We start from the raw sequence: 124465 nt of genomic DNA, 5'->3' as shown, positions 1-124465 counted from the left end.
TCTCTGCAGTGCTCTGCTCTTACTCACGCAGCCATCCCAAGGCTGAGATCACCGGGAGAAGAAGGGACCCACAGTCCACCTCAGGCAGACACGACCGCCGTCACTCACTTCGCGGATGTCCCACTGCAGTTTCGTGTTCCTGTCCTTAGACTTGAGGAGGTCCTTCCTGGCCGTGTCCAGGTCTTCCTCCAGATCTGTAACGTGGAAAGAGAGGGCTGCCAGGCGCTCCTTCAACTGGCTCTCCTCCTGTGACTGCTTTTCTATGACTTCCTGAGTGCAATCACCTTAGTCAGGTCTTCCTCATGGCTTAGAGAGCCGTAGGAGAGTCCCTAAGGGGGAAAGGAAGCCTTAGCCCTGTTTTGAGAGGGAAGGAACACAGCACTTCCAGGCACTCGGTGAGGTCAAAACAAGGCACTAAGTGTACAAATCCAGGATGGATGGGTGGCTGGTACCTTCTCGTCCAGGGCCTTGTGGTGCTCAAACAGCAGTTTCAGTGCCCTGAGCACCTCCACCTCGCTGGTCACGTTAGCTGGGGACTGTGCCTGCCGCTTGCCCACTGTAATCCGGAAGGATGGAATGTACCGGGCAACCAGTAACCCCAGGTGCTCCAACAGCAGCTGCAGGGCAGGGCCAAAGGGGCACTTTCAACCTCATGCTTGACTTCAGGCCCGACAGCTCCTTTCAGCCTCACGCTACAGCTGGAAACATGCTAAGGCACGTTGGAATCCTGCCAGTTCAGTCTAAAGTTAAGAGTGGACTTCCCCAGGGGCCCAGTAGTTACGACTCCACCCTTCTGCAGGGGTCATGGGTTTTAATCCCTGATTGGGGAACTAAGATCCCACACAAAGTGTAGCATGGACAAAAATGTAAGCTGAGAACTCCCCTCTCAAAGGCACTAAAATTACATTAGCTCTCATCATAAATGTGAAGTAAGGTATGAGAACCACAAACTGATCCACCCTGGTCTTCTCAGTGGGAAGATGTGAAAAATGACTTGAAAATCAGACAAGAGTTTAAAGACAGCAACACGGAGGCTAGCGGTGACCCACGTGGGGCAAATGTCAACACGTGAGAATCCCCCTGCTGACCCTGGTGTTGCTTCTTTCTGCTTTCAGTTCAGCAATTTCTCCTTCTCTTTTAAGAAGCTGCTCCCTGCATGTTTTGAGTTCTACACTAGGAGTTGGAAACTCCTAGAAAACACTTAAATGAGAAACTAAATGCAAACATAAATTAAAAAGAGAGCAAGACTGTGAAGACTGACCCTGTCAAGTCTCTCCAGGCTTCACACAGAGGATCTCCTTGCCCCTCCAGAGAAGAGGGGGTCCACTGACCCCAAGACCACACAGACCACCACAACTCAGACTGGCCTTTGGCCTCCACCTCGACCTGGCAGGCACGCAGCAGGGGAGAACCCGGAATCCAAGCCTGCCTTCTCAAGACCCAGGGACGCCTGAGAAGCTTTCCAAAACATAAACCTAGCAACAAAGTGGATAAAGAGATTCTTAAATGACACACAGACCAATGACCTAGAGCCACTGGGGAGAGTGAAGAATAAAGGGAAGGTCTACAAGGCCACCAAGCTTTGGAGTGTTCCTCTGGGACAAAGGCAGATGGCACCCCAAGGCCATCTGTTAGCCTGACTCCACTGAAGCCACCCAGTCATTCAGTCAACTGGGTAAAATGTAAAATTTATGTTATATGTATTTTACCACAATTTACATGCTGTTAGTGACCCTGCTCTGGGAGGGTTTGCGAGCGCGCCTGACACCGCAGGCCGCCCACCAACGGACGGCCCCACAGCTGCTCACGGGGCTCCGGGCAACGCTCCCAACAGCCGCGCCAGCACAACCCCGCCTGACTCTCCATCCCCAGCCACTGCCCCCTGGCAGCGCGGGGCAACACTTCCCCACCAGAAGGACAGGGTGGCTGGCTGGCTGGCTGGCTGGCAGTGGGGACGATTCCCCCAGCAGCGCCACATCCCCGGGATGTTTCTCATAAATCATGACCCCCGCAGACACGACCGCCAGAAACATTATGATTCCACACGGTCACACAGCTCGGGCCTGAGGATCCCAGGGTGAGCAGACGCCACGACTTGTCTGACCGCCGGTATCACTGGCACACATCCCTTCAAGGAGCGGAACCTCAGAAAACTAGAGAAGATGGCCAGGCAAGCTGCCTCAGCAGAGCCCACACAGCATGCTCCCATCTCTCTGAGAGAACGGGCTCCACAGATGTCACCAGACTCGTCTGAGGGAATCAGAAGGAAATTTCAGCATTCAACAGGCAGGTGGAGGCGGGGATGAACTGGGAGACTGGGGTTGACATATATACAGTACTGATACTACACATAAAGCCCATGAGTAAGGACCTAGTGTACAGCACAGGGAAGTCTACTCAGTGCTCTGTGGTGAAGTAAATGGGCAGGAAATCTAAAAGAGAGGCAGATAGATAGATAGATAGATCGATGATTGATTCACTTTGCTGTACAGCAGAAATTGGCATAGCAGTGTAAAGCCACTATACGCCAAGAAATGAATGAATGGATGAATGACTTTTTACAAAAGGAGCACACTGGGCCCCCTAGAACTTGTGGAAAGGAGGAGTCCACACCCAGGGTGCAGCACAGTGCCAGGGCTGCCCTCGTGTTGGTCCACTGCCAACGGACTGCCTGGACCAGGCCTCTTCTACCCCAGAGAGCTCGACGCAGAGGTGGGGAGGCAGCCAGTTGTGGTCTCTGCAGTGCTCTGCTCTTACTCACGCAGCCATCCCAAGGCTGAGATCACCGGGAGAAGAAGGGACCCACAGTCCACCTCAGGCAGACACGACCGCCGTCACTCACTTCGCGGATGTCCCACTGCAGTTTCGTGTTCCTGTCCTTAGACTTGAGGAGGTCCTTCCTGGCCGTGTCCAGGTCTTCCTCCAGATCTGTAACGTGGAAAGAGAGGGCTGCCAGGCGCTCCTTCAACTGGCTCTCCTCCTGTGACTGCTTTTCTATGACTTCCTGAGTGCAATCACCTTAGTCAGGTCTTCCTCATGGCTTAGAGAGCCGTAGGAGAGTCCCTAAGGGGGAAAGGAAGCCTTAGCCCTGTTTTGAGAGGGAAGGAACACAGCACTTCCAGGCACTCGGTGAGGTCAAAACAAGGCACTAAGTGTACAAATCCAGGATGGATGGGTGGCTGGTACCTTCTCGTCCAGGGCCTTGTGGTGCTCAATCAGCAGTTTCAGTGCCCTGAGCACCTCCACCTCGCTGGTCACGTTAGCTGGGGACTGTGCCTGCCGCTTGCCCACTGTAATCCGGAAGGATGGAATGTACCGGGCAACCAGTAACCCCAGGTGCTCCAACAGCAGCTGCAGGGCAGGGCCAAAGGGGCACTTTCAACCTCATGCTTGACTTCAGGCCCGACAGCTCCTTTCAGCCTCACGCTACAGCTGGAAACATGCTAAGGCACGTTGGAATCCTGCCAGTTCAGTCTAAAGTTAAGAGTGGACTTCCCCAGGGGCCCAGTAGTTACGACTCCACCCTTCTGCAGGGGTCATGGGTTTTAATCCCTGATTGGGGAACTAAGATCCCACACAAAGTGTAGCATGGACAAAAATGTAAGCTGAGAACTCCCCTCTCAAAGGCACTAAAATTACATTAGCTCTCATCATAAATGTGAAGTAAGGTATGAGAACCACAAACTGATCCACCCTGGTCTTCTCAGTGGGAAGATGTGAAAAATGACTTGAAAATCAGACAAGAGTTTAAAGACAGCAACACGGAGGCTAGCGGTGACCCACGTGGGGCAAATGTCAACACGTGAGAATCCCCCTGCTGACCCTGGTGTTGCTTCTTTCTGCTTTCAGTTCAGCAATTTCTCCTTCTCTTTTAAGAAGCTGCTCCCTGCATGTTTTGAGTTCTACACTAGGAGTTGGAAACTCCTAGAAAACACTTAAATGAGAAACTAAATGCAAACATAAATTAAAAAGAGAGCAAGACTGTGAAGACTGACCCTGTCAAGTCTCTCCAGGCTTCACACAGAGGATCTCCTTGCCCCTCCAGAGAAGAGGGGGTCCACTGACCCCAAGACCACACAGACCACCACAACTCAGACTGGCCTTTGGCCTCCACCTCGACCTGGCAGGCACGCAGCAGGGGAGAACCCGGAATCCAAGCCTGCCTTCTCAAGACCCAGGGACGCCTGAGAAGCTTTCCAAAACATAAACCTAGCAACAAAGTGGATAAAGAGATTCTTAAATGACACACAGACCAATGACCTAGAGCCACTGGGGAGAGTGAAGAATAAAGGGAAGGTCTACAAGGCCACCAAGCTTTGGAGTGTTCCTCTGGGACAAAGGCAGATGGCACCCCAAGGCCATCTGTTAGCCTGACTCCACTGAAGCCACCCAGTCATTCAGTCAACTGGGTAAAATGTAAAATTTATGTTATATGTATTTTACCACAATTTACATGCTGTTAGTGACCCTGCTCTGGGAGGGTTTGCGAGCGCGCCTGACACCGCAGGCCGCCCACCAACGGACGGCCCCACAGCTGCTCACGGGGCTCCGGGCAACGCTCCCAACAGCCGCGCCAGCACAACCCCGCCTGACTCTCCATCCCCAGCCACTGCCCCCTGGCAGCGCGGGGCAACACTTCCCCACCAGAAGGACAGGGTGGCTGGCTGGCTGGCTGGCTGGCAGTGGGGACGATTCCCCCAGCAGCGCCACATCCCCGGGATGTTTCTCATAAATCATGACCCCCGCAGACACGACCGCCAGAAACATTATGATTCCACACGGTCACACAGCTCGGGCCTGAGGATCCCAGGGTGAGCAGACGCCACGACTTGTCTGACCGCCGGTATCACTGGCACACATCCCTTCAAGGAGCGGAACCTCAGAAAACTAGAGAAGATGGCCAGGCAAGCTGCCTCAGCAGAGCCCACACAGCATGCTCCCATCTCTCTGAGAGAACGGGCTCCACAGATGTCACCAGACTCGTCTGAGGGAATCAGAAGGAAATTTCAGCATTCAACAGGCAGGTGGAGGCGGGGATGAACTGGGAGACTGGGGTTGACATATATACAGTACTGATACTACACATAAAGTCCATGAGTAAGGACCTAGTGTACAGCACAGGGAAGTCTACTCAGTGCTCTGTGGTGAAGTAAATGGGCAGGAAATCTAAAAGAGAGGCAGATAGATAGATAGATAGATCGATGATTGATTCACTTTGCTGTACAGCAGAAATTGGCATAGCAGTGTAAAGCCACTATACGCCAAGAAATGAATGAATGGATGAATGACTTTTTACAAAAGGAGCACACTGGGCCCCCTAGAACTTGTGGAAAGGAGGAGTCCACACCCAGGGTGCAGCACAGTGCCAGGGCTGCCCTCGTGTTGGTCCACTGCCAACGGACTGCCTGGACCAGGCCTCTTCTACCCCAGAGAGCTCGACGCAGAGGTGGGGAGGCAGCCAGTTGTGGTCTCTGCAGTGCTCTGCTCTTACTCACGCAGCCATCCCAAGGCTGAGATCACCGGGAGAAGAAGGGACCCACAGTCCACCTCAGGCAGACACGACCGCCGTCACTCACTTCGCGGATGTCCCACTGCAGTTTCGTGTTCCTGTCCTTAGACTTGAGGAGGTCCTTCCTGGCCGTGTCCAGGTCTTCCTCCAGATCTGTAACGTGGAAAGAGAGGGCTGCCAGGCGCTCCTTCAACTGGCTCTCCTCCTGTGACTGCTTTTCTATGACTTCCTGAGTGCAATCACCTTAGTCAGGTCTTCCTCATGGCTTAGAGAGCCGTAGGAGAGTCCCTAAGGGGGAAAGGAAGCCTTAGCCCTGTTTTGAGAGGGAAGGAACACAGCACTTCCAGGCACTCGGTGAGGTCAAAACAAGGCACTAAGTGTACAAATCCAGGATGGATGGGTGGCTGGTACCTTCTCGTCCAGGGCCTTGTGGTGCTCAAACAGCAGTTTCAGTGCCCTGAGCACCTCCACCTCGCTGGTCACGTTAGCTGGGGACTGTGCCTGCCGCTTGCCCACTGTAATCCGGAAGGATGGAATGTACCGGGCAACCAGTAACCCCAGGTGCTCCAACAGCAGCTGCAGGGCAGGGCCAAAGGGGCACTTTCAACCTCATGCTTGACTTCAGGCCCGACAGCTCCTTTCAGCCTCACGCTACAGCTGGAAACATGCTAAGGCACGTTGGAATCCTGCCAGTTCAGTCTAAAGTTAAGAGTGGACTTCCCCAGGGGCCCAGTAGTTACGACTCCACCCTTCTGCAGGGGTCATGGGTTTTAATCCCTGATTGGGGAACTAAGATCCCACACAAAGTGTAGCATGGACAAAAATGTAAGCTGAGAACTCCCCTCTCAAAGGCACTAAAATTACATTAGCTCTCATCATAAATGTGAAGTAAGGTATGAGAACCACAAACTGATCCACCCTGGTCTTCTCAGTGGGAAGATGTGAAAAATGACTTGAAAATCAGACAAGAGTTTAAAGACAGCAACACGGAGGCTAGCGGTGACCCACGTGGGGCAAATGTCAACACGTGAGAATCCCCCTGCTGACCCTGGTGTTGCTTCTTTCTGCTTTCAGTTCAGCAATTTCTCCTTCTCTTTTAAGAAGCTGCTCCCTGCATGTTTTGAGTTCTACACTAGGAGTTGGAAACTCCTAGAAAACACTTAAATGAGAAACTAAATGCAAACATAAATTAAAAAGAGAGCAAGACTGTGAAGACTGACCCTGTCAAGTCTCTCCAGGCTTCACACAGAGGATCTCCTTGCCCCTCCAGAGAAGAGGGGGTCCACTGACCCCAAGACCACACAGACCACCACAACTCAGACTGGCCTTTGGCCTCCACCTCGACCTGGCAGGCACGCAGCAGGGGAGAACCCGGAATCCAAGCCTGCCTTCTCAAGACCCAGGGACGCCTGAGAAGCTTTCCAAAACATAAACCTAGCAACAAAGTGGATAAAGAGATTCTTAAATGACACACAGACCAATGACCTAGAGCCACTGGGGAGAGTGAAGAATAAAGGGAAGGTCTACAAGGCCACCAAGCTTTGGAGTGTTCCTCTGGGACAAAGGCAGATGGCACCCCAAGGCCATCTGTTAGCCTGACTCCACTGAAGCCACCCAGTCATTCAGTCAACTGGGTAAAATGTAAAATTTATGTTATATGTATTTTACCACAATTTACATGCTGTTAGTGACCCTGCTCTGGGAGGGTTTGCGAGCGCGCCTGACACCGCAGGCCGCCCACCAACGGACGGCCCCACAGCTGCTCACGGGGCTCCGGGCAACGCTCCCAACAGCCGCGCCAGCACAACCCCGCCTGACTCTCCATCCCCAGCCACTGCCCCCTGGCAGCGCGGGGCAACACTTCCCCACCAGAAGGACAGGGTGGCTGGCTGGCTGGCTGGCTGGCAGTGGGGACGATTCCCCCAGCAGCGCCACATCCCCGGGACGTTTCTCATAAATCATGACCCCCGCAGACACGACCGCCAGAAACATTATGATTCCACACGGTCACACAGCTCGGGCCTGAGGATCCCAGGGTGAGCAGACGCCACGACTTGTCTGACCGCCGGTATCACTGGCACACATCCCTTCAAGGAGCGGAACCTCAGAAAACTAGAGAAGATGGCCAGGCAAGCTGCCTCAGCAGAGCCCACACAGCATGCTCCCATCTCTCTGAGAGAACGGGCTCCACAGATGTCACCAGACTCGTCTGAGGGAATCAGAAGGAAATTTCAGCATTCAACAGGCAGGTGGAGGCGGGGATGAACTGGGAGACTGGGGTTGACATATATACAGTACTGATACTACACATAAAGCCCATGAGTAAGGACCTAGTGTACAGCACAGGGAAGTCTACTCAGTGCTCTGTGGTGAAGTAAATGGGCAGGAAATCTAAAAGAGAGGCAGATAGATAGATAGATAGATAGATGATTGATTCACTTTGCTGTACAGCAGAAATTGGCATAGCAGTGTAAAGCCACTATACGCCAAGAAATGAATGAATGGATGAATGACTTTTTACAAAAGGAGCACACTGGGCCCCCTAGAACTTGTGGAAAGGAGGAGTCCACACCCAGGGTGCAGCACAGTGCCAGGGCTGCCCTCGTGTTGGTCCACTGCCAACGGACTGCCTGGACCAGGCCTCTTCTACCCCAGAGAGCTCGACGCAGAGGTGGGGAGGCAGCCAGTTGTGGTCTCTGCAGTGCTCTGCTCTTACTCACGCAGCCATCCCAAGGCTGAGATCACCGGGAGAAGAAGGGACCCACAGTCCACCTCAGGCAGACACGACCGCCGTCACTCACTTCGCGGATGTCCCACTGCAGTTTCGTGTTCCTGTCCTTAGACTTGAGGAGGTCCTTCCTGGCCGTGTCCAGGTCTTCCTCCAGATCTGTAACGTGGAAAGAGAGGGCTGCCAGGCGCTCCTTCAACTGGCTCTCCTCCTGTGACTGCTTTTCTATGACTTCCTGAGTGCAATCACCTTAGTCAGGTCTTCCTCATGGCTTAGAGAGCCGTAGGAGAGTCCCTAAGGGGGAAAGGAAGCCTTAGCCCTGTTTTGAGAGGGAAGGAACACAGCACTTCCAGGCACTCGGTGAGGTCAAAACAAGGCACTAAGTGTACAAATCCAGGATGGATGGGTGGCTGGTACCTTCTCGTCCAGGGCCTTGTGGTGCTCAAACAGCAGTTTCAGTGCCCTGAGCACCTCCACCTCGCTGGTCACGTTAGCTGGGGACTGTGCCTGCCGCTTGCCCACTGTAATCCGGAAGGATGGAATGTACCGGGCAACCAGTAACCCCAGGTGCTCCAACAGCAGCTGCAGGGCAGGGCCAAAGGGGCACTTTCAACCTCATGCTTGACTTCAGGCCCGATAGCTCCTTTCAGCCTCACGCTACAGCTGGAAACATGCTAAGGCACGTTGGAATCCTGCCAGTTCAGTCTAAAGTTAAGAGTGGACTTCCCCAGGGGCCCAGTAGTTACGACTCCACCCTTCTGCAGGGGTCATGGGTTTTAATCCCTGATTGGGGAACTAAGATCCCACACAAAGTGTAGCATGGACAAAAATGTAAGCTGAGAACTCCCCTCTCAAAGGCACTAAAATTACATTAGCTCTCATCATAAATGTGAAGTAAGGTATGAGAACCACAAACTGATCCACCCTGGTCTTCTCAGTGGGAAGATGTGAAAAATGACTTGAAAATCAGACAAGAGTTTAAAGACAGCAACACGGAGGCTAGCGGTGACCCACGTGGGGCAAATGTCAACACGTGAGAATCCCCCTGCTGACCCTGGTGTTGCTTCTTTCTGCTTTCAGTTCAGCAATTTCTCCTTCTCTTTTAAGAAGCTGCTCCCTGCATGTTTTGAGTTCTACACTAGGAGTTGGAAACTCCTAGAAAACACTTAAATGAGAAACTAAATGCAAACATAAATTAAAAAGAGAGCAAGACTGTGAAGACTGACCCTGTCAAGTCTCTCCAGGCTTCACACAGAGGATCTCCTTGCCCCTCCAGAGAAGAGGGGGTCCACTGACCCCAAGACCACACAGACCACCACAACTCAGACTGGCCTTTGGCCTCCACCTCGACCTGGCAGGCACGCAGCAGGGGAGAACCCGGAATCCAAGCCTGCCTTCTCAAGACCCAGGGACGCCTGAGAAGCTTTCCAAAACATAAACCTAGCAACAAAGTGGATAAAGAGATTCTTAAATGACACACAGACCAATGACCTAGAGCCACTGGGGAGAGTGAAGAATAAAGGGAAGGTCTACAAGGCCACCAAGCTTTGGAGTGTTCCTCTGGGACAAAGGCAGATGGCACCCCAAGGCCATCTGTTAGCCTGACTCCACTGAAGCCACCCAGTCATTCAGTCAACTGGGTAAAATGTAAAATTTATGTTATATGTATTTTACCACAATTTACATGCTGTTAGTGACCCTGCTCTGGGAGGGTTTGCGAGCGCGCCTGACACCGCAGGCCGCCCACCAACGGACGGCCCCACAGCTGCTCACGGGGCTCCGGGCAACGCTCCCAACAGCCGCGCCAGCACAACCCCGCCTGACTCTCCATCCCCAGCCACTGCCCCCTGGCAGCGCGGGGCAACACTTCCCCACCAGAAGGACAGGGTGGCTGGCTGGCTGGCTGGCTGGCAGTGGGGACGATTCCCCCAGCAGCGCCACATCCCCGGGATGTTTCTCATAAATCATGACCCCCGCAGACACGACCGCCAGAAACATTATGATTCCACACGGTCACACAGCTCGGGCCTGAGGATCCCAGGGTGAGCAGACGCCACGACTTGTCTGACCGCCGGTATCACTGGCACACATCCCTTCAAGGAGCGGAACCTCAGAAAACTAGAGAAGATGGCCAGGCAAGCTGCCTCAGCAGAGCCCACACAGCATGCTCCCATCTCTCTGAGAGAACGGGCTCCACAGATGTCACCAGACTCGTCTGAGGGAATCAGAAGGAAATTTCAGCATTCAACAGGCAGGTGGAGGCGGGGATGAACTGGGAGACTGGGGTTGACATATATACAGTACTGATACTACACATAAAGTCCATGAGTAAGGACCTAGTGTACAGCACAGGGAAGTCTACTCAGTGCTCTGTGGTGAAGTAAATGGGCAGGAAATCTAAAAGAGAGGCAGATAGATAGATAGATAGATAGATGATTGATTCACTTTGCTGTACAGCAGAAATTGGCATAGCAGTGTAAAGCCACTATACGCCAAGAAATGAATGAATGGATGAATGACTTTTTACAAAAGGAGCACACTGGGCCCCCTAGAACTTGTGGAAAGGAGGAGTCCACACCCAGGGTGCAGCACAGTGCCAGGGCTGCCCTCGTGTTGGTCCACTGCCAACGGACTGCCTGGACCAGGCCTCTTCTACCCCAGAGAGCTCGACGCAGAGGTGGGGAGGCAGCCAGTTGTGGTCTCTGCAGTGCTCTGCTCTTACTCACGCAGCCATCCCAAGGCTGAGATCACCGGGAGAAGAAGGGACCCACAGTCCACCTCAGGCAGACACGACCGCCGTCACTCACTTCGCGGATGTCCCACTGCAGTTTCGTGTTCCTGTCCTTAGACTTGAGGAGGTCCTTCCTGGCCGTGTCCAGGTCTTCCTCCAGATCTGTAACGTGGAAAGAGAGGGCTGCCAGGCGCTCCTTCAACTGGCTCTCCTCCTGTGACTGCTTTTCTATGACTTCCTGAGTGCAATCACCTTAGTCAGGTCTTCCTCATGGCTTAGAGAGCCGTAGGAGAGTCCCTAAGGGGGAAAGGAAGCCTTAGCCCTGTTTTGAGAGGGAAGGAACACAGCACTTCCAGGCACTCGGTGAGGTCAAAACAAGGCACTAAGTGTACAAATCCAGGATGGATGGGTGGCTGGTACCTTCTCGTCCAGGGCCTTGTGGTGCTCAAACAGCAGTTTCAGTGCCCTGAGCACCTCCACCTCGCTGGTCACGTTAGCTGGGGACTGTGCCTGCCGCTTGCCCACTGTAATCCGGAAGGATGGAATGTACCGGGCAACCAGTAACCCCAGGTGCTCCAACAGCAGCTGCAGGGCAGGGCCAAAGGGGCACTTTCAACCTCATGCTTGACTTCAGGCCCGACAGCTCCTTTCAGCCTCACGCTACAGCTGGAAACATGCTAAGGCACGTTGGAATCCTGCCAGTTCAGTCTAAAGTTAAGAGTGGACTTCCCCAGGGGCCCAGTAGTTACGACTCCACCCTTCTGCAGGGGTCATGGGTTTTAATCCCTGATTGGGGAACTAAGATCCCACACAAAGTGTAGCATGGACAAAAATGTAAGCTGAGAACTCCCCTCTCAAAGGCACTAAAATTACATTAGCTCTCATCATAAATGTGAAGTAAGGTATGAGAACCACAAACTGATCCACCCTGGTCTTCTCAGTGGGAAGATGTGAAAAATGACTTGAAAATCAGACAAGAGTTTAAAGACAGCAACACGGAGGCTAGCGGTGACCCACGTGGGGCAAATGTCAACACGTGAGAATCCCCCTGCTGACCCTGGTGTTGCTTCTTTCTGCTTTCAGTTCAGCAATTTCTCCTTCTCTTTTAAGAAGCTGCTCCCTGCATGTTTTGAGTTCTACACTAGGAGTTGGAAACTCCTAGAAAACACTTAAATGAGAAACTAAATGCAAACATAAATTAAAAAGAGAGCAAGACTGTGAAGACTGACCCTGTCAAGTCTCTCCAGGCTTCACACAGAGGATCTCCTTGCCCCTCCAGAGAAGAGGGGGTCCACTGACCCCAAGACCACACAGACCACCACAACTCAGACTGGCCTTTGGCCTCCACCTCGACCTGGCAGGCACGCAGCAGGGGAGAACCCGGAATCCAAGCCTGCCTTCTCAAGACCCAGGGACGCCTGAGAAGCTTTCCAAAACATAAACCTAGCAACAAAGTGGATAAAGAGATTCTTAAATGACACACAGACCAATGACCTAGAGCCACTGGGGAGAGTGAAGAATAAAGGGAAGGTCTACAAGGCCACCAAGCTTTGGAGTGTTCCTCTGGGACAAAGGCAGATGGCACCCCAAGGCCATCTGTTAGCCTGACTCCACTGAAGCCACCCAGTCATTCAGTCAACTGGGTAAAATGTAAAATTTATGTTATATGTATTTTACCACAATTTACATGCTGTTAGTGACCCTGCTCTGGGAGGGTTTGCGAGCGCGCCTGACACCGCAGGCCGCCCACCAACGGACGGCCCCACAGCTGCTCACGGGGCTCCGGGCAACGCTCCCAACAGCCGCGCCAGCACAACCCCGCCTGACTCTCCATCCCCAGCCACTGCCCACTGGCAGCGCGGGGCAACACTTCCCCACCAGAAGGACAGGGTGGCTGGCTGGCTGGCTGGCTGGCAGTGGGGACGATTCCCCCAGCAGCGCCACATCCCCGGGACGTTTCTCATAAATCATGACCCCCGCAGACACGACCGCCAGAAACATTATGATTCCACACGGTCACACAGCTCGGGCCTGAGGATCCCAGGGTGAGCAGACGCCACGACTTGTCTGACCGCCGGTATCACTGGCACACATCCCTTCAAGGAGCGGAACCTCAGAAAACTAGAGAAGATGGCCAGGCAAGCTGCCTCAGCAGAGCCCACACAGCATGCTCCCATCTCTCTGAGAGAACGGGCTCCACAGATGTCACCAGACTCGTCTGAGGGAATCAGAAGGAAATTTCAGCATTCAACAGGCAGGTGGAGGCGGGGATGAACTGGGAGACTGGGGTTGACATATATACAGTACTGATACTACACATAAAGTCCATGAGTAAGGACCTAGTGTACAGCACAGGGAAGTCTACTCAGTGCTCTGTGGTGAAGTAAATGGGCAGGAAATCTAAAAGAGAGGCAGATAGATAGATAGATAGATAGATGATTGATTCACTTTGCTGTACAGCAGAAATTGGCATAGCAGTGTAAAGCCACTATACGCCAAGAAATGAATGAATGGATGAATGACTTTTTACAAAAGGAGCACACTGGGCCCCCTAGAACTTGTGGAAAGGAGGAGTCCACACCCAGGGTGCAGCACAGTGCCAGGGCTGCCCTCGTGTTGGTCCACTGCCAACGGACTGCCTGGACCAGGCCTCTTCTACCCCAGAGAGCTCGACGCAGAGGTGGGGAGGCAGCCAGTTGTGGTCTCTGCAGTGCTCTGCTCTTACTCACGCAGCCATCCCAAGGCTGAGATCACCGGGAGAAGAAGGGACCCACAGTCCACCTCAGGCAGACACGACCGCCGTCACTCACTTCGCGGATGTCCCACTGCAGTTTCGTGTTCCTGTCCTTAGACTTGAGGAGGTCCTTCCTGGCCGTGTCCAGGTCTTCCTCCAGATCTGTAACGTGGAAAGAGAGGGCTGCCAGGCGCTCCTTCAACTGGCTCTCCTCCTGTGACTGCTTTTCTATGACTTCCTGAGTGCAATCACCTTAGTCAGGTCTTCCTCATGGCTTAGAGAGCCGTAGGAGAGTCCCTAAGGGGGAAAGGAAGCCTTAGCCCTGTTTTGAGAGGGAAGGAACACAGCACTTCCAGGCACTCGGTGAGGTCAAAACAAGGCACTAAGTGTACAAATCCAGGATGGATGGGTGGCTGGTACCTTCTCGTCCAGGGCCTTGTGGTGCTCAAACAGCAGTTTCAGTGCCCTGAGCACCTCCACCTCGCTGGTCACGTTAGCTGGGGACTGTGCCTGCCGCTTGCCCACTGTAATCCGGAAGGATGGAATGTACCGGGCAACCAGTAACCCCAGGTGCTCCAACAGCAGCTGCAGGGCAGGGCCAAAGGGGCACTTTCAACCTCATGCTTGACTTCAGGCCCGACAGCTCCTTTCAGCCTCACGCTACAGCTGGAAACATGCTAAGGCACGTTGGAATCCTGCCAGTTCAGTCTAAAGTTAAGAGTGGACTTCCCCAGGGGCCCAGTAGTTACGACTCCACCCTTCTGCAGGGGTCATGGGTTTTAATCCCTGATTGGGGAACTAAGATCCCACACAAAGTGTAGCATGGACAAAAATGTAAGCTGAGAACTCCCCTCTCAAAGGCACTAAAATTACATTAGCTCTCATCATAAATTTGAAGTAAGGTATGAGAACCACAAACTGATCCACCCTGGTCTTCTCAGTGGGAAGATGTGAAAAATGACTTGAAAATCAGACAAGAGTTTAAAGACAGCAACACGGAGGCTAGCGGTGACCCACGTGGGGCAAATGTCAACACGTGAGAATCCCCCTGCTGACCCTGGTGTTGCTTCTTTCTGCTTTCAGTTCAGCAATTTCTCCTTCTCTTTTAAGAAGCTGCTCCCTGCATGTTTTGAGTTCTACACTAGGAGTTGGAAACTCCTAGAAAACACTTAAATGAGAAACTAAATGCAAACATAAATTAAAAAGAGAGCAAGACTGTGAAGACTGACCCTGTCAAGTCTCTCCAGGCTTCACACAGAGGATCTCCTTGCCCCTCCAGAGAAGAGGGGGTCCACTGACCCCAAGACCACACAGACCACCACAACTCAGACTGGCCTTTGGCCTCCACCTCGACCTGGCAGGCACGCAGCAGGGGAGAACCCGGAATCCAAGCCTGCCTTCTCAAGACCCAGGGACGCCTGAGAAGCTTTCCAAAACATAAACCTAGCAACAAAGTGGATAAAGAGATTCTTAAATGACACACAGACCAATGACCTAGAGCCACTGGGGAGAGTGAAGAATAAAGGGAAGGTCTACAAGGCCACCAAGCTTTGGAGTGTTCCTCTGGGACAAAGGCAGATGGCACCCCAAGGCCATCTGTTAGCCTGACTCCACTGAAGCCACCCAGTCATTCAGTCAACTGGGTAAAATGTAAAATTTATGTTATATGTATTTTACCACAATTTACATGCTGTTAGTGACCCTGCTCTGGGAGGGTTTGCGAGCGCGCCTGACACCGCAGGCCGCCCACCAACGGACGGCCCCACAGCTGCTCACGGGGCTCCGGGCAACGCTCCCAACAGCCGCGCCAGCACAACCCCGCCTGACTCTCCATCCCCAGCCACTGCCCACTGGCAGCGCGGGGCAACACTTCCCCACCAGAAGGACAGGGTGGCTGGCTGGCTGGCTGGCTGGCAGTGGGGACGATTCCCCCAGCAGCGCCACATCCCCGGGACGTTTCTCATAAATCATGACCCCCGCAGACACGACCGCCAGAAACATTATGATTCCACACGGTCACACAGCTCGGGCCTGAGGATCCCAGGGTGAGCAGACGCCACGACTTGTCTGACCGCCGGTATCACTGGCACACATCCCTTCAAGGAGCGGAACCTCAGAAAACTAGAGAAGATGGCCAGGCAAGCTGCCTCAGCAGAGCCCACACAGCATGCTCCCATCTCTCTGAGAGAACGGGCTCCACAGATGTCACCAGACTCGTCTGAGGGAATCAGAAGGAAATTTCAGCATTCAACAGGCAGGTGGAGGCGGGGATGAACTGGGAGACTGGGGTTGACATATATACAGTACTGATACTACACATAAAGTCCATGAGTAAGGACCTAGTGTACAGCACAGGGAAGTCTACTCAGTGCTCTGTGGTGAAGTAAATGGGCAGGAAATCTAAAAGAGAGGCAGATAGATAGATAGATAGATAGATGATTGATTCACTTTGCTGTACAGCAGAAATTGGCATAGCAGTGTAAAGCCACTATACGCCAAGAAATGAATGAATGGATGAATGACTTTTTACAAAAGGAGCACACTGGGCCCCCTAGAACTTGTGGAAAGGAGGAGTCCACACCCAGGGTGCAGCACAGTGCCAGGGCTGCCCTCGTGTTGGTCCACTGCCAACGGACTGCCTGGACCAGGCCTCTTCTACCCCAGAGAGCTCGACGCAGAGGTGGGGAGGCAGCCAGTTGTGGTCTCTGCAGTGCTCTGCTCTTACTCACGCAGCCATCCCAAGGCTGAGATCACCGGGAGAAGAAGGGACCCACAGTCCACCTCAGGCAGACACGACCGCCGTCACTCACTTCGCGGATGTCCCACTGCAGTTTCGTGTTCCTGTCCTTAGACTTGAGGAGGTCCTTCCTGGCCGTGTCCAGGTCTTCCTCCAGATCTGTAACGTGGAAAGAGAGGGCTGCCAGGCGCTCCTTCAACTGGCTCTCCTCCTGTGACTGCTTTTCTATGACTTCCTGAGTGCAATCACCTTAGTCAGGTCTTCCTCATGGCTTAGAGAGCCGTAGGAGAGTCCCTAAGGGGGAAAGGAAGCCTTAGCCCTGTTTTGAGAGGGAAGGAACACAGCACTTCCAGGCACTCGGTGAGGTCAAAACAAGGCACTAAGTGTACAAATCCAGGATGGATGGGTGGCTGGTACCTTCTCGTCCAGGGCCTTGTGGTGCTCAAACAGCAGTTTCAGTGCCCTGAGCACCTCCACCTCGCTGGTCACGTTAGCTGGGGACTGTGCCTGCCGCTTGCCCACTGTAATCCGGAAGGATGGAATGTACCGGGCAACCAGTAACCCCAGGTGCTCCAACAGCAGCTGCAGGGCAGGGCCAAAGGGGCACTTTCAACCTCATGCTTGACTTCAGGCCCGATAGCTCCTTTCAGCCTCACGCTACAGCTGGAAACATGCTAAGGCACGTTGGAATCCTGCCAGTTCAGTCTAAAGTTAAGAGTGGACTTCCCCAGGGGCCCAGTAGTTACGACTCCACCCTTCTGCAGGGGTCATGGGTTTTAATCCCTGATTGGGGAACTAAGATCCCACACAAAGTGTAGCATGGACAAAAATGTAAGCTGAGAACTCCCCTCTCAAAGGCACTAAAATTACATTAGCTCTCATCATAAATTTGAAGTAAGGTATGAGAACCACAAACTGATCCACCCTGGTCTTCTCAGTGGGAAGATGTGAAAAATGACTTGAAAATCAGACAAGAGTTTAAAGACAGCAACACGGAGGCTAGCGGTGACCCACGTGGGGCAAATGTCAACACGTGAGAATCCCCCTGCTGACCCTGGTGTTGCTTCTTTCTGCTTTCAGTTCAGCAATTTCTCCTTCTCTTTTAAGAAGCTGCTCCCTGCATGTTTTGAGTTCTACACTAGGAGTTGGAAACTCCTAGAAAACACTTAAATGAGAAACTAAATGCAAACATAAATTAAAAAGAGAGCAAGACTGTGAAGACTGACCCTGTCAAGTCTCTCCAGGCTTCACACAGAGGATCTCCTTGCCCCTCCAGAGAAGAGGGGGTCCACTGACCCCAAGACCACACAGACCACCACAACTCAGACTGGCCTTTGGCCTCCACCTCGACCTGGCAGGCACGCAGCAGGGGAGAACCCGGAATCCAAGCCTGCCTTCTCAAGACCCAGGGACGCCTGAGAAGCTTTCCAAAACATAAACCTAGCAACAAAGTGGATAAAGAGATTCTTAAATGACACACAGACCAATGACCTAGAGCCACTGGGGAGAGTGAAGAATAAAGGGAAGGTCTACAAGGCCACCAAGCTTTGGAGTGTTCCTCTGGGACAAAGGCAGATGGCACCCCAAGGCCATCTGTTAGCCTGACTCCACTGAAGCCACCCAGTCATTCAGTCAACTGGGTAAAATGTAAAATTTATGTTATATGTATTTTACCACAATTTACATGCTGTTAGTGACCCTGCTCTGGGAGGGTTTGCGAGCGCGCCTGACACCGCAGGCCGCCCACCAACGGACGGCCCCACAGCTGCTCACGGGGCTCCGGGCAACGCTCCCAACAGCCGCGCCAGCACAACCCCGCCTGACTCTCCATCCCCAGCCACTGCCCACTGGCAGCGCGGGGCAACACTTCCCCACCAGAAGGACAGGGTGGCTGGCTGGCTGGCTGGCTGGCAGTGGGGACGATTCCCCCAGCAGCGCCACATCCCCGGGACGTTTCTCATAAATCATGACCCCCGCAGACACGACCGCCAGAAACATTATGATTCCACACGGTCACACAGCTCGGGCCTGAGGATCCCAGGGTGAGCAGACGCCACGACTTGTCTGACCGCCGGTATCACTGGCACACATCCCTTCAAGGAGCGGAACCTCAGAAAACTAGAGAAGATGGCCAGGCAAGCTGCCTCAGCAGAGCCCACACAGCATGCTCCCATCTCTCTGAGAGAACGGGCTCCACAGATGTCACCAGACTCGTCTGAGGGAATCAGAAGGAAATTTCAGCATTCAACAGGCAGGTGGAGGCGGGGATGAACTGGGAGACTGGGGTTGACATATATACAGTACTGATACTACACATAAAGTCCATGAGTAAGGACCTAGTGTACAGCACAGGGAAGTCTACTCAGTGCTCTGTGGTGAAGTAAATGGGCAGGAAATCTAAAAGAGAGGCAGATAGATAGATAGATAGATAGATGATTGATTCACTTTGCTGTACAGCAGAAATTGGCATAGCAGTGTAAAGCCACTATACGCCAAGAAATGAATGAATGGATGAATGACTTTTTACAAAAGGAGCACACTGGGCCCCCTAGAACTTGTGGAAAGGAGGAGTCCACACCCAGGGTGCAGCACAGTGCCAGGGCTGCCCTCGTGTTGGTCCACTGCCAACGGACTGCCTGGACCAGGCCTCTTCTACCCCAGAGAGCTCGACGCAGAGGTGGGGAGGCAGCCAGTTGTGGTCTCTGCAGTGCTCTGCTCTTACTCACGCAGCCATCCCAAGGCTGAGATCACCGGGAGAAGAAGGGACCCACAGTCCACCTCAGGCAGACACGACCGCCGTCACTCACTTCGCGGATGTCCCACTGCAGTTTCGTGTTCCTGTCCTTAGACTTGAGGAGGTCCTTCCTGGCCGTGTCCAGGTCTTCCTCCAGATCTGTAACGTGGAAAGAGAGGGCTGCCAGGCGCTCCTTCAACTGGCTCTCCTCCTGTGACTGCTTTTCTATGACTTCCTGAGTGCAATCACCTTAGTCAGGTCTTCCTCATGGCTTAGAGAGCCGTAGGAGAGTCCCTAAGGGGGAAAGGAAGCCTTAGCCCTGTTTTGAGAGGGAAGGAACACAGCACTTCCAGGCACTCGGTGAGGTCAAAACAAGGCACTAAGTGTACAAATCCAGGATGGATGGGTGGCTGGTACCTTCTCGTCCAGGGCCTTGTGGTGCTCAAACAGCAGTTTCAGTGCCCTGAGCACCTCCACCTCGCTGGTCACGTTAGCTGGGGACTGTGCCTGCCGCTTGCCCACTGTAATCCGGAAGGATGGAATGTACCGGGCAACCAGTAACCCCAGGTGCTCCAACAGCAGCTGCAGGGCAGGGCCAAAGGGGCACTTTCAACCTCATGCTTGACTTCAGGCCCGACAGCTCCTTTCAGCCTCACGCTACAGCTGGAAACATGCTAAGGCACGTTGGAATCCTGCCAGTTCAGTCTAAAGTTAAGAGTGGACTTCCCCAGGGGCCCAGTAGTTACGACTCCACCCTTCTGCAGGGGTCATGGGTTTTAATCCCTGATTGGGGAACTAAGATCCCACACAAAGTGTAGCATGGACAAAAATGTAAGCTGAGAACTCCCCTCTCAAAGGCACTAAAATTACATTAGCTCTCATCATAAATTTGAAGTAAGGTATGAGAACCACAAACTGATCCACCCTGGTCTTCTCAGTGGGAAGATGTGAAAAATGACTTGAAAATCAGACAAGAGTTTAAAGACAGCAACACGGAGGCTAGCGGTGACCCACGTGGGGCAAATGTCAACACGTGAGAATCCCCCTGCTGACCCTGGTGTTGCTTCTTTCTGCTTTCAGTTCAGCAATTTCTCCTTCTCTTTTAAGAAGCTGCTCCCTGCATGTTTTGAGTTCTACACTAGGAGTTGGAAACTCCTAGAAAACACTTAAATGAGAAACTAAATGCAAACATAAATTAAAAAGAGAGCAAGACTGTGAAGACTGACCCTGTCAAGTCTCTCCAGGCTTCACACAGAGGATCTCCTTGCCCCTCCAGAGAAGAGGGGGTCCACTGACCCCAAGACCACACAGACCACCACAACTCAGACTGGCCTTTGGCCTCCACCTCGACCTGGCAGGCACGCAGCAGGGGAGAACCCGGAATCCAAGCCTGCCTTCTCAAGACCCAGGGACGCCTGAGAAGCTTTCCAAAACATAAACCTAGCAACAAAGTGGATAAAGAGATTCTTAAATGACACACAGACCAATGACCTAGAGCCACTGGGGAGAGTGAAGAATAAAGGGAAGGTCTACAAGGCCACCAAGCTTTGGAGTGTTCCTCTGGGACAAAGGCAGATGGCACCCCAAGGCCATCTGTTAGCCTGACTCCACTGAAGCCACCCAGTCATTCAGTCAACTGGGTAAAATGTAAAATTTATGTTATATGTATTTTACCACAATTTACATGCTGTTAGTGACCCTGCTCTGGGAGGGTTTGCGAGCGCGCCTGACACCGCAGGCCGCCCACCAACGGACGGCCCCACAGCTGCTCACGGGGCTCCGGGCAACGCTCCCAACAGCCGCGCCAGCACAACCCCGCCTGACTCTCCATCCCCAGCCACTGCCCACTGGCAGCGCGGGGCAACACTTCCCCACCAGAAGGACAGGGTGGCTGGCTGGCTGGCTGGCTGGCAGTGGGGACGATTCCCCCAGCAGCGCCACATCCCCGGGACGTTTCTCATAAATCATGACCCCCGCAGACACGACCGCCAGAAACATTATGATTCCACACGGTCACACAGCTCGGGCCTGAGGATCCCAGGGTGAGCAGACGCCACGACTTGTCTGACCGCCGGTATCACTGGCACACATCCCTTCAAGGAGCGGAACCTCAGAAAACTAGAGAAGATGGCCAGGCAAGCTGCCTCAGCAGAGCCCACACAGCATGCTCCCATCTCTCTGAGAGAACGGGCTCCACAGATGTCACCAGACTCGTCTGAGGGAATCAGAAGGAAATTTCAGCATTCAACAGGCAGGTGGAGGCGGGGATGAACTGGGAGACTGGGGTTGACATATATACAGTACTGATACTACACATAAAGTCCATGAGTAAGGACCTAGTGTACAGCACAGGGAAGTCTACTCAGTGCTCTGTGGTGAAGTAAATGGGCAGGAAATCTAAAAGAGAGGCAGATAGATAGATAGATAGATCGATGATTGATTCACTTTGCTGTACAGCAGAAATTGGCATAGCAGTGTAAAGCCACTATACGCCAAGAAATGAATGAATGGATGAATGACTTTTTACAAAAGGAGCACACTGGGCCCCCTAGAACTTGTGGAAAGGAGGAGTCCACACCCAGGGTGCAGCACAGTGCCAGGGCTGCCCTCGTGTTGGTCCACTGCCAACGGACTGCCTGGACCAGGCCTCTTCTACCCCAGAGAGCTCGACGCAGAGGTGGGGAGGCAGCCAGTTGTGGTCTCTGCAGTGCTCTGCTCTTACTCACGCAGCCATCCCAAGGCTGAGATCACCGGGAGAAGAAGGGACCCACAGTCCACCTCAGGCAGACACGACCGCCGTCACTCACTTCGCGGATGTCCCACTGCAGTTTCGTGTTCCTGTCCTTAGACTTGAGGAGGTCCTTCCTGGCCGTGTCCAGGTCTTCCTCCAGATCTGTAACGTGGAAAGAGAGGGCTGCCAGGCGCTCCTTCAACTGGCTCTCCTCCTGTGACTGCTTTTCTATGACTTCCTGAGTGCAATCACCTTAGTCAGGTCTTCCTCATGGCTTAGAGAGCCGTAGGAGAGTCCCTAAGGGGGAAAGGAAGCCTTAGCCCTGTTTTGAGAGGGAAGGAACACAGCACTTCCAGGCACTCGGTGAGGTCAAAACAAGGCACTAAGTGTACAAATCCAGGATGGATGGGTGGCTGGTACCTTCTCGTCCAGGGCCTTGTGGTGCTCAAACAGCAGTTTCAGTGCCCTGAGCACCTCCACCTCGCTGGTCACGTTAGCTGGGGACTGTGCCTGCCGCTTGCCCACTGTAATCCGGAAGGATGGAATGTACCGGGCAACCAGTAACCCCAGGTGCTCCAACAGCAGCTGCAGGGCAGGGCCAAAGGGGCACTTTCAACCTCATGCTTGACTTCAGGCCCGACAGCTCCTTTCAGCCTCACGCTACAGCTGGAAACATGCTAAGGCACGTTGGAATCCTGCCAGTTCAGTCTAAAGTTAAGAGTGGACTTCCCCAGGGGCCCAGTAGTTACGACTCCACCCTTCTGCAGGGGTCATGGGTTTTAATCCCTGATTGGGGAACTAAGATCCCACACAAAGTGTAGCATGGACAAAAATGTAAGCTGAGAACTCCCCTCTCAAAGGCACTAAAATTACATTAGCTCTCATCATAAATTTGAAGTAAGGTATGAGAACCACAAACTGATCCACCCTGGTCTTCTCAGTGGGAAGATGTGAAAAATGACTTGAAAATCAGACAAGAGTTTAAAGACAGCAACACGGAGGCTAGCGGTGACCCACGTGGGGCAAATGTCAACACGTGAGAATCCCCCTGCTGACCCTGGTGTTGCTTCTTTCTGCTTTCAGTTCAGCAATTTCTCCTTCTCTTTTAAGAAGCTGCTCCCTGCATGTTTTGAGTTCTACACTAGGAGTTGGAAACTCCTAGAAAACACTTAAATGAGAAACTAAATGCAAACATAAATTAAAAAGAGAGCAAGACTGTGAAGACTGACCCTGTCAAGTCTCTCCAGGCTTCACACAGAGGATCTCCTTGCCCCTCCAGAGAAGAGGGGGTCCACTGACCCCAAGACCACACAGACCACCACAACTCAGACTGGCCTTTGGCCTCCACCTCGACCTGGCAGGCACGCAGCAGGGGAGAACCCGGAATCCAAGCCTGCCTTCTCAAGACCCAGGGACGCCTGAGAAGCTTTCCAAAACATAAACCTAGCAACAAAGTGGATAAAGAGATTCTTAAATGACACACAGACCAATGACCTAGAGCCACTGGGGAGAGTGAAGAATAAAGGGAAGGTCTACAAGGCCACCAAGCTTTGGAGTGTTCCTCTGGGACAAAGGCAGATGGCACCCCAAGGCCATCTGTTAGCCTGACTCCACTGAAGCCACCCAGTCATTCAGTCAACTGGGTAAAATGTAAAATTTATGTTATATGTATTTTACCACAATTTACATGCACGCAGGGCCCTCCACGTGGTGAACTTGCTCAAGCTGAACCACAAGGAGTCTTTCGTTCTTCTGTTTTTCTTTGCAGAAACAGAAAGATCCTGGGCTACGTATCCCCTACTACATACTGGGTGTCCAGCACCCAGAACAGTGCCCAGCACTTGTAAGAGGCATGTAGTAGACATGTGAAGCTATGAGGGTGTATGTCATACACGTAAGCAGTAGGTACCCGTCATTAAAACACTGGACACATTGCTCTGTGGTTTGTAAGATGGGAGACATTAACGGGCTTAGCCTTTCTGCTTCAAGGACTGACTCTCTAGCTCGATCCTCATGCCCCAGAGACTCCTCCAGCCAGTGTATTCTTTCCTTGGAAGAAGGGAGACGTTAAGGGGCTTAGCCTTTCTGCTTCAAGGACTGACTTGATAGCTCAGTCCACATGCCCCCGTGACTCCTCCAGCCAGTGTTTCCCTTCTTGTGGGGCCCCCGCCCATCCTCTACGTGGCACCTGCACAACCTCTTACAAGGTAAACTGCTGGGGTCGATCCTGCCCACTAAGGCCAAAATGCCCTGGCCAGCAGGGCCCACAACTATGCTAACAAAATGAAACTCAACCCCAATGCTTCACTGGGTGAGGGCCAATCCGATGGGCGTAGTCCCTGGCTGCTCTCACCTTGTTGAAGTCCTTTAATGGACTGGAACCTGGTGGTCTAGAGTCGACGATAAGAAGGTAAAGGAGAGAAAAAGGCTGATATTCCTTGATTTATGCAGAAAGCCAATAAAGCCCCTGAGACGGGACTTGCTCTGTTCACGGAGGCCTCAGGTGCCCTCTCGATGGAGTGAAGATGGAGAGCGCCTTCTCGAGAGGGTCTTAGAAGCCCGGGTAGGAAAGTGAACTAAGAGAGCCTCTGCTCTCCAAGGGATCAGCCTGAAAAAGAGAGAGAGAGAGAGAGAGAGAGAGAAATACACGGGGACCAGAGCTCTGATGGAGCAAAGGTGTTTTAATCAAACATGGTGTGGGCATATAGACTGTCTTACAAGGTAGTTGTTCTCAGCAAAGATAAAGATTAAAATTCCAGACTTACAAAACATAGGTGATCCATATTAAAGGGAGAGAGAGTTGTATACAATCACTTTTACCATATGGTTCACAGGAAGGAAGAGGGTACTTATCACTGTATAGAAAAACTAATGAAGGAAATGCCTGGATTCTTCAGCCCGCGGGAGAGGCTTGCCTCTCCTCTTCAGGAATTAATAAGGAGCAGAGAATTCCTGACAGATCCAAAACAGCACACAGGAAGCCTCTTGTTAAATGCTTCCTGACAATTCCCTCTATTTTATTAAATTTGTAAAAAAAAGGTCTTGACCAAATGAGTTTGGTTAGTATTAACCAACCTTATAGAAAGGCGATGGTAAACAACAAATATAATTATCAAGACAATCACCAAAGCTACAGTTCCAGACCCGATACTGTGGGTAATACTTTGAAACCATCCTCGTGGGTCTAGCCCAGGTAATTTGTTCAGCTAAGGTTTCCAAATTAGGGGAAGAGGGCAGATTTTTAGAAAAGGTTTTAAAGATTTTCTTTTATAGTAATTGTACATTCAGAGAGGCATTATCACGTATATTTTGTAAATGAAATTTGATTTGTTCCCAGTTGTAGGCACTATGATTGACGTGAACAGGAATAACACAAAAAGCTTAAAGAAATAGAGGAGTTAATACAAGTATATAGTTTGCAATTAATACAAGTTACAGAACGTAAAAGTCTTATTAAATTGTAAATTTTCTATGGCTATAACAAAAGGAAGTGGGACACAGGCCTGTATAAAATATGACTGACTGTAGCAAAAGAAATAGTTACTATGACGACTGGTCCCTATGAAATGTCCGGTCCAAGTTCCAAGTTCTTCGGTGCTCTGATGCTCGCAGCAAGTTTCCAAATGGCCCATTGTTCAGACCCACTCTGTTTATCGAGGATGATCTTAGGAGGAGGTGGGGCTAATCCACGGTCAAGCCACTCAAGAAGTCGTTTGTCATAGTAATGTTCCATCATAGTGTCAGTGACCTTCCATATCACACACAGTGTTGTTAATATCATCTGAGCAGTCAGATAACCACATACCATGGGGCCCCCAATCAACAATTGTATGATTAGCCACAAACATTGATTTTCTTGATTTGGTTTGACATTTGTCCCAAGGAATGGGAGTATAAGTAAAGTTTTTATACGTAAACCCTTTGCATAAAGTTCTTTGTTCTTTCCCTAACTCTTTCCCTAAAGTTTCAGTAGTATAAACATGGTTTACAGATGAAGAAAGGGCAGTAAATAATCCAAGCAGTGTCTGAAAGTCTTCTTTTGGAGGCAGGACGAAAGCCCAAGTTTGTCAGCCCAAATTTGTCGGCTGACGTTTATGCACAATTTTGCTGGGCCCATGCACAAGGGAAGGACTTCATAGCCTAAAGAAATATTAATTAGTTTTCTTTCCTGCCCAGGGTGTGAAGGCCCTTTCATGTACTAGGGGAGAAAGCATATGTATAGAGTCATTAGTTGAAATGATTGGTCCTCTCTCTGTCCATTCGACCACCTGTAATAGAGGGGGGTTGGGTGTTAGTCTGAGCTTGAGCAGGGGGAGGCACAGGCCAAAAGACTGAGCATTGCCAGGAGAATGTATTCAGGACTCGGAGGCAACCCTTGTTGAGAGACCAAATTTTCAGCTTGATTAGTAGGGCTTTTATTTGTCTCCAAGTGAGGAGATCATCGGGGTGATGCCGCCGAGGGTGGTGCTTTCTGGAGATTTTTGGAGCAGACATGGCCCGTATTGGAATTTCTTCTTCCTGGGGTTCTTATTTCATCTCCATTTTGAATGCTGGGGCCCCCCTTGGGTCGAATCTTAAGAAGAGGTTAAAAAATTTAAAACAAATAAAGCTGTAGTAACAATAGTTATAGGTTTAGAAAATGTTAGAACCTAGTAAAGTCTGCTTTAGATAAGGAAGACAGTAGTGTACCTGTGTATTCCCCTTTTAAAATTTTTTTATTTGTAACTTTAGTGTGTGATGTATTTGTTTTGACTATGTCTTGTGTCTGTGGATTATAAGGAATACCTGTAATATGTATTTATTGATAGGTATTACAATTTTATGAGGATCGGAGCCAATTAGAGTTTTAGTCCTAATTCTTCCACTGATAACGATTAGAGCAATTAAATCAAGGTCGGGTGTAAGTGACTTTATTTCCATAAAACGGGTATAGATCCATTTTACTGGGTGTTCTTGTTGGGCAATAAGTCCTGTGGGAGAATTAGAGGGGAGTATAAACAATTCTAGAGGTAAATCTATTTTGATGCGAGTAAGAAATTGTTTTTGTAATTTATTTTGCACCAAACAGAGTTCTTCTCGTGCCTCTTGAGAAAGTGAATGAGGGCTATTTAAATCAGGATCTCCTTTTAAAGTACTAAATAGACTATTCAGTTGATAATTAGCAATGCCTAAAGAAGGTCTAATCCAATTAATATCACCTAAGAGCTTTTGAAAATCATTTAAGGTTGATAATTTATCAGCACGGATCTGAGTTAGTTCGGGAGTAATGTGTTGCCTATTAACAACGAACCCCAAGTAATAGTGAGGTGTAGAGGTTTGAATTTTTTCAGGGGCAATGATTAATCTAGAGTTTTTAAAGCATAGTTGAGCTACATCAAACATGTGTTCAGTGTTTAAGATAGATGGAGCCGAAAACAATATATCATCCATATAGTGAATAACAAGAAAGTTAGGAAATTGCTTTCTCACAGGCTCAAGGGTTTTGGCTACATAGTACTGACACATGGTGGGAGAATTCATCATCTCTTGTGGCAGTACAGTCTATTGGTACCGTTTATGAGGTCTAATATGATTAGGAGAAGAGAGAGAGAAAGCGAATCTCTATTGGTCTAAAGGGTGTAAAGGTATATTAAAAAAGCAATCTTGTCCTGGTTGCAATGCACCCATAGGTTTCACAGATGCACTAACTTTTCTAAGGTCTGTTAGGAGACGCCATTTGTTAGATTTTTTTTTTTTTTTATGACAAAAATAGGAGAGTTCCAAGGAGAACAAGATTCTTCAATATGTTTTAATTCTAGTTGTGCATCTATAAGTTCCTTAGCCGCCTGTAATTTCTCTTTCGTGAGGGGCCACTGCTCTGTCCAAATAGGCTCGTCATTCTTCCAAGTTATTTTAATAATTGTATTGTTTGTTAAATGAGCAGTGGCCCCCAGGGAAAATGTGGGATGTATATCTCAGTATGTCATATCTTATATCTTTTTATTAAAAGCATATATCTCACTTTTCCTTAGCAACTATGAAGTGTCTTGTATATTAGCATTTTATAGATTGGTGAATATATTTATATTTATATATATCAATATATTATACATTATAAAATATATTTATTAATAGTTTAAAATCTCTTTAGTTTTTCTGTAAGAAAAACTTTTTGTAAGAGGAATTTAATGTTTAGTAATTAATGTTTTAAAATCTTATTTTATTTGGAAATGACCTAGCTGTTTAATAAACTTTTATTATTTAGTTTAGTACAACTCTAGAAATTTAAGTTATTCTAATCCTAAGAGACTATTTTAGATTATAATAACAGATTATAATAATAGATTATTCTATTAAAACTATAATTACTTTTAACAGTTTATCCAAAAGTTTTTATCTCATACATATATATATATATATATATATATATATATATATATATAAAGAGTTACCTTTTTGTTGACAAATTTAGTTTACCTTAAACCTAGGCATAAGAAAAGTATTATATAATGTTGATGACTTAAGACATGTCTTAATTAGATTAGCAAACAATTATATTTAAATTATATTCATATTTAAATAATTATATAAATATTTTTCAGTTCACGTGAATTTGAATTTAAGTAGAGCTCATTAACTTCATAGTATCTAAAACCAAAGCTGGTATATCGATGGCAGCACTGCCAGATGTTGAGGGTTTCAGGTAAAAGATGGAATTTGTCTCAGGTTTTTGCTGAAGGGGACCTGGGGGGTCCCTGCTTGCAGTTTTCTGGAATAGGTTTCCTTTCAATGCCAGATTTAGACTTACAATCTTTGGCCCAATGCATTCCTCTACTGTAGCGAGGGCAGATTTTTGGAGGTTTTTTATTTTTATATATTTTCTCTTTTCTTTTTTTTTTTTAAGCTTTCTTAGGGCCATCCCTTTTTAAACGGTTCTTATTTCCACATGTAAAGCATCCTTTATTTCCCTTTCTTAAGGCAGCAGCGATTGTTTCAGCTACCATTTGCATCTTTTGAGTTTCTAATCCTAGATTGCGACAAGCCTTCAAATAATCAATAATAGTCCCTTTCTCACGAATTGGAGCTATAGCTTTTTGACATTCCTGATTTGCATTATCATAAGCAAGTAATTTCTCTAGTTGCCTTTTGGCTTCTTCTCCAATTACAGTACGGGAAATAGCAGTTTCTAATCTAGCTAAAAATCAGCATATGTTTCATTAGATCCCTGACCTTTAAATAAATGATGAAGTAAAGTAGAAAAGTGATGGGGCTTTCCAGTCATTTTATCCATGTCTTAGTACTTACCGGCCTCAATAGGCCCTGGGGTCACTCCGTCCGAGAATCTGCCTACATGTACCAAGTCCCTGTTCTGGGTGCCACTTGTTGAGGTCCTTTAATGGACCGGAACCTGGTGGTCCGGAGTCGACAATAAGAAAGTAAAGCAGAGAAAGAGGCTGATATTCCTTGGTTTACACAGAAAGCCAATAAAGCCCTTGCTCTGTTCACGGAGGCCTCAGGCGCCTCTCGATGGAGTGAAGACGCAGAGTGCCTTCTCAAGAGGGTCTTAGAACCCCAGGTGGGAAAGTGAACTCAGAGAGCCTCTGCACTCCAGGGGATCAGCCTGAAAAAGAGAGGGAGTGAGAGAGAGAGAGAGAGAGAGAGAGAGAGAGAGAGAGAGAGAGACACGGGGACCAGAGTTCTGATGGAGCAAAGGTGTTTTATTCAACATTGTGTAGGTATTTATACTGTCTTATAAGATAGCTATTTTCAGCAGCATCCATATGAAAGAGAGAGTTGTAAATAACCACTTTTACCATATGGTTCATAAAAAGAAAGAGGGTACTTATCACCGTATAGAAAAACTAATGAAGGAAATGCCTGGATTCCTCAGTACTGGGAGAGGCTTGCCTCTCCTCTTAATTCCTGAATATTCAGGAATTAATGAGGAGCAGAGAATTCCTGACAGATACAAAACAGCACATAGAAAGCCTCCTGTTAAATGCTTCCTGACAGCACCAGTCCATTTAAGGGTTGTTAGATGTCATCAGATGAAGAAGAGGCATTGCATGTGATTGTTGTCGAAGGTATTCACAGACTTGGAGAAAGTCTTTTCCTTAAAGTGGAGATGTCCACCCTGGGAAGCCTTCCATTGATGAAGAGGGGAGTGCTCCGCAAGACCCAGCAGTTATACCGATTGTGGAATGCAGCATAGGAGTGAGCCCAGGACAGGAAGGCATTGTCTTGAGGATCAAACGGCACACTCAGGATTTTTGGAGTCAGCAGAAGTAGGCTCACATAGGTTCTCAGGCCCATCTGAAAAGTACAAAGTCAGAGCATAGAAAGTAAAGACATAAAATGAAGTCACTTAGTCCTGGTCAGGGTGCCACCTCTTAACTCGAGTGTGATGTACTCGTAAATCAATTCCTGGCACTTTGACAGCTGTGGGAAAAGAAAGAATAACCTGGTAAGGGCCTTCACAGAGGGGCTCAATGGATGGGCCCCCAGACCCTAATGTTTCTATGAGGACCTCAGTTCCTGGCTCAAATAGAGGCTTGCTTGACTCAGAGGCTGGGTCAGGAATAATCTCCCGAAGTTCTGCTAATGCCTGTTGAAAAGCTGAGAGCTGAGTTACATAACTAGTTAATTCCAAGGCTTCAGGGTCTATAACAATGTCTGTGAGTAAGAAAGACCTTCCATAAATACATTCAAAGGGGGACAGTCCCTTCCTTTGGGGGGCAGTTTGAGCCCTCATTAAAGCTATGGGTAGGACTTTAACCCAATTCTCCTGCATCTCTTGAGTTAATGTGCGCAGATGTCTTTTGATAATGTCATTAGCTTTTTCAACCTTTCCTGAGGACTGGGGTCTCCAGGAACAGTGTAAGTGATATTCTATTCCTAGAGCTTTAGACACCCCCTGAGTTACAGCAGCGTTAAGGCAGAGCCATTGTCACTCTGAAGGCTCTGTGGCAGCCCAAACCTGGGGATAATTTCATGGATTAAAATCTTTATAACCTCCTTAGCCTGTTCACTATGACAAGGAAAAGCCTCAATCCATCCAGTAAAAGTATCCACCCAAACCTGTAAGCAAGAATACCCATTAGCTTTTGGCATATGAGTAAAACCAATTTCCCAGTCCTCTCCAGGATAACTTCCATGTCATTGTAATCCAGATTTTTCTAGCTTTTCAGTCTTTGGGTTATTTTTCTGACAAACCTCACATCTTTTGATAATATTCTTTAAAGTTGTTTTCCCCCCCCCCCCCCTTTAAACAAACGAGAAGCCATCTGGTAAGTACTCTCTGCACCCAAATGAAAAGTCTGGTGTAAACCCTTAAGAATTTTCCATTGAGCACTTTCAGGAATTATTAATCATCCATCCTCGGACTGTAACCATCCTCTATCAGTAATCTTTGCTCCTCTTTTCTCATATCTTTCTAATTCTTCCTCAGTATATTGTGGTTTTTCCTGTTCCACAGGACCTGTCCAGATCAAAGGTATCTGCAGTGAAGGGGTTTCATAAAGTGCCACTTTTCTGGCTTGACAGTCAGCCAGCTGATCACCTTCGACTACTTTACTCCCATCTCTGTTGTGTCCTTTGCAATGCATGACAGCTACTTCCTTAGGACAATATACAGCAGTTAAAAGTCTCTCAATCTCTCTGAAATGTTTAATAGGTTCTCCTGTTGCTGTTTTAAACTTTTTCTTTCCATATTGCAGCATGAGCATATAAAGTCAAATAAGCATACTTAGATTCAGTATAGATATTTACCCGCTGCCCTTTGCTTAACTCTAGTGCTCAGGTCAGAGCCACAAGCTCTGCTAACTGAGCACTTAATGTTTCATTAAGAAAACTAGTGAGTAGCCATCTGCACATTACAACAAGAAAGGAGTCACCCTGCATGTCCCTCCTAGAGACTAGTCTCCCCAAGACAACTCAAGAGGAGGCCCACTGCAACTCGAGAGGAACCCTGAGTACCCCTCAGCTCGAGAGGAACCCCATGTTCCTAGCCATGGCTCGATTGGAACCCTAAGTCCCATGCTGCTACTCGAGAGGAACCCTGAGTCCCAGCTACAACTCGAGTGAGGCCCCAAGTCCTCTGTTGCAACTCAAGAGGAACCCTGAGTTCCCCACCTCAACTTGAGAGGAGGCCCAAGTCCCCTGTTGTAACTCGAGAGGAACACTGAGTTTCCCGCTGCAACTTGAGAGGAACCCCAAGTTCCCACCTCAAATTGAAAGAACCGACACTCCTGCTGCAACTCCGGAGGAACTCCGAGTTCCCATCATTACTCAAGATGAGCCCCAAGCCCGCAAATCGAAAGGATTCCCAAGACCCCCACTGCAACTCAAGAGGAACCATGAGAATCCACCTCAATTCAAGAGAAGCCCTATTCCACATCATAAGGGGAGACCCCGGCAGCAAGACAGTGGCACTCCTCCAACAGAGTTGGAGAGGATCCCCTCACCACAACTAGAGAGAGCTCACAGGACATCACACTTAAAAAGTCATTTTGATGCAAATAGAGATGAGCCCACTGAGGAAACTCAAGAGGAGCCCCTCAAAATTAGAGAAGCAATCCTGCAAAAAACTAGTGAGGAGATCCCAGTGCCAAAAGTAGAGAGGACTCCCCACCCCATGGATACAACCCAGCACAACTCGAGGGGAGGCAACACCGCAACTGGAGAGGAGCTCTGAATTCCCTGCCTCAACACAAGTGGAGCCTCAATGGCACCTGGGGAGGAACTCCGAGTTCAGCGCTGTACTTGAGAGGAACACTAAGTACCCAGCACAACTTGAGAGGAGCCCCGAGTAAACTGCTGCAAATCCAGAGGAACCCCGAGTTTGCCACCATAACTTGGGAGGACCCCAAGCCCTCTGCTGCAGCTCAAGAGGAGGCACAATCAGAACTCAAATGGAGCTCTGAGTCTCCTGCCTGAACTCAAGAGGAGCTATCATGGCAAATTGAGATAAGACCTCAACACAACTAGAGAGGGTAACACCACACCACCACAAGAGAGGAGCCCAGGCACACATCACTACAAGAGAGGAGCACCCACGACACAATTAGAGAAGGGCAGATTGCCACTACAGATGAGCCCACACACCACATCTTGAGAAGAGCCCCACCGCACATTGCAACTATTGGGGAAAACATGAAAGGTTGTTGTTGAATCACGCCAAGACACCGGGATTCTTGGCCCCCAGAGGAGAAGAATTCAATCCGGGGCCAGAGACGAGGCTTGATCGCTCAGAGCTTTTGTGTAATAAAGTTTTATTAAAGTATAAAGGAGATAGAGAAAGCTTCTGACATAGGCATCAGAAGGGGGTAGAAAGAGTACCGGCTTGCTAGTGTTAACAACGAAGTTATATAATCCAAAGAATGTCTGGAGGTTGTAAAGACCTCATCAGACCTACTCCCATAATTTACATTTTAAGATAACACTGTCCTCAGGCAAGATACATCCTTGTAAAGACCAGGTCTACTCCCATAATTTACATTTTAAGATAACAGAAGGTTGAATCCAAAGACTGTCCTTAGGCAGGATACATTATTGTTATATAATCCTAAGGAATGTGGAGAAAGGAAAAAGTTTGTCCTTTCTTCCTCCTTGAGAATTCCAGACCCCTCTCTCCTTGGGGACCCCTAGACTCCTTATCAACCTGCCTAGAAAATGACTCTCTCAAACCCCTGCCCAATGCAACAAGAGGAGACCCCCACAACAACTAAAGACTTGGGCATCCACCAAAACTAGAGAGATACCCCCACTGCAACAAGAGAGGAGCCTTCTGGATAAAACTATATTGGAAACCTCACCACAACTATAGATTAGCCCCTTACTCATAGCAACTAGAGTAACAACTGCAACAACTCGAAGGAGCCACCACACCACAACTAGAGATAAACTCCTAGTATAGTGCAACTAGACAGAGCCCCTGGCTACAACTCCTGTGTTGACCATGGGCCACAATGAAAGAGAAGCCTGCACACCATATCTGGATATGAGTCCCCCACATACCCCAATGATTAAGGAACACCACTGCCCAACACAACTAGAGAGGAACCACCAAGTCCTTTGCTGCAACACAGGAGGAGCCACTGGCCACAATGATAGAAGAGGCCCCCACAAAAACAGGAGTGGTTACTGCCGCCCCAAGTAGAGAGAGGTCCACCAAGATATCACACATAGAGATGAGCCCTCTGAAGTAACTCGAGAGGAGGCCCTCACAAGTAGAAAGGAGCAACCACGCTAAAATTTGTGAGGAACACCTCGTGCCAAAAGAAGAGAGGACCCCCTGCAGAGCCCCCATCACAACCTAAGAGGAGGGACCATGCAACTTGAGAGGAGCCACCAGCCACAATGCGAGAGGATGCTCCCAGCCATCATACCTAAAGAGTAGTCACTCTTCAGTAAATACAGATGAGCATCCCCACCACAACAAGAAAGGAGGGCCCTGCAGCTTGCAATGAGAGAGGACATCCCTCAGATATTGCAACTAAAGAACCCCTCACCATAACTAGAACAGAGTCCTCACACCGCAACTGGAGAGTAGTCCACCAGTACACCACAACTAGAAATGAGCGGCCACACCACAGCTAGAGATGATCCCCCACCACAACAAGAGAGGAGCCCCCACTGATACTCGAGAGAAGCTCACCAGGACATCGCAACTAGGAAGAAACTCCCATGCCACAGGTAGAGAGGAGTCCCCAACCACAACTAGAGAGGAGACCCCCACTGAAACTAGAGAGGAGCCCCCAGCTTCATCTTGACAGGATCCGCTGCCTCCTTTTAGAGGAGATCCGAGTCCTCACAGCAAATTGAAATGTGCCTCCTGAGACAAATAGAGAGGAGCCCACCACTGCAAGCACAGAGACGCCCCCACCACAACTCGAGAGCCCCATGAACACTGCAACAAGTTTTGAGTCCCCTGCCACAACAAGCAAGTAGCACCCTGCAACAACTAGAGAGGAGACCGCACATCATAACTAGAGAAAAGCCCCCCACAGCTAGACAGGAGTCCCTGGAAATCGACTTAGAGAGGAGTCCGCCTGCACAAAATAGGCAACTCCAGAGGAGCCTGCATTCCTCATCTGAAGAAAAGCTCCATGCACATATCAAGTATTGAGGAAAAGCCCCACCCAACGCAACTAGAGAGGAACTCCCTCACCACAACTAAAGAGTTGACCACCTGTCACAACTAGGGAGGGTCAACCTCATCAAAATTACTGAGGAACCCCTAGCACCAAAGGTAAAGAGGACCTCCACCGTGGAGCCACCCACACCCCAGCCAGAGAGGACACAGCCCCACAACTCGAGAGGAGCCCTCCACCACTACTCAAGAGAAGCCCGCTGGACATCACACATAGAGACGAGCCCCACTGCTGCTAATAGAGACGAACCTCACACCACAACAAGAGAGGAGCTTGCAACCACAACTAGAGAGAATCAAACCCACCACAACTACAGAGTTGACCCCAACCACAACTAAAGACCCATGCCTAACTAATGTGCCTAACCCACACATTGCCACAAGGCAGGCACCACCCTGCACGTCCCAGCTAGAGACGAGTCCCCCCAAGGAAACTCGAGAGGGGATCCCACTGCAACTCAGGAGGGACCCCAAGTTTCCCGCCATGGCTCGAGTGGAACCCTGAGTCCCACATAGTAAATCTAGAGGAACCTTGAGTTTCCAGCTGCAACTTAAGTGGAGCCACAAGTGCCCTGTTGCAACTCAAGAGGAACCCCGTGTTACCCACTTAAACTCAAGAGAAACTCCGAATTCCCTGCCTCAACTCGAAAGGAGGCCTGACTCTCCTGCTGAAACTCAAGAGGAACCCTGAGTTCCCATTCCAACTTGAGACGAGCCCCAAGCCCCATGATGCAACTCAAGAGGACTCCCAAGACCCTACTGCAACTCCACAGGAACTGTGAGAATCCGCCTCCATTCAAGAGGAGCCCTATTCCACATTACGAGGAGAGATGCCATTAACAAAGACAGAGGCAGTCCCACGCCAGAGCTGGAGAGGATCCCCTCACCAGATAGAGAGGAGCCCTCAGGACATCACACCTAAAAAGGAGTCACTCTGCCACAAATAGAGATGAGCCCACTGAAGTAACTCGAGAGGAGCCCCTCAAAATTAGAGAGGAGCGATCCCATGAAAAACTAGTGAGGAGATCCCAGAGCCAAAAGTAGAGAAGAAGCTCCAACCCATGGAGACCGCCCACCACAACTCCGGAGGAGGCATCACTGCAGCTCGAGAGAAGCTCTGAGTATCCTGCCTCGACTCAAGAGGATCCTTCCTCGGCAACATGAGAGGAAATCTGAGTTGCGCACTATACTCGAGAGGAACACGAGTACTCACCACAACTCGAGAGGAGCCCTGGCTTCACTGCTGCAACATGAGAGGAACCCCGAGTTCCCAGACACAACTTGGGTGGAGCCCCAGATCCCCTGTTGCAACTTGAGAGGAACACCCCCTGCTGAGTTCCCTGCTGCAAATCAAGAGCAACCCCAAGATTTCCTCCACAACTCGAGAGATACCCTGCATTCCCAGCCACAACTCGAGTGGAGCCCCAAGTCCTCTGTTTCAACTCAAGAGGAACCCCGAGTTCCCCGCTGCACCTCAAGAGGAACCCCGAATTCCCTGCCTCAACTCAAGAGGAGACCCAATTGTCCTGCTGCAACTCGAGAGGAACTCCAAGTTCCCCATCGCAACTCAAGATGAGCCCAAAGCCCCCTGATGCAACCTGAGAGGATTCCCAAACCCCCCACCATAACTCAAGAGGAACTGTGAAAATCCACCTCAGTTCAAGAGGATCCCTATTCCGCATCACGAGGGAGCCCCCGGCAATAAAGACAGAGGCACTCCCTCACCAGAGCTGGAAAGGAACCCCTCACCACAACTACATAGCAGACCCCAGGACATCGCACCAAAAAAGGAGTCATTCTGCCACATATTGAGATGAGCCCACTGAAATAACTCAAGAGGAGATCTTCAAATTTAGAGAGGAGCAATCCTGCAAAAAAAACTAGTCAGGAGACTCCAGTGCCAAAATTAGAGAGAACTCACCACCTCTCGGAGACAACCCACCACAACTTGAGAGGAGTCATCACCACAACTTGAGAGGAGCGCTGAGTCCCCTGCCTCAACTTAAGAGGACTCTTCCATGACAACTTGAGAGGAACTCCGAGTTGCGTGCTGTACTTGGGAGGAACACCGACTAACCATCACAACTCGAGAGGAGCCCCAAGTCCACTGCTTCAACTCGAGAGGAGGCACCACCAGAACTCAAAAGGAGCTCTGAGTCCACTGTCTCAACTCAAGAGGAGCTCTCATGGCAAATCAAGATATGACCTCAGCACAATTAGAGAGGTGCAACACCACAAGAGAGGAGCCCAGGCACACATCACTACAAGACAGGAGAACCCACAGCACAATCAGAGAAGTGAAATTCCCCACAACTAGAGAGGAACCCACACACCACAACTGGAAAAGAGCCCCACCACACATTGAAACTATTGAGGACAACCCCTGCCCAATGCAACTAGAGTAGCCTCCCACATATTGCAACTAGACAGGAGCCAGCCTGCACATCACTACTAGAGAGGATCTGCCCCACTGCAGCTTGACAGAAGGCTCCACCACAACTCTAAAGGAAACCCGAGTTATTTACCTGCTGCAACTCAACAGGAACCCCGAGTTCCCCGCTGCAATATGACAGGAGCCCTATGCTGTAACAAGAAAGGAGTCTCTGGACACAATGACAGAGGAGCTCCCCTGAAAAAATTGAAGCGCATTCCCCTGGCACAACTAGAGTGAAGTCCCCCAGGATATCACCCCTAGAGAGAAGCCCCTCTGCTGCAAAAAGAGACAAGCTCCCTAAAGTAAGTTGAGTGGAGTCCCTCACAACTAGAGAGAAACAACCCCAGTAATATTAGTGAGGAACCGCTAGCACTAAAAGTAGACAGGACCTCCCCCTTGGAGCCACCCACACCCCAACCACAGAGGACACAGCCCCGCAACACAAGAGGAGCCCACCACCACAACTCGATAGGAGCCCACTGGACATCACACATAGAGAGGAGCCCATCTGCTGCTAATAGAGATGAACCTCACACCACAACTAGAGAGGAGTTTGCACACCAAAACTAGAGAGAATTGAGCCCACCACAACTAAGAGTTGACCCAGACGACAACTAGAGAAAAGACCCACGGCAAAGTTAGTGAGTAACCACCTGCACGTTGCAATAAGACCGGGGCCAACCTGCACATCCATGCTAGGGACAAGTCGCCCTAAGACAACTCGAGAGGAGGCCCCACCGCAACTCAAGAGGAGCCCTGAGTTCCCCCCAACTCGAGAGGAACCCTGAGTTCCCCACTGCAGCTGGACTAGAACCCTAAGTCCCGTGCTGCAACTCGAGAGGAAGCCTGAGTTCCCGCCGCAATTTGAGAGGAGCTCTGAATTCCCTCCTAAAACTTGAAAGGAACCCTGAGTTTCCCACCACAACTCGAGAGGAACTCTGAGTTCCCACCCACACTCAAGTGGAGCCCCAAGTCCCCTGTTGCAACTCAAAGGGAATCCCGCGTTCCCTGCCACAACCTGAGAGGAACCCCCATCCCCACAACTCGAGAGGAGCCTTCCACAGCGACTCAAGAGGAACTCTGAGTTGTGCACTGTACTCGAGAGGAACACCGAGTACTCGCTGCAACTCGAAAGGAGCCCCGAGTCTACTGCTTCAACTCGAGAGGTACCCGGAGTCCCCTGTGGCAAATTGAAAAGAACCCAAGCCCCCTGTTGCAACTCAAGAGGAGGAACCACCAGAACTCAAGAGGAGCTCTGAGTCCCTGTCTCAATTCAAGAGGAGCTCCCATGGCAAATCGAGCTAAGACCTCAGCACAACAAGAGAGGAGTACCACGCCACCATAAGAGAGGAGCCCAGGCACACCTCACTACAAGAGAGGAGAACCCATGGCACAATTAAAGAAGTGCCACTGCTAAGTCGCTTCAGTCATGTCCAACTCTGTGTGACCCCATAGACAGCAGCCCACCAGGTTCCCCCGCCCCTGGGATTCTCCAGGCAAGAACACTGGAGTGGGTTGCCATTTCCTTCTCCAATGCATGAGAGTGAAAAGTGAAAGTGAAGTCGCTCAGTCGTGTCCAACTCTTAGTGATCCCGTGGACTGCAGCCTTCCAGGCTCCTCCGTCCATGAGATTTTACAGGCAAGAGTACTGGAGTGGGGTGCCATCGCCTTCTCCATAAAGAAGTGCAGCTCACCACAACTAGAGAGGAAGCCACACACCACATCTGGAGAAGGGTCCCCTGCACACCACAGTGACTGAGGATCTCCACTGCCCAGCACTAGAGAGGAACCACCGAGTCCTTTGCTGAAACACGATGGGAGCCACTGGCCACAATGACAGAGAATCCCACACAAAAACTGGAGAGGTTTCCCCCACCACAAGTAGAGAGGAGTCCACCAAGACATCACACATAGAGAGGAGACTGTCTGCCACAAATGGAGATGAGATCCCTGAAGTAACTCGAGAGGAGGCCCTCAGAAGTACAGAGGAGTAATCATGCTAAAATTTGTGACGAACACCTGGTGCCAAAAGAAGAGAGGACTGCCCCCTGCAGAGCCCCCATCACAAAATAAGAACAGGGACTGCTGAAACTCAAGAGGAGCCCCAAGTCCACTGCCACAACTCAAGAGGAGGACTGGCCACGATGCGAGAGGATGCCCCCAGACATCATACCTAGAGAGGAGTCACTCTGCGGCAAATATAGATGAGTCCCCCACCAAAACAAGAAAGGAGGACCCTGCACATTGCAATGAGAGAGAACTCCCCTCAGATATTGCAACTTAAAAGCCCCTCACTGTAACTAGAAAGGAGCCTGCACACCACAACTAGAGAGAAGCTCACCAGCCCACAACTAGAAAGGAGCAGGCACAACACAGCTAGAGAGAATCCCCCCTCCGATTAGAGAGGGGCCCCCACCAATACTCTAGAGGAGCTCACCAGCACACTGCAACTAGAAAGAAACGCCCATGCCACAGGTAGATAGGAGTCCCAAACCACAACTAGAGAGGAGCCCCCCAAAGAAACTCAGGAGGAGCACCCTGCTTCATCTCAACAGGATCCATTACCTCCTTTTAGAGGAGCCCCGAGCCCCCAAAGCAAATTCATCTGTGCCTCCTGAGATAATTTGAGAGGAGCCCACCACTGCAAGTTCAGAGATGCCCCCACAACTCGAGAGCCTCATGAACACAACTAACTTGGAGTCCCCTGCCACAACAAGAAAATTGCACCCTGACACAACTAGAGAGGTGTCCGCACATCACAACTAGAGAAAAGCCCCCCACAACTAGACAGAAGCCCCTGGAAATTGACTGAGAGAGGAGCCCACAGGCACAACAAAAGGCAAGCCTCCCGCCCCAACTCCAGAGGAGCCTGCATTCCTCATGTGGAGAAGAGCCCCATACACCGCAAGTATTGAGGAAAAGCCCCTCCCTACACGAGTAGAGAGGAGCTCCCTCACCACAGCTAGAGAGTTGACCACCCCTCACAATTAGAGAGGGTCAACCCCACCAAAATTAGTAAGGAACCCCTAGTGCTAAAAGTAGAGAAGGCCCCTCACCGTGGAGCCCCCACATGATAAACGCAAAAGGAAGCACAACCACAACTCAAAAGGAGGCCCAAGTACCCTGCAGCAACTCTAGAGGAATCCTCCAATGCAACTCGGGAGAAGCCACCATCCACAACAAGAGAGGAGCCTGCACATCACAACTAAAAAAAAGGCCCGCACAACTAGAGAGGAGCTCACACTCAGATCGTGATAAGAGAGGAGCCCCACACCGCAACTAGAGGGGAGAACCCCACCGAAACGAGACATGAGCCCCGCTGAACATCGCCACTAGTGAGGAGCACAGCCACACATCACAACTAAACATAAGCCCCCTGCCATGAGTAGCGAGGAGCCCAACATACCACAACTCAAGAGGGCACCCCCTTCCACAAAGAGAGTATCCTTCTTCCCATTGCAACTCGAAAAGCACCCCTTCACATTACAAGCAGAGAGGAGCCACCTCCACAATTCGAGAGGAGCACTCTATCGCAACTAGAGAGGAACCCCCAAACCACAACTAAAGAGGAGCCCCCCCCCCCCGGCCACAACAAAAGAGGAGTCTGCAAACCACAACTAGTAAGGAGCTGAAAGAAAAGCTTCAGTTGACCACCACTGCAACTAGAGTTTATCCCCATGCCCTAACTATACAGTAGTCTAACGATTCACAACTAGACAGGAGCCAGCCTGCTAATCGCTAACAGAGAGGAGCCGCCCCACACAGCTCGAGAGGAGGCCCCACCACAACTCTAAAGGAAACCCAAGTCACCTGTCGCAACTGGAGAAGAACCCCAAGTCCCCCACCACAACTCGAGAGGAGCCCTATGCCATCGACAGAGGAGCCCCCCACTAAAACTGGAGAGGATTCCCCTGACAAAACTACAGAGGAGCCCTACAGTACACTGTGCCTAGGGAGCAGCCACTCTGCCGTAAACAGAGATGAAGCCCCTGAAGTAATTCGAGAGGAGCTCCTCACAACTAGAGTGGAGCAACCCTGTAAAAACTAGTGAGGAGCCCCCAAAGCCACAAGTAGAGAGAACACCCTCCCCACAGAGAACCCCCAGAGGAGGCACCACTGCAACTAGAGAGGAGCCCCAAATCCCCTCCTGAACTTGAGTGGAGGCCTATGCCACAACTCAAGAGAACCCGATGGCCACAATGAGAGAAGAGCCCATCCGCCAAAAGTGGAGAGTGTCCCCCCACCACAACTAGACAAAAGACCCCAGACATCACACTTAGAGAGCATCCCCTCCACTGCAAATAGAGATGAGCCCCCTGCTGCAAGTCGAGTTAATCTCCCTACCACCGTCAGAAAGGAGCAACCTCACCACAACTAGAGAGTAGAACCCACACCGCAACTAGAGAGCAGTCCCCTGAACATCGCCACTTGAGAGGAGCATTTCCACACATTGCAATTAAACAGAAGCCTCCTGCCACAACTATACAAGAACATACAGGATTAGGACCAGATTAGAATCCGAGCAACCACGACAGCAGGTCCAGAGATAAGTACACTGTTGGAGGGCATCCTAGGGAGGTAAGGTGGACTGTGATTCCCAGCATGGGAAAGGACTCTGACAACAGTGACTCAAGAAAAACGTTTATTATTCTTATTTTTTGACTTTGTCTGTAGATTCTTTCTGATTTTTTTTCTTTTTTTCCTTTCCCCACCCCTCCTCTGTTGTAGTTGTCAATTTTATTGGCACTAAGAAATCCAATTAAACTTTTGAGCTTTTTTTTCACTCTTTTTCCTCAGTCACATTTTTTATTGTTGTCATAAACCTCTGCCTCTATATTGGGCTTTTGCAGTTCCTTGAAGTTTTCCTCTTTTTTTTTTTTCTTTTCTCTTTAATTTTTTAAAACCTATTGTATTTTTTCTACATGTATTCCTTTGTATGCCTTTCCTACTGCTCTTTTCCCCTTGCAATTACTATTTAATGTATATAAATCTTCTTCATCTACCGCTATTTAACTTTGCATATCTATTCTTTCTTTCCTTTCCTCTCAACAGATTTGTTAGTTTTGTGTTCATTGCTTTATTCCCCACTTGGCATCTTGCTTTAGTTTTTTTTTTTCTTTTCCAGTTTGTGCTTAGGTTAGTTTGGTTCTTAACTGGTAAATACAATTTTTTATTTCCTTTGTTCCCAGGATCAATCTACTGTACTTTATTTTTGTTGAACTGTTTTCACTTTGCTCATGAGTGTATATGTATATATATATGTATATTCCATTATTTTAATTATTATTTTTCTGACTTTGTAACTGCCATTTGTCTGGGGTTCATCTTTGGTTTCTCATTTTTGGATATTTGTTTTGCTCTCCTTTAATGCCATAACAAACCACTTGTGGAGTTTTCGTTCCTGACCAGAGATCAAACCCTGAGCCTGTGGAGTGGGAACACTGACTCCAAGACCCTATACTACAAAAGAACTAACCATAGGGAGTATCTAAAATGAGAATTCACACAAAGGAATCCACTTGAATACAAGATCTGACATCACCCAACCACCAGTAGCACCCTGTACAGGATGCCTCAACTTAAAAACAAACAAACAAAAAAACAAACAAAATCATCAGCAGACAGGAGTACCACCTCACTCAGCCTTGCCCATCAGAGGAAAAACAAACAAACAAACAAAAACTCAGCACAAATATCACCCTATACAAAGCTCACACAAACCACTGGACCAACCTTAGGAGGGCAGAAACCAAAAGGAAGAAAGAATTCAACCTTCTTCAAGGAAAGAATTCAACTTTCCTTGAAGCCTAGGAAAAAGAGACCTCAAACACAGTAACTTTAAAAAAAATTTTTTTAATAAAAAGGCAGAAAAATACTGCACAAATGAAGGAACAAACTAGAAACAGAGAAGTCCAAATAAATGAAGAGGAAATAGGAAAATTACCTGAAAAAGAATTCAGAATAATGATAGTAAAGATGATCAAAAACCTTGAAAACAAAATGGAGAAAATGCATCAATTAACAAAGACCTAGAAAAATTAAAGAATAAGCATATGGAGACAAACAACATAATTACTGAAATTAAAATACTCTGGAAGGAATCAATGGCAGACTATCTGAAGCAGAAGAATGAATCAGTGAGCTGGAAGATAAAGTGGCGGAAATAACTTCTGAAGAGCAGTGTAAAGTAAAAAGAATGAAAAGAGTTGAGGACTGTCTCAGAGACCTCTAGGACCATATGAAAAGCACCAACATTCGAATTATAGGGGTCCCAGAAGAAGAAGAGAAAAAGAAAGGGTATGAGAAAATATTTGAAGAGATTATAGTTGAAAATTTCCCCAACATGGAAAAGGAATAGTCAATCAAGTCCAAGAGGCACAGAGTCCCATACAGGATAAACCCAAAGAGAAACATGCTAGGTCACATACTAATCAAATTAACAAAGACTAAACGCAAAGAAAGAATATTAAAAGCAGCAAGGGAGAAGCAACAAGTAACATACAAGGGAAATCCATATACTTAACAGCTGATCTTTCAAAAGAAACTCTGCAGGTCAGGAGGGAATGGCAGGATATATTTAAAGTACTGAAAGGGAAAAATCTACAACCAAGATTACTGTACCCAGCAAGGATCTCATTCAAAATTGATGGAGAAATAAAAAGCTTTTCAGACAAGCAAAAGTTAAGAGAATTCAGTACCACCAAACCAGCTTTACAACAAATGTTAAACAGACTTATATAGTCAAGAAATACAATAGAAGAAAAAAGATCTACAAAATCAACCCCAAACAATTAGAAAATGACAATAGGAACATATATATCAATAATTACTTTAAATGTAAATGGATTAAATGCTCCAACCAAAAGACACAGACTGGCTGAATGGATACAAAAACAAGACCCATATATATGCCGTCTACAAGAAACTCACTTCAGACCTCAAGACACATATAGACTTAAAGTGAGAGGATAGAAAAATATATTCCATGCAAATGGGAAACAACAGAAAGCTGGAGTAGCAACCCTCATATCAGACAAAATAAAACTTAAAGAAGATTACAAGAGAAAAGGAAGGACACTACATAATGATCAAGGGATCAATCCAAGAGGAGGACAAACAGTTGTAAATATCTATGCACCCAACATAGAAGCACTGCAATACATAAGACAAACATTAACAGACATAAAAGGAGAAATTGACAGGAACACAATAATAGTAGGAGACTTCAACACCCTACTCACACCAATGGACAGATCATCAAAACAGACAATCTTAAATGATACATTAGATGAGATGGACCTCATTGAGAACTTCAGGACATTCCATCCAAATGCAGACGAATACACTTTCTTCTCAAGTGCACACGGAACATTCTCCAGGATAGGTAGGGTCACAAATCAAACCTCAGTAAATTTAAGAAAATTGAAATTGTATTAAGCATCTTCTCTGATCACAATGCTATGAGACTAGATATCAATTACAAGAAAAAAACTGTAAGAAAAACAAACACATGGAGATTAAACAACATGTTTCTAAATAACCAACAGTTTACTGAAGAAATCAAAAGGGAAATCAAAAAATTTCTAGAAACAAATGACAATGGAAACACGACAACTCAAAACCTATGGGATGCAGCAAAAGCTGTTCTAAGAGGGAGGCTTATAGCAATACAATCCTACCTCAAGAAACAAGAAAAACATTGAATAGACAACCTAACTTTACACCTAAAGCAACTGGGAAAAGAAGAAGAAAAAACCCCAAAGTTAGTAGAAGGAAAGAAATCATAAAGATCCAAGCAGAAATAAATGAAAAAGAAATGAAAGAAACAATAGTAAAGATTAATAAAACTAAAAGCTAGTTCTTTGAGAAGATAAACAAAATTGACAAACCCTTAGCCAGACTCATCCAGAAAAAAAGAGAGAAGAATCAAATCAACAAAATTAGAAATGAAAATGGAGAGGTTACAACAGACAATGCAGAAATGCAAAGGATTATAAGAGACTATTATGAACAACTATAGGGCAACAAAATAGATAACCTGGAAGAAATGGACAAATTCTTAGAAAAGTTCAATCTTTCAAGACAGAACCAGGAGAAATAGAAATTATGAACATCCCAGTTACAAGTTACAAACTGAAATTGAAGCTGTGATTTAAAAAATCTCCCAAAAACAAAAGCCCAGGACTAGATGGCCTCACAGGAGAATTCTATCAAACATTTAGAGAAGAGCTAGTGCCTATCCTTCTAAAACTCTTTCAAAAAATTGCAGAGGAACACTTCCAAACACATTCTAGAGGCCACCATCACCCTGATACCAAAACCAGACAAAGATAACACAGAAAAAGAAAACTATAGGCCAATATCAATGATGAACCTAGATGCAAAAATCCTCAAAAAAAGTTAGCAAACAGAATTCAGCAATACATCAAAAAGCTTATACACCATGATCAGTTTGGGTTCATTCCAGGGATGCAAGGATTCTTCAATATATGGAAATCAATCAATGTGATACCCCATATTAACAAATTGAAAGGTAAAAACCATATGATAGCAGCCTGCTATCTCTCCTCTGGTATTTGCACAGTTCTTGGTTCTGTGAGCAGGCTGGCAGTGCTTTAGGTTAGGGCTTTTCACAAGAAAGTTCTCTCTCTTTTTTTTTTTTTCCTCTCTCTCTCTGGCTATAACAGTTTAGGTTATCTCACGTTAACTCCCTCAGATTGCCCTCAAGGCATTCAGGCCTGGTCCTTACCCTAAGCAATGCAGCCCACTCCTCCGTGTTCAGCCCTCGCTTGCTGGTGGTGGATACGAGCATCTGGGGTACTTCTCTGCTGGGACTTGCCATTAGGCACGTAATCTGTGGGTTTTATTTATTTATTTATTTTTCCTCCTGTTTATGTTGCCCTCCAAGATTCCAAAACTCCCCACAGACCCGCCGGTGAGAGGGTTTCCTGGTGTTTGGAAACTTCTCTTTTAAGACTCCCTTCCTGGAATGGATCTCTGTCCCTAACTCTTTTGTCTCTCTTTTTATCTTTTATCTTTTGTACTACCCCCTTTTGAAGACAATGGGCTGCTTTTCTGGGTGCCTGATGTCCTCTGCCAGTGTTCAGAAGTTGTTTTGTGGAATTCGCTCAGTGTTCAAATGTTCTTTCGATGAATTTGTGTGGGAGAAAGTGGTCTCCCCATCCCATTCCTCCACCATCTTAGGACCGCCTCCCCTTTTCTTCGTGGGACAGATGCTTACTTATGTCTACCTGTCAATTGGACGGGTATCTGCACCTCAGCTTTCCTCACTCCCCAGATGAATATTGTCCCTAACAACCAGACTCTCACTGTACCTCTGGCAGCACACACATGATCAAAAAGAGCCATCCAGTTTATACCCCTACTAGCTGGTCTGGGAATCACAGCTGGGACAGGCATGGGAATAGGAGGAATTGCTTCATCAACCACCTTCTACCATATGCTATCCAAGGACTTCACAGATGACATTGAGAGAGTGGCCAAATCTTTAGTGGCCTTACAGGCAAACTAGACTCCCTGGCTGAGGTGGTTTTACAGAATAGGAGAGGGCTAGACCTACTGACAGCTGAAAAGGGAGGACTCTGCCTCTTCTTAAATGAAGAACTTTGGTTTTATATAAACTAATCAGAAATAGTCAGGAACATGGCCCAACAGCTAAGGGAATGAATCATAAAAAGGAGAGAGGAACTAGCAAATTCCTGGGGTAACTGGAACAATATCTAGAGCTGGCCATCGTGGCTTCTCCCTTTAATTGGTCCTCTCTTCATGTTCTTTGTGCCGCTCTTCTCTGACCCTTGTATTGCAGTTATCCAGTTCATAACCTCTTGGATTGAATCCATAAAGTTACAAATGGTAATAGCTCAATATAGCCAACTAAACGATGGGGAACTCTGAACGTCCTAACAAAACAATGAGTGATGGAAGCATCAAGAGGGGGGACTGAAGAGGAAAAGTTAAAAACTTTACCTCTTTCTCCTGCCTCTGTAACTCAGCTTGCTCCTTGCAAAGTCTAGATCATGCATCTCAGAAAGTGGGGGCTCACAATACTAGGAACTGGAGCTTATCTCACTCACCTTTGTCCTGCTCTTTGTCCTGATCCCTGCAAATTTGCAAACCCACTTAATCATGCTTGTCCATGTATAAAAATTCTGTAACTCCTTTGTTTAGGGCTCAGAGCTTGGAGTGTTAACTCCTGTGGGCTCGCCAGTATAATAACTGAGTTCTCCAACTCTCTGAGTGTGGTGCTTGGTTTCTCCAGTACTGGTTTCTGCAACAACAGTGAAACAGCTGATCTGTGGCAGCCTAAATAGAATGAGAATCAGTCCTTGCCACAGCCGTACATACCTGGGACAGGAATGCTGGTCCCCTGGAAGGCGCAGTGGCTGGTAGCTGGAGTTTAGGGATTGTGGAGCAATCCCAGGGCATGGGCTGCTGTTGACTGCAGAGAGACGGATTGAAGGGATGTGAGGGAGGAGATCGGTGGGAAATGCTGGTGGAGGAAAGCCAGGCAGCCATGGAAGGAAGGCAATACTGCTGAGTCATGTGGGTGGGTGGAGCCATCGCCATAGCCTCTCTCTCCCCACTCGCCAGAATCGGCAGCTGAACAATAGAGAGGCTGGCCCATCAAATGCCTGATGCAAAGAACTACAGAGTAGGACCCCAACCAGGGGGGCCTCCCTATGTGCCTGATGCGTGGAACAACAGAAAAGGACCCCAGGTAAGGGAGACCTCTAAGTGCCTGAACAGGCAGAGCTATGGAAAAAGACTGGTCAAAGAGGCCTTCTGATCGCCAGCTATAAGAGGCTTGAAAAAAGACTCTGATAGGGCCATATCTCACACGCTAGTAAAGTAATGCTCAAAATTCTCCAAGCCAGGCTTCAAAAGTACATGAACCGTGAACTTACAGATGTTCAAGCTGGATTTAGAGAAGCCAGAGGAACCAGAGATCAAATTGCCAACATCCATTGGATTATCAAAAAAGCAAGAGAGTTCCGGAAAAATTTCTACTCTATTGACTATGCCAAAGCCTTCGACTGTGTGGATCACAGCAGACTGCGGAAAATTGTTAAAGAGATGGGAATACCAGACCACCTGACCTGCCTCTTGAGAAATCTGTATGCAGGTCAGGAAGCAACAGTTAGAACTGGACACAAAACTACAGACTGGTTCCAAATCAGGAAAGGAGTACATCAAGGCTATACATTGTCACCCTTTTTATTTAACTTATATGCAGAGTACATCATGAGAAATGCTGGACTGGAGGAAGCACAGGCTGGAATCAAGATTGATGGGAGAAATATCAATAACCTCAGATATGCAGATGACACGACCCCTATGGCAGAAAGTGAAGAAGAACTAAAGAGCCTCTTGATGAAAGTGAAAGAGGAGAGTGAAAAAGTTGGCTTAAAGCTCAACATTCAGAAAACTAAGATCATGCCATCTGGTCCCATCACTTCATGGCAAATAGATGGGAAACAGTGGAAACAGTAACAGACTTTATTTTCTTGGGCTCCAAAATCACTGTAGACGGTGACTGCAGCCATGAAATTAAAAGACACTTGCTCCTTGGAAGAAAAGTTATGACCAACTGAGATAGCATATTAAAAAGCAGAGACATTACTTTGCCAACAAAGGTCCATCTAGTCAAAGCTATGGTTTTTCCAGTAGTCGTGTATGGATGTGAGAGTTGGACTACAAAGAAAGCTGAGCGCCAAAGAATTGATGCTTTTGAACTGTGGTGTTGGAGAAGACTCTTGAGAGTCCCTTGGACTTAGACTGCAAGAAGATCCAACCAGTCCATCCTAAAGAAAATCAGTCCTGAATATTCGTTGGTAGGACTGATGCTGAAGCTGAAACTCCAATCCTTTGGCCACCTGATGCGAAGAACTGACTCATTTGAAAAGACTCTGATGCTGGGAAAGATTGAAGGAGGGAGAAGAAGGGGATGACAGAGGATGAGATGGTTGGATGGCATCACGGACTCAATGGGCATGAGTTTGAGTAAACTCTGGCAGTTGGTGATGGACAGGGAAGCCTGGCATGCTGCAGTCCATGGGGTCTCAGGGTCGGATACAACTGAGTGACTGAAGTGACTGAACTGAGGGCCTTAGCTCCTGCAGTGGAGGCAGTCCATGTCCCTGAACATTTGTCGCCTCTGGGGTCCCTGCAAGTCAAGCAGCTGTGCCGACTTCATGCTCAACTCTCACTGGGGCAGAGCTGCCACAGGCAAAAACGTCTTGTGTCTATGCACGCAGGTTCGCTTCATTCATGTCTGACTCTTTGTGACCCTGTAGACTGTGGCCTGCCAGGCTTCTTTGTCAGGGCTGGGGGTTCTCCAGGGAAGAATCCTGGAGCGTACTGGCCAATACTGGTTGCCATACCCTTCTAGAGCACTGTATTTCGTGCTGCCCTGGCCACCAACTCCCCTGAGTACCTGGTGCTGCCAGAACCCCTGCGACCCAAGCAGCTGCACCACCTCCACACCTGGCCCTCACAGGGGCAAACCCAAGTCCTCCAGGGCAGCCCGGGAGCAAACCCCAGTAGACGACGCACATGTACACCCATGGCTGATCCATGTCAATGTGTGGCAAAACCACCACAATATTGTAAAGTAATTAGCCTCCAATTAAAATAAATTAATTTTTTTAAAAAGAAAAATGCCAATACTAACACATATATATGGAATTTAGAAAGATGGTAATGATGACCCTATATATGAGACAGCAAAAGAGACACAGATATATAGAACAGTCTTTTGGACTCTGTGGAAGAAGGTGAGGGTGGGATGATTTGAGAGGGTAGCGTTGAAAAGTTTATGTTATCATATGTGAAGCAGATTGCCAGACCAGTTTTGATGCATGAGACAGGGTGCTCAGGGCTGGTGCACTGGGATGATCCTGGGGGATGGGATGGGGAGGGAGGTGGGAGGGGGGTTCTGGATGGGGAACACATGTGTGCCTGTGGTTGATTCATGTTGATGTATGGCAAAAACCATTACAATATTGTAAAGTAATTAGCCTCCAAGTAAAATTAATTAATTAATTAAAAAATAAATAAATGAAGTGTGATTGCATTGGTCCCTGGCTAAATTGCCTACAGGTTCAGTTGCTCCATCATTCGTAAAGCATTCTGGAGCCTTTTGAGTTAACACAATTGCCCTTAAGACTGGCCCTTGTTAGGGTGGATCTACAGGAGTTCTTATGGCTGTTACATTATTCAATGGTACTGGTGTAGCTAAGTACCATGGAGCGCCTAAGGATGAGCAAAGCCAGCAGCAGTCCCTGGCCAGCTGGGGCTGGTGTCATTAACAAGGCAATGAGCTGCGTTGAGAACCCGGTACAGACGGGGGTCTGGGGGAGTGAACTCTGTGACCTGGTCACGCTGCCAGCAGCAGAGCCTGACTTTAGGGCAAAGTTGGTCCGTGATTTCGTTTGTATTATTGTCCCTGCCAGTAGGTTCTTCCAGTTGGCAGACAGACACCTGTTCTGGGTTGTAACATCTGTGTGGCATTTGGGGGTAGATGGAGGCACAGGGGCATGGTGGCGATGCCATGGTGTCGGGATGCCACCTGGGTTTTGGATCCTCTGGTGGGGGAAAGGCAGCGGCAGTGGGGGGCATGACTGGAAACATTTTCGACGCCCAGGCCCCTGGACATACAGCACATGGTCATGGAGGCAGTGGGTGATCAGCCTATAGGATTGGCTATCTATACGTTGTTCTAGCTGTTGGTTGAGTAAGCGATTTTCCAAGGGTTGACTGTAATGTTGACAGGTACATGATGGATACGGAACGGCACCATGTCACAGCAAGGGACAGCAAAGGGCTGCAAAGCAGCCTGCACATAACAGATAACTGAACACTAGCAAAAGGTTTCCCCCATCTTTGGGTTGTCATGGCTACAGCAACTGAGCCTATTGTGAAGGGGGGGTCAGCTATACTGTGAGCAGTTTAGTTAGTAGGGAGAATCGCTCATAAAGGACATCTAATAAGAATGAGGCTTCCCACTCTGATGAGACAACAGACAGCTAACCGCAGCTTCTGACCCAAATCCCAGTCCTGGGGTGTGAGTGAAACAAGAAGGCAGCAGCTTCCTGTAATAAGGACACCTGGAAAACAGTTCGGGACCCCGAAAATCCCCTCAAGGTCTGGTTCCGAAAACAATGGCCCTCACCCATGAAAGACGCTGAGCCCTGCTCCAGTCACTCCAGAAGCTGACTAGTCCATGCCGCTGCCTTCTTGACTCTGGTGCGGTAGATCCAAGGGATGATGCCTACAACTTAAACAGTGGTAGGGGTGGCCAGGACAACCGTGTGAGGGCCCGTCCAAACTGGCTGAAGTGGTTCTTTTCTCCCATCTTTAAACCATACCTCATCTCCTGGCTGATAGGGATGAAGCCAATTGCCCAAAGGAATGGGTGTCTTTTCTAAGGTTTCTCAGGCAATATGGTGGAAGACTCTTCCCAGGGCCTGGCAGTGTTGGAACATCTCCAGCTCAGCTAGTTGTTGGGGGTTTCCCTTGAGTTTTCCTATCACCAGGTGCCTTCTCCCATAGAAGATCTCAAAGGAAGAACAGCCTGAGGACCTCGGGGTGCATCAGGCTTGGAGTAAGGCTAGGGGTAACATATCGACCCAGGATAACTGGGTCTCCTGGCAGAGTTTAGCTAATGTCGTACCTTTCCCTGAGCTCTGTGGCCTGTAAGCAGTGTGAAGCTTCCATTTGATTCCCAGTGTCCTGCATAAAGTTTGGATTATCTCAGACACAAAAGCTGGCCCACTGTCAGACGCTGTGGAGAGAGGCGGCCCATATCTCAGGATTATGTCTCTTAGTAAGGCCTTGGCCGCTTCTCGTGCCTGTTCAGTGCGTGTGGGGTAGGCTTTAGCCCATCCCGAGTAGGTGCAGACTACCACAACTAAATACTTAAAGCCCCTGGAGGGCTTGACTTCAGTAAAGTCCACTTCTAGATCTTCAGAGGGCAGTGTCCCAACTGTCTGCACCCCTGGGCTGGGTCTTGGTCCTTGGCTGGCATTGCTTTGTGCACACATCTAGCCCTGATCTGGGCACACAGCACTGGAAGCTTAGGAATGAAATAGTAGAGGCTCAGTAAACCCTCCAGCACAGTTTTTCCTAAATGAGTTGTCTCATGATGTTGTTTTACCAGCTGGATTGCTATATTGCTGGGGACCAAGTGTCTTTGGTCTGGGAGCTTCCACCAGCCCTCCTTTTCTTTCATAAAGAAAATGGCTCCATGTACATGTAAAGTAGCAAAGGCATACCTTGGGTCAGTATAGATGTTGACTCGTTTCCCTTCGGCATGCCTTAGCGCCTGGGCGAGCGCCCATAGCTCAGCCCACTGTGCCGACCACCCTTGTGGCAAGGCCTCAGCCTTCACTATCTCATCAGTTGTTGTTATGGCAGAGCCTGCTTTGCGCTGCCCGTCTTGGGTGAAACTGCTTCCATCAGTGAACAGCTCCAGTTCTGGGTACTGGAGGGGAATGTCTGTCAGGTCTGGCCTGCGCGAGTAAATTTCATCTACGACCTCCTCTTAGTTATGATCAGGGTTTCCTGCTTCCATAGGTAAAAAGGTGGCTGGGTTCAGGGTCTGCACAGTCTCGAGTTGGACCCGTGGGTTTTCGCAAAGCAGTCCTTGATGGTGAGTCATCCTGGACTTGGTCAGCTGCTTATGCCCTGGCTGTTCATCACAGCAGTAAATAGCATGGGGAACCTTTACATTTATATTTGGTCCTAGAGTAAGCTTATCTGCTTCTCTGACCAAAACCACAGTGGCAGCTAATGCCTGGAGGCATGGTGGCAATCCCGCGATCACTGGATCCAGTCATTTGGACAGGTATGCGACTGGGCACTGCCGTGGCCCAGTTGTTTGTGTGAGGACCCCCAGTGCAGTGGGATTTTTCTCATGTACAAAGAGGTTAAAGTCCTTTGTCACATCCGGCAGCCCTAATGCTGGAGCACTGGTCAAGAGTCTCTTTATCTCCTCGAAGGCCTTTTCCTGTTCAGGTCTGCACTCTAGGGGGTCCTTATCAGACCCTGCTGTGGCTTCAAACAAAGACTTGGCAATTTCAGAGAAAGCCGGTATCCAGATCCGGCAGAATCCGGCAACCCCAAGGAACCCACGGACTTCTTTTTTGGTATTCAGCCAAGGTATTGAACAGATGGCTTGCTTCCTCTCATGTCCGAGCGCCTGGGCCCTTTTGAGATGACAAACCCCAGGTACTTAACCTCCTATCTGCAGATCTGAGCCTTTTTCCATGATACTTTGTACCCTGTGGTGGTAGTAGAGCCAAGAGGGCCTTGGTGCCTCTCCAGCCGTCCCCTTGGGTGGGACTGACTAGCAACAGGTCATCCACATACTGGAGTAGGGTGCAGTTTAAAGTTTCTCTGGGAAAGGCAGCAAGGTCTGTAGCCAGGGCTTCACCAAACAGGGTAGGTGAGTTTTTTAAGTCTTGTGGCAGTCGAGTCCGAGTCAGCTGTGTCTTTCTCCCGGTGTGTGGGTCTTCCCATTCAAAGACAAACAAGGGCTGGCTGGTAACAGCCAGAGGCAGAAGAATGCGTCCTTGAGATCAAGGCAGGTGAACCAACTTGCCTGAGTGGGTAAGAGACTCAGGAGAGTGTAGGGATTTGGGCCACTGGATGGACAGTGACCACTGTGCACTGTTGACGGCGCAGAGGTCCTGGACAGGGCGATAGTCATTCCCTCCAGACTTTTTGACTGACAAGAGCGGAGTGTTCCAGGGAGACTGACATTCGATTAGGATCTCAGCATCTCATAGGCACTGGATGTGGTTCCGAATTCCCAGGTGTGCCTCCTGTGGTACTGGATACTGCTTTTGTCTAACAGGAGTGGCTTCTGGCCTCAGGTCCACTACAATGGGGGCATGGGTTTTGGCCAAACCTGGGGGCCCCTTCTCTGCCCAGACATCAGGGAATTCTTTTAGCAGTCTGGGGGGATTTATTTGTTCCCTCCATGAGGAACAGAGATGCCATTCATCTTCCCTGGGCATGGGCACAGCCATCGTCAAAGCCAACTGGCTCCCCAAGGTGAGGCTCACAGGCTTTCTGGGGGCAAAGGTGATTTGTGCCCCCATTTTTGTCAGTAAGTCTCTACCCAGCAGGGGAATGGGGCATTCCAGGAAATACAGAAATTCATGAGTCACCAGATGGCCCCCTAGCTGACATGAACGAGCCTTGCAAAATGAGCGGGCTGCCATATCCCCTGTGGCCCCAACAATAGTTGCTGTTCCGCCTGTAAGGGGAGCCACAGGTGTGGTTACCACGGAGTGTTCAGCTCTGGTATCCACCATAAAAGTCATTAATTGGTCCCCTACTTTCACTGTGACCGTGGACCCCCGGGGGCCCAGGATCAGGGAGCCCAGTCTTCCCTAACCTGATTCCGCCCCCGCCAGACCGATAAGGTTTTGGACAACCGGCTCAGGCTGATGCCTCTCTTTGTTGGGTTGACTGAACTTCTTCGACCCTTTAGATAGCCCTCTGCGGTGCGTGCACTCATTCCTCCAGTGTCCGGTCATTTGCAATGGGCACACTGGTCTCAGCGTAGTGGTGATCTCTTCCTACCCCTTTCCACAAGGGAACAGTCTGTTTCACTGGATCTGAGCTCCTCGATGCTACTGTTAGCAGGGCTGCTTTCTGTTACTTTTTTTTTTTTTCTGAGTGGTTGGGCCACAAATACCCTACTCTGTCCATTCGTGCAAAATCCTGCCCATGGGGGCAGGGTCTATGCTATTAGAAGCCAGGAGTCTACGCGTGGAAACTGATCTGGATGTCCTGGAGTCCCAGTGACGACCTGGTGTGCTGCTTGGTCAGTGGGCAGGTCGAGAGTGCCCTCTGGAGGCCATCTAACGTCAAAGGCTGGCCAATCGAGCTCACATAATTTACGAAGCTTCCTGGGGGTCACCTTGACTCTGTAATCTCCTACAAAGCCCTTCTTAAAGTTCTTTATCATGCAATCTGAAACTGTTTTCTTAGAGGAGATTCCCCTCATGTTGACAAATGTAATCTACCTGGCAGGATTCTGAGGAAAACCTAATCTCTTAGATGTTGGCTCAAGAAGTCAGTCGACCAAAAAAACAAACAAACCTGGTAACCAATAATTTCTCCCTCCCTGTGTATCCCGCCTGAGTCGATGGCGCAAAAACAAACAAGGGTGGGTGCCCCTCATAAGAGGAGACCAATCAGATGCCCGCTTGTCTGTGTCCCCAGGGGGAACTTAGGTGCCTCTTAGCATTGGCGGATCAGTATAAACCCCTGATCTGGATCTGTCTTGCAGGGAGGGACTGGGTCCCCAGAGGCAGACACTTCCTTGAGCCATATGAGGTCACCACGGAACCACAAGGTAGGACCCACTCAGATTCGGTAGCCACAAAGGCCGCGAAGCCACACAATGGAGCCTGAAGTGCAAGTGAATCAGGCCGCACACTCATTCACATTCATTTTTTGTCTGCCTGGCTGCTCTCCTGAGAGAGATTTAAGACACCTCTTAGCATTGGCAGGTTGCTATAAACCCCTGACCCAGACCAGCTTTGCAGGGAGGGATCAAATCCCCCAGAGACTGGCACCACCTTTCAGCCTTATGAGGTCGTCACAGAACCACAGGTTTTGGACCCTCTCAGGCTCCATAGTCCAAGGACTGTGGAGCTCACTTTTACTTCCTTCAATCAGCAATCATGCATACACAGTCACTCAGAGGTCATCACAGTACCTCCCTTTTCCCAAGTCTCCAGGTCTCCCTATCTGATGCTCCCTTCCTGGGAGCTCCAAGGAGGTGATCAGCCTCCTCTTCTACCTATTGGGGTAGGAGTTCCTGACTGGGGACTGGCCCCGGGGCCTTACCTTATCCTGGGGCCGATCCTGGTGAGTTGGTCCATCCTTCCAGTGAATTCGGTTGGTGCTTGGCCGTCCAGAGAGTGGGAATGGCGGTCTGAAAGAGAACCCGGAATACCATCAGATGGCGCACCTCCACGTTCGTCTCAGGGCTCCTCTGCTCCAACCCGGCCAAGCCACCAGTCCGGCGGCTCAAGGGGCGGGCGTGGTTGGAATCTTACTGGGGCCTCCAGAAATGTTGCAGAAACCAGTACTCGAGAAAAAAAGCCCCATACTTGGAGAGTTGGAGAACTCAGGTTTATTATGCCAGTGAGCCCAGAGGAATTAACACTCCAAGCTCTGAGACCCAAACAGAGGGGTTACAGGGTTCTCAATGGCACCCCACTCCAGTACTCTTGCCTGAAAAATCCCATGGATGGAGGAGCCTTGTAGGCTGCAGTCCATGGGATCGCTAAGAGTCGGACACGACTGAGTGACTTCGCTTTCACTTTTCACTTTCATGCATTGGAGAAGGAAATGGCAACCCACTCCAGTGTTCTTGCCTGGAGAATCCCAGGAACGGGGGAGCCTGGTGGCTGCCGTCTATGGGGTCACACAGAGTCGGACACGACTGAAGTGACTTATCATAGCATAGCATAGCATACATGGCATGATTAACAGGGTTTGCAGGTTTGCAGGGGCTAGGGTGATTGCAAAGGGCAGGACAAGGGTGAGTGAGATGAGCTCCAGTTCCTAGTATTGTGAGTCCCCACTTTCTGAGACCTATGTGATGTAGACTTTGCAAGGAGCAAGCTGAGTGACAGAGGCAGGAGAAGGATGTAAAATTTTAACTTTTCCTCTTCACTCTCAGCCTTAAATATTTTCCCTCTGACTCAGACATTTGCCCCAGTGTGGGGATCAGGCCCCTGCTTCAGTTCCCTCACCCACTGAGGGCAGGTCCAGTCCTTCTAACACTCGTTTTTCCCATAGTTCCTTCGTCCTACCGAGTTTTGCGTGGTTCTATATATTCTTTTCCACTGGTCAGGTTCTCCTGTCTGCTCTCAGCTGGTGTTCTGCATGCACTTCTGTGTCTGAAGGTGTATTCCTGATGTATCCTTGGAGAGAGATATACTCCACGTCCACCTGCTCCTCTGCCATCTTGTTCTCTTAGCGTTTTAAATATACTAGTCAGGTACTTAGATATGTGATGCTCATAGAGACAGACAGTCCATAGTTTTGACATTTACTTGAAAGAAAATTAAAAAACGAATTTTAAAGAGATACCACCTCCCAGCTGTCAGAATGGCCATCATTCAAAAGTCTACAAATAAATGCTGGAGCAGTTGTGGAGAATAAGGAACCATATAAAATTGATCAGTGACAATATAGTCACTGGTGAACATCTTAGTGCTGTTGAGGAGTGTTATGATAACTACTAGCATTGTCACAACCATTATCCTTTCTTTCCAGTCTTCTTCATATATTCCTTTTGAGATTCTGTTCAATTATACATTATCACAAGATATTAATATAGTTTCCCATACTCTACAGTAGGTCCTGGTGGTTTCTTTCATACATAGTACTATGTATCTGTTAAGGATCCCAAATTCCTAATTTATCCCTCCCTACCTTTTACCTTTGGTAACCATAAATTATTGATCTCATATAGAACTGCATTTCAGCATTTTATGACAAGCTCAGTCACACATTTGGTAATGTAAAAAATAGTCTTCTGAAACAAGCTACATAGATATTAATAGAGCCAGCAGTTATTAGTAAGGTCACAAGCAAGAATTTAAGTCAAGAACTTTCATTGGGTATAGCCCGGTATACCCCAGGACATCTGACTCAGTTAAATGATTACAGCCAAGTTAATCTCCTGGTTGTTCATCATGGAGAATCTGACCTTTATCCATAAGTTGGTTACTGAGATAAGCTTTAGAAACAATTTTAGTGTGTCCTTTTAATAACTTAATTAAACCTTTTAGCAGTATAACATAACAAGGAACTGTCTCAGAAGTACATCTTAGTAAGCACAGACCTTAAATAACAAAACTAGAATTTAATATCCAGTGAAACACAATTTTTTTTTTTTTTTTTGAGACTCATTTTGAGGGCATTAACACTGTAGCCAGGGCAGGCTTTAACCCATCAAATAAAAATTAGGTCGGTCAGGGAGCCAGGAAAAGCCAAGCAGCTGTCTTGCATTTCCTATAGCTGTGGCTCTTTGATTTTCAGCTGTTGTTTATCCATTTTTAATTTCCTGATTTAGGAGCAGACCGTGTTTTAAGGACATCAAGATATCAAAAGTCTTACCGTGAGGGATTATTTTTTGTAGAAGCAGAATGAGCTTTGTCTCAGTTCAGTTCAGTCGCTCAGTCATGTCCAACTCTTTGCAACCCCATGGACTGCAGCACGCTATGCTTCCCTGTCCATCACCAACTCCCAGAGTTTACTCAAACTCATGTCCATTGAGTCGGTGGTGCCATCCAACCATCTCATCCTCTCATCCCCTTCTCCTCCCGCCTTCACTCTTTCCCAGCATCAGAGTCTTTTCAAATGAGTCAGTTCTTCGCATCAGGTGGCCAAAGTATTGGCGTTTCAGCTTCAGCATCAGTCCTGCCAATGAATATTCAGGACTGATTTCCTTTAGGATGGACTGGTTGAATCTTCTTGCAGTCTAAGCCCAAGGGACTTTCAAGAGTCTTCTCCAACACCACAGTTCAAAAGCATCAATTCTTTGGCGCTCAGCTTTCTTTATAGTCCAACTCTCACATCCATACATGACTACTGGGAAAACCATAGCCTTGACTAGACGGACCTTTGTTGGCAAAGTAATGTCTCTGTTTTTTAATATGCTGACTAGTTTGGTCATAACTTTTCTTCCAAGGAGCAAGCATCTTTTAATTTCATGGCTGCAGTCACCATCTGCAGTGATTTTGGAGCCCAAGAAAATAAAGTCTGTCACTGTTTCCATTGTTTCCCCATCTATTTGCCATGAAGTGATGGGACTATATGTCATGATCTTAGTTTTCTGAATGTTGAGTTTTAAGCCAACTTTTTCACTCTCCTTTCATCAAGAGGCTCTTTAGTTCTTCTTCGCTTACTGCCATAAGCGTGGTGTCATCTGCATATCTGAGCTTGTTGATATTCTTCCCATCAATCTTGATTCCAGCTTGTGCTTCATCCAGTCCAGGGTTTATACAGCCTTGACGTCCTCCTTTTCCTATTTGGAACCAGTCTGTTGTTCCATGTCCAGTTCTAAATGTTGCTTCTTGACCTGCATACAGATTTCTCAGGAGGCAGGTCAGGTGGTCTGGTATTCCCTTCTCTTTAAGAATTTTCCATAGTCTGTTGTGATCCACATAGTCAAAGGTTTTGGCATTGTCAATAAAGCAGAAGCAGATGTTTTTCTGGAATGCTCTTGCTTTTTGAAGATCCAACGGATGTTGGCAATCTGATCTCTGGTTCCTCTGGCTTTTCTAAATCGTGCTTGGACATCTGGAAGTTCATGGTTCATGTACTGTTGAAGCCTGGCTTGGAGAATTTTGAGCATTACTTTACTAGTGTATGAGATGAGTGCAATTGTGCGGTAGTTTGAGCATTCTTTGGCATTGCCTTTCTTTGGGATTGGAATGAAAACTGACCTTTTCCAGTCCTGTGGCCACTGCTGAGTTTTCCAAATTTGCTGGCATATTGAGTGCAGCACTTTCACAGAATCATCTTTTAGGATTTGAAATAGCTCAACTGGAATTCCATCACCTCTACTAGCTTAGATCATAGTGATGCTTCCTAAGGCCCATTTGACATCACATTCCGGGATGTCTGGCTCTAGGTGAATGATCACACCATCGTGGTTATCTGGGTCATGAAGATCTTTTTTGTATAGTTCTTCTGTGTATTCTTGCCACCTCTTCTTAATATCTTCTGCTTCTGTTAGGTCCACACCATTTCTGCCCTTTATTGTGCCCATCTTTGCAGGAAATGCTCAGTTGGTGTCTCTGATTTTCTTGACGAGATCTCTAGTCTTTCCCGTTCTATTGTTTTCCTCTATTTCTTTGCATTGATCACTGAGGAAGGCTTTCTTATCTCTCCTTGCTATTCTTTGGAACTCTGCATTCAGATGGGTGTATCTTTCCTTTTCTCCTTTGCCTTTCACTTCTCTTCTTTTCACAGCTATTTGTAAGGCTTCCTCAGACAACCATTTTTCCTTTTTGCATTTCTTTTTCTTGGGGATGGTCTTGATCCCTGTCTCCTGTACAATGTCACGAACCTCCGTCCATAGTTCTTCAGGTACTCTGTCTATCAGATCTAATCCCTTGAATCTAAGTCACTTCCACTGTATAATCATAAGGGATTTGATTTAGGTCATACCTGAATGGTCTAGTGGTTTTCCCTACTTTCTTCAATTTAAGTCTGAATTTGGCCATAAGGATTTCATGATCTGAGCCACAGTCAGTTCCCAGTCTTGTTTTTGCTATAGAGCTTCTCCATCTTTGGCTGCAAAGAATATCAATTTGATTTCATTATTGACCATCTGGTGATGTCCATATGTAGAGTCTTCTCTTGTGTTGTTGGAAGAGGGTGTTTGCTATGACCAGTGCATTCTTTTGGCAAAACTCTATTAGCCTTTGCTCTGCTTCATTCCATATTCCAAGGCCAAATTTGCCTGTAACTCCAGGTATTTCTTGACTTCCTACTTTTGCATTCCAGTCCCCTATAATGAAAAGGACATCTTCTTTGGGTTTTAGTTCTAGAAGGTCTTGTAGGTCTTCATAAAACCATTCAACTTCAGCTTCTTCAGCATTACTGGTCAGGGCATAGACTTGGATTACTGTGTTATTAAATGGTTTGCCTTGGAAACGAACAGAAATCATTCTGTCGTTTTTGAGATTGCATCCAAGTACCACATTTTGGACTCTTGTTGACTATGACGGCTACTCCATTTCTCCTAAGGGATTCTTGAACACAGTAGCAGCTATAATGGTCATCTGAGTTAAATTCACCCATTCCAGTCCATTTTAGTTCACTGAGTCCTAGAATATCGATGTTCACTCTTGCCATCTCCTGTTTGACCACTTCCAATTTGCCTTGATTCAGGGACCTGACATTCCAGGTTCCTATGCAGTATTGCTCTTTACAGCATCAAACTTTACTTCCATCACTAGTCACATCCACAACTGGGTGTTGTTTTTGCTTTGCATTGATCACTGTGTTAGGCTTAAGTAATCCATAATCTTAAATAAGGTTTTTTTACTTTACCAAAGTAATGAAAAGATTTTTATAACAAATATAGATCACTTAAAGGCAAAGAAATTCATAATCTGTTATCAAAAGTTGCATTCTAAGAAAACTCTAAACAGAGTTCTCTAAACAGAGAAAACCAAATTCTAGTCAAATAACCAGCTTACTGTTAATAACAAAATTTGTTTATCTGTTTAATCTTAGAAAGTCTTTTCCATAAATCTTAAAGAACTAGCAGTATTCTTCTAAAGGCATGAGAGTAAAACCATAGAAGCCATGTTTAAAATCTGATTCTACTGCAATTGACAAGGAAATCTGATCATTGTTGTGATATGTAACACTTTAAGTAGAATTATAACTGACCATATTTTACCAGGGCTTATCAGATCTATATAAATTTCACACAATTTTAGGATATCTATATTAGTAATATCAACCATACAGTATAATCTGAAAAGATTTATCATCCCTTAACAGTACTTCCCATGTAATTTAACATGTCCAATGGATCCCAGTAGCTTAATAGCTCTTTGAGATGTCTTAGGGGCCCTCTGAAGCATCCCAAAGTTAGTTAGAAGTCAAGTTATTTAGGAAGTTTTGTCAATAAATATCAAAAGGGTTTATAACACTCAGTCAGGTAGGAGCATACTGTGAAATAATAGTTATTTACTTAGCCGAAGTTAACAACATATTTCAAAGGTAAATATAGATCAGATCAATTAAGAGGTAAAGAAACTTAAGTCTATTATTAAAAGCAGTTCAACATCTGAAGAAAGTATGTCCTCTCAACAGAGAGAAAGGCCAAATTCAAGTTTTGCACCAGCTTACTTTAAACTCATTCAGGTAAACTTAATTAAATTCATTTTAAACTTAGACAGTCAGTCCTAACCAAACACAAAACTTTTTTTCAAGGGTCCACTTTCCACAAACTTTTTAATCACTTTCTGTAACAGCCACCTATAAGTCAGATCTACTTTCTTTTCCCTTTATAAAATATAATTTTATTTTTATACTTTTTTTATTAAAAACATATATCCTACTTCCTTATTAGACTAGCCAACATTCAGTTCAGTTCAGTTCAGTTCAGTCGCCCAGTCATGTCCGACTTTTCACGACCTCATGAATTGCAGCACGCCAGGCCTCCCTGTCCATCACCAACTCCTGGAGTTCACTCAGACTCATGTCCATCGAGTCAGTGATGCCATCCAGCCATCTCATCCTCTGTCATCCCCTTCTCCTCCTGCCCCCAATCCCTCCCAGCATCAGAGTCTTTTCCAATGAGTCAACTCTTCGCATGAGGTGGCCAAAGTACTGGAGTTTCAGCTTCAGCATCATTCCCTCCAAAGAAATCCCAGGGCTGATCTCCTTCAGAATGGACTGGTTGGATCTCCTCGCAGTCCAAGGGACTCTCAAGAGTCTTCTCCAACACCACAGTTCAAAAGCATCAATTCTTCGGCGCTCAGCCTTCTTCACAGTCCAACTCTCACATCCATACATGACCACTGGAAAAACCATAGCCTTGACTAGACAGACCTTTGTTGGCAAAGTAATGTCTCTGCTTTTGAATATGATATCTAGGTTGGTCATAACTTTCCTTCCAAGGAGTAATTGTCTTTTAATTTCATGGCTGCAGTTACCATCTGCAGTGATTTTGGAGCCCAAAAAAATAAAGTCTGACACTGTTTCCACTGTTTCCCCATCTATTTCCCATGAAGTGATGGGACCAGATGCCATGATCTTCGTTTTCTGAATGTTAAGCTTAAGCCAACTTTTTCACTCTCCACTTTCACTTTCATCAAGAGGCTTTTTAGTTCCTCTTCACTTTCTGCCATAAGGGTGGTGTCATCTGCATACCTGAGGTTATTGATATTTCTCCCGGCAATCTTGATTCCAGCTTGTGTTTCTTCCAGTCCAGCGTTTCTCATGATGTACTCTGCATAGAAGTTAAATAAGCAGGGTGACAATATACAGCCTTGACGTACTCCTTTTCCTATTTGGAACCAGTCTGTTGTTCCATGTCCAGTTCTAACTGTTGCTTCCTGATCTGCATACAGATTTCTCAAGAGGCAGGTCAGGTGGTCTGGTATTCCCATCTCTTTCAGAATTTTCCACAGTTTATTGTGATCCACATAGTCAAAGGCTTTGGCATAGTCAATAAAGCAGAAATAGATGTTTTTCTGGAACTCTCTTGCTTTATCCATGATCCAGCAGATATTGGCAATTTGATCTCTGGTTCTTCTGCCCTTTCTAAAACCAGCTTGAACATCAGGAATTTCACGGTTCACGTATTGCTGAAGCCTGGCTTGGAGAATTTTGAGCATTACTTTACTAGCATGTGAGATGAGTGCAATTGTGTGGTAGTTTGAACATTCTTTGGAATTGCCTTTCTTTGGGATTGGAATGAAAACTGATCTTTTCCAGTCCTGTGACCACTGCTGAGTTTTCCAAATTTGTTGGCATATTGAGTGCAGCACTTTCACAGCATCATCTTTCAGGATTTGAAATAGTTCAACTGGAATTCCATCACCTCCACTAGCTTTGTTCGTAGTGATGCTTTCTAAGGCCCACTTGACTTCACATTCCAGGATGTCTGGCTCTAGGTCAGTGATCACACCATCGTGATTATCTGGGTTGTGAAGATCTATTTCGTACAGTTCTTCTGTGTATTCTTGCCACCTCTTCTTAATATCTTCTGCTTCTGTTAGGTCCATACCATTTCTGTCCTTTATCGAGCCCATCTTTGCATGAAATGTCCCCTTGGTATCTCTAATTTTCTTGAAGAGATCTCTAGTCTTTCCCATTCTGTTGTTTTCCTCTATTTCTTTGCATTGATCACTGAGGAAGGCTTTCTTATCTCTCCTTGCTATTCTTTGGAACTCTGCATTCAGATTCTTATATCTTTCCCTTTGTCCTTTGCTTTTTGCTTCTCTTCTTTTCACAGCTATTTGTAAGGCCTCCCCAGACAGCCATTTTGCCTTTTTGCATTTCTTTTCCATGGGGATGGTCTTGATCCCTGTCTCCTGTACAATGTCACGAACCTCATTCCATAGTTCATCAGGCACTCTATCTATCAGATCTAGGCCCTTAAATCTTATTTCTCACTTCCACTGTATAATCATAAGGGATTTGATTTAGGTCATACCTGAATGGTCTAGTGGTTTTCCCTACTTTCTTCAATTTAAGTCTGAATTTGGTAATAAGGAGTTCATGATCTGAGCCACAGTCAGCTCCTGGTCTTGTTTTTGTTGACTGTATAGAGCTTCTCCATCTTTGGCTGCAAAGAATATAATCAATCTGATTTCGGTGTTGACCATCTGGTGATGTCCACGTGTAGAGTCTTCTCTTGTGTTGTTGGAAGAGGGTGTTTGCTATGACCAGTGCATTTTCTTGGCAAAACTCTATTAGTCTTTGCCCTGCTTCATTCCATATTCCAAGGCCAAATTTGCCTGTTACTCCAGGTGTTTCTTGACTTCCTACTTTTGCATTCCAGTCCCCTGTAATGAAAAGGACATCTTTTGGGGGGTGTTAGTTCTAAAAGGTCTTGTAGGTCTTCATAGAACCATTCAACTTCAGCTTCTTCAGCGTTACTGGTTGGGGCATAGACTTGGATTACTGTGATATTGAATGGTTTGCCTTAGAAACAAACAGAGATCATTCTATCATTTTTGAGATTGCATCCAAGTACTGCATTTAGGACTCTTTTGTTGACCATGATGGCTACTCCATTTCTTCTGAGGGATTCCTGACCACAGTAGTAGATATAATGGTCATCTGAGTTAAATTTACCCATTCCAGTCCATTTTAGTTCGCTGATTCCTAAAATGTCTATATTCACTCTTGCCATCTCTTCTTTGACCACTTCCAATTTGCCTTGATTCATGGACCTGACATTCCAGGTTCCTATGCAGTATTGCTCTTTACAGCATCGGACCTTGCTTCTATCATCAGTCACATCCACAGCTGGGTATTGTTTTTGCTTTGGCTCCATCCCTTCATTCTTTCTGGATTTATTTCTCCACTGATCTCCAGTAGTATATTGGGCCCCTACTGACCTGGGGAGTTCCTCTTTAAGTATCCTATCATTTTGCCTTTTCATACTGTTCTTGGGGTTCTCAAGGCAAGAATATTGAAGTGGTTTGTCATTCCCTTCTCCAGTGGACCACATTTTTTAATACTGAATATTTTCCAGGTTATGTGAATCTGAAATTTATTTAGGTTAATTTTTCTTGTATTTAGAATCGTTTGATTTGTAAGTACTTACTTTTCTTTAGGCTAGTTAAATTAGAACTCATTTACAACTTCAACAATATTATCAACAACAACAAAAAAAGACATACACTGAGACATATATAAATCCAGACAGACAGACTAACAGAGATCTTATAGTTTTCTGTTTGAGATTTAAAATATCTCTTTGACCCTTTTTTTCTCTTTGCTTGATGTTCTAATTTGCCCAAGGCTGAGGTCTCAGGCAAAGTTGGCTGTGTATTTAAAGGATATGAAAAGGGTTAACGTCAAGCTTTTTCCTAGGCAGGCCTTTTAACAAGTTAGTTGTTTTAATTGTATATGCAAAAAGAATTGGTTTTACAATTTCCAAAAAGAAAACTCTCTCACTCCATTCAATCAGCAATCATGCACTCACAATCACACAGAGGCTATCACAATGCCTCCCTTCTCCCGAGTCCCCAGGTTTCCCTAACTGTTGCTTCCTTCCTGGGAGCTCCAAGGAGGTTATCAGTCACAATGCCTCCCTTCTCCCAAGTCCCCAGTTCTCCCTATCTGATGCTCCCTTCCTGGCAGCTCCAAGGAGGTGATCAGCCTCCTCTTCTACCCACTGGGGCAAGATCTGACTGGGGACTGGCCCTGGGCCTTACCTGATACGGTGGCCACTCCTGGTGAGCTGGTCTGTACCTCCAATGAGTCCGACTGGGGCTCGGCTGTCCAGAGAGTCAGAACACCAGTCTGAAAGAGAACTCGGAATACCGTCAGGTGGCACACCTCCTTGTCTGTCTCGGGATTCCTTCGCTCCAGCCAGGCCACGCCATCAGTCCAGCAGCTCAAGAGGCTGGCATGGTTGGGGAATCTCGCTGGAGCCTCAAGAAATGTTGCAGAAACTAGTACTCAAAAAACCAAGCACCACACTCGGAGAGTTGGAGAACTCAGTTTTATTATGCTAGTGAGCCCAGAGGAGTTAACACTCCAAGCTCTGAGACCCAAACAAAGGGGTTACAGAGTTTTTATACATGCACGGGCATGATAAAGCGGGTTTGCAGGGGCTGGGTGATTGTAATGAGCAGGACAAGGGTGAGTGAGATAAGCTCCAGTTCCTAGTATTGTGAGTCTCCACTTTCTGAGATTACATGATGTAAGTGATTCAGACTACAAGGAGCAAGCTGAGTTACAGAAGCAGAAGGAGCAGGAGGTTATGTAAAGTTTTCACTTTTCCTCTTCACAAGGAGCAAGCATCTCTTAATTTCATGGCTTCAGTCACCATCTGCAGTGATTTTGGAGCCCAAGAAAATAAAGTCTGTCACCATTTCCATTGTTTCCCCATCTATTTGCCATGAAGTGATGGGACCAGATGCCATGATCTTAAGTTTTCTGAATGTTGAACTTTAAGCCAACTTTTTCACTCTCCTCTTTCACTTTCATCAAGAGGCTCTTTAGTTCTTCTTCACTTCCTGCCATAAAGGTGGTGTCATCTGTGTATCTGATGTTATTGACATTTCTTCCCAGCAATTTTGATTCCAGCTTGTGCTTCATCCAGCCCAGCATTTCACATGATGTATTATGCTTGTAAGTTAAATAAGCAGGGTGACAATATACAGCCTTGACATACTCCTTTCCTGATTTGGAACCAGTCTGTAGCTCCATGTCCAGTTCTAACTATTGCTTCTTGACCTGCATAAAGATTTCTCAGGAAGCAGGTCAGGTGGTCTGGTATTCCCTTCTCTTTAAGAAATTTCCACAGTCTGTTGTGATCCACACAGTCAAAGGCTTTGGCATAATCAATAAACCTGAAGTAGATGTTTTTCTGGAACTCTCTTGCTTTTTTGATGATCCAGTGGATGTTGGCAATTTGATCTCTGGTTCCTCTGCCTTTTCTAAATCCAGCTTGAACATCTGGAAGTTCACAGTTCACATACTGTTGAGGCCTGGCTTGAGAATTTTGAGCATTACTTTGCTAGCATGTGAAATGAGTGCAATTGTGTGGTAATTTGAACATTCTTTGGCAATGCCTTTCTTTGGGATTGGAATGAAAACTGTAAATATTACAGAAATCCAAATCAAAACTGCAATGAGGCATCATCTCACACCAACCAAAATGGCCATTGTCAAAGACTCTACAAAGAACCAAGGCTGGAGAGAGTGTGTGGAGAAATGAGAACCCTCCTCCGTCAATGCTGGAATGTCAACCTGGAACAGCCACTATGGAGGCAGTGTGAGTATGTGCTAAGTCACCTTAGTCGTATCCAACTCTTTTTGACCCTGTGGACTGTAACCTTCCAGGCTCCTCTGTCCCTGGGATTCTCCAGGCAAGAACTGGAGTGGGTTACCATGCCCTCATCCAGGGAATCTTCCCCACCCAGGGATCAAACCTGCATCTCCTGTTTCCTGCATCGGCAGGTAGGTTCTCCTACCACTAACGCCACCTGGGAAGCCCATGGAGACAGTGTGGAGGTTCCTTAAACAATGAAAATGGGAACAAAATTACAATATTCCTGTCAACTTAAAAAATATTCACAACCTAAAAGTTGAGTTATGTTTTATTCGGTGGGAACTTACAGGACTTCAAGCCCAGGAGACACCATCTCAAGTAACCCTGAGAGACCTGCTCCCAGGAGGTGAAGGGAGGAGCCAGGTTACACGGAACTTTGTAACACAGGGCAGGTAGTCTGAATATCAAACATTATTGTTAAAGAAAACCAGATATCCTGAGTCAAGGAATTTAGTGCTTTTCTGTGTATGGGAAGATGCAAGAGTCTGGCTCACTGAACCATTCCTTTCATATGCACCTCACCTATCTGGGGCCAGCATTCTGCTTTCACATCCTGAGCTTCCTTTCCTCAGGGCTCACCTTAGGCAGTGTCTGCAGTCTGAAGGCTGCTACGGAGCATATTCTTTTTCTTCCTGAGTTCCCTGAGGGCCCACCGGCTCACACTGGAGGGCTGCAATTGCTGATGACTACATCTTTGTTAACTGATACTGCAGGAAATAGTCCAGTTCTCACTCCCTAACACCATACACAAAAATAAACTCTAATTAATTTACAGATCTCAATGTGAGGACAGACACCCTAAAACCCTTGAGGAAAATAAAGGCAGAAAACGCTTTGTTGTAAATCACAGCAAAGTTCTTTTTGGATCCATATCTTAGAGTAAAAAAAATAAAAATAGGCCAAAGGGACGTCATTAACTTTAGCAGCATTTTCACAGCAAAGGAAACTCTAAATGAAAGAAAGACAACCTTCAGAATAGGAAAAAAAAAAAATTTCAAAACAAAGATCCCCACTAAGAATTCATCTCCAAAACATACAGACAGCTTGAGCAGCCCAACTGTTATAGCCAAACGCCTGGGAAGCACACTCACTCAGAAGGAGTGTGGATAGGGTGATGCCGTGTATCACACCAGTGGGTCTGAGGCAGAGTTTCCTTTTTAGCCAAGGACCCCTACCAATTTTTGTGACAAACTTCTATACGCAAAGAGTACGTGCCCAAATCCCCAAATTCTCTAAAGCCCACCCTGGACAATGTTAGTACGAGATACAACCAGGTTACACTCATAAATTTACATGTCTGGTCATGTAGTCTAACTTACATCAATGGGTATTACTAAGATTACGGATACTGACTGATTACACCGTGGTCATGGTATTCTTTTTGGCTCTGGAAGGTCTAGGTACGGGGTCAGCCTGGTCTGGTTTCGAGGCACCTGTGAGGCCAGCTGGTTGCTGGTATTTTATCTCTATGGCCTCCCAGATATATAGTCTAAAGTTTGCCAAGAGTGTAGGATGGAGTTTCCTTTCTTCTAGAATGCAGTCACTCCAGTCATGGCAACCTGCCCCTTTCCTTCTTCACAATATCAAAAATAAAGTAAAAATACCCAATAGGGAAATGGGCCAAAGATCTCAATGGATATTTCATGAAGAAGGCATACATATGGCCATTAAAAACTTGAAAAGATGCTCAGTATCACTAATGGTCAGAGGAAGGCAAGTCAAAAGTCCAATGAGCTATCACCTCACATCAGTCAGAATGGCCATCTCAGAGAATCTCCAACAACACATGTTGCCAAGGATGTGGAGAAAAGGGAATGCCCCTGCACTCTTAGTGAGAATGTAAATCAGTACACCCATTAGGCAAAGAGTATGAAGTTTCTTTTAAAAAACTAAGTTTAGAAGTACCATAGGATCCAGCAATCCCACACCTGGGTGTAGATACAGAGAAACCCAAAATTTGAAAAGATGCCTGCAGCCCTATGATCACAGCTGCTCTAGGACCATAAACAAGACACGGCAGCAATCTAAGTGTGGAATGCAGATGAACGGATAAAGAAGATGGGGTCCCTAGACATAATACAATATTATTCAGCCATTAAAAAGGATCAAGTAATGATATTTCCAGCCACAGAGAAGAAAGTAGAAGTGATCATTCTAAGTGAAGTAGGGGAGACAGGGCAAGACTAGAATCATATGGTATCACTTCTAGTTGGGAACTAAAAATGGAGACAGATGAACTTCTTTACCAAACAGAAACTGCCTCACAGACATGGTTCCCAGGAAGAAACTTATGGTCCCCAAGGAGGAAAAGAGGAGGGCAAGGAGAAATAAGCTGGTTCAGATTAACATACACACACTATTCTTTATAAAATCATCTGCAAGGACCCACTGCATAACACAAGGAACCCTTCTCAACACTCCGTAATAACTTATATGGGAAGAGAACCTGAAAAGGAACATATATATGTCTAACTATGCATGAATCAAGCCCCTGGAAAGACATTCCCCCCTCTCTCATTACAGCGCTCAGTTGTTCAGTCATGTCCGATGCTTCACAACCCATGGGCTGTAGCTTGCTAGTATCCTCTGTCCATGGAATTTTCCAGGAAAGAATACTGGAGTGAGTTGCCATTTCTTTCTCCAGGGGATCTTCCTGACTCAGGGATCGAACCTGCATCTCTCACATCTTCTGCATTGCAGGCAGATTCTTTACTGCTGAGCCATACCAGGGAAGACCCACTCATTATTAAATCAATGCTGATCAAATCTACACTGAGGAATCCCCTCCCACCGGTCAGAACAGCCATCATTAGAAAGATCTCCAAAGAATAAATGCTGCAGAGGACGTAGGGAAAATGGAATCCTCCTACACTCTGAATGGGGATGCACGGGCATGCAGCCACAATGGAAAACAGCATGGAGGTTCCTGGAAAAAGTAAACAGAGGAGCCACGGGATCCAGCAACCCCACTTCTGGGCTCAGATCTGGAGAACATCACAATTTGAAATGACACGTGCACCCCTGTTTTCAGAGAAGCACTATTTACAATAGCCAAGACAGAGTCCACCAAAATGTCCAGCAACAGGAACATGAAGACTGAGTGGTCCATCTATACGCTAGCCTACTCCTCAGGCTCTGGGGGTAGAATCAGGATAGGAGAATGTGGGCCTCTGACCAGGAGCTGGTTGGAAGAATGGAGATCAGTCCTGAGGGCAGAGGGTTCCCTGAAGTCTGTGGACCCCAGTGCCCTAATGGGCTTCATCCCCAGTGGGGACATGGGCAGGGGCTGAGTCCCTTTGATGAAGCCACAGCAGCATTGGGCTCAGAAGTCCTGATGATGTCTCAAACTCTGACACCATGTATTACAAAGGAACACGAGAATGAAGCTGAGCTCCTGAGGGCCAGTACTTCCAGCTCTGAGTTGCTTCCAAAAGACCACCATCACGTGCGTGGGGTAGGCTGGGACCCACCTGCCCCCTTCTGGCCTTTCCTCTTCCCCCCGGTGGTGATTCCAGTGACATTTCCAGCCTGCACCCCTCTCCCAGGCCAGATGCATCTGTCCATCCACTGCCTCCCCATCTCACCCTGGGGGCAAACAGGCCCCTTGGAGGAGTGGATCCTGCTGCTCCCCACGCCCAGGAGGCAACCCCACCTTCCCTGGCTGCTGAGCCCAGACACCTGGTGTACACGAGCAGGAGTCTATGGGCTTCCCAGGACACACCCCATCCCGGATCCTCTGCTGGAGCTCCTCTCTGAAGTATGGAGAGTTATCTGATGCACATGCCCTGAGTTGTTTTACAGATACTAAAACCCCCACCGAATGGAAGAAGTTAACTACTTGATGAGCATGAACATGTAACCCCCAGAGCTTCCAGTGCCTGAGATTTTGTGAGGTTAGCCGCCTGTTAGCTCACCAACCAGAAAACCGTGCACCAGCGGATCACAAATTCTGTGGCCCCCTCCCTCGTGTGGCCCTTATAACTGCTTTGCTGAAACCCTTCAGGGAGTTTGGGGTTTAGAGCACAAGCCACCTGTCCTCTTTGTTTCGGTACTTTTATAATTATTGCTTCACTTTCCTTCACCACAACCTGGCGTCAGTAGACTGGCTTTACTGAACTCAGGAGTGTGGACCCAAGTTTTGTTCAGTAACACGGGGTTACTCCCATGTTCCCAGGCTCCCATGTCCTTGTGTCCCAGTGACTGCAAACACCTCCTCCAGAGCCCATGGCCGGTCCCCACACTAATTCTCCTCTACCCCTAATCTGGTAGTTACTAGTTATATCATGGTATTGATGAAGACATCCAGAAGAGCCAGCTGTGTAAGGTGGACACTTCTGGACTTGACACCAGGCCCCTTTCCATGGATAGGATGGAGTGGCTGTTCTCACGGGCCCCATGGTGGAAGAGCTCACCTTCTGATGAAGACAGGCCTTGATCCTTTCCAGGTGACTCCATGGTCCTCATTCTCCCCAGAATCCCACCCACATGTCTGCTGTCTGTGCCGATGTATATGGGATCTTGGTACTCTCCTAAAATGAGCACGATTTTATACTCAGATAATGGACTTCCCTGGTGGCTCAGATGGTAAAGAATCCACCTGCAATGCGGGAGACCTGGGTTTGGGAAGATCCTGGGTTGGGAAGATCCCCTGGAGAAGAGAAGGGCTACCCACTCCAGTATTCTGGCCTGGAGAATTCCACAGACAGAGGAGCCTGGCAGGTTATAGCCCATGGGGTCACAAAGAGTCAGGCACGACTGAGCAATTTTCACTTTCAATGAGTTGAATGTTGGCCCCAAAAGATGTGTCCCCCCAGAACATGTGAACAAGACCATATCTCGGAAAAGGGTCTTTGTAGATGCATTTAAAGATATTGAGGTGAGGTCATCATGGGTGTAAGTGGCCCTCAATCCAATTGGCAGGGTCCTTGCAAGAGTCAAAAGAAGGGACACAGACACAGAGGACAAGCTGCAAGACGATGAAGGCAGAGACAGAAGGGAGGGGCCGCAAGCCCAGGGACCCCAGGAGCCCCAGAAACTGGAAAAAGCAGGAAGGACCCCATCCTGGAGCCCCTGGAGGACCACACCACCTTGATCTCAGGCGTCTGGTCTCCAGGACTTGGGGAGGATGAACTCGTTGTTTTAAACCACCCAGCTTGTGATCATTTGTTAGAGAAGCCACAGGGCAGCCACACAGACTCTGCTCTGTAGGATCCTAGAAGTGTGGGTCTCACTAAAGGCAGATGGAGGGTGGATTACAGAACCTTAGAGTCAGCACTGGGCCCTCAGAAATGCTAAAGCAGTGGCTGGACCCAGATGTTAGGCCTGAAGCCCATCCCTAGGGTACCGGCTTGCACACGCCTCCCCAGGTTCTTACACCTGTACATGTGGTGTGGTATCTCAGTCCTGACTGAGAACATCTAATGTGACTATTCACACGGCCAATTAAGAACCCATCAGTTACACAGAGGAAAACCCAGTTAAGATACTTGCCACACTGATGATCAATTCTGACGATGGTCAGGGGCGGAGACTTACATACAGCCAGCAGCCCTTCCACCGTCTCCACCCCCTTACCCTCCGTCCTCCAACCCCCCTCACCAAGGAGCATCCTCAGTGGGAAGCTGGGGGACCACCCAGAGGCATCTCTAAATAAACCTTGGCAGCTGCTCCTGAACCTCATCCACCCTTCCCAGGTAAGACACCTGAATACGAGCAAAGACCTCACAGGCTGCAGGAAAGGACTTGGAGCCACCCCAGCGACAGCATGTTTGCGAGTTGGCTTGTGCAGGCCAGGCGGGATGGTCCTGACCCAGGGGCTCTTCTGGAAGCTTTCCGTTTCCTACCTGAGTTACCTCTCCAGTCCTGCTCCCACTGCCTTTTCTCATGCTTCCTCACCCCTACCCTCCGCCTGGGGAGATGCCCAACAGCAGGAACAGATGACATACCGCTTCATTACCTGGTCTAGAAAAGACCTGATCACAAACAGCAACCGCAAGGCCGTCTCGCCAGCCCAGCTCCACACACCCCGCAGAGTATGGCGTAGAGTCCAGCTGCAGGCACTCTTACACCCGCTTACAGAGACCTCAGCCCAGGCTCACCTGGAAGGGCTGGCCGGCCGGGTCGGGTCAGCCAACCTCCCCCATCAGGGGCTCACAGTTGCAGAAAATGGGCCTTGCTGTGCCCACCAGGTGCAACGAACAGGTGAGGGTCCTGAGGGTCAAGATGGACACAGGGCTGGAGCTCTGGCTTGTTTTCTAATCATTTTATCTGACCCACGAGTGGGAGGTAATTTCAAAAAGACCCTCTCCTAGTGAGAGGAACCCAGGAGTCAGGGAGAGGAGGGCTGGCACAGGGCCCCAGTGCCTGGGTGCGGCGGAAGTCTCTGGAAGACTCAGTGGAGGGAGGCTGCACAGTGACGCCCAGGGTCACTGACCTGTCCAGGAGCAGCTGTTTGTTAATTTAGGTCCTGCTCTGAGGGGCTCAGGGTCAGGTCTGACCAACAGGTGGACCAGGGGTGCTCTGCAAGAAGGGCTCTGTACACGATTCCTGGGTGCTGAGCCCTGCAGGGTAGCTGAGCCCCATATCCTTGGAGGAGCCTGCCCACCAGAACCCTGTGCTTCTGGGAGGGGTGTGTGAACGAGCACCCTCTCTGTGAAGCAGGCACAGAGTAGCTTAGTGACTCCCCCGTGGGCCCCCCGGGCCCATCCAGAGGGAAGAGGTCAGTAGGCAGGTGCTGGCTGCTGTGCTGTGTGTGGGAGGCCCCACAGGAACCTGTTGTTTCTTAAGCCTGACACCAGGAGGCCTCCCCAGGACAGGGCAGACAGCCTGCCCCGGGCGGCGGGAGCTCCTGGTGGCCCTGAGGGGGCCGAGAGGGACGGGCCAGCCCGGAGGGGAGTGAGCGCCCAGACAGAGCCAGGGGGCTCAGGGCCCGAGGGGGCCTTTCTGGTCTGAGTGGGGAATGGATGAGCAGGTGGTGAGTGTGACCCAGGAAAGCGGCCCTGGTGATGTGAGGCTGAATCCGCTTCAGAGGGACAAGCCTTCCGGATGATCCCAGAGACAGGATGTGACACAGGAGTCCTGGTAAAAGAAGGTGAGTGAGTCCCCCCTAAGAGGAGGCTCTGTGAGCTGCCCTGGGAGGGGGTGAAGGGGCAGACGTGAACCTGCTGTGAGTGGGCAGTCACCCTGGGTGGGGGGGTGGGCACAGACCCCACTCCATGGCCCCAGCCTGTCCTCTGGGTGGGTTACTTGGCTGCTCTGAGCCTCAGCCTCTCAGCCTGCTTGTGGGCTGATGGTAGCACGGACTGACTAGTATCTTGCTCAGAACAGGGCAGAAAAGGGCCTCGTGGAAATTCCACAGAACACCATCAAGATGGGACTCACAGCTGCTGTTTCCTGCAGGTCTGTCTCCAGGATCCGGAGAGCAAAGGCGAGCAGACTTGTAGCAGAGCCTGGGATGGGCTCAGTGTTGGTGGTTGGTGGAGTAACCGCCCTCATCCCAGGTCCTGCCCTTCAGGCTCTGGGTCAGGGAGCCCGTGAAGTATGGGTCCAGCTGTGCCCACCTTTGAGGCCTGGAGGGGTTGGGCAGGAAGCACTGGTGTGGTTATCACCTGTGCAGAAGCTGGCAAGACAGGGTCCAGTTAGGAGCTATTACCCCACAGGTGGGTTCAAGTCCACAGCACACATCAGCTTCTAGAGGCTCTGTTTTCTAGACACAAAGCAAAGTCCTAACACCCAGTACACCCATGGCCTGTGTAAAGGCACATCTGATCTGGCTTTAGGTGCTGCTGTTGGGTCCCTCCCGACTAGAGCAGGGCCACCAAGTCATGACGGCAAGGTGGTGCAGGTGGCAGGGAACAAGAGCACACGACCCAGGCCCACGAGAAGCCGTGCTGTGCAGGGAACCAGTGCTGGCCACGGGTGCGCCCTCCCCCCGCTCCACAGGCACAGGCCACTCATCAGTCCAACAGACCTTGCTCTGCCCTGAGCCTAGCTGAGGTTCTCTGCATCAATGCGGAGCGTTTCTTTTTTTTCCATTTTGGTAGGCAAATAATGAATAAGGAAACAAAAGCTGAGACCAACACACCAAAGGCTTTATCCAGTGGCCAAACACTGGAAAGCAGGAACTAAATACACAGATCAACTTCTCACACACCCGCAAAGTTATTTAATTTTATTAAGATGCGATCAGCTCAGTAACTGACCAACAGGGCTTCAGGGCAAGGCTTACCTGAGCTCAAGAAACCTGGATGAACAGGAGTTTCTCTAAGGCTCTGCATGCCCTAGAAACCAGAGTTGGGCATGAAGAAATGCTGCCACCTTTTGGCCGTTTCCCATAACAACAACTTTAAACCCAGTTGGGCAGATGGACTTGACATTCACAAGGCCTGTGGGGCTGTAAATGACGCCTGCCATCAAGTAACGTCCCCCGGTAAATCATCGGAAAAGAATTCAAAATAGGGCACACTTTCAAGAAGCCAATTTCAAGTGGTAAATTATACCCTGTAAAAGATCAAAAAGCACAGGGAAAGCTACTCCACTCACTATTCAGTTCAGTTCAGTTCAGTCGCTCAGTCGTGTCCGACTCTTTGCGACCCCATGAATCGCAGCACGCCAGGCTTCCCTGTCCATCACCAACTCCCGGAGTTCACTCAGACTCACATCCATCAAGTCAGTGATGCCATCCAGCCATCTCATCCTCTGTCGTCCCCTTCTCCTCCAGCCCCCAATCCCTCCCAGCATCAGAGTCTTTTCCAATGAGTCACCATTCACATGAGGTGGCCAAAGTTTGGAGTTTGAGCTTTACCATCATTCCTTCCAAAGAACACCCAGGACTGATCTCCTTTAGAATAGACTGGTTGGGTTTCCTTGCAGTGCAAGGGACTCTCAAGAGTCTTCTCCAACACCACAGTTCAAAAGCATCAATTCTTCAGCGCTCAGCTTTCTTCACAGTCCAACTTCACATCCATACATGACCACTGGAAAAACCATAGCCTTGACTAGATGGACCTTTGTTGGCAAAGTAATGTCTCTGCTTTTGAATATGCTATTTAGGTTGGTCATAACTTTCCTTCCAAGGAGTAAGTGTCTTTTAATTTCATGGCTGCATTCACCATCTGCAGTGATTTTGGAGCCCAGAAAAATAAAGTCTGACACTGTTTCCACTCTTTCCCCATCTATTTCCCGTGAAGTGATGAAACCAGATGCCATGATCTTAGTTTTCTGAATGTTGAGCTTTAAGCCAACTTTTTCACTCTCTTTCACTTCATCAAGAGGCTTTTTAGTTCCTCTTCACTTTCTGCCATAAGGGTGGTGTCATCTGCATATCTGAGGTTATTAACACAAATCAAAAGTACATGGACTAATCACCTCACACCAGTCAGAATGCTGCTGCTGCTGCTGCTAAGTCACTTCAGTCGTGTCCGACTGTGTGACCCCATAGACGGAAGCCCACCAGATTCTCCCATCCCTGGGATTCTCCAGGCAAGAACACTGGAGTGGGTTGCCATTTCCTTCTCCAATGCATGAAAGTGAAAAGTGAAAGGGAAGTCACTCAGTTGTGTCCAACTCTTCGCGACCCCATAGACTGCAGCCCACCAGGCTCCTCCATCCATGGGACTTCCCAGGCAAGAGTACCACTCTTGGGGTGCCACTGCCTTCTCCGCCAGTCAGAATGGCCATCATCAAAAACTATACAAACACCAAGTGCTGCCCAGGATGTGGAGAAAAGGGAAGCCTCCTGCACCAACGCCCGGGATGTAAACTGGTAACAACCACGATGTAGGATAGTGTGGAGGTTACTTAATGAAAACGAGAATGAGACTAGAAGACTCCCTAACACCACACATGAAAATAAACTCCACAAAGTATAAAGATCTTACTGGAAACTCGGATACCATGAAATTCTTGAGAAAAATATAGAAAAGGCACACTTTTCCATAAATTACATCAAGTTCTTTTTCAATCCACCTCTTAGAGTAACGAAAAATAAACATGAAATAAGAAAACAGGAACTAACTATCCCTTAAAAAGTTTGCACAGGAAAGGAAAGCCTAAAGGAAAGACAAAGACAACCCTAAGAACAGGGGAAATATTTGCAAACATAGATAACCCCAAGAATTCATCTCCAAAACAAACAGCTCCTGCAGCTCAATATAAAAACACCAACAGTCCCAGAAGACATGGGCCGGAGATTAGGAGGGTGTTTCTGAGGAAGACTTAGTGTGTGCCATTACGCTCAAGAAAAACGTTCACCATCACTAATTATCAGAGAAATGCAAATCCAAAGTCTGAAGAGGTATCACCTCACACCAGCTCAATGCCAATTCAAAACTGCAAAAAGAAATGCTGGCTTACCGTTGACAACTGAATGCTCATTGACCTTTAACACATTTGATTTTAATATTAAGCTACACTTACATATTGGGTTAGCCAAAGGGCTCCTTTGGTCTTTAGGTAAAAATAAGACACATTTTTCATTTTTACCAAGAACTTTATTGAACAACATATTCATTTTGTTCTACTACCTTCTGCCAATTTTCAGGCAACTTACAACTGATAATTCCATCATCCCAAAACTTTTTATCTTTTTGAGCAAAGAACTGTTCCAGGTGCCTTTCGCACTCTGCCAGGGTATTGATATTTTCTCCATTAAGAGAATTTTGTAAAGACCGAAATACACGGACATGTGAAGGTGGAATGTCTGGTGAACACAGCGGATGAATCAGAACTTCCCAGCCAAGCTGTAACAGTTTTTGCCTGGTCATCAAAGAAACATATGGTCTTGCACGGTATCCTGATAGAAGATTATTCGTTTTCTGTTGACTAATTCCAGACACCTTTTGTCGAGTGCTGCGTTCAGTTGGTCTAACTGAAGAGCATTGGGAGCATTATTGGAATTAATCGTTTGGTTTTCTGGAAGGAGCTCATAATAGAAGACTCCCTTCCACTCCCACCACATACACGACATCGCCTTCTCTGGATGAAGACCGGCCTGGGTGTGGCTGGTGGTGGTTCATTTTGCTTGCCCCACAGTCTCTTCCACTCCACATTATTGTACTGTATCCACTTTTCATCACCTGTCACAATGTGCTTTAAAAACAGAACGTTCTCCTTATGTTTAAGTAGAGAATCACGTGTGAAAATAAGATCAAGGTTTTCTTAACTTATTTGGAACCCAAACATTAAAGTGATTAACATAACCGAGCTGGTATAAATGATGTTTAACAACTGATTTGGATATTTTGAGTATGCCCACTGTCTCCCTTGTGGTGTAACACGGATCATCCTCAAAAAAATCTCGACTTGATCACTATCAACCTCAACTGGTCTACCCGACTGTGGGGCATCATCCAGCAAGAAATCTCCAGCACAAAACTTCACAAACCCCTTCTGACACATTCAACAGTCACAGCACCTTCTCCATACACTGCACAGATCTGTTTTGCATTTCTGTTGCACTTTTACTTTTCTTAAAATAATAAAGCATAATATGCTGAAAATGTTGCTTTTCTCCTTCCATTTTCATTACTAAAATGGCTGCACCAAAAATCTACCAATTTTGGGAAGCTATTTGTAAAGGCATGCTGGTATGACACCTGTCACATTACAATCTAATAAAACTGCTTCTTTTGAATGAGTTAAATACAACTAAACGCTACTAGAGTCACTGCATGGAGAAAAACAAACTTTCTGGTCAACCCAACATTTCATCTGATGTAGGATTTCAATGTCTAACAAAAAGACAGTATTTCACATACTGTTACAACTTGCTGTTCTGTCGTGTCTGACTCTGCAACCTCATGGATGGCATCATGCCAGGACTCCCTGCTGCCAGTCAAATTTTGACTTGCTTCAGAAATATTTCATGATGAGTATACTTCCATTAAAAACCAGAATAGTAAATTTTTAATAAATTCTGGTTTGGGTAAGTTTAAAAATAATGCCATGCACCCCTCACAGGACAGAGCCCAGTGGCTTGGGGGACCCATGCTGTCCTCCAGGACACAGCGCCCAACATGCCCACTCACAGTTCAGCAGCATCCAGTTCACTCCCTCAGACAGTCCTAGTGAAGCTCTGAAATTCAGTGTTGTGATTATTCAATGTCATAACTTAGAAATTCCAACTGAAGTAGAGCCCACCAGTCCTGTGCCTTGATCGGAAAATGGAGAACAAAAAGCAAAGTAAAAGTCAACCTAAGTCCACTGACTCCCTGTTTCAAGAGTGCTGTGTCTGAATGCCTTCGTGCCCCCAGATCCACACACAGCGATTCCGAGGGCAGTGGGCGGGGCCGCCCTTGGCAGACGACAGGTCATGAGGCGGGGTCCCCAGGAGTGGGGCTCGTGCCCTTATGGAGGAGACAGACCCCAGCCCCTCTCCTCCGTGTGAGACACAAGGAGAAGTCTGCCACCAAAAGAAAGCCCTCACCCTGCCAGGCTGGTACCCCAACCCAGACTGTCAGCCTCCAGAGCAACGAGACATAAATTTCTACTGTTCACGGGATGGGCTGCCGTCTGCGGTAGTTTGTGACGGCAGCCCAGAGGGGCTATGGCAATCTCAGCAGGAATGCACGGTACAACCTGGGATCTGGAATCTAAAAAAGTTCCAATAGCACCGCAAAAATTAAAACCCTGAAGTATAAAGCTTACAAAACATATATATGCACGCGTGCAGAAGACAGTGAAACTCAGGTAAGCACAAACAAATTACAAAATACAGAGCTCTTCCTTGCTCACAAGCAACGCACTCAACGTTGTTAAGAGGATCATTTTTTCCTCCCAAACATATTTGACAAATTGTTTCAAAAGCTAAAGGAGATGACAGAAGACTAAACCCCAAAACTTATCATAAAGCGATAGAAATGAAGAGTGTGATGCTGGAGAGCAGAGAGAGACGTAGAACAGAACAGAAAGCACAAAAATAGACCCATGTGAATCCAGTCAAGTGACCAGTCAAAGGGACAGTTTAACAGAGAAAGGAAGTGTGTAACAGAGAAAGGAAGTGTGTAACAGAGGAAGGAAGTGTGTCCACAAATGGCCAGGAAGCAACTGGAAACCATGTGGGAAAATGAACGTAGATACAAATACTCTAACTCACACGCACAAAAAATTCACTCAGAATGGTCTGTAAACATTAATTTTTCAAATGCAAAATCATAACCATTATAGAATAAAATCTATATAATATTGGGTTTGTTATGAGTTTTTAAATAAAACACCAAACACTAGTCCATGAAAGAAAAAAAAATGTGATGCTATTAAAATTGTAAATGTCTACCTCATGAAAGACCCTGTTAAAGAGAATAAAAAGAGAAATCGCAGGGGCTTCCCTGGTAGTCTGATGGTGGGGAATCCACCTCCCAATGCAGGGCACACAGATCCCATCCCTGCGCCAGGAAGATCCCACATGCTGCACGGCGGTTCTTCAGGGTTCCAATTTCTGCACATCCTTGCCAACAGTAGCTTCCTCTTTCTTTTCTTTTTATAGTAGCCATTCTAATAGATGCGAAGTGGTATCTTGCTGTGGGTTATTTCTGTTTTTGTTTGTGTGGGTTGAGCCGTGAAGCTTGCGGGATCTTAGTTCCCTAACAAGGGATTGAACCTGGGCCTTCGGCAGTGAAAGCACAAAGTCCGAGCCATAAGCCCACCTGGGAATTCCCTCTCACTGTGGTTTGTCCACTTCCCTGATGGCTAGTGATGCTGAACATCTTTTCACGTCTTTACTGGCACCAGGTTGAGCAATGACTTCTTGGGTATGACAAGAGCACAGGCAGTAAGATAAAATATAAATAAACTGCACTTCACAAGCACTTAAAGCTTTTGTGCTTCAAAGGATACTCTCAAGAAAGTAAACAAACAACCTACAGAATAGAAAAAAATATTTGCTAATCACAAGTCTGATAAGCATCTTGTATCCAGAATATACAGAGAACTCTTACAACTCAGCTACAAAGGGATAAACAACCCAAATTTAAAATGGGCAAAGGACTCAAGCAGACTTTTCTCCAAATGAAAAGCTGCTCAGCATCATTACCTGTCAAGGATACACAAATAAAAACCACCATGTGGTACCACTTCACATCCATTCGCTCGCTCGCTAAGTCGCTTCAGTCGTGTCCAACTCTGTGCGACCCCATAGACGGCAGCCTACCAGGCTCTGCCGTCCCTGGGATTCTGCAGGCAAGAACACTGGAGTGGGTTGCCATTTCCTTCTCCAATGCATGAAAGTGAAAAGTGAAAGGGAAGTCGCTCAGTCGTGTCCGATTCTTCATGACCCCATGGACTGCAGCCTACCAGGCTCCTCCGTCCATGGGATTTTCCAGGCAAGAGTACTGGAGCGGGGTGCCATCGCCTTCTCCATCCATTAGAACAGCTGTTATCAAAACAACTTAATTCACAAAAGGAAAAAAAAGAAATGAAAAAAAAAAAAGGACACTAACAAGAGTTGGAAAAAATATGCAGAACATGGAGTCAATAGTACACGGCCAACGAGAATGCAATGTTGCAGCCACTGAGAAAAACAGTTTGGTAATCCTTCAGAAAGATGAACACAGAGCTAACACATAATCTAGCAAGTCTAAACCTAGGCATACACACAAAGAATTGAAAACAGGTATTCAAACAAAAACTTATACAGTAACTTTCATAGCAACACAGTTCCCAAGAGTGCAAAGGCAGAAATAACCCAAACATCTGTCTAAGGACGAGCGTGCAGCCTGTCCATAGACTGCCCACTACAATGTGGACAGACGTCAGAACCACTGCAGTAAAAGGGAAAAAAAAAGAACACTAAAGGCCGTGTATTATACAGCGCCATTTGTATGAAACATCCACAGTAGGTAAGTCATAAGACAGAAAGTGGACTCGTGGGGGCCAGAGGTCACAGAGAGGGTGGAGAGGGGAGTGGGCGCTTAGGGGGCCTCCCTTCAGAGTAAAAAGCAGACAGAGGGGCCAGCTGCACATAGGATGATGCACTGAGTGTCGCTGCCGCACACACTAGAAAACAGTTAATTTCACCCGATGCAAACTCTACCGCATCAACGGCCAGAGAGAGAGCGCCCTGAGCCCCGGGCAGCCCCCACCTCGGCCGAGCCTCCAGGGCTGTCCATGGCCCGGCTGCCGCGGGACCTGCCAGCCACCCTTTGGATGCTCGTGCCCCGGCCACACTGTCACTCAGCTCCTCCCTCCGGCAGTTTCCTCGTCAAGTTCCAGGCCACCTTCCCTGCCTCCTTCACAGATGCATGCGGATCCGGGACCCCTCATCGGGGCTCATGGGGTCTCAGTGTGCAGTTGCCAAGGGTCGTCTCCCCAGAATGGGTGGAAATGAGTGTTTCCTGAGCCTCGCTGTGTATAGGCAGCTGGCTCAGGTCGTCCTGAAAGGCAGGCGTGGCCCACCTACAACCACCAGCCTCTAAAAGCGGCTGCTCACTCAGGCAAGAGCAGGACCAAGTGTGTGAGTCACATGAACACCGTGCCCAGCCGTCCAGTCCTGCGGGGCTCAGGTCCACGTGAGCTGCAGGCGCCACACAGATGCTGTTATAAATACACCGGCCTGGGGCTCCCCAGGGCCGGCTCCAGGAAGTGGATGCACGCTGGTATTTTTATCCTTGGTTAGAGCAGAGGGTGCCTGCGCCTCATTTCCGTCCACACACGTCCACTCTCTGGAAACTAAAGATACACTTGGGGTCCTGCCTGGTCCCGCTTGTCGCTCTCCACAAACCTCAGGGCTCCACAGCACGCAGTGGGGCGGGGTGGGGGGCCCTGTCTGAGCCAGAGCGACCTGTGCCTCAGGACCTGGGGAGGCTTTACTTCTCTCTGCTCAGACCACAGGGAGGTGCCTCTCCAGCCCAGCACCCAGGAGACAGGCCTCCATCTATCCCACCTGCAATACATCAGCACCTCCAACCTCAGGGCAGGTCTGGCCCAGCCCTCACTAAACAGAGAACCCCAGTGCCAGACCCAAGTCCCACAGCCAGGAGGGACAGGGTCTGTGTGTGAAGCCAGGGAGTGTGCTAGGGAGGCCCCAGAAGCACCCCGGCACCCCGGGGCCAGCAGGAATCCAGAGACGTCTGGCAGAGGCAAGGACACTCCCCAGAAAGGGGAAGTCCTACCCCAGCACCTGATAACGTGACCTCTTATAGAAATAGGGCCTCAGCCCATAATTCAGCCAAAATAGAGCACGTCTTTCAGGTCAGCCCTGATCCACTGTGACGACACTGGTGTAAACAGGGGCTCTGGACAGAAGGCAGGGCCCTTGTGAGGCTGGAGCTGTGCGGCCTCGAGCCAGGAATCACCCGAGCCAGGCACGGCCTGAGTCAGGTCATCGCTGGCACCCCTGCGGCCGTGATTCCACACTTCCGGCCCCCAGAACTGCGAGACCACCAATTTCTGCTGTTCTAAGCCACCCAGCTCACGGTGCACTGCTGCGGCAGCACCGGGCACAGACAGGCGCCCTCTGCCCTGCCCCCTGCTCTCCAGACCACAGGCAGGGGGATGGGCAGTGGGCAGGGCCCTTCACAGACCTAGGCCACGGCGGGCGGTCACTTCTGGCCCTGACCCTCAGGGCTCCGGCCACAGCTCACAGCTTCCTGGGGCTCCTGGGAGGATGAGGACAAGGAAGAGCGGGGCGGGGGGGCCCTCCCTGAGCTGGTCACTGAGCACCCCCAGAAACCCCGGGCAGCAGACCCCAGCTCCCCTCTATGTCCTCTGGGCCCATCCCCCAGCCATCAGCAATTTGAAACGGCCATCCATCCCTTTTAATCTCAGTCGGGGAGGAAGCCCAGGGAGGCACAGAAAGCGGACCCTCAGCCTCATCGCTGCGTCTCACCTGTGTCCACGGGGCCCAGACTGGCCTCGCAAGGGGCGGAGGGCAGAACAGGCTGTGGGGCCGACACCTCGCTTCTCCGAGCGGCCTGGGGTTAAGCCCGGAAGCAGGGAGGGAAGTGGTGGATGGGGGCCAGGATGGCAGGACGCTGAGGGCAGAGGCCCAGGCCCACAGGGGTGGGGTTGGGGGGAGAGCCCGCCTGCCTCCACCCAGACCCGACACCTGACCACCACATGGGTGGCCCTGCACAGGAGGTCCAGCGCCAGTCAAAGGTCAGCTGCAGGGCTGCTGCTGGTCCACGAGCCGCAAGATGGACAGGCTGCAGCACCGCGGGCCTGCCCACACAGCACCTCCCGGCTGGGAATGCAGGCTCGACCGGTCACAGAAAATGCCACTAGTGGGGGGTGGGGGGCTCAGAGCTCCACGTGCTTCCTGGGAAGGCGGAGGTCAGCTCCCCGCAGAGCAGTCCAGGGCGCAGTAGTCGCCGCTGCTGCCCTCGCACTGGGGGGGCACCAGCCGGGGGCGGCCCACAGGGGCCCAGTCCTCCTGCGGCAGGTAGGCGGGCGGCGGCACCCCCCACTGCACGTGTTCTGCCGGCAGCACACCTGCCGGGAGGCCGGGCCCAGGGCCGCCCTCCTCCTCCAGGCCCGCCGACGGCCAGGCGTCTGCTGGGTCACAGTGCAGCAAAGCAACAGCCTCCCGGACACGGGCTTCCAGGAGGGCTCCTCGTGGGGGGCCGGCATGGTCCCGGCCAGCCTGTGGGCTGGCTCCGGGGGCCCCTATCCAGGTCTAGAATAGAGCAGAGGGAGGAGGGCAGGCCTCAGGAGGCATATTCAGGACTCAGCATGGGAGCAGCCGCCCCTTCTCCACGAAGCTCTCCAGACAGCCACACCCAGAAGCCCAGAGCGCCCTGCCCACCCACCATGGGCCAGCCCAGCCTCGGCACAGGGCCCCCTCCCTCCACACGCCCCCTGCATGGGGCCCAGGGCTCACAGAGGCCTAAGCCAGGGTGTAGATATGGGCCAAAGACAGTGCTGCCCCTCACCCCAACCCCACTACCCGCACGCACACACGCACACACGCACGCGGTGCTGTTGGGCCTAACACCTCTGGGCCAAGGTCAGCAGACCTGGACCCCTCTGTGGGACCACAGGAGGCCCCCCACCTCCAAAAGGAAGCTGTTTCGGCATATAAATCAACGAAGTTAGAACACTCCCTTTCACCATGCGCACACACACAAAAATTCAAAATGACTTAAAGATCTAAACATAAGACATGTCACCATAAAACTCCTAGAAGAGAACATAGGCAGAACATTCCCTAACATAAATCATACTAAAGTTTTCACAGGTCAGTCTCCCAAGGCAACAGAAATAAAAATAAGCAAATGCAACCTGATCAAGCTAACAAGCTTTTCCACAACAAAGGAAACCATAAAATGAAAGACAACATACAGACTAGGAGAAAATATTCGCAAACAATGTGACCAAGAAGGGATTAATTTTTAAAATATACAAACAGCTCATACAACTCACTAACAACATCAACAACAACAACAAAAAATCATAAAATGGGCAGAAGCCTGAAAAAGACATTTCTCCAAAGAAGAAACACAAATGGCCAAGAGCAATGCTCGCCATCAATAATTATTAGAGAAATGCAAATGGAAACTACAGGGAGGTACCACCTCACACTGGTCAGAATGGCCATCATTAAAAGCTGAAAATAGGACTTCCCCGGTGGAACGGTGGATAAGAATCCACCTGCCAATGCACAGGACGTGGGTTCGATCCCTGGCCCAGGAAGATAGCACATGCCATGGAGCAACTCAGCCTGTGCGTCATAAGCACTGAGCCCGCGTGCTGTGAGTTCTGAAGCCCACGTGCCCAGAGCTTGTGCTCCCCAACAAGAGAAGTCACCGCAATGAGAAGCCCACGCAGAGCCACACAGAGTCGTCCTCACCACAACCAGAGAAAGCACACACACGGCAACGAAGACCCAGCACCAACAAAAATACGTAAATAAGTAAAAAAAAACTACAAACAATAAATGCTGGAGAGGGTGTAGAGAAAAGGGAACCCTCCTACACTGTTAGTAGGAATAAACTGGTCATCCACTGTAGAAAACTGTATGGATGCTCCTTAAAATAAAAAAAATAGGGCTACCATATGACCCAGCAATCCCACTCTTGGGCATATATCCAGACAAAATTCTAATTAAAAAAGATACATGCATTACCATGTGTAAAATTAGACAGCTGGTGCAACTTTGCTATATGAGACAGGGAGCTCAAATCTGATGCTCTGTGACAACCTAGAAGGGTGGGAGATGGGAGGGAGGTTCAAGAGGAAGGGACATGCGTATATATGTATATATATATATATAACTGAAACCAACAATATTGTAAAACAACTACCCTCCAAATAAAAATACGTATTTTTTTAAAAAAAGATATATGTACCTCAATGTTCACTGAAGCATTATGCACAATAGCCAAGACAGAGAAACAATCTAAATGTCTATCAATATGTGAATGGATGAAGAAGTGTGTGTGTGCGTGTGTGTGTGTGCGCGCGCACGCAATGGAATATAACTCAGACACAAAAAGAATGAAATAATGCCATTTTCAGCAACACGGTTGCAATCATAGATTACCATACTAAGTGAAATAAGTCAGACAAAGACAAATACCATGTGAAATCGCTTATACGACACAAGTGAACATGTCTACAAAACAGAAACAGGCTCCTGGACACAGAAGACACTTGTGATCGCCAAGGGGGTGGGAGAGGGGTATTCAGGGAGCTGGGGGCTAGCAGACGCAAACTCTTACATACACACCGCATAAACAGCAAGGTCCTCCTGTAGAGCCAATACCCTGTGACGAACCATCATGGAAAAGAATTTTTTAAGAAGCTGTTTCCTACATGGGACCAGGGATCTCCATCGAGTGCAGCATACACACCTTCCATCAGAGAGCCAGTCCGTGGCTCCAGACCACGTCCTGGGGGGTCTAACTAACCCCCGGCGGCTGCTGTGCTTCTACAGGGAAGGGGCTGGGTGCCTACAGCCCAGAAGGGGACTTCAGGGTAACCTTTACCCCACAGCCCTGACCAAGGCCTCAGCTTTAAGCTCCAAATCATCTCTCTCGATGACAATCTTAGAAACCATACTTTCTGTTAAGAGAGAAAAAGGCCAGGAAGAACCCAGCTATGCAGAGCCCGTCAGCGGACCCCCGGAAGCTCCATCCTCTGACAAAGCAAGGGGCCCAAGACAGTGAGACCAGAGACCACCCATGGAGCTCCCCTGCCGCTCCTTCTGCCTGTGGAGCAGGAGCGCCCGGCCAGCAGCAGGGACCACGGGGCCGCCAAGCTGTCCTGAGTGGCCTGTGAGAGCCCACGAGGGCACCATGACAGGGGTGGGAGGCCAACTCATCACACCAGCCAGCGGGCCTGGAGGGGCCAGGCCCTCCACAGCGGCCACCAGAGTAGCCCAGGGACCAGGGACGGCTCCAGGGCAGCAGAAGACGCAGCCCCCGGCGCTGGCACCTCAAAGGGTCGCTGCAAACCGAAGAGGCAATGTCGCAAGAATCTTCACATTTTCCCATCAGCAATGAAATCAGAGACACAAGAGGAAAAAGAGCTCAGCAACACGACAAAGCTAATTTTTCTTCTTGCTCATTTGAGTCACAGTGTGTATATACCTCTACATATACTCTACAGGCCATTGTATACACTGAAAAAGCTCAAAGCACTGACAAAGGCCCCCAAACCTCATTGAAGCCCACATCCTGGGGAGGCCGGACATCAGGGCACCCCGGCCCCACCTCAACCAACCCTGGCCCGCAGGGTCACAAACCTGGAAGTCCCCGTTGTGCACGCTGTACAGAGGCTGGAAGAATGGGCCTGGGGACGGCACATCCTTGTACAAAGCTGTCTTCATCCTGCAGCCAGGAGACAGCAGTCAGAGGCTGCAGAGACCTGGGCCAGGGGCTCCTTGCAGCCCTGCTCCAGCCGTCACTGCAGGGACCTCGGCTCCTTCTAGCAGCAGGCCCATCCCTGCCCTGTGTGCGCTCTCCCCTCACTGGGTCCACATCTGACACGTGGTACCTATGGCCCTTGTGCAGGTGACCCCACAGAACTGAGTTATACCAAGCCACGCAGCGGAGGTGCCCAGCTTTGTCCTCAGTCTGAGAGGGAGACAGCACCTCCAGGAAGTCCGCCTGATTTCTCCCTGAGCATCTAGCCACCCAGGACCCAGTGGTCCTCCCCTGAGGACGGCATACTGGGCTCCAATCAAGCAGGTCCAGGTCAACCTCAGCAGCCTCCCCGGGGGCCTAGCCTGATTCCTCACACCAAGGCTGGCCTCAGGGGGCACAGGTCACATAGCATCCACCTGCACGTCCCGTCAGTTTCTATTCCTGAGACCCTGGCACTTCCCTCCCCTTGGCTCCATCTCTGCTTCTCCCGCCAGCACCCACACTTGCCTCCGTCTGGACACCGCTGCTGGTTGCCCCGCAGGCCTCCTCCTCACTTGTACCACGAACTTCCTCTCTCAAAACATCAGCCAGGTCACATCACATGTGGCCAGGCTTCAAGGGCTTTCCTTTGACCCAAGGAAAAGCCTGACCCCTCCCTCGCCCAGGCTCTCTCTGTCCAGTCGCCTCTCACCCTCTCTGCTCCCTGTCCATGCCCGGCCAGTCTCCTGTGGGGCCAGCCCTGCACCCTGTCACCTGACCGTGTGATGGCTTGTTTCAGGAGGGCCTCTGTGTTCATCTGGATCTCAGCAGCATCCCCCAGGGCCGGGGACAGGGGCCCATGGAAACCAGACGCCCAGCACTGTGCCCACAGAACCAGGCAATGGGCTGGCACCTCCAGAGGCAGGAGACAGGGCTCAGACCACAGCACGGTGTCCAGGGCTCCTGGGGACATACTGCCTACCACCCCCATGCACATGGCAACTTGGGAACTCCCCGCTGGTCCAGGGCAGAGGCCTGAAACCCCTCCCCATCCAGGAGCATGCAGGGAGGGGCTGCAGGTTTGAACCTTCAATGCACCGTTGACCCCATGCCCAAACACACACACATACACACACATGATCACACGCACACACACATGATCACACGCACACAAGCACACACTCCCACACACGATCACACGCACACAAGCACATGCTCTCGCACACATCCCTGGCCACCCACCTGGGCGACAGTTTGAACAGTAAGTAGGTCAGGCTGCTCAGCAGGAGGAAGAGGGACACAGCGACCAGGGTGCTATCAGACTGCCCCAGAGCAGGGACCAGGCGACCTGTGGCGAGAAGGACCAGGGCTGTGTCCCTCTGACTCGCCAAGGCATCCAGCCGAGCGCCTGGGCCACAGGGGAAGTACCGGACAGGCCCTGGAGGTTTGTTTCAAGCCTGCAAGAGCACCTTGGTGAGGCACGCACCCCTGGGCCTGGCCTTTTCCATCCACAGGGTCAACAGAGTCTGCGATCCTTCAGGACCTCCGTCCACAGGGTCAGCCAGGCCGCCCTAAGCAGACGAGGCCACGCCCGGCTCCACGGACAGCAGCGGGCCCTGGCGTGCAGCCTGGGGCCACAGTTGCTCCCGGGAGACCCCCAAGCTGACCCCGTTGACCACCTCAGAGAGAGGGGGTAGGAGGGGGAAAGGTGGGACACTCGGAGGTAGGCAGGGGCCCCACCCAGACCCCGGGGGCAGCGGCCACAGCAGCGCCCACCTCGTCTGGGGGGAGCGGCAAAGCAGGCAGGCTGGCTCCAGTCACTCCACACACCCTCGTATCGCTCCTCCTCCGCCACCTCGCCCTCTAGGGCGGCCATCTGGACGCGCAGCCGGGCCTCATAGGCAGAACCAGGGTCCAACTCGGCGGCTTCAAGTTTGAGCCAGGTCACCCCAACGATGTGATCCTTGTGCCGAGCCCACTGGGGATGAGGACAGTCGGGAGATGCCAGTGGTGAGATTGGGTCGTCAGCCCTAGAGGACACGCACGCGGGCACACTGTACGTCCACACGCTCACGTGCATTCACTTGCGTGCACACTCATCCACACAGGCAGGCCCTGGGAACACGTGCGCACACACACAGGCACACTCACCACTCTGCACTCACATACTCTTGGCTCTGGTCACTGCCTTCCTCGTAATTCCAAGGTGAAAGCACCCTGGGTGGGAAGAGCAGCATCTCCTGCTGCTTCCAGGAGAGATGGGCCCCAGGGTAGGCAACCCAGCTTTACCTCCCAGGCTTCCTCCTGCCTCTTGAAGGCCAGCTCATAGCTGAGGAGCATGGCCAGAGGCTCCAAGGCAGGACTGACGCTCCAGGTCAGGACACAGTGCTCAGAGCTGACGTTGCTCTGCAAGTCCGAGGGGGGGTCCAGCTTCACTGAAACAGAGCAAAGCCATGTGAGGGTGTGTGGGTCAGCACGCCCAAGACTGGGGATCAGAAAGATTCCCAGGAAGGATGAGGGTGTGACCAAGGCCCTCTCGGAGCAAGGCCTCCCTGGGAGACTGGGACGAGACAACCCCTGAGGCAGCCAAGGTGCGTCTCAAATCTAAGCTGGTGTGCCTGAAGTGCATTTCAAGGGACTCATGCTGCAGCTCCAGCCCCAACTCAAAGCCTTGCTCCTTCATCCTCCTCCGGACCCGAGCCCTCCAGCAACCAGTGGGCCCGCCCCTCGCCCCCCGGTCCCCACCCGCTGCAAGCCCTGGATCTGTCTGCAGGGACTGGGCACACTTGACTGGGTGGCGGGGGTTATGGGCGGTGGGCTCTGTGGCCAGGGGGTTCCCAGCCAACACACCCGACCCAGGTCTCACCATGTCTGCGGGGCAGATACTGTGGATCCACCAGGCTGACCTGCTCCTTCCCGGAGATGTGGTGGTGGAATGTGATGGTGAAGTTGTCAGCAGGCACGAGGACCTCCTCGGGTGGCAGCTCCACGGTGCACATGCCGGCCCAGAAGACACACTTGTGCTTGCTGCCCGGCACGACGTTGCTGGAAAGGACACGTGTGGGCACCAAGGGACCATGGCCCCCCAGCTCCCTGCCCTCTGCCCCCGCTCTCCAGCCTCACCTGGTGAAGAGCAGCCAGGAGCCGGCCCCCTGGCCTGGCGCTGGGCCAGGCCAGTGGCACTCAATCCTGAGGATGTTGTTATTGTAGCAGGTGAAAGCCCCAGGCCCCGGCCCTGGGAACAGTGACCATGGCAAGTCCACCGTGGCTGCCTTGGGGCAGGGCCAGGGGAGGGGGAGGGCCTGGCGCTGACCCCCTGTGACAGGGCAGGCCTGAGAGAAGGAGCCCCGAGGTGACCACGGCGGGGCTGGGCACCCTAAGGGGACGGGCTCTGACCATGCGCCCTGGGTGGGGAGGAAGCCCCAACCGGTCTGCAGAAGATGGGTACCCACAGCCCAGACCCTGCCCCACTCTGCGCCCACACCCCCTGCACGCCCTGAGCCAGCCCTCACCTCCTCTGTCTCCCAGGACAGGGACCCCCAGGCTGAGCCAGGCGCAGAGCAGGAAGCAGGTGCCCGCCTCTCGCATCAGAACTTCGCTCTGCAAGGTCCAACCTGGAAGAGGCTGGGCTGAGGGGCTGTGTAGAGAGTACCCCTCGCCCCCGAGGTGGCACTGTGGGGAGGTCACTTCAAGCAAGTCACCACCCGCTCCCTCATCCCATCCCATGAAGGAGGCTGAGTACTGCAGGGGAGCGGCACCCACAGGAGCTCAAGCTCAGGCCTCCCAGGTCTGAATCAGCCACGTGTCCAGGTCTGTCCAGCAGGCAGCGCTCTGAGCCTGGGCCCCAGGCCCCTCCTGCAGGGGAGGCGGGTTGGGGGAACACGGCTGTGGATGACAACTGAAGGCAGATCTGCTGGAGGCCCTGGTGTCACACCTGGGCCAACTGTGCAAGGTGCACATCCACGTGAGTTCCCACCAGAGCCACGAGAGGCGGGGCGCTGACCCCAAGGCTCTGGCCCAGGACAGCAGGGGAAAGGCAGGGGGTGTCCACACGCCCGCCAGCACCTCCCAGACTGTTGCCACAGGCCCGTCCTGAGGAGCCCTGCAGGGGACAGCACCCCGGGGCGGGGCTCCCAGTGCTGGATTCGAGGAAGCACCTTGGGGTGAGCAGGCTGCTGACGCCCTGTCACCCCATTTTTGCAGCCCCAGATGGTACACTGATAGCTCCTTCGCAGGAAGCAGGGCTAGCCTGGTTATGCAAGCCTGATGGGTGATAAGGACTCAGAAAAGTAGCAGACAAGCACAGACCGCAGCACGGAAGCACTCAGAGCCCGCACCCACTCTCCCAGCAGCAGACGCCCACCCCACCCCCCGCAGCCTCCTCATGGACCCACAGGACAGACCCCTGTCGGATCAACAGGCAGGAAGACCTCACCCGCCTCTGGACTGAAGCATCACCTGCCACAAACAGCTGGCAGTCACGGGGGGAGGGAGCTGGCTCTCAGGGAGCCTGAGACGGGGTCATCGGGAGCACCAGGATGTTGAGGGGGGGGTCGGGAAGCGGGCACCAGGATGTGGGGGGCACGGTACTTAGGATGTGGGGGGTGGGGCGCCTAGGATGTGGGGGGCAGGGTATTTAGGATGTGGGGGGCGGGGGGCATTTAGGATGTGGGGGGTGGGGGGCATTTAGGATGTAGGGCAGGAAGAAGTGCCAGGATGGTCCCAGGGAGGCCCAATCACACTCAGAGGAGACAGGTCACGGGGCAGCCGCAACGCAGGATGAGGCCCCATGGGAGAGCGGCCCCACATGCCCGTCCGGCGGGAGCCAGGCCGACATCCCCACCCGGCTCGTCCCTTCCCACTGGTCCATGGACACAGCCTTCAGCAGACAGCACTCTAGCCCCTTTTCCCAACCCCGTTTCCTCCCTGGCCTCGGGGTCAAGGTCTGTTGACCAGATGACCTCCAGCCCACAGCCTGCCTCCCGGCTTCCCGCCCGCCCTGAAGTCGTGGGCTGCCATGCAGCTGGACCTCTGCTGGGACCTCGCAGGGTCAGCGCCCCAGGCCTCACCAGGTGAGACGCCCGCAGGGCGGGGTTTATGCCTTGCACCACACCCTCCAGATTGGCTTCCTGTCCCCTTTCACACAGTCTGTATTTTTTAATGGGGACAGACTATCCCTGCCCATCCCAGGGCGTGGGATGGAGGCTGCGGTTGAAATGGCACTGGTCCACCACTGCCCTCACTGCAGGAGATGAGGGAGTCCAGAGGCTGGCTCCCGGGGCAGCTTGGACCTGGGGGAGGCGGGCCTGATACACAGCACGAGGCAGGAAACGGGAGCAGGACCCGGCGCCCCAGGGTGAAGGGCTGAGGACCCTGCTGGGCAAGGGCAGGGAGCGGGGCGGTCAGGGCAGGGAGGCCACCTGTCCTGGGATGGCCGAGCCGGACAGGCACCTGCCTCAGGGAGGTGGACGTCCCGGGACACGGAGAGGCCAGGCCAGAGCCAGGGAGAGATGCGGGCGGGATGCAGGGGCCTTGGGTGGACAGGGCCCAGAGAGCAGGAACCAGGACAGAGGGAGGAGGGGGCTGAGGCTGGGAATGCCTCGGGAAGAGCTGCTCACTGTCACCCCCCAACCACCAACCACCCCCCCCCCCACCCCCACTCTGTCGCTGCCTTCCGCCCGAGGCGCTGTGCATGGCATGGCTGGAAGAATGCAGACAACGGCCTGGGGTTCAATGAGGGGGGCGCTCTGCTCCACCCGCGCCCACACAGCCCTGCCAGCAGCCCAAACTGGCCGTCGGCAGCCCTGGCATCAGGCTCCCCCAGGGTGTCTGATTCTTGCTGCGCCCTCCCACCTGCTCCTAACTGAAGAGACATCCCGACCCTCCCCCAGGCCTGCCCTTGCCTAGAGAAGATGTTGTTAACGGGGCTCTGGAACATTCGAGCACAAGCCCTCTTCCTCTCCATCTTCTTGGCTTCATAGCCCTCCTGGAAGCCTGCCCTCTCCTGCTGCCCTGCCCACAGGTCCCATGGAGGGTCCACAGACTCCTCTTCAGACCTAAAGCCCCTCAAAGGCATGGGCGAGAGCAGAGGCTTTACCAGCCCCAGGACTGAACCCCATCTCCACTCAGTCGTCCGAGAGGAGACCACCTGACCCCAGAACGCCCACGCGCTGCCCCCAAGAGGTCAGAACTACCCTGGCCCTAAGCCTACCCTGAACTCCACCTGACGAGCTCAGTGCCAGTCCCTCTGCCCAGTGGCACCCACGATGCTCACAGGCCAAGCCAGGATGGCCCACCATTCCTACAGCACATGTCTGTCGCCAGGAGATGCCCAAGGCAGGACAGAGTTGATGAACCAAGGTGGCCTCCCAAACGCCCTGCCGCCCTTCTGAGTATGGCCCCCAGGCTCCTCCTGAGCTCAGGGCTGGCGGGCCACCTGCCCTGTCCCCCAAAGTCCACGCTGACTTGAGCAGTGGAGAACCCCAGGCGACACTCACCTCTCCAGATGCAGCTGCCGGCACCCATGGCAGGCGTGATGCTCCCGAGACCTGCAGGTGGCTTGTCACCCAGCCGCCCCTGCGCTTGCAGCAAAGTCCCTCTGCCTGATTCAGGAGATAACCACCGACCAGTGACGTGAGCCTCGCGCGGGAGGCTGACACAGGCCGCCCACATCTGAAACCACGAGCCCAAGAGCACGGCAGCTGGCCTAAGAGGGGCGAGAGGGGACCAGCACCCACCATAAACCCCACCTTCCACCCCCAGGGACAGCAAGCTGCCACACGTGGGCCTGGGGGCCATCCATCGATTGGCGGGTGAGCGGGGCTGCTCCCTGAACTGGCGCCGGGAGGCGAAGACATGGACCAGGTTCAGAGCAACGCCTGTCTCCCAGGCTGCAGCTCAGGCAGTCCCTGAGCGCCAGGGTGGGTAGAGAGAGTCAAACCTCACAGTGCTGCAGGCTCGCTTAAGGAAGGAAATAAAAGATAGGAGCCCCCGCCCCCACCTCCAGACGCCCCTGTGGGAAGCCGGGCACAAGGCCCTCCAGGCCACGTCTATGCTCCAACAAACTCTCGTTTAACAGCCACCTTGTTGCTCCGGCTCTTTTCAAATTCTTTTCAGAGAAAAGAATTTTCTCTGAAAATTTTCTTTTCAAATTTTTCAGAGAAGCCCATAAAAAGCTACCTCATGCCTTTACTGGTGGTACAGATCATGGTTTAATAATCCTGTTGGTGGACAATTTCACTGTTGCCCACATCTGCTATTTCAATTTAATAGACATACAACACTGCATTCGTTTCTGGTGTAAACATGCCATTTTAAATGAGTAATTCCAGGCCTGGATCTCTTATCACCAGGATGAGTTCTGTACAAAAAAAAAAAAAAAAACAATCTGGAGCAAACTGTCGGGCCTAAGACCTCACAACAGATGCTGCCAAGCAGCCCTCTAGAAACACACGGACTTCTGCTCCCATCAGACATGTAAGGGTGCTTGCAGTCCTCACCAAATGCATTTGACAGCAGTCTTTTAAATCTTTGCCAATCTGATAGGCAAAGACGTTTCAATGTTGCCTTAACTTACACTTCCTTGGTTATCAGTAAAGATAAGCATCTTTTCATAAACTTATTGACTGTTATGTTCTCAGGGGTGCCAAATAAGGTTGCACTTTAGCATGTCCCTGTGCCTGAGTTTACGTATAAATGTGTTTCTGTTTGTCTGTTCTGTGCATTAACCCAGATGAGGGGAGATCTGGAGACACCAGAGCTGCAGCTCTCTGGAGCTGGAGAAACCAGGACCCACGGCAAGATGGCATCAGAGGCTCAAATCCATGACACACCTTAGGAACGACCAGGGACATGATCACACTTCTAACATTTAAATGTTGATCATCTTGGCCCCTTACACACTTTTATACTCACTGGTGCCATCCCTGCCCTAGTATCCTTATTAAGAGAGCTTCCTTCTCTCTCAGGCTAGAACTCACTCCCTTGAGACCAACAGACCGCACACCAGCCGCACACGACCCACAGGACAGCATGCAGGCTACAGAGACGGGAGAGCATGTCACAGACACTGAGATGCGTGAAGGCCACTGCCTCTGCCCAAGAAATGTTCCGATGCCACAGCCTGGCACCCCACCACCTCCTGTAACACGCAGTTCAGTTCAGTCGCTCAATCGTGTCCAACCCTTTGTGACCCCATGGACTGCAGCACGCCAGGCCTCCCTGTCCATCACCAACTCCTGAAGCTTACTCAAACTCATGTGCATTGAGTCGGTGATGCCATCCAACCATCTCATCCTCTGTTGTCCCCTTCTCCTCGCACCTTCAATCTTTCCCAGCTTTACAAATGAGTCAGTTCCTTGCACCAGGTGGCCAAAGTATTGGAGTTTCAGGTTCAACATCAGTCCTTCCGATGAATATTCAGGACTCATCTCCTTTAGGATGGACTGATTGGGTCTCCTTGCAGTCCAAGGGACTCTAAAGAGTCTTCTCCAACACCACAGTTCAAAAGCATCAATCTTTTGGTGCTCAGCTTTCTTTACAGTCCAACTCTCACATCCATATATGACTACTGGGAAAACCATAGCTTTAACCGGACAGACGTTTGTTGGCAAAGTAATGTCTCTGCTTTTTAATATGCTGTCTAGGTTGGTCATAATACACAGAGATAAACAGAAAAGCAAAATCTGCAGATGGAGGGAAAACCTCAGACACAAAGACAATACAACCAGGGCCACTAAGTATCTCCCGAAACCCAGCCCCTCGAAAGACAGGCCCAGAGAATAACAAGCGCCGCTGGTCAGACATACCCTAACGACGGGACACATGGAGCTGCATACGTCCTCATACCTGACGAGGAGGAGCAGCTAGGGGGCAAGCCCGCCCCCTCGTTAGAGAACTTGTGAGTTAACACCAGTTACAACAGAAAATGCACAGGTGGTCCCATGGTTAGGACTCCGCGCTTTCACTGCCCTGCACCCAGGTTCGCTCTCTAGTCCGGAAACAGAAATCTCACGTGCTGCACCTCAAGGCCATAGATAAATTAAATAAACAAAGAATAAGTTTGTATATTTGCAAATGGTTGGGGAAAAAATAAAGAATTACATGCCATGTGGAATGACTATGAAATTCAAATGTCAGGGTCCACCTTCTGGAACACCGCCTGTGCGCGCTGTCTGCAGCGGCCCTTGTGCACTCACGGCTCAGCAGCGATCTTACCAGTGTTTCAAGCCCACAGTGTTTCACAACGCTTCTGCTTGCTTGCTTACACTGCACACCCGTCATGCCACAGTAAGAGGACAGGGCTCCGAACGCCTGTCTTTAAGGCGCAGGGCAGTGCGAGCTACTGTGTCAGCGAGCTGGATGGCAGAGGAGCGCCGCGCGACGACACTGCAGTGGCCGACATCACCAGCTAAGCACTCCGCTGGCGTGAGTCTCAACACAAAACAGAATTCCTTCACAAGGAATAAAAATGAGGCAATGGAATTAAATTTTCCAGGGACCCATCGTTAACCCAGGAAGGAAAGCCTCTGAGGGTGACTTAAAGGTGTCTGATCACAGAAGCTGAGGGAAGCGTGTCCAGAGAAGATGCGTTTACGACCATCTGTTTTTGGTCAAGAACAGCTGTTCTGAAAGCTAAGGACACTGGGAGCAACGTCACGTCAATTAAAAATGAGGCCGATAATCTGAAGCGCCTTTCCTCGGCTCTCGATGGCTCCAAACGTCACTGGACCCACCCTCTGCCGCTTCCGCGGAGTCAATGCCTCGACACTAAGCGGGGAAAGGCCTGAAGAATGAGCTTCTGGGCACAGAGCAAGGAAACAACTAGCAACTCACGTGGGAGCACTCGCAAAGCCGAGAAAACGTGAACGCGCGAGAACGGCACCTGGAACCTGCTGCCGAGCATCACGGCTGACGGGAACACAGGTGCAGCGCGCGGGTCCACAGTGGGCAGCCTCGGGGAGGACACGTCCACAGGCTGCAACTGCACTGCTCACCCGCAAACACGCTGCTGACAATACCCGTGTCTCTCACCACCAGCAGCTGCTGACCCATCGGCAAGGTCACCGTCACCCGCATCTGCCCCCCACCCTGAACCAGGCTGAGGAGACGCACACGTGCAACTTTAACAAGCAACACCAATTCGGTTACACAAAATGGTGTGCGTTCCTTTCATCAAGGGGCTCGTGTAACAAACGCTGCAGGTTTACATTCTGAGCTTCTCTGTAAGAGCTCGCTTCCTTGTGTCTTTCTTGATTGTGACTCCTGACCCACAAAACCCAAAATACTGACTCTTTACAGAAAAAGCTGTGAACCCCCGAAGTAGACTATTACTATCTTCGTTTTACACAGGAGAAAATGAAAGAAGTTTAGCAACTGACAGGCAGGCAGGCTAACTTCAGCGGCCATGACCTTCACCGCTGACCAGGCTGCCCCCAATAACAAGCGAAAACAAGAACAGACTCCTGAGGAAACATAACTGATGGCATCAGTTCAGTTCAGTTGTTCAGTTGTGTCCGACTCTTTGCGACCCCACAAATCGCAGCACGCCAGGCCTCCCTGTCCATCACCAACTCCTGGAGTTCACCCAAACTCATGTCCATTGAGCCAATGATGCCATCCAGCCATCCATAAGAAGATACTAAAGTAACACCCAGAGGACAAACACATATTTGCAAAAACAGTGCCAACTGTTCTGAAACAGAAACAACTGGAGACAATGGGCTCAGGATCTGGTCAACGTGTTCCAACAGGAAAATACATATGCAATCCATAATCATTTCCAAAAAAAGATTAATAATTTCTCAAAAAGCGGACTTCCCTGGTGGTTCAGGGGTTAACAATCTGCCTGCCAATGAAGGGGACATGAGTTCGATCCCTGGTCCAGGAAGACCCCACATGCCTGGGGCAACTGAAGCTGTGTGCCAGCACTGCTGAGGCCGGGCTCTACAGTCCACGAGCCACGCACCCTAGAGCCCACGCTCTGCAATGAGAAGACTGCACACAGACAAAAACAAATGCAGAGAATTTAAAATTTCCTGAATTATACAAATTATACAAGTTATGTAAGACAACAAGTTTCAAAAAAGTAAAAATCTGGGATTTTCCTGGTGGCCCAGTGGTTAAGACTCCACGCTCTCAATGTAGGGGGACAGGTTCAGTCCCTGGCTGGGGAACTAAGATTCTGCAGCTACACAGCAGGACAAAAAAGAAAAAGCAATAAAAAGTTGGAAAAAAGCAAGAATCTGTATAAAAGACTTAAATTTAAGTCCCATTATTTCATAAGTGAAACTTCATTATTAAGCGATTTGGCACAGGGAACTATATTCAAAATCCTGTAATAAATCATAATGGAAAAACATACAAACCAGAATATGGATACATATATATGAATACATGAATATATATGTTCATATATGAATATATGAATACAATACTCGTGTGTATGTGTCTATACATACACGTACATATAACTGAATCACTATGCTGCATACCAGACAGTACTACCACATCATAAGTCAACTACAAAGTGAAAGTCACTCAGTCGTTTCTGACTCACTGCGATCCCATGGACTATACAGTCCATGGAATTCTCCAGGCCAGAATACTGGAGTGGGTAGCTGTTTCCTTCTCCAGGGGATCTTCCCAACCCAGGGATTGAACCCAGGTCTCCCACATTGTAGGCAGATTCTTTACCAGCTGAGCCACAAGGGAAGTAAACTATAATTCAACAAAATAAAGAGAGAGATTTGGAAGCAATTAAATTTGAGGCCCTGAGCAAGAAACAAATCTATCAATAACCAAAATCCTGCCCCCATGAGCCTAGAGTGTCCTTTTCTCTTTAGAGTAGAAAGATGGATACAGAAAGTATTAAAAAACATACAATCTAATAAATGTACTGCAATTCTAGGAAACAAAAATACAAATAATAAATAGAAATCCATGTTATTATCAATTCTGTAACAGTTTGGCCCTAAATAGAGCAGTCGGTTTGGGGATTTAAGGTTTGATGTCTACTTTTTAAGGCATTTAAAACACTGAGAAGGTGATAACAAGACTGTTAACTTTAATTAAATATTCAGGATAAATTTTGATTAAATAAGTTTGCAATTAACAGTTAAATACTGAGGGGCATCTAATGTACTAAACTAATAAGTTTTACTTTATTAGTTGTACAAACAATGTAAATATTGAAGAGTGTTGGCTGATGGCAGGAGAACACCAATTGCCCAATATACATAAAAGAGGAAGAACAGGACCTTCAACAGGATGCACTCAGCTATGGATACTCCTGTCCACACACAGCATGGGCAGAATTTGGACATCCTGGACATCAAGGAGTTAATCTGCCGACTGGGAGGCAGGCTATACTTCCTGACCCCCTGGACAGCCACCCTTAAAGGGTCAGCTTTCCAGCACACCAGCCAAGACCCTCAGGACACACAGTTCACAATCGCAGCTGGGAATACACCCTGGGCAGTAAAGCACGCAGACGCTGACACAGCTGGGCCATCCTGGCCTTAGTCCCGCCAGCGGTGTCCACACTGGGCGTTGCAGCACTTGTAGAAGGTGGTCATGGGCTCATCTGCAGAGCGGGTCTGAAGCTGCATAAAATAGGCTCGAGGATGTTCACACTTGGGACATGGCTCTGGCAACAAGAAGAACAAACAGTGACCCACGTTTACTAAAAAAAAGAAACAATGCTCACGATCAACATGCTTGTTACAAGTGGACGTTTCGTGAAACACAGCAGCAGACACTCCCCAGCTCGACTGGTATCCCTCGCCTGGGGTGCCCTGCAAGGTTTTCCTGCAAGGGGCTGTCATTCCCACTGTGCTCTCACAACTGAGGGAAGGAGACTTGTGGTCTTGATTGTACTTTTTTCTTTTTTAATTTTACTTTCACCAAGATTTCAATTCAAGAACCTTGCTCTTGATGAAAACGCCTTCAAACACTCAGACACCATTTTGGTGTGTAATTCACCTCCCAGTGACAAATTCTGCCCGTGCCAGAGTTTTACCAGAGCAGATCTGGATGGTCCCCTCTGAGGTAAAAAGACAGTACTAATCACACTAAGCTCCTCCTCCTCTCTGGACTGGTCGTGCTAGGGCTCTCTTTCCTTCCTTGGTCACATCTGTCGCTATCAGAAATGAATCAAGACTCAATCCTTACTTTACGGAATATTTAGGGCAGTTTAATATTCTTATCTTTGACTTTAAAAAAAACGATATTAGAACAAAATCCTTAGACTAATTTTTTAATTACTCCAATCAGCATCAATATGAGGTCACCCTGAGACTCTAACTCAGGTCTGAATTACTCCAAAGCTTGTGCCAATACTGTTTGCGTAACAAATACGTCAGAGAAGAAAACAGTTTCTAGTCTCAGAAGCCCACTTGATACATCACTCTGCTATGCAGTGGCACAGCCAGCGGCCTCATCCTTACCCACAGCTCGCGGCCTCATCCTTACCCACAGCTGGCGGCCTCATCCTTACCCACAGCTCGCGGCCTCATCCTTACCCACAGCTCTGAAACAGAAAAGGTTTTCCCTCTCACCTGCAGTAGAGTCAACATTCTCCCAGGCAGCTGCTCCACCAAGCACATCATCCACTTCTTTCAGCTTTGGATACTTCCGATTTGTTACCTAACAAACAACAAACAGCAGGTCTTCAGACTCTCCCAGTAAGTGAACAGTACAAAGCCGGGTCACCAAACCATGCCTTCAAGTATCACCCCAGACTCTGCTTCCTGCCTTCAACACGAAGGGAGGAATACTAAACGAAAGCACAGTTCCTGCTGCCACAGAGCAGGAATCTCCATGAGAATCCGGAGGATCCACAATTGGGATGATCCAATAAACAAGATTCTGTGAGGATTGGATGAAGCAACAGAGCAGGAAGGGGGAAATGGCTCTGGCGTGACCCTTTTGTTCTCCCACCTCTACAATACTTGGTCACTGAAATAAGAGATCCAAAGACGACTAAGGCCAAAGTGGAGCACTTGGCGGGTGGCCCAGCCACTCTTCCCAGACAGAGGTTTTTCTAACTATTTTCCAAGTTTTACTAGCCGTCCTTGAAATGTCACCCTTCACAATTTCAGACTCTAAACTCCCACAACACAGCTACATGGTGGAGCAGTATATAAACATTAAGAATGAGGTAACACCAGCGTGCTCTACTTCTAAAAATTATTAAAGGTGTTCTAAAAAGGAAAGACGCAATATCGATGGAAAGTAACGAGTTATAACACAGTATGCACCATTCCGTAATGAATATCCAATATATTCCAGATGTTCAGACTAAACTATAAGAGCGAACAAAAACTGAAAAATGCTTGCCCTCCTACAGCCTATACCCTAGTGTTAACAAACATGGGGCACAAGTAAATTATAAACCGCAATGGAAGGCAAACGAGTCCTATTAAAAAAATAAGATTAGGAGAAGAAAGGCGAGGTGGACAAAGAGGCTGCAACATTAAATAATCCTTCGGGTAAAAGCACGAGCGACGAGTGACACGGGTACCGAGGGGAAGAGCGACCCGGGCGCAAAAGCCCTACACAGAGCCCGGGAGCAGTGCGTGGCTGGCGGAGGGCCTCGGGGCGGCCGGCAGGGCCCGCAGGACGCCGATCCAGGCGGGGAAGGAGGCGGGGAAGGCCCGGGTCGCGCGGCCGCCTCGCGAGAGCATCGGCCTCCGTGCCGCGCGCGCCCACCTTGCGCGTGACGTTGTGCACGTAGGGGCAGGTGTTGCATGCGAAGCGGTGGCAGCGCTGGCCCTCCTCGACGATCAGCCCGTTCCCGCAGCCCGGGCAAAAGAGCAGCATGGCCGCCACAGGCCCGGCGCTCCCGGCAGCGCCCGCGGCAGCACTGCGCCGGCGTTCTGAGGGCCCCTTGGTCCCCGCCCCGCCCCCTGCCAGCCCACCAATAATCACGCCGCCTCCCCGCCCCCAAGTACAGCAGTGGCGGGCCGGCTCCCAGTAGCTCATCTCTCATTGGTCCTCGAGTGGCCCCGCCCCCGGCGCCCCGAAGGTGGGGCTATAGTAGCGGTCCCGGCGCGTGCGCGATAGCCTCTGTCGCGCGGAGCGGCTGTGCGGGCGAAGCCGGCGGGAAACCCGGCGCCCTGGAGGAGCCGCGGGTCGCGGCGCGGCTAGAGCCGCAGGACGACGAGGAGGATGAGGAGGAGGCGCTGCCGCACTCCGAGGCGGTGGACGTGTTCCAGGAGGGCCTGGCCATGGTTGTGCAGGACCCGCTGCTCTGCGACCTTCCGATCCAGGTGCGCGAGGGCCGCGTCGTTCCCCCGGGCGGGGGTCGGGGCGCGGACGGACCCTGGGACCGCTGGGGGCTGCGGCCTCGGGAAGGCGTTTCCGAGCGTAGCGGAGCGTCTAGGCAGAAGGCTCCTGTCGGGTCTGGAGGCGAACGAGGCTCTGGCCTCGGGAGCGAAATTTAAAGGGGCGCCGAAAAACCGACTAGTTAGGACATTTGACGTGTCAGCAGTGTTTTAAAAACAACCAAAAGTTGGTGTGCAGAAACCTGGGGTAAACAAAAATAATGTAATTTTCAAACAAAAGATCAATGTTTCCCAGTTTTCCGTTCTCCTCAGACTTCAGGAAGGTTCTGCCTAACCTTATAGACGCTGTCCGCTTGTCTGCCTTTGTTGTTAGGGGTGGTGAAGAGAGCTCCCACCTCCATCCTTGGTCTTTTCCAGGTTACTTTAGAAGAGGTTAATTCCCAAATAGCATTAGAATACGGGCAAGCAATGACAGTGCGAGTGTGCAAGATGGATGGAGAAGTTATGCGTAAGTACTGCCTTCCCCCTCAGGCCGAGCAGTCTGAACCTTCACAGGAGAGGATGTTAGCAGGGCTGGTGGGTGGAAACTCCGGGCTGTGCCCAGGCCTGTTGGGCACACCCACACCTGCCCAGACTTGAGCCTTGGGAAGTAACAGAGCTCATCAGAGCTTCTGGGCTCTCCTCTTGACACCTGACGCTGGGGATCTTCTCTTGCTTGTGCAGCCGTGGTTGTAGTCCAGAACGCCACTGTCCTGGACCTGAAGAAGGCCATCCAGAGATACGTGCAGCTCAGGCAGGAGCGCGAGGGAGGCATTCAGCACATCAGCTGGTGAGTGGAGCCTTGGCTGCTCCCTCAGCCCTTCTTGGGAGACAGGGAGGACGTGCTGGACAGGAGTGAGCCTTTTCATCTCCTGGGCTCTGTTCAGGATGCGGCCTAGAGCATCGAGCTCCCTGTCCCGAGCCTTTAAAAAGGGCAGGTGCTCCTGTGCCTGCGGGCCCTGTCCTAGCTGCTCCTCCTCTGCATTACCACGCGGGCAGCTAGGTAGCTGCACGTGGGGACACCTTAGGGCATGCCCAGTGTGTCTGGATGCGGCTTCCCTGGTTAGAGGAGCTGCTACCAGCCCCTCGCCTGGGTACTCTCAGCCTCCTGAATCACCCTGCTTGTGGTTTACTGAATTCCCATCTGTAGGTCCTACGTGTGGAGGACATACCACTTGACCTCCGCGGGAGAGAAGCTCACAGAAGACCGGAAGAAACTCCGAGAGTAAGTTCAGGCTCCGTATTGAGCTACAGGGAGCTATCTGATCTGTGGCCCTTTTGTTCCCCAGGCCCTGCCATAGGGCCAGGGTTTCCTCCAGAGGCTCTTAAGAAAGGAGGGGTCTTAAATCCACTCCTGGGGAGTGTGTAAGACCAGGAGAGTCCCTGACTGGACTGAGGCTGTCCTGCAAGGAACTCCCTGGAGACCTCCCTGCCCGGAGGACAGGAGGCAGAGGAGCTGTGGCAGTCAGGCTGCAGAGCCAGGAGAGAGGGTTACGAGTGTGCGCGGCGGGGGAGCATGGCCCTGCCCCCTCCTCACCTCCCCAGCACTGCGCTCTTCCTGCCTGGCCTCTCTCATCCCACACAAGCCTTGGAGGAGGAGTCACAGCTGGGCCCTTCTGTAGGCTGGACTCTGCCTTTCCTTCTCTTTCAGTTATGGTATCCGGAATCGGGATGAGGTGTCCTTCATCAAAAAGCTGAGACAGAAATGAATCTCCAGACTTGGACAGCTCTGTGTGCGGGCGGCTGAGCTCTTCCCTGGCAGAAGGAAGCCTTGGGCCACCATGCCCTTTCCCCAAATGGGTGGGAGAGAGCCTGACCCCAGCTGGACTTGCCTGGACTCTTAAATGAACCCTGATCCCAGGGCTGTGGGCCTGGCCCTGTGTACAGAATAAACCCTGTTTCCTTTGAGGCTTGGAAAGTCATGGGGCACAGGCGGGGACCCTGCCAGCGGTCACACTGTCGGGATGATGTACCTGAGCCCTTGGCCACCACCCTGCTCCCCAAGCCACACACACCTGTCCTGTCATCTCTGCAGCGAGGAGGAAGTAAAAGCAGAGTGCCGGCTCTGTCTCTACTTGTGGGAAACAAGGGTGTCTGAGCCCAGCCTGGTCAGGGCCTCCAGCTTCAGCCCATGGGTGCCTGGCTCCTAGGAAGGGACGTGGCCTGGATGCCGTGGGGCGCTTCCAGGTGTGTGTGGGGAAGTGTGATATTCCTGGGTCCTTGTTTGTCACCTACCCGTCACTCTGCAGAAGGGGGACAGAGTGTGCGCACCTGGCCGAGGACCTCCAGGGAGGTGGACCTGACATGAATGCCCTGTTCTGGGAACTTGTGGGTGGGAGGCCTGGGGCCTGGAGGATGTCCTTCCACAGCACCCAGCCAGAAACCAGAAAGGAGGCAGCAGCTCTGGTTGAGTTAGTGGCAGCTAAAACGCTCCCGGTCTGTTTATTGGCCACGTGAGGTGGTCGTCAGAAGGCTAGTTAGAAGGTAATCTCGGGAACTAGTGTGATAAATGCCCGGAAGCACGAGGGGTTCAACAGCAGTGAACACGGCAAAGTGTGTGGGAAGCAGGGCTCCTGGGCAGAGTCCCGAGCCGCAGGCCTGGCTCCGGCCACGGGCACACGGCCCCAGCGCCCGCCAGCTCAGTGGAGCTGAGCATCCAGCTCGTACTTCTCACAGAACTTGTCAGTGAAGGGGATGCAGGTGAGGAACTCACACCACTCGCAGCGGACAGGGTAGAAGTAGAAGAGGACCACCAGGCCGGCCAGCAGGCCCAGGAAGACCAGCTGAAAGACGATGATCTGGCAGCGCTTGCGGTACAGGTCGAACTTGCCGAAGCTAATGTAGGGCAGGAAGGCAAAGGAGAGGAAGAGGCCGCTGACGAAGCCCGAGATGTGGGCGAAGTTGTCGATCCAGGGCAGCAGGCCGAAGGTGAAGAGGAAGAGCACCACGGCCAGCAGCTTGAAGAAGGCCCGCCAGGGCCGCGCCAGAATCTGCCAGCTCTGGAAGAGCTCCACGAAGAGGCAGGCCAGGATGCCGAACTGCGAGCCAGCCGGGCCCACCTGAGGGTACAGGTGACCCTGAGCCAGTGGGCCGGGGTAGGCCGCCCGCTCTCCTCCGTTGGCCCAGGGTAGATGAGGACAGGAGCCCCAGGCGGGACAGAGCATGGGAGGGACTCGGGTCTGCTGGACCCAGTTCATACTGGGCAGCATATGGGGGGGTGCCTTACCTCTGCCCGGTATGGCAGGAAAATGGCACTAGCCAGGTTACCAGTGACGCCACTGAGCAGGTAGATGATGGCTATGCGGTGCCAGCCTGCCAGCTTCTCCAGGTCTCGCAGGACTGTCATCTGGAAGCAGACGGACACCAGGCAGTGCAGGACCCTGTGGGGAGGGGGCACTCAGCAAGGAGCACTGACCAGCTAGTCCTGGGGTCCCTGGGACCACCTCCTCCCCCCAGCCCCCGCAGCCCACGTGGTGTCACTTGCCCAGCGTGCAAGAAGAGGGACAGCCACAGGCGGTAGAACTGGTCAGGCACTTCGGGGTTGAGGAAGGGCAGGAGCCCACACACGTCGTCCATGCAGTGCACCTGTGCAGAGTGACTGTGAGCACCCGCCACAGCCGCAGCACGCGGAGGGACCCTCCCCCAGAGGCCTACCTGGGAGCAGAGTGTGGCCTCCTCGTGGAAGTAACCCTTCATGAAGTCACAGTACTCCCGGGAGGTGATCTCACACCTGGAAAGTCAGGCCAGAGCTGGGAGGACTCCCAGGCTCAGGTTTCGGCCTCACTCACCCACCTTGTTGGCCTGGATAGGTCCGGCCCCTTCCTCACCCCACGCCCCCCAGGATCCTGGGTCGTTTTGGACTGGATGTGGGAGCAGGCCCAGGGTGATGCTGTGTGTCCAGGACTGGGGCACCCCTACCTGCCCTTGGTGCCGATGCAGCAGGGCCGGCCCGTGATGACGCAGTCCATGTGTGGGTGGTTGGTGTGGTTCCCAGCACTGCTTTTGGTGCAGATCTGGGTCACAAATGGGGATGAGTTGGGTCAAGGTCACCCCTAATCTTGGGCCCCACACCACGCTTGGTTGGAGCAGAGATGGACACACTCCTAGGGTAGGAGACAGGCCCCTGTTGGCCTCAAGCAGGTCACAAACCCTCAGGGCATCTGTCAAATTGGCATGATATCACTTGACTTCTTAAGGCTCCACCTGGTTCTACTTAGAAAGGGAGGCTGTAGTGGATGAACCAGCTGGCTGAAGGCCAGGGCAGAGCATCTGAAAATGGGGTGGTCCCTCAGGGGAGACCTCTGGCATCACTGATGGGTGAGATGTGGATTCCTCCCCAAGACAGTAAGGTGGCTCCCGAACAACCCCTCCACACCAGCTCACCGGCCACTTGGTGATGTCATCTGGCCACTCATGGGGGTCCTCAGAAGAAGGCTCATCACACACCCTGCACGAGCCCAGGGTGTGGTCAGACCTTACTCTGTGCCCTTGGCTTAGCACCCTCCCGCCCTCCTGGACAATAAGGAGACAAATTATACCTCCATCCACCCCCACTCCCAGGGGAGACGGACAAACGGAGGTGGGGGGTGCAGCAGGACTGACCTGGGATCCTGGTGGCAGACAGAGCCATACCGCCTCTTTTGGCCAGCAAGGTCTGGGGCACTGGGATGCAGGGGCCACTTCACCCACACTGCCAGCGTGGACTGTGGGAGGACATGGGCTCAGCCCTGGTCAGAGCCCACCATCCCACCGTCTCTAGGAGGCCGGGATCAGAGACCCTGAGCTCCTCCCTCTGGCTCTACACACCCGCGTGCCCTGCAGCCCGTCCATGAATTTGCACTCCGGAAACTGCTCGCATGTTGGGAGATTGTTATGAGTTCAAGAGCATAGTTCCTATTAGCTTGAAAACAGAAACCACCCGTGCCCAAAATTAGGCAACTGGTACAAACTGGGAGCTCCACATAAGATGATAAAAACTTGGATGAAATTGTTTAAAATTTAGTGAGAAAAGTAAGGCAATACCACTTACATAAACTTATGACAGGTGCCCCAAAACAAGATGGAAGTGGGAAGGCCACACCCAAATTAAAAACATGCAGAATTCCCTGGTGGTGCAGTGGTTAGGACTTGGTGCTTTCACTGCCAGGGCCTGGGTTGGATCCCTAGTCCAGAAACTAAGGTCCCTCAAGCCCTGCCGCTCGGCCATTTAAAAAAATAATAAAGTTAAGGACACACAGTCTGTAGGGTGAACAGCCGGAGATGGAGGGATGGGATAAGAAGGAAAGACTGAGGTGAGGGGCCTTGCACAGACGGACGGCATCGTGTGCTGAGAACCAGGGGTTTAGGACGACTCAACCAGCTCTGCCTGAGTCCCAAGGAAACGAGGTGCAGACAAGGGTGCGAGCTGAGCTGCGGGCGGGCACTCACCGAGCACTCCTCCTCCGAGGTCTGCACGCAGCCTGACCGGTCGTTACGCACGCAGCAGGCCGAATGCTTCTCGCGCTCGCGTGCAGCATGGATGAAACTATGCACCTGCGGGTCCTGGCGCATGCACGGCGAGAACTTGGCACCCAGGTGAATGAGGGCCTCCTGCGGGGAGGACGATGCAGCTGCGGCTGGGCCTCGGTGAGCCCAGGGCCCCGCCCCGCCCCGCCCTGCCCTCACCGGGCCCCGCCCCCGCCCCACCCTGCTCACCGGGCCCCGCCCCCGCCCCGCCATGCCCTCACCGAGCTGGGCCCGATCCAAAAGTTCTCCTGTTGCACGTACTTGACATTCTCGTAGACCCCACGGTTGCGCAGCACCTGGGAGGTGGAGAGAAGATAAGACAGAGCTCGGTCGCGCCCCCTCCCGTCAGAGTGGGCGGGAGGGAGCCCAGACTTCGTAGAGCGGGGACAGGAGGGCACCCGGAGGGCGCCGGGGCTCACCGAGTCTACGGTCTCGTGCTGTGAGAAGCCCACGGGCGCCACGCCATAGATGCACACGGCTAGAATGGTGACGAGCGAGTGCACGAAGGTCAGCCAGTAGGTGAAGAAGGGCCTGTGGAGCAAAGCGTCAGCAGAGGCGCCATCCCCAACCTGGAAAGCCCGCGCCCACCTGGAGCCATGCCTGCCCTAAACCCCTCCCCTCGTGGCCTACCTGTGGTCGTCCATGTCCTCAATTTGGCGTTTGACATAGCTGTCTATTCGCTTGCGGTAAGTGCGGTTGGTTAGCCGGCCCACCATGCCCAGCCCGTACGGCCGCTTCTCCCTGGCAAACAACTTGCGCACCGGCATTGCGATGCGCTGGCCCCGCCGCTGCCCCGCCGTGCTCACCACTTCCTGCCGCAGCCGCACTTTGGGCTGCGGGGCCGCTGCGCCACCCTCCTTCTGCTTGCGCCAGCCACGTTCCAGGGGCCTGGGGAGGGAGGCACTGTCACTGCCAGCCCCAGAGTGCCCACACGCTGCTGTCCATACCCGGCGGGGCCAGGACGACCCTCCGAATCTGTCCTGCTCCCATGTGTAACAGGCTTAAGTCAGCCCCGCCGAGCAGAAGCAGAGCGGCCCGAGCCACTCTCGGGATGGCAGGCAGGTGGGGTCAGACCTACATCTGTGAGTATTAACGACGCCACCTCCTCGCCCACTGGATCCTCTCCAGACTGTGGGCTCTGGGACCGCCATCCTCCTCCAGGGATGAGCAGCCCAATTTGAATGGTGCCCAGTCCTGGGGCCCCCAAACCTAGTTGCCAAGCTGGGTTCCCAGTCCATGAGATGACCTCCCCCCCTCCGGGGATCCCCTTGGGTGTCATGCCTTGGAGCAGCTGCTCCTGACAGCCGGGGGGCGTTTCCCCCACGGAGCTCGCCGGGAGGCACTCACAGCATCAGGTGGCTGCGCTCCAGCTCGCTGCGGTCCAGGGCACCGCCCGTGAGGTCCACCTGCTCTGGGGCTCTCTCCCAGTCTTTAAGCGCTGCTTCCGATGGGGACTCGAACACCTCGTCAGGGTAAGTGGACAGCTCCTCGTGGAGGACACCTTCCTGAGCAAACACGCGCGGTCAGCGTGGGAGGCTTAGGCAGAAGGGTCAGGGTGATGGCGCCAGGCTCTTACCCGGGCAAAGAAGGACGTGTCCAGCTCGTCAGGGAAGTCAGCCGTGTCCTCTTCCAGGAAGCTGGCAGGAGTGAAGCTTCGGCGCTGGGCGCGGCGTAACGTGCCATCCCTAACCGAGCGACCCTGCCAGCGAGGGAGTAAGCGCGCGGCTCCGTGCAACCCACTCGCCCCCAAACCCCACCTGGGCCCCTGCACCCACCTTCACCAGCGCAGCAGCTGCCCGGAAGCTCATCTTGGCCACCGACTCGCGCTTGCGCCGCCGCGGGAGCCGGTTGAAACCGGAGCGGGAGCTGGAGAAGGAGCAGAGGGAGGCGGCACCCGGCGTGACGGGCGTGTGCGGGGCGCTCGGGCCATCGGCGGCATCATCCGCCAAGCGGAAGGCCCGGCCCCGGGCCAGGGGGTCTACGATCTGGAGGAAGGGAGGAGATGCCGGAGTTGGGGCTAGGTCTGGCCAACGGGGCTCCTTCCCCACCCCAGATCCCACTGTGGAGAACACAGCTGCTGTTCAACCCCCGACCCAGCGGGCCCCTGGACAGCTGAGTGGGTTCAGCCGCAGCCCAGTGCGCCCAGGGCCCCCTCTCCGCCTGCGTTTGTGTTATAGCACTGTCCATCCTGCGATGCTCCCGGTCCAGACGCTGGCCAAGGCTCAGTCTCAGGTCCCTGTCTTCCCTCAGGAGCCCCTCATCCCAGAGAGCATCTTAGGTGCCTTTACAGGAGCATCCGACCACCATCCAAATCCAGGAGCTCCCAGGGACCGCCTTTGCTCGGGCTGGCTGTGTCCCCAGCCCCGCCCAGAGGAGCTGACTGAGGGGTCCGTGGGAGGGCATACCTTCTGCATGCCCAGCTGGCACGGCCCCACGTACAGAGGAGGCGGCGTCTCAGTGCTGGTCAGCGACACGTTGTCCTGGCTAGGCAGGTCTAGCTCGCGGATGACCTGGGGCTTCAGCTTCCCGTAGCGCTGGCTGCAGTGGCGGATGCTCTTGCGCTGCCACTTCTGGGTGCTGTCACTGTCCTTGCTCACTCCAAACCAGTCGGCCGTGCCCCTGCCGGGGGAGGAACTCAGCAAGGGTGCCCAGCAGTCCCCTCCCCGGGCCCGGGCCTCAGAGGAGCTCCCCCTCGGCATGCCTGCCGCAGGCCTCCAGACCCTCCAGGGGCCCAGGTGGGCTGTGGCTGATCAAGGGGAGAAGATGGTTCTGGCCCTGGCCACCCCCGCACAGCCAGCCAACTCCAAACTGCCACCAGAGACGGCAGGCCTGGGTGAAACGGGTGTTTCACACAAGCCCTCTCACCATCCTTGAGGCAGGGATTTCTGGAGAGACACCGAGGCTAGACAGAGGTCAGATTTCAGCCAGCCGGAGCGTGGCCATGAGCAGCAACTGGGCCTGGCACATGGCAGAACCCATGAAGCGGGTGCCATAGCCCCGGGCAAGCTGCCCACGGCCCTCGGACATGCAAGCAGAAATGCTGCTGCACCTGCTGTCAGGAGCCCTGGGGACACCAGCAACGCTGGCAGCTCCAGGGGCACACAAGCCATGCTCACGCTTGCGGACGCCAGCACACGCCTGCCCTGCCCACGGTACCTGAGCAGGGACCGAGAGAGACGGGCGCTGCGGGAGGGCCCTGCGGGCAGCTGGGGGCCCAATGGAGGCAGAGTGTGGATGTGCCCGGAGCGCACCCGGTGGCTGTCCGGGGCCAGAACATTGGGTGGGGAGACAGAGAGGAGAGAGGAGGTGCTGGGGGCAGAGAAAGGAGCAGGCAATGGCAGCCAGCCCCAGAGCAGGGGAGCAGGGATGCAGGATCGAGAAGGTCCCTGCCCTGCTCCCAGCCCCGCAGCCCGAAGGGACCCTGCCTCTGCCCCAGGGCCCCACCCGCCCCAAGCAGCCAGGACAGCCCAGTACCTGCGGATGGTCTGTGTGATGGACATCTGGCGCTGTAGTGCCGGCCGCCGGGGCTCCTGGTGGGGCGAAGGGACGCGGGCGGGCTCGGCCGGCATGCTCACGCTCCGCAGGAATGCCTGGCGTCTCAAGGGCTGGGCAACAGGGTCCCGGTGAGGGCACTGGACGGGCAGGACCCGCAGCCCCCGCTGCCCAGGGCCTACCTGCAGGAAGCTGGGCTCCTCTGCTGCCGGGGGCACCACGGCCGGGATGTCCAGCTTCAGCCACGGCGGCTTCTTGTGCTGCAGGCTGCTGCTGCTGTCCCTGCGGGCCTCGCCCATGGTTTAGGCAGACTAGGCAGGCCTGGGGTTAGGACACAGTGCTTTACTACTGCTGTGGGCCTGGGTTCAATCTCAGGTCAGGGATCAGGGATCCCAAAGCCATGTAGCACAGCCAAAACACAACACGGACAGGTCTCTGCGGGTCCCCAGGCCCAGGCCCGGGAGGTGGGAGGGTCAGTGATAACCAGAAGAGACGGCCCCAGCACAGCTCGGCACCCACGGGCTCACTGCTTGGCTCGATGTCTCAAGACACCACCGGGCAAGCACTGGGTCCCCAGACGACAGACATTCGTGTGACAAACAGTTCAGGACCCACCATGAGCCACTCACAGGTGCTCAGGACTCACTGGTGGAGAGTGAGAAAAGAGGAATCCAAAACAAAGTTCCTGCACTGCTGGAGCTCGGAGTCCAGACAGACAGCAAGCCCACATGGACATACAGTGCGCTAAAGGCTGCAAAGTGTGACGGGGATAAAACAGCATGTGCCAGCTGCCTGCCTGTGAGGAAGCCTTTCGTCAGAGTAAAGACTCTCGGCGTGATCCAGAGAGCACGGCCACAGGCAGGCTGCTCCCCACACAGGGGATGGCCGGGGCAGAAGCGCGAGGAAGCGCGAGGGCTGAGAAGCCAGCCTGGTCTGTACACGGGGCGAATCCAAGGGTGGGCTTCAGTCTCCTAGCCACCACGACAGCTGCTCCAGAGACGGAGGGCCCACTATGTCCGCGACAGGCTGCAGGGGCCCTCCCTCTCTCTGAGGCGGGACCACCCGGTTTCCCAGAGGCCGGGGGTTCCTACAGCCAGGTGCTTGCGTGCATGTCAAGTCGCTGTAGTGTCTCTTTGCGACCCTATAGGCTGTAAGGAGCCAGGTTCCTCTTTCCATGGGATTCTCCAGGCATACTGGAGTGGGTTGCTGTGCCCTCCTCCTGGGAATCTTCCCAACCTGGGGACTGAACCCACGCCTCTTAAATCTCCTTCATTGGCAGGGGGGTTCGTTACCACTAGCCCCAGAGGGGAAGCCAAGGGACCTCCTGAAAACCACCTAGTGGAAGCGCTGCTGTCACCACCAGGGGGCGCCACACACCAAGAAACTTCAGCAAAGACGCTCCCTGGGGGCTCAGACCATACAGAATCTGCCACAAGGCAAGAGGCCAGAGTTGGAACCCCAGGTGGGAAGATCCCCTGGAGAAGGAAATGGCTACCCACTTCAGTCTTCTTGCCTGGAGAATTTTTCTATGCATAGAGGAACCTGGCAGGCTACAGTCCATGGAGTTGCAAAGGATCAGACACGACTGAACAACTAACACTTGCACTTTGCTCAGCGCCCCCCGAAGCGCCTACGAACAGCAAAACTAGCAGAGGTGATGGGACTCCAGCTGAGCTATTTCAAACCCTAAAAAATGATGCAGTTAAAGTGCTGCGCTCAATATGCCAACAAATTTGGAAAACTCAGCAGTGGCCAAGGACTGGAAAAGGTCAGTTTTCATTCCAATCCCAAAGAAACGCAATGCCAAAGAACGTTCAAAGCGAAAGTCCTTCAGTCATGTCCAACTCTTTGTGACCACATGAACTATACAGTCCATGGAATTCTCTAGGCCAGAATACTGGAGTGGGTAGCCTTTCCCTTCGCCAGGAGATCTTTCCAACCCAGGGATCAAACCTAGGTCTTCCACATTGCAGGCCGATTCTTTACCAGCTGGGCCACAAGGAATGTCCAAGAATACTGGAGTGGGTAGTATTCTACCCACAAACTGTGGAAAATTCTTCAAGCGATGGAAATACCAGACCACCTTACCTGCCTCCTGAGAAATCTGTATGCAGGTCAAGAAGCTACAGTTAGAACTCGACATGGAACAACGGACAAAAAATACTGAGAAAAGAAGAGAAGTGAAAGACAAGCAAGACAAGGAAAGATATACCCACCTGACTGCAGAGTTCCAAAGAACAGCAAGGAGAGATAAGAAAGCAATGCAAAAAGATAGACGATAACAATAGAATGGGAAAGACTAAAGATCACTTCAAGAAAATTGGAGATATCAAGAGAACATTTCATGCAAAGATGGGCACAATAAAGGAGAGAAATGATAAGGACATAACAGCAGACGAGATTAAGAAGAGGTGGCAAGAACACACAAAAGAACTATACAAAAAAAGGTCTTACTGACCCAGATAATCATAATGGTGTGGTCACTCACCTACAGCCAGACATCTTGGAATATAAAGTCAAGTGGGCTTAAGGGAGCATCACTACCAACAAAGCTAGTGGAGGTGATGGAATTCCAGCTGAGCTATTTAAAATCCTCAAAGATGATGCTGTGAAAGTGTACCACTCAATATGCCAGCAAATTTGGAAAAGTGAGCAGTGGCCACAGGACCGGAAAAGGTCAGCTTTCATTCCAATCCCAAAGAAGGGCAATGCCGAAGAATGTTCAAATTACCATACAATTGGCTCATTTTGCAGGATAGCAAGGTAATAGGCAAAATCCTTCAAGCTAGGCTTCAACAGTACAGGAACTTCCAGATGTACAAGATGGATTTTAAAAAGGCAGAGGAACCAGAAATCAAATTGCCAACACCCATTGGATCATAGAGAAAGCAAGGGAACTCCAGAAAAACATCTACTTCTGTTTCACTGACTATGCTAAAGCCTTTGTGTGGCTCACAACAAACTGGAAAATTCTTATGAGATGGGAATACCAGACCACCTTACCTGCTTCCTGAGAAATGCAGGTCAAGTGGCAACAGTTAGAACTGGGCATGGAACAACAGTCTGATTCAAAATTGGGAAAGAAGAACGACAAGGTTGCATATCGTCACCCTGCTTATTTAACTTATATGCAGAGTATATCATGCGAAATGCTGGGCTGGATGAATCACAAGCTGGAATCAAGATAGCCAGGAGAAATATGAACAACCTCAGATATGCAGATGACACCACCCTTATGGCAGAATGTGAAGAGGAACTAAAGAGCCTCTTGATGAAGGTGAAAGACAAGAGTGAAAAAGCTGACTTAAAACTCAACATTCAAAAAAGTAAGATCATGGCATCCAGTCCCATCACTTCATGGCAAACAGAAGGGGGAAAAGTGGAAACAGTGACAGATTTTATTTTCTTGGGCTCCAAAATCACTGTGGACAGTGACTGCAGCTGCGAAATTAAAAGATGCTTGCTCATTGGAAGGAAAGCTATGACCAACCTAGACAGCATATTAAAAAGCAGAGACATCACTTTGCTGACAAAGGTCCGTCTAGTCAAAGCTATGGTTTTTCCAGTAGTCATGTATGGATGTGAGAGTCGGACCATAAAGAAGCTTGAGCACTAAAAAATTGATGCTTTTGAACTGTGGTGCTGGAGAAGACTCTTGAGAGCCCACTGAACTACAGGGAGATCCAACCATTCCATCCCAAAGGAAATCAGTCTTGAATATTCATTGGAAGGACAGACGCTGAAGCTGAAGCTCCATTACTCTGGCCACCTGACGGGAAGAGCCGACTCACTGGAAAAGACCCTGATGCTGGGAAAGATTGAAGGTGGGAGGAGAAGGGGGTGACAGAGGATGAGACGATTGGATGACATCACTGACTCAATAGACATGAATTTGAGCAAACTCCGGGAGACAGTGAAGGACGGGGAGGCCTGGCGTGCTGCAGTCCATGGGGTCACCAAGAGTCATGACTTAGCAACTCAGCAACAACAAGCAGAGAGGGTCCTTGCACAACAAGGCCAAGGGGAGCAGGGGCGTTGTGGAGACTCTCACTTTCTCAGCCTCTCAAAGCAACCCAGACCCTGACAGATTCTGACCTGCGGGGTCTGCGGCTCACCCACCGAGGTCGCGAGACACAGCCTCTACTTCCGAGCCTCCCTCTCAACTGCCTGGAGAGATACAGAGAGAAGACTTTACGCATAGCAAAACTGAGGCCTAGGAAGGGAGGCTGGCCTTGCCCAAGGTCACATATTCGTGGCACCATAACTAGAGACGCAGCTGCTACTGGCTCTGCACAGACCAGAGAAGGGACCCTGCTCGGAGCCTCCACCAGCTCGCTATGGACCTGAAGGCAGGTCTGACATGAGGGCATCTTGACTGAGAACTGAACAGTACCAGGGCCTCCACCTGAAATGCTAAGGGGTCCCGTCCTTTCTGGCCCCTACCCACAAGGCCTCAGGGGCGTAGCACCATTTGAGGGGTCTGACTGCCCGGGTATCCAGCTAGCAGCCCCGGCCCAGTCACGGCTCAGGAGGTGACCCAGAGTGTCATCCCAGCCCTGCAGCTGCTGAGCTCCTTCTGTCTTCCCAGCGTGTCCAGCACTGTCTGAGATTCCATCGCTGGTGCTCGAGACCAGTGTCCTGCCCACAGGGCAGCTCACAGTCTCCCTGACCTGTGGAGGGGGGCTGGCGGATGACGAGGACGCCACCTCCCAGGATGGGAGGCCTGCTTGGCCACAGCCGTGCAAGTCTGGGCTGGGTGGTGGTGTGAGTTGGACGCTGAGAGTTGGTCTCCTGGTTCAGACCCATTTCAGGTGGAGGCCCTGGTACTGTCAGCCTGGCCCTGCCACCCAACCCCATGGCTCACATAGCCTCATACGCTCCTGATAAAGCTACTGCGAGGTCCAGATAGGAACCCGCAGGTGGGGTGCTGGGGACTGACCCCTGCAGAAGCTTCCGCACACACACCCAGAACGTCTAGATGCCACAAGATGGTCCTCCACTCAGGAGAGTCAGAAACCCCTGCCCGCTGGTGGGCGCACACCACCACCCACACCTGTGACCCTCCAAGGCCCCTCCTCACAGCTGGCTCCCCCAGGACACACATTCTGCCCACGGGGTCACCCTGCCAGGGCCTGGATCCCCCTGGCTTGGTCAGGACCACATCCACACGTGTGCTGTCCAGTCCTGCCACACCAGGCCCACAGTGCCCAGGGCAGGCCCACTCCAGAGCCACGGCTCAGCGACCATTTCAGAGTATGGGCTAACAGGGGCCAGGCCCCATGAAGTAGGGTGACTGGAAATTCCTGAAGATGCCCCTTCACCGGGGCCTGGGAGGAGCTACCATATGACTGGGGAGGTGGTGGGAGGGGGCGGGAGGCACACAGAGGAGCCGGGCACCCCCTGCCCCCACCAGCCAGGGCCACCAGACACAGGAGCCTCTCACGAGGAAGGCTCCAGCTCCCTCCTAGACACACAGACCTCCGGGTGCCCACCCCCCCCAAGCACCCACCGCGTCTGGGGCCAAGGCTGGATGGTGCTCCGGATGCCACACAGCTCCTTGCCCCCAGAGCTGCGGGTTCCCGGCCTGACCCGCCCTGTGTGACCAGTCCCCCCGATCCCCTCAACCATGCCAAACTCTGGACTTCAAGCGGGTGGGGTTCACAGGCAGGGTTGGGAGTGGCTCCACAGTGGGCCCCAAGGGCGTGGGGGAGGGACAGGCCCAGGCCGGACAAAGAGTCTGGGCTAGAAGGGGAACAGCGCCCGCCCAGAGGAGACAGTGGCTCAGTGTCTGGGTCTCCCCGGGCACACAGGGGGCTCTTGTTCCTAGACGGCCCCTGGGGGGTCTCCCTACAGCAACCCCCTCCACTGCCCCCAGCACAGGGAGAGACCTCAGGCCAGGAAGGGCCTGCCTGCTACGGTCACAGCATCTGACTCACTCCAGCAACACTCACGGCCGCCCCCTCGGGCCCAGACCTACCAGGGACTCCCAGACAGGCCCAGGGAAGCGCGGGGAGGGACGGCGCAGCAACAGCAGCTCAGGAGCACGAGGCGACGCTGGGGGGGCTGGGGGCCACCACAAGGGCCGCTGGAAGCAGGAACCAGCAAGGCAGAGGGCTAGCGGGAGGGGGCAGGCCCCCCAAGGACCAGCCGCGGCTGATCCGGCAGTGACCCCCAGGGGTCCTGGGCAGGGGCCCGGTAAGTAGGAGACAGAGCGGGAGCCTGGCCTGAGACAGGGTCCTGACCCAGCTCCCTTCTGCCACCTGTAACCCTGAGCAAGCCTGAACCTTCCCCTCTGAAAACCGGAGACCACAGCAGAGCCTGGGACACGCAGGTGCTCAAGAAGCAGCAGCTGATTCAGAAATGGCTCTGCCTGCCAGTGCAGGAGACGAGGGTTCGAGCCCTGATCCAGGAAGACCACACATTCCCTGGAGCAATAAGTCCACGTGCCGCAGCTTCTGAAGAGCCCATGCTCTGCAAAAAGAGCAGGCACTGCGGTGAAAACCCGTGCACGTCAACAGGAGCGTGCCCCCGTCAACAGGAGAGTGCCCCCGCTGGCCGAGACTAGTGAAGAGCCCACGCGGCAACACAGTCAAAAATAAACACATAAAAGTATTTTTTAAAAAAACATGCTGGACCTAAAAAGAATATAATATTGTAAGTCATCTATGAAAGAGAAAGTGAAGTCATGTCCAACTCTCTGCGACCCCATGGACTGTAGCCCACCAAGTTCCTCCATCCATGGGATTTTCCAGGCAAGAGTACTGGAGTGGGTTGCCATTTCCTTCTCCAGGGGATCTCCCCGACCCAGGGATCAAACCCGGGTCTCCCACATTGCAGGCAGACGCTTTACCCTCTGAGCCACCAGGGAAGCCCTCAAGTCATCTGTACTTCAACTAAAAAAGAAAGGAGCAGGCTGGTGACGCCTGCCAGCTGTGGGGAGCTCCCTGAGGAGGGCCCAAGAGCAGAGCGTATCAGAGCACGGAGCATGGGATGACCCGGGTGACACCCTTCAGAGAGGCTTGGTTTGGGAAGGTGTAGCCAAGAAGCAGGAGGAGATGGGGGAGAGGTTCCGGCCCACCCAGGCCTGGACAGGCCACAGCTGGGTTAAACCTGGAGCCTTTGCTTCCTCACTGAGGCCTGCCCCGCACACCTGGAGGACAACGCTGACCAGGGGCATCTGGAGGCCAAGTGGGTGGCCCGGCCTTGGGACCAGAACCACAAGCTTGGGGCCAACCCTGCCCCGGGGACCACCAGCCACCAAGGTCAGCTGCAGCAAATGGCCCCACCCCAGGATACCCACCCCTATGTGACCCCAGGACACCCTCCCCGACGTGACCCCAGCTCACCTGCATGTGGCCCCAGGAGGGGCCAACTCCTCTGACCTCCCTCTGTGAGCCCTGATCTTTGACCCTCAGTCTCCCGTTTGACCCAGAGTCTGACGCCCAGCCCCAGGTCTTCCTTGGGGGTTTTGACTCCGGCCCTCCACCACGTGCTGCTCTGGTAAAGCAGAAATGAGCTGGCTCCCCTGAGCATCTTGAGCTCGTCTGTTTCTAGCATCTTGTTGGGAATGACCCTGGGCAGGCCCTCACGCTCCTCACCCCCAGCCAGTGACCCTCCACTTTTCTGTGGAAGATATGAGGTTCAAAAGGTAGCAGGGCAGACCTGAGACCTGGCCCCTGGCTTGCTCGGTGCCCTGTGCCATCCCTAGGAGGAAAACGGATCCCTAAGCCCCAGGCACCCACACTAGCTGTCACCCCAAATGAACCCGCAGGGCACCAACCAGAACCACAGGAGACTCCCTGCTTTAGAAAGCCCTGAAAGGACTGCCCTGCGAGGGTGATGCAGGAAAGGGGGCATGGCCCTATGACCAAGCGCTGCCCAAAGGCTCGGCAGACACAGATGGCCCAGGGGGTCACTGGCCACCAATTAAAGCCTATGACCCAGCTGGGCCTAACGGAGCAGATGCACCCTGGGATTGGGAAGCACCAGGCTCAGAAAGCTCAGGGGACCTGTCTGTGCCACATGGCCAGCTCCAGGCTAGGGCAGGGACTTCGCTATAACAGGTTCTGGGTGTGACAATCTGGGATCTAACTGGACCTCGGGAGTCAGGTTGCAAGCCCGCCTCAAGCTGTGGAGTGGAAAGACCCAAATCCCATCAACAGGCCTGGACAGAGGGCAGACGAGCAGCCTGTCACCAGAGGCCCCAGAAGTGCTCCTGGCCAGCCCCACAATGTGCTCCCAGTGCCCACACAGCCTCGGGCTCAGCAGCCCTGCCCAGGACAATGCAGCTGGGGGAGCGCACCCTTGAGGCCACAGGAGGGGACGCCTCGCCCCTAAACTCTACTCCTGGAGCAGGAAAGGCTTCAGCCGGCAGAAGCCTGGCACACCTGCCTCAAACCCAACACTGGCTAGCCCCGCTGACCTGTCACAACCCCTGCAGGGGTCCTCTGCGTCCACCTTACAGATCAAGAAACTGAAGCTCAGAGAGGCCGGTCACCACCTGCGGTCACCCAGCCTCCAAGCAGTTGGGCCATGTCTGCCCAGGAGCTGGGGAGGGGGCCATGGCCCCCTGGGGAGGGGCAGATCATCTGGGATCCTCAGGCTGGGGGAGCCAACAGCCCCTCTGAGACCCCCATGCCACCTCACCTCCACCCAGAGCACCTCAACTCAGAGAGAAGGGAGCCACTCTCACACACCCTACCCAGAAAACAGGCAGCCGCTAAGGAATCTGATCCTTGGGCTGAAAGTAGATCCTGTCACAGACACCGAGGTGGGGGAACCGGAGCTGGGGAGGGGTGGGCAGGCAGAGGGAGCCCCTCATATCTGGGGAGAGGAGCTACAGGAGATGCCCTGAGCAACAGCTTAAGTCCAGAGACCCTGAGGGGGGCCCTGGAAGGCAGGCACAACCTGGGTGATCCTTCTGAACCACGGGGTCCCCTGGACTATGCACTGCCAAGGGCGACGGTTTGCCGGCCAGCCTGCGAATGCTGGACGGGGAGTGCTCTCACTGCAGTGCTCCAGGCCTGGGCCCTCGGTCAGCACTCTAGGAGGGAGCCTGGGGCCCCGGCACCTTTCATCCAGGGTCACCCCGCTACAAGCCCTACTGGTAGCCCCTGCTTTTCTCAAGGAAAAGGACCCAGCTTGCCCAAAATAACTCGGTGGCAGGGGCTCAGCCTCAGGGAACCCTTGGGCCCCGGCCACCTGCTGGGTTGTCCAGGTTGTCCCAACCTCTGGGTGGGGGCTAAGGGGGCTGGGGCTGGCCCCACCGGGGTGGGGAGAACCCAGAATCTACCTGGGCCAAACCTGAAAAGCCAGTTTCATCCTTGAATCTCATCTGCCAGGAAGTCCCCAGTGGGGGTTGGGGGACCTTTCCCAACACAGAGCTAGGGCCTCCAGATCCAGACCTCGCTCACCTGGATACACAGATACACACCCCCAAACTGCGCACCAGGAGGAGAAACTCTGGTCAGGGACAAGTGGGCCCCCAGCAGGGCGGGCAGCCAGGCCCCCCAACCCAGGGTCCTGAGCACCTGGGATCCAGCCATCTCCCCAGCCAGGAGACAGCCTGCTTCCCAGCACGGGGTAGTGGCCACAGGCTCAGGCCCTGGCCTGGTCCTCTTGGCCATCGAGCACAAGGTAGGAAGACGCCCGGCAGCTTCCCGCGTTGAGAGGCAGAATTGTGAAGCTGAAGGTGGGCCAGTCCCTCCCCAAACCCCATCTCCACAGCTACTGCTATTGCGGAAGTTAGTCCCATCCCCAGGGAGGACGGCTGGGACAGCGACGATCCGGAGAAGTCCCACCCAGAAGTCCCACCCTCCGAGCTGGAGTTTCGACTTGAGACACCACCCACTGGCGGAGGCCGGGCAAGAAAGCGTAAAGGGCGGGGGGAGGGTACAGCTCAGAGGCGCCTGGGGACACCCGGACCCCGAGCCCTCCCGCTGCCCGGACCCTCAGCTGTCGGGCGGGGGCTGGAGCCGAGCTGTCCGGCCGGGTCAGGCCGCCGCCCGGACGCGCTAATCCGGCCACGGGCTATTTTTGCGGTCCGCCGAGTTAGGAATCCGGGGCTGGGCCGCCTCCTCCTCGCGCGACTCGGGAAACTCCGGGAAGGAAAGTCCGGCCGTCTCGGGCGGAGACTCCTCGAAGCCGGGACGCGGCCAGACTCCCGCCGCTCTGAGCGGTTCCGGCGGCGGAGGGCTGGGGACCGGCCCTGGCGCGGCGGACGCCGTCTCGGGACCCACCCGGCCCGCGCCCCGCGTGCAGCCCCGCCCAGCGCGCTCACTCACCACTGCCGCCAGCGCCGGGAGTCCCGGGGGTCCTGAGGGCTGCGGGGAGGGGCTGCAGCCGCCGGCCCGAGGGCGCCCGCGCCGAGTCCCCGCCCGCCCGTCCGGCCCGCCCGTCTGCCGGGGAATGCCATGGAACGAGGGGCGTGCGCGCCGGGGGCGGGCCCGGCTGAAGGGGGCGGCCGCGTGACTCAGGGCTCAGGAATGCGCGCGGCCCGCCCCGCCAGAGCCACCTCCTCCGGGAGGGCGGCGGGGACACCTCTGGCCGGGGGTCGAAAGCGCTTTGGTCGGGGCAGGAGGACCTGGTGGCCCAGCTGGACCGAATCTGATGGTCAGCCTCACCCGCTCCCAGACCCGAAGTGAGTCCTGACCTTAGCAGATGCTTTGGCTTGTGCTTGCAGAGTGGAGAGTCCGGGAGACAGCCCCGTATCTACAGGGACCCAAACCCCCAGCCTCCTCCAAGGCCGGGCTGCCAAGTCTCTCACTCTAAGTCCCTCGGAGCTTCAACTGGCACACACATACCCCTGCTTTCATACACTTACACACACACACACTCTGCTTCTGTAACCCAGCTTGCCTCTTGCATAGTCTAGATCACCTAGATCAGCTAGTTTTGGGGAAAATGGAAACGTACAATTCAAGGAACTAAAACATCTCACTCACCCTTGCCCCTGCTTTTGCAATTGTCTAGCCCCTGTAACCTTAACTATGCTTGTCTGTGTAAACGGCAGGCAGTCCCCCACCCCCTCCCCATCCTGGGCGCCCAAAGTATCCAACAGACTGCTGCTGCTGCTGCTGCTAAGTCGCTTCAGTCGTGTCCGACTCTGTACGACCCCATAGATGGCAGCCCACCAGGCTCCTCCGTCCGTGGGATTTTCCAAGCAAGAGTACTGGAGTGGGGTGCCATTGCCTTCTCCGTCCAACAGACTACAGAACGAAGACCCGGAATTGGGACCCAATAAAGGAACTGTACACCCAACAGTCGGGGCTCGGAGCTTGTGTGCTAACTCCTCTGGGCCCGCG

General features: G+C 51.0%; 4 protein-coding genes across 6 annotated transcripts; 1 reads left to right on the top strand and 3 right to left on the bottom strand.

The window, feature by feature from the left end:
• Positions 1-29877: 29877 nt before the first annotated feature.
• Positions 29878-97116, bottom strand: IL9R (interleukin 9 receptor). Of its 2 annotated transcripts, XM_045164243.1 has the most exons (13): positions 96022-97116; positions 95340-95444; positions 92355-92456; positions 91966-92077; positions 91709-91887; positions 91132-91277; positions 90619-90820; positions 90085-90190; positions 88743-88827; positions 84888-85673; positions 66441-66528; positions 56353-56440; positions 29878-30196 (listed from the first exon to the last, which is right to left on the bottom strand). In XM_045164243.1, the coding sequence occupies exons 2-10, from the start codon at positions 95365-95367 to the stop codon at positions 85332-85334; spliced, it is 1302 nt and encodes a 433-aa protein (XP_045020178.1). In that variant the 5' UTR covers positions 95368-95444; positions 96022-97116; the 3' UTR covers positions 29878-30196; positions 56353-56440; positions 66441-66528; positions 84888-85331. The 2 variants fall into 2 exon arrangements, with proteins under 2 accessions (XP_045020178.1, XP_006041581.3); XM_006041519.4 differs by lacking the exons at positions 29878-30196; positions 56353-56440; positions 66441-66528 and having other exon boundaries at positions 84799-85673; positions 95340-97116.
• A 3770-nt stretch (positions 97117-100886) lies between these two features.
• POLR3K (RNA polymerase III subunit K) lies at positions 100887-103714 on the bottom strand. The gene is made up of 3 exons (XM_006041518.3): positions 103552-103714; positions 102399-102486; positions 100887-101488 (listed from the first exon to the last, which is right to left on the bottom strand). The coding sequence occupies exons 1-3, from the start codon at positions 103660-103662 to the stop codon at positions 101361-101363; spliced, it is 327 nt and encodes a 108-aa protein (XP_006041580.1). The 5' UTR covers positions 103663-103714; the 3' UTR covers positions 100887-101360.
• A 171-nt stretch (positions 103715-103885) lies between these two features.
• Positions 103886-106073, top strand: SNRNP25 (small nuclear ribonucleoprotein U11/U12 subunit 25). Its single transcript, XM_025275033.2, has 5 exons — positions 103886-104111; positions 104544-104634; positions 104850-104955; positions 105316-105390; positions 105817-106073. Exons 1-5 carry the CDS (start codon positions 104070-104072, stop codon positions 105872-105874), a joined length of 372 nt encoding a protein of 123 aa, XP_025130818.2. The 5' UTR covers positions 103886-104069; the 3' UTR covers positions 105875-106073.
• Positions 106074-106567: 494 nt separating this feature from the next.
• On the bottom strand, positions 106568-124168 carry RHBDF1 (rhomboid 5 homolog 1). Of its 2 annotated transcripts, XM_025275210.2 has the most exons (18): positions 123446-123599; positions 113345-113483; positions 113145-113275; positions 112076-112289; positions 111446-111655; positions 111247-111369; positions 111018-111175; positions 110301-110558; positions 110090-110201; positions 109892-109966; positions 109593-109754; positions 108768-108868; positions 108549-108612; positions 108084-108178; positions 107820-107895; positions 107650-107750; positions 107392-107545; positions 106568-107224 (listed from the first exon to the last, which is right to left on the bottom strand). In XM_025275210.2, the coding sequence occupies exons 2-18, from the start codon at positions 113459-113461 to the stop codon at positions 106805-106807; spliced, it is 2571 nt and encodes an 856-aa protein (XP_025130995.1). In that variant the 5' UTR covers positions 113462-113483; positions 123446-123599; the 3' UTR covers positions 106568-106804. The 2 variants fall into 2 exon arrangements, with proteins under 2 accessions (XP_025130995.1, XP_044791914.1); XM_044935979.2 differs by having other exon boundaries at positions 113145-113483; positions 123446-124168.
• Between the last annotated feature and the right edge of the window lie 297 nt (positions 124169-124465).

The sequence above is a fragment of the Bubalus bubalis genome, chromosome 24, assembly GCF_019923935.1.
Source record: "Bubalus bubalis isolate 160015118507 breed Murrah chromosome 24, NDDB_SH_1, whole genome shotgun sequence".
Taxonomy (NCBI): Eukaryota; Metazoa; Chordata; class Mammalia; order Artiodactyla; family Bovidae; genus Bubalus; species Bubalus bubalis.
The sequence above is the reverse complement of the archived record's forward strand: the minus strand, read 5'-3'. Positions and strand labels throughout refer to the sequence as shown.

What these genes read in the sequence shown, in the direction of transcription:
- POLR3K (XM_006041518.3), bottom strand. Translation starts at nt 103,662, where the DNA reads ATGCTGCTCTTTTGCCCGGGCTGCGGGAACGGGCTGATCGTCGAGGAG. An exon ending in TGCACAACGTCACGCGCAAG is followed by an intron (nt 102,487 to 103,551) that starts GTGGGCGCGCGC and finishes GTTGTTTGTTAG; the next exon opens with GTAACAAATCGGAAGTATCC. An exon ending in GAATGTTGACTCTACTGCAG is followed by an intron (nt 101,489 to 102,398) that starts GTGAGAGGGAAA and finishes TCTTGTTGCCAG; the next exon opens with AGCCATGTCCCAAGTGTGAA.
- IL9R (XM_006041519.4), bottom strand. Translation starts at nt 95,640, where the DNA reads ATGGCCCCCAGGCCCACGTGTGGCAGCTTGCTGTCCCTGGGGGTGGAA. An exon ending in TGCCGCTCCCCCCAGACGAG is followed by an intron (nt 90,191 to 90,618) that starts GTGGGCGCTGCT and finishes TTCTCGCCACAG; the next exon opens with GTCGCCTGGTCCCTGCTCTG. An exon ending in TGCACAACGGGGACTTCCAG is followed by an intron (nt 85,674 to 88,742) that starts GTTTGTGACCCT and finishes GCTCTATTCTAG; the next exon opens with ACCTGGATAGGGGCCCCCGG.
- SNRNP25 (XM_025275033.2), top strand. Translation starts at nt 104,070, where the DNA reads ATGGTTGTGCAGGACCCGCTGCTCTGCGACCTTCCGATCCAG. An exon ending in TCTGCGACCTTCCGATCCAG is followed by an intron (nt 104,112 to 104,543) that starts GTGCGCGAGGGC and finishes GGTCTTTTCCAG; the next exon opens with GTTACTTTAGAAGAGGTTAA. An exon ending in GATGGATGGAGAAGTTATGC is followed by an intron (nt 104,635 to 104,849) that starts GTAAGTACTGCC and finishes TTGCTTGTGCAG; the next exon opens with CCGTGGTTGTAGTCCAGAAC.
- RHBDF1 (XM_044935979.2), bottom strand. Translation starts at nt 113,461, where the DNA reads ATGGGCGAGGCCCGCAGGGACAGCAGCAGCAGCCTGCAGCACAAGAAG. An exon ending in ACACGTCCTTCTTTGCCCGG is followed by an intron (nt 111,176 to 111,246) that starts GTAAGAGCCTGG and finishes GTGTTTGCTCAG; the next exon opens with GAAGGTGTCCTCCACGAGGA. An exon ending in ATGACATCACCAAGTGGCCG is followed by an intron (nt 108,179 to 108,548) that starts GTGAGCTGGTGT and finishes TTTGTGACCCAG; the next exon opens with ATCTGCACCAAAAGCAGTGC.